The sequence below is a fragment of the Schistocerca gregaria genome, chromosome 1 (assembly GCF_023897955.1).
Source record: "Schistocerca gregaria isolate iqSchGreg1 chromosome 1, iqSchGreg1.2, whole genome shotgun sequence".
NCBI classification, from domain to species: domain Eukaryota; kingdom Metazoa; phylum Arthropoda; class Insecta; order Orthoptera; family Acrididae; genus Schistocerca; species Schistocerca gregaria.
In genome coordinates this window covers 489,344,394-489,488,572 of record NC_064920.1, presented here as the reverse complement: position 1 = coordinate 489,488,572, position 144,179 = coordinate 489,344,394, and the positions used below count along the sequence as shown (strand labels likewise).

The following is a 144,179-nucleotide window of genomic DNA, read 5'->3' as shown; positions in this document are numbered from 1 at the left end:
GCCAGTCTATTGTTTTCAACATATGATCCATAAATAATATGAACAACAGTGAAGACAGGTTGCAGCCTTGTCTTACCCCTGAAACTACTCTGAACCATGAACTCAATTTACCGTCAAATCTAACTGCTGCCTGACTATCCATGTAAAGACCTTTAATTGCTTGCAAACCGTTTGCCTCCTATTCCATAATCTCGTAGAACAGACAATAACTTCCTCCTAGGAACCCGGTCAGATGCCTTCTCTAGATCTATAAAGCATAGATACATTTTCCTGTTCCACTCATAACACTTCTCCATTATTTCCTGTAAGCTAAAGATCTGGTCCTGACAACCTCTAAGAGGCCTAAACCCACACTGATTTTCATCCAATTGGTCCTCAACTAATACTCGCACTATCCTTTCAACAATACCTGAGAAGATTTTACCCACAACGCTGATTAAAGAGATACCTCTGTAGTTGTTACAATCTTTTCTGTTTCCATGTTTAAAGATTGGTGTGATTACTGCTTTTGTCCAGTCTGATGGAACCTGTCCCGACTCCCAGGCCATTTCAATTATCCTGTGTAGCCATTTAAGACCTAACATTCCACTGTATTTGATGAGTTCCGACTTAATTTCATCCACCCCAGGCTGCTTTATTGCACTGCAATCTATTGACCATTTTCTCCACTTCCCCAAATGTGATCCTATTTCCATCATCATTCCTATCCCATTCTACCTCGAAATCTGAAACATTGCTGATCTTATTTTCACTTACATTGAGCAACTCTTCAAAATATTCCCTCCATCTGCCCAAGGCATCCACAGGATTCACCAGCAGTTTTCCTGGCCTGTCCAAAATACTTGTCATTTCCTTCTTACCTCCCTTTCGAAGACTGCTAATTACACTCCAGAATGGTTTTCCAGCAGCTTGACCCATAGTCTCCAACCTGTTTCCAAAGTCTTCCCAAGATTTCTTCTTGGATGCTGCAATTATCTGTTTGGCTTTGGTTCTTTCTTCGACATAACTTTCTCTGTATACCTGAGTTCTGGTATGTAGCCATTTTTGACATGCATTCTTTTTCCTTTTACAGGCTGCCTTGGCTGTGTCATTCCACCAAGCTGTTTGCTTCATCCTACTTTTACACACTACCGTTCCAAGACATTCTTTAGCCACTTCTAATACTGTGTCCCTGTACCTTGTCCATTCCTTTTCCAATGGCTGCAATTGACTACATTCAACTAACTGGTACCTTTATGAGATCGCTGTTATGTACTTGTGCCTGATTTCCTTATCCTGAAGTTTCTCCACTCTTATCCTCCTACATATGAACCTGACCTCCTGCACTTTTGGCCTCACAATCCCAATTTCACTGCAGATTAAATAATGATCAGTGTCATCAAAGAATCCCCTGAATACACGTGTGTCCCTCACAGCATTCCTGAATACCTGATCTGTTATTATATAGTCAATGACAGATCTGGTTCCCCTACCTTCCCAAGTATACTGGTGAATGTTCTTATGTTTAAAAAAGGAGTTTGTGATTACTAAGCCCATACTGGCACAGAAATCCAAGAGTTGTTTTCCGTTCCTGTTGGCCTCCATATCCTCTCCAAATTTACCCATAACCTATTCATACCCTTCTGTTCGATTTCCAATCCTGGCATTAAAATCACCCATGAGCAGAACACTGTCCTTGTCCTTTACTCTAACAACTACATCACTGAGTGCCTCATAAAAATTATCCATCTTATCTTGATCTGTCCCTTCACAATGCGAATATACTGACACAATCCTAATTTTCTTCCTAGACACTGTCAAATCTATCCACATCAGTCGTTCGTTTACATACCTTACTGCAACCTAGGCTGGGTTCCATTTCTTTCCTGATGTAAAGCCCTACACCCCATTGTGCTATCCCTGCTTTGACTCCTGACAGGTAGACCTCGTATTCTCCCACTTCCTCTTCTTTCTCACCCCTTACCCGAATGTCACTAACAGCTAAAACGTCCAGCCCCATCTTACTTGTAGCCTCTGCCAGCTCTATCTTCTTCCCAGAGTAGCCCCCATTGATATTAATAGCTCCCCATCTCATTACCATTTGTTTGCCAAGTCGTATCTTAGGAGTCCCTGGTTTGTCAGTTAGAGGTGGGACTCCGTCACCTCCAAAGGTCCGAGGCATTTTGCTCTGATTGTTGCCAGCATCATATTTAAAGTATCGGGCAAGCAGGTTGCTAGCCTTACTTGCCCCGAGTCCCATTGAGTTTTACCCCTAACGGTTGAGGGACTAACCAGTGGATTTGGTAGTCTTTGCTGTATGAGCACAAAGGTGACCACGAGTCAGAATATGTCTGGGTTGCCCAGCCTTATTCCAAAGTAACTGGTATCCCGACTGTCGGGACCACTTACTTGGCCAGTCATATGTTGCCCGTGGTTCATGAACTAGGACATGACTACAGGAACCCACACCATGAACCATTTCTCTTTTGTGTTAATGACTTACCATTAAATATCAGCTCCCCATCACCAGTTCCGTCCACAAATCAGGATTTGGAAAAAATTCCCAAATCTGTGGTCAGTACCCTCAGTACCTTAGAAACATGATTTAAGCTAAATGGGTTGAATCTAAAGGTATCTAAGACTCACATGATGCAATTCAAAACCAAACAGTCAAAATGTGAGCAGATTAAGATTACAACCAAGATACAAAAGCAGCTGACTCAGTCAAATTCTTAGGTTTAAATGTAGATAAGAATTTGAGCTGGCAGGCACACATTGAATACCTAGAAAACAAATTGAAACACTTGCATTTGCAATGCAAATATTATCAACTGCAACTGACATGGACACATGAAAATTAGCACATACAAGCTACTTTGAATCCATTATTAGGTATGGTATTGTCTTTTGGAGTAACTTGCCAAACATAGTGCAGGTATTAAAAATACAGAAAAAAACCATTTGAAATATGTGAACGGAAAACCATAAAGAACAATGTCATTCATTCTTAAAAAAACTTAAAATATTAATACATTAAATGAATTCACTATTGCGAATAAGAACAACCATCAGCTGTAGAATGGAATGACGACAATGAAAATTAGTGCCGGAGTGAGACTCAAACCCAGATTTCCTGCTTATTGCATCATTATCAGAGTAACGTGGAAGAGGTCTGGGGACACTTGAAGGTTTCAGATAGATGATATAATGGTAAGATAGAGATTTAGGGACCAGGTTTTAAATTGTAAGACATTTCCAGGGCCAGATGTGGACCCCGACCACAATCTATTGGTTATGAACTGTAGATTAACACTGAAGAAACTGCAAAAAGGTGGGAATTTAAGAAGATGGGATCTGGATAAATTGAAAGAACCAGAGGCTGAAGAGAGTTTTAACTGACAAGAATGGGGGAAAAGGAAACAGTAAAAAAGAATGAGTAGCTTTGAGAGATGGAATAGTAAAGACAGCAGAGGACCAAGTAGGTAAAAAGACGAGGGCTAGTAGAAATCCTTGGGTAACAGAAGAGATATTTAACTTAACTGATGAAAGGAGAAAATATAAAAATGCAGTAAATGAAGTAGGCAAAAAGGAACACAAACATCTCAAAAATGAGATCGACAGGAAGTGCAAAACGGCTATGCAGGGATGGCAAGAGGACAAATGTAAGGATGTAGAAGCATGTATCACAAGGGGTAAGATAGATACTGCCTACAGGGAAATTAAAGAGACCTTTGGAGAAAAGACAATCACTTGTATGAATATCAAGAGCTCAGATGGAAAAACCAGTTCTAAGCAAGGAAACAAAACCAGAAAGGTGGAAGGAGTATATAGAGGGTCTGTACAAGGGTGATGTACTTGAGGGCAATATTATGGAAATGGAAGAGGACATAGATGGAAGACAAAATGGGAGATATGATACTGCTTCAAGAGTTTGATAGAGCACTCAAAGACCTAATTCAAAACGAGGCTCTGGGGGTAGACAACACTCCATTAGAACTTGGGAGAGCCAGCCGTGACAAAATTCTACCATCTGGTGAGCAAGATGTGTGAGACAGGTGTAATACCATCAGATTTCAAGAAGAATATAATAATTCCAATCCCAAAGAAAGCAGATGTTGTCAGATGTGAAAATTATCAGACTATGAGTTTAATAAGTTAGGGCTGAAAAATAGTCACACAAATTCTTTACAGATGAATGGGAAAACTGGTAGAAGCCAACCTCGGAGAAGATCAGTTTGGATTCTGTAGAAATATTGGAACATGCGAGGCAATACTGACACTACAACTTACCTTAGAAGATAGGTTAGGGAAAGGCATTTGTAGACTTAGAAAAAGCTTTTGACAGTATTGACTGGAATATTCTCTTTCAAATTCTGAAGGTGGCAGGGGTCAAATACAGGGAACGATAGGCTGTTTACAATTTGTACAGGAACCAGATGGCAGTTATAAGAGTCAGAGTTGAGAGGTATGAAAGGGAAGCAGTGGCTGGGAAAGGACTGAGACAGCATTGTAGCCTATCCCCGATGTTATTCAATCTGTATATTGAGCAAGCAATAAAGGAAACAAAAGAAAAAGTTGGAGTACGAATAAAAATCCACAGAGAAGAAATAAAATCTTTGAGGTTTGGCGAAGACATCGCAATTCTGTCAGAGACAGCAAAAGACCTGGAAGAGCAGTTGAAGAAAATGGACAGTGTCTTGAAAGGAGGATATAAGATGAACATCAAGAAAAGCAAAACTAGGATAATGGAATGTAGTTGAATCCGGTGATGCTGAGGGAATTAAATTAGCAAATGAGACACTTCAAGTAGTACATGAATTTTGCTATTTGCAGAGTAAAGTAACTGACAATAGTTGAAGTAGAAAGGATATAAAATGTAGACGGGCAAAGGCAAGGAAAGCGTTTCTGAAGAAGAGAAATTTGTTAAGATTGAGTATAGATTTAAGTGTCAGAGAGCCTTTTCTGAAAGTTTTTGTATGGAGTGTAGCCATGTATGGAAGTGAAACATGGACAATAAACAGTTTAGACAAAAAGAGAATAGAAGTTTTGAAAATGGGGTGCTACAGAAGAATGCTGAAGATTAGATGGATAGATCGCATAACTAATGAGGAGGTACTGAATAGGATTGGAGAGAAGAGGAGTTTGTGGCACAACTTGACTGGAAGGAGGGATCGGTTGGTAGGACATGTTCTGCGGTACCAAGGGATCACCAATTTAGTACTGGAGAGCAACGAGTAGGGTAAACATCATAGAGGTAGACCAAGAGATGAATACGAAAAGCAGATTAAGAAGGATGTAGATTGCAGTAGGTACTTGAAGAAGCTTGTACAGGATAGAGCTGCATGGAGAGCTGCATCGAACCAGTCTCTGGAGTGAAGGCCACAACAACAAATCATAATAACACAGGCACTGCAATATCATAATAAAATATTAACTCTGCCATCACTATATACAGGGTGATTCACAAAGATATGCAAATATTTTAATATGTTATTCCAAAAGTAAAAGTAAAGAAAAAAGTTCATGTAAACATACGTCCGCAAATATTTAGATATGGAGAGCTACAGCTAATAAAAGATTTTGCCTGAAATTTAGCAACTTCACTAATATGAAGCCATCACAAAACTGTATGAGGTTAAAGTAAAGCACAGTTTCCATTTATTTTGTTGTTATTGATCTCGTGACTCTAATGAAATATGTCCCAGACGTGTATCTGCAGTAGTTTTCCAGAACATCCAGAGAAGTAAGAATTTATTAACCATCTGGCTGAATTTGTTTTTTAAATTCCAGACAACTGCACAAAGTTTTCAACAGAAGTTGTAGAGAATTTAATTTTGGAAGAATGATGGTAACAACATTAACTGAAACTGTATGAATGTGTCAGATAATCTGCTTGTATTAAGGCACCCCCATTTCATAAATAATCTACAAACTACAACAGCTACTATGTGGTCTCAAATGTACTGTTGTTATCATATTCTTTCAGTGAACAATACAGAAAACTACCATGTTTCAAGGTTAGGAAATGACTGAAACAACTCACTAATGGTTACCAACAATGACATAAACGTTTCTACATTCTTAATGAAAAGTAAACAAATTTACTTGTATAGTAACCTTTGCTTCTCTGGATGTTCTGGAAAACTACTGCAGATACATGTCTGGGACATGTTAGACATGTTATATTAGATTCGCCAGACCAGTAACAACAAAATGAATGGAAATCATGTTTTACTTCAACCTCATACAGTTTTGTGATGGCTTCATATTAGCAAAGTTGCTAAATTTCAGGCAAAATCTTTTGCTAGCTGTAAATTCATAACCAAACATTTGCAGTCCTATGTTTATATGAACCTTTTTCTTTAGTGTTACTTGTAGTATAACATATTAAAATATTTGCATATCTTCATGAAACACCCTGTATGTTTGAGATTATTATCTTTTTGTACACCAGGCATGAATTATTCAAGGGAAACCATTTTGTTCATTCACATGATACTAGAAACAAAGAAAATTTTATGCTCCTCACCCACTGCCTCAAACTGTATGCTCAGGGACATCAATACCTGGGAATGAAAAACTTTAATAACTTGAAAGGGAACAAGATAATGCAGATGAATTTAGGTCCACTTAAAAGAAAGTTATATGAGGTGCTCACACTTTAATATTATTACTCATTGGGTGAATTCATGCAGGATGAACTGGAAATTTGAGCTGGGTAGAATGTGTTATATGTTCCAAGAAATATCATCTTAGTGATATTATTTAATTTAGTGCTATTATTTATTAATGTAGAAGTAGATACCTTAGGGGTTGTGAAGCAACTCAAATCGCTTGATACGGGCAAGTCTTCAGGTCCAGATTGTATACCGACTAGGTTCCTTTCAGATTACGCTGATACTATAGCTCCCTACTTAGCACTCATATACAACCGCTCGCTCACCGATAGATCTGTACCTACAGATTGGAAAATTGCGCAGGTCGCACCAGTGTTCAAGAAGGGTAGTAGGAGTAATCCATTTAACTACAGACCTATATCATTGACGTCGGTTTGCAGTAGGGTTTTGGAGCATATACTGTATTCAAACATTATGAATCACCTCGAAGGGAACGATCTATTGACACGTAATCAGTATGGCTTCAGAAAACATCGCTCTTGTGCAACGCAGCTAGCTCTATATTCGCACGAAGTAATGTCCGCTATCGACAGGGGATCTCAAGTTGATTCCGTATTTCTAGATTTCCGGAAAGCTTTTGACACCGTTCCTCACAAGAGACTTCTAATCAAGCTGCGGAGCTATGGGGTATCGTCTCAGTTGTGCGACTGGATTCGTGATTTCCTGTCAGGAAGGTCGCAGTTCGTAGTAATAGACGGCAAATCATCGAGTAAAACTGAAGTGATATCAGGTGTTCCCCAGGGAAGCGTCCTGGGACCTCTACTGTTCCTGATCTATATAAATGACCTGGGTGACAATCTGAGCAGTTCTCTTAGACTGTTCGCAGATGATGCTGTAATTTACCGTCTAGTAAGGTCATCCGAAGACCAGTATCAGCTGCAAAGTGATTTAGAAAAGATTGCTGTATGGTGTGTCAGGTGGCAGTTGACGCTAAATAACGAAAAGTGTGAGATGATCCACATGAGTTCCAAAAGAAATCCGTTGGAATTCGATTACTCGATAAATAGTACAATTCTCAAGGCTGTCAATTCAACTAAGTACCTGGGTGTTAAAATTACTAACAACTTCAGTTGGAAGGACCACATAGATAATATTGTCGGGAAGGCGAGCCAAAGGTTGCGTTTCATTGGCAGGACACTTAGAAGATGCAACAAGTCCACTAAAGAGACAGCTTACACTACACTCGTTCGTCCTCTGTTAGAATATTGCTGCGCGGTGTGAGATCCTTACCAGGTGGGATTGACGGAGGACATCGAGAGGGTGCAAAGAAGGGCAGCTCGTTTTGTATTATCGCGTTATAGGGGAGAGAGTGTGGCAGATATGATACACGAGTTGGGATGGAAGTCATTACAGCATAGACGTTTTTCGTCGCGGCGAGACCTTTTTACGAAATTTCAGTCACCAACTTTCTCTTCCGAATGCGAAAATATTTTGTTGAGCCCAACCTACATAGGTAGGAATGATCATCAAAATAAAATAAGAGAAATCAGAGCTCGAACAGAAAGGTTTAGGTGTTCGTTTTTCCCGCTCGCTGTTCGGGAGTGGAATAGTAGAGAGATAGTATGATTGTGGTTCGATGAACCCTCTGCCAAGCACTTAAATGTGAATTGCAGAGTAGTCATGTAGATGTAGATGTAGATCATTGTAACTGTATTACAAACTTTTGACATGTCTCCTGCTCGCATATCAAATGGACTCCAAATGTATGTCATGAGATGAGTAAACCACAATTACACTCCTGGCATGACTATTTATCCCTTCTGATTCTAACTTTTCACTCCATTCCAACCTGTCAACATTGTATATAGAAATATGTGTGTGTGTGTGTGCAGGAATCTCAATAAAATTAAATGTCTTCAGAATCATCAAAAATCAGCCTATTTACCCAAAAAACTGAGTTTGACATTAATATTGATCATTTTTAAAGATCATCCCATCCTCTTCAGGATGCTTGACCCTAGCAATACTTTTCACAGATAGTAAAATATACAAGTACCAACTCTGATTATAACGTCTCTAGGTGTTTCAGATAATGCTTACACACATGGATTCTTAAGTATTTATGTAAAAAGATGTGATGAAACTAGGATTGGGCATAAAGTTTTCCAGTTTTATTAAGAACCAGCTGGCCATATGTTTCTGTGGCTCAGTCTGGTTAGAAAGAGAAGAAAAAAGAAACAGAAAGCACAAATTTCTAACCTTCCCTGCCTCCTCCCTCCAATCTCTGTCCATTTCCTCCTCCTCCTCCCTCTACCACCTCTTCCCCCCTTTATCTATCATTCTTCTCCTCCCTCTTTTCTCTCCATCTGTCTCTGCCTCTGTGTTTCTCCTAATTTCTGCTTTCTGTCTCCTTTTCCTCCTATCACTCTGGCCATCTCCCCTCCCTCCCTCTCTAACCTTGAGCCTATACGTATGGTGCTTACCCTGTCTGTTAGGCTTTGGAAATGTTACATTTAAAAGCTGAATGTAAATAACATGTCACAATATATTACAGTTATCATAGGACTTCTTGTAATTCTTAAGTATTTCACATCTTGACAAACCTGAGCTGCAACAGTGACTTAATAGAGAATCAACAATTTGATACATAACACCCCTTTTATTTCATGAATGGTTACACATATAAAATGCGTTTTTTTTCAAATGTTAGAAAATTGAGGACCATGTAATTTTTTGTTTGGTTAATCTTTTTGTGCTTGTTTCAATGGAGATACTGAAGCAAGTATGTTTCTTTCTTTATTTTAAAAAAAGAATAAAAGCTTTATTTTACCTTGAACCAACTGATGACCTAGATGCAAGTTCACCTACAAATGTTGATATGGAAACACGAGATAGGCTAGGATCTAGAATATCACAAAGGGCTTGGGAGAACTGTTTCACATTTGTGTGTCCTCCCAGATTTAAGTGAGCTGAAACAGAGAAGTCAACTGTTCATTCTTAGAAATAAAGAGGTCTTACATGTTGCAAAAAGCAATTACTATATTAAATATCTCAATGTTAGAAGGAATATTTGACATATATTTTCCTGTACTTTGCTATGTGCTTCTCAGAAGTAAAATACATGCTGCCAGACAACTGTCCCTTCCTACACTGCTCTACATTATGTCATACGGGATACATTCATTGAACGAAACATTTTATTAAAAACACTTTGGTCATGACTTGAACACCACAAAATAAATATCCTCCTTAAAAAAATGTCATTTCATGCTGAACATAAGTGTGTAATGACAGCATTAACAGCTGTGTGCAATACATGCTCTCAACTCGTTTGATACTGCAATGCTATTTTGTACACATGTAAATGAAATAAACAATTTACTGACAATGATTTGGTAACCACCCAAATCACAAAATATAAGTTTTGTCTTCCAAAAAAATAACTTTATCCTTTATTTAAGAATGTGTTCAAGCTGTGGACTATGTACTGAAAGGTATATTGGCAATCTCAGTTCGAAAGAGCAATGGATATAATTACAGTGGATGATATGGAAGAGCATGCACTGGCGATTTGATGACACATATCATCTGGTGTGGTTGGAGCTTCATCATAGACTGCACCTTTGAGTGCTCCTCAATGAAATAAATCAAAAGTAGTCAAATGGGGGACCTTGCAGGCCTTTTTACAACAGAAGTTTGTTCTATCCAACTTCAGGAAAATTCTCATTCAGTATTTGCTTTGCAGCATGTGATGAGTGAGGTGTATAACTCATGTTGCAGCCACATACACTGTCAAATACCCACTGGTACCTCTTCTAGAAGAAGTGGTTGAGTGTTCATCAGAAAGTATGCATACAAATGTCCACTTAGAAGGCCTAAGATACAATAAGGTCTACAATGTGATTTCCTATGATACTACACCATACATTTACACTTCACGTCCATTGATGTTCCATCTGATAAAACCAGTGTGGATTTTCGACTGCCCAGTAATGCATGTAGCATTGTTAGTAAACATTGCTTCATTGGTAAAGAACACACACTGGAAAAACATGGGTCATCTCTCAGTTGCTGAAGGGAAAACTGGCAAAATTCTGTACAACGTTCAATCTCATGGTTGCTGAGTGCCTACTGTGCTGACAGATGATAGGGATGGAACTTCTGTCACAAGCAGGATGTGAATGACACTCATCTGACTGATTCCACATTCCTTAGCAATAGGTCTCATAACACAGTGTGGATTCATTAGTGTCATAGCCAGAATAGCTTCTTCCTATTCTGTCAGTTGCAGTCTTCTTTTTGATGTCCAAGCAGCCTGTCTGCTCCAGTGTCTTAATAATTTATGCAGTTGTCTGGCATGTTGGACATTGATGATCTGAATAGACAGTGGTGGTCTATCAATTAAAACTTTGCGAACATATTACATTTAAAACTCAAGGTGAAGAGCATGTTATTGTACATTACAGTTATCATGGGGCTTCTTGTAAATCTGCAATATTTCACATCTTGTCAAACCTGGGCTGCAACAGTGGTTTCATCGAGAATCAACGTGTCGATTCCAAGCAAATTTCAGTTCATTATTACCTAATTATAGCTAATTGCTACTACTGAATGCTTTACCCACTTTCACAAAAAGTCACAATAATGGTGAAACATACAGAAATGATTTATGCAAAGAAAAGGACAATTCTACAAAACTATGAACTTTGCTGGTGGTACAAGTATACTAATAAAGGGCCTGAACATATCCGTATTGTACACAGCCGTGAAAATAATAGGACAGGCTTAGGCTTCTAAATCATTCACAGCAAATAGTTCAGCATTTAATTTTACAAAAGGTCATACGGATAACTGAAAGGGTCACTCGAAGAAAGTGCTAACCTTCTATTTAATTAGGATTAAGCTGATCAATTTAACAGTTGTGATTTTGAATGCACCACTTGCTACATAAGTACCACAAGAAAGCATTTTCTATGATTTACTTATTATATTTATGACTTTGTCTTTAAAATTAACATGCAGTACCTCAAGACCACTCTTGTGTGATAGAATTTGCTTCTGTTGACTTCTTCTACAAATAAAACTGATTTCTAGATACCAGAAATTGAGATCGATGGGCACGTACAAAATGAAATATGGTGTATGAAATTTCTAGGTATCTAAAGGAAAAACTGAGATGGGATAAGACTATGGATAAGTTGACAAAAAAGCTCATTTCTGCTTATTTTCTACTTAGAACTCTCTCATCATATTGACTTATAAACAAGATTACCGGCATACTTTAAATCATTACAGTAGATTAGATTAGATTCAGTTTTCATTCCATAGACCCAAAAATGATATGATTCTTGTGGATGTGGAACAAGTCAGAAATTTTAACATAAAATACATAAAACATCTGAATATAATCTCGCTACCCTGATCATTTGTCAGGACATTGTTGCAATACATGACAACATTAAAATAGATTGGAACTGTTAGTATTTACAGAATTAATACACTATCAGAATGAAACATAGTTATGCACTTTTAATAAATTTATCATACACAAAATACATAATCTGACTGTTGTGACCAAGTGCTGTTGAAACTGAAATCTAACAGACATTTTTACTTTTGCAGGCCCAACAATACCTGTTAAGATACTTATCTATATAGAAGGAGAATTTGCTTACCAAAAAGTCGTTTGAATCTGTTTAAACTGTGCTTTATCTGAAATCGAGTTTTTAATGGTTGTAGGCAATTTATTGGAAATGTGTGTTCCTGAATATTGGACCCCTTTTTGGACAAAGTAAGTGATGCTGATTGCTCTTGTTCCTAATAATGATACTATGAATTGAGCTGTCAGCTGGAATAAGAGACATGTCACTTGCGACAAATTTCATTAAGGATGAAATATACTGAGAAGCAAAGGTTAGAATACCAAGTTACTTGAACAGGTTTCTACATGATGTTCTAGAATTTGCACCACAAATGAGTCTTATTACATGCTTTTGCTTGCTAAAAACTTCTGCTAGGTTTGACGAGTTACCTCAGAATATGACCCCATATGACATAATAGAAGGAAAGTAAGCAAAATATGCAAGTTTTTTTATATTTATATCTCCTGCATCTGACATCACTATCACTGCAAATACAGACTTGTTTAGGCACTTCAGCAATTATGTGGTATGCCCTTCCCAATAGAATTTATTATCGAGCTGTAATCCCAGAAATTTAACACTGTCAATGTCTTTGATCTGCATGTCTTCATAAGTTATAGACATGCTGGAAGGAAACTTCTTACAGGTTCTGAACTGCTTATAGTGGGTCTTTTCAAAGTTTAATGACAGTGAATTAGCTTTAAACTATCTAGTAATGCCAGTGAAAATTTTATTAGCAGCCATTTCTAAATCTGTACTTGACTTGCTATTTATTGCAGTATCTGTATCATCTGCAATGCTATTTATTGGAGTGATTGTATCATCTGCTAACTAAGCAAACCTAGCATTTGGCAGTGTAACAGATGAGAGATGATTAATGCACAATGGACAAGCAATGGACCCAAGACGGAAACTTGGGGAACACCACATATAATTCATTCCCAATCAGATGAAGACTGGCTGCTTACTCCAAAGATATTTCACACCAGCACCCTTTATTTCCTGTTAATTAGATAAGACTTGAAACATTTCACAGTACTGCCATTGATACCATAATATTCTAATATACTTAAGAGAACATTGTGATTCACACAGTCTAAGGCTTTTGACAGGACACAGAAAATGCCAGTAGTATCTAATTTGTTATCTAATGAATTACTTACAATCTCGCAGTATGTGTAAATAGCCTTCAGTATATCAGAATCCTTAAGGAACCCAAACTGTGACTTGAACAATATATTATTCGAAGTCAGATGCTTAAGAAGACACTTGAACACAACTTTTCAAACATTTTTGAAAAAGACAGAAAAAGTGAAATTGGTTGATAGTTTGATGGTATCTCTATCTCTCTTCTTGTAAAGAGGCTTGACTTCAGCATATTTTAGACAGTCTGGAAAGGTTCTGCTGATAAGAAATTGATAACACAAATAACTTAAGATAGAACTTAACTCACAAGAGTGCTCTTTAATTAACTATAATACTTTGATTTTAAGGTTTTTATGATGGGTGCTACTTCTTTGGAGTATGAGAGTGTCATTTCCATTTTACTGAAATTATTTGTAAAGAATGGTCTCAGATATTCCATTGTATTATTTACTGAACCTGGTACCCTGAACTGCCAGTAACAGAAACAAAGTGCTTGTTTAAGAGGTTTGCAACACTACATGCACTTGTTACTGTCATATCTGCTTAGGCAATGTACCTAAGATCAAAAATGAATTTACAAAATACGTAATAAGATTGTTGCTGTTTTTTAAGGTGATCAATGTCATGGGAATCAGTGCCCTTACAAACACTATATGAGATGAATGTGGTTAAAATATATAAATATACAGGGTGATTCAAAAAGAATACCACAACTTTAGGAATTTAAAACTCTGCAACGACAAAAGGCAGAGCTAAGCACTATCTGTTGACGAATTAAGGGAGCTATAAAGTTTCATTTAGTTGTACATTTGTTCGCTTGAGGCACTGTTGACTAGGCGTCAGCGTCAGTTGATGCTAAGATGGCAACCGCTCAACAGAAAGCTTTTTGTGTTATTGAGTACGGCAGAAGTGAATCGACGACAGCTGTTCAGCGTGCATTTCGAACGAAGTATGGTGTTAAACCTCCTGATAGGTGGTGTATTAAACGTTGGTATAAACCATTTACACGAAATGGGTGATTGTGCAAAGGGAAAAGTTCTGGATGGCCGAGAATGAGTGATGAAAATGTAGCACGCATCAAGCAAGCATTTGTTCGCAGCCCAGGAAAATCGACTCGCAGAGCTAGCAGAGAGCTGCAAATTCCACAATCAACTGTATGGAGAGTCCTACGAAAAAGGTTAGTTATGAAACCTTATCGTCTGAAATTGGTTCAAGCACTGTCTGCAGCTGATAAGATTAAAAGAATTGATTTCTGTGATTTTATCCTTGCTCAAATGGAAACAGATGAATCTTTCGTTTCAAAGATTGTGTTTAGTGATGAAGCAACTTTCCACACTAACGGGAAAGTCAACCGTCACAATGTCTGTATATGGGGGCACTGAGAATCCGCGGGAAACAACTGAGTATGAACGTGACTCGCCTAAGGTGAACGTTTTCTGTGCCATTTCAGCCAATAAAGTTTATGGTCCCTTTTTCTTCGAAGTTGCTACTGTAACTGGACTACAGTATCTGGAGATGTTAGAGAATTTGCTGTTCCTTCAGCTCGAACACGAAGCACAACAATTCATATTTCAGCAGGATGGAGCGCCACCACATTGGCACTTATCTGTCTGTAACTACCTGAACGTCAACTACCCGAGGCGATGGATCGGCCGCCAGGCAGCCCGTGACAGAGCACTTCATCACTGGCCTCCAAGAAGCCCTGATCTTACCCCCTGCGATTTTTTCTTATGGGGGTATGTTAAGAATATGGTGTTTTGGCCACCTCTCACAGCCACCATTGATGATTTGAAACGAGAAATAACAGCAGCTATCCAGACTGTAACGCCTGATATGCTACAGAGAGTGTGGAACGAGTTGGAGTATCGAGTTGATATTGCTCGAGTGTCTGGAGGGGCCATATTGAACATCTCTGAACTTGTTTTTGAGTGAAAAAAAACCTTTTTAAATACTCTTTGTAATGATGTATAACAGAAGGTTATATTATGTTTTTTTTCATTAAATACACATTTTTAAAGTTGTGGAATTCTTTTTGAATCACCCTGTATAAATGTATATGATGCACACATGCCAAAAGCTATATCAGATCACATTTGCTCTCTTTCTCTGTCTTTCTTATGTTAACACACAGTCACTCTTAACATAACAAAACTGAAAACTGTCTTAAGACATGTAGTTTTGGTCTTCAGTCCTGAGAGTGGTTTGATGCATACTATTCAAATACTATTACCAGACCAGAAATTTTAGGAAACAGGAAGTCTGGAAATACTGATTGGCTGATTACTACTGCATACTCTGCTTATCCTTCACAGACACTAATATCTTCTGCCTAATAACTTAAGTAGGGGGGGACACACAAAACACAAAGTCTTAAAATATGTGAAAAAAATCAACTCATCATCACTAGAAACTAAGTGGAGGTCTACGAATAAACCAACTTTTGCCTCCACTTATGACAAACTACACTCTGTAATGGTGAACTATACTCATGCTCATAAATTAAGGATAACTGCAGAATGTGGTGCCACCCAATGTGGCACTGCACAAAACTGGTGCTAATAGCATAGGTACATAGGGAACACACACGACATAGATCTGTAAGTCCACGGTATTGATAAGTCGAGAAAACCGTCCCAAAACACATGTGCTACAAAATGCAACTATTTCCTGCGCATGTACCCCAATATCAATACAGGATATGATCACCATGCACATGTACACAGGCCACACAACGGATTGGCATACTTTGGATCAGGTGGTCAAGCAGCTGCTAGGGTATAGCCTCCCGTTCTTGCACCAGTGCCTGTGGGAGCTCCTGAAGTGTCCTAGGTGTTTGAAGACGTGCAAGCGATACGTCGACTGAGAGCATCCCAGATGTGCTCCATGTGGTTTAGGCCTGGAGAACAGGCAGGCCACTTCATTTACCTGATATCTTCTGTTTCAAGGTACTTCTCCACGATGGCAGCTCGGTGGGGCAGTGAGTTATCATCCATCAGGAGGAAGGTGGGACCCACTGCACCCCCTGAAAAGTTGGACATACTGGTTCAAAATGACATCTTGAAACACCTGACCTGTTACAGTTCCTCTGTCAAAGACATGCAGGGGTATGTGTACCAATCATAATCCCACCCCACACCATCAAACCATGACCTCCATACAGGTCCCTTTCTAGGACATTAAGGGGTGGTATCTGGTTCCTGGTTCACACCAGATGAAAACCCGGTGAGAATCACTGTTCGGACTATACCTGGACTCGTTCATGAAGATAACCTGGGACCACTGTGTTCTTGACATCAGGCTTTATGGGCTCTCCTTTGACCACAGGTCAGTGGAATGCACCTTGGAGGTCTACAAGTGAATAAACCATGTCTGTTCAGTCATCTGTAGACTGTGTGTCTGGGGACAACTGTTCCAGTGACTGCAGTAAGGTCCTGAGCAAGGCTACCTGCAATACTCCGTGGCCGTCTGCGGACACTGATGGTGAGATATTGGTCTTCTTGTGGTGTTGTAGACTGTGAACGACCTGTATTGTAGCGCCTGGACATGTTTCCTGTCTGCTGGAATCGCTGCCATAATTTTGAGATCACACTTTGTGGCACATGGAGAGCGCGAGCTATGACCTATTGTGTTTGACCAACCTCAAGCTGCTCTAGTATTCTACCCCTCATAAAGTCATTAGTATGTGTTCCTTGCGCCATTTTCAACACACAGTCACCATTAGCACATCTGAAAACGTCTGCACACTTACTTGCTGCACCGTACTTGACATGCACCAACACACTTCTGCGTATGTGGACTGCTGTCAGCGCCACCGTGCGACCGCAGGTAAAATGCACTGCATGGTCATACCCTGAGATGATTTAAACCCACAAACTGTCCACCAGACTGTTGTTTCACCATGTATCAGCATTATCCTTAATTTATGAGCATGAGTGTAGAATCAGTATGCCACAATCATCTCTTTAGTATGGATAGGGACTGTGATTACTGTGTTTGGATGCAAGTTGAGCTGGTGACCCTTTGCTCAGAGTTCCAGACAGTGCCAGCTTCAGTCACACATCTTAGGCTGTTTCCAATGGTCATCATGGGGGGGGGGGGGGGGGGGGAGGGATCCAGCATGTCCAACGCATCCCTTGATTGGCCCACTAATGTAGCCGCCCCAGTTACTGCCGCCAGTAAGGTTGACCTCTCAACCACGGATGAGTGAAGACATTCCAAGACGTGGCAAGCCGCTTAAGGCTCTCTGGGAGGCAGATAATAAGACAAACAGGTTTCAGGTGCTGTCTGTGGTTGATAAAAATCCTGAGCCAGATGCCATCACTTATCCTGTTTCAGAGGAAGCCTTTCACCCTGCAAAATCTGGACAGTTGCAAGAGGTGGGATTACAGGTAGCTAGGTGCTCCAAAGTCAGACATGTAATGGGGACCTTTCAGGCTGCCAAGGAGCGGAAGAAGTCAAGTGTGCATTCTGTGTGCATACCCGAGGGGTGGGGTGGTGGGGAGGACTCATCCCAGATGTGGAATGTGTCCATCCGGATGTTAAAAAGTACACAGAGTGCAGCCAGTTGCTGATGGTGATTGTTCGGTACTAATGATGTGCATTGCTATGGATTGGAAGTGATACTCCAGGGTGGCTACTCAAATAATAAATTAAGGGTGAGTGTTGGAGAGGGGGACGGGGAGGGGGGGGATAACATTTTGCAGTAACGACTCATCTTTCCTCTCAACTGAGCTATAGACCAGCCATAAGCAATAGTTTAACCGCAACATTGATAATATATACAGAACAATATTCATATAATTAATACACTTTGAAGTATTATGTATTTTAAAATTTGTGATTTATAAATGCATTAAAATTCAGTTTCAGTGTTAGGTTTAAAATTCAGAATTCCCTGAGATTTTAAGAGATTCCTAAAATTCCCTAAATTTTCCAGGTAAAATGCAATTCCCTGAGAATTCAAAGTTTTTCAGGAGAATTGCCACCCTGTTCTCTCTGGTTGTGGGTGGCTATCTGAAGTGGTAAAGATTGTCAGTCTTCCTTGCAAGATGAAGGTAGAGCTCACCATCTGTAGCATTGCGGATCTTTGGTACAGGGCCAAGTGGAGAGTCTGAATCACAGACCCAGACAGTTCTGTGAGAAAGTAAGTTGCAGATTCCTTGACTTACACTATAGGGTGTGGAGAATCAGGTTCCGCCAAGAAGGTCAGCGGTCCATTACACACACAAGGCAACTGTACAGGTACCAAAGTCTGTGTAGAGTGGAGCGGGTAGCTTTTTACATTAGAAGGAGCTGGGAAAGAACAAAAAGGGGTTCTGTGTTAAATAGAGATGGCCACACACAGGACGAGGATAGGCCTAGGAACTATACGCATTATAGTAGTAAATTGTCATAGCTGTATTGGGAGAGATTAGAGCTCCAGGCACTAACAGAAAGCAGCAAAGCTGAAATTTTTATAGGTACTGAAAGCTGGCTAAAGATGGGGATAAGTTCAGTCGAATTTTTCGCAAAGGACCTAAAGGTGTTCAAAAAGAATAGATGAAACACATTTGGTGGTGGCATGTTTGTTGCTGTTAGCAGTAGTTTGTATCATAGCAGAATTGAAATAGATAGTTTCTGTGTTTAGTATGGGTAGAAGTTATACTTGATGACTGGAATAAATCAATAATTGGTTCCTTTTACTACCCCCCCCCCCCCCGACGTGGATGATACAGCTGCTGAAAGGTTCAGAGGAAACTTGAGTCTCACCATAAATAGGTACCCACTCATTCAATTATAATTGGTGGTGACTTCTATCTAACCTCAATATGTTGGCAAAAATATATATGCAGAGCTGGTGGAAGGTATAAATCATCATCTGAAATGATACTAAACACTTTTTTTTGAAAATTATTTTGAGCCATAAATTCAGCCCATCTTACTTGACCTCTAAGCAATAAATAATCTCCAGCAAATAGTGAGCATCATGATGGATACCAGGATTAATGACTCCAAGGTCGTTGTGGAGAGACTGAATACCTTAACTTTCAAACTCACCAAAAAAAAAAAAAAAAAAAAAAAAAAAAAAAAAAAAAAAAAAAAAAAAAAAAAGTGTATTAAAAAAAAGGAAAAAAAAAGGCAGATAAAAGTTGGCTTCATGCCTTCCTAAGGGATTGAGTCCATCCTTTTGACCTAACTATGTAAGCACAGAGCAGATGTGACTTTAAATTCAAATTAGTAGTATCAACAGCAGTTGAGAGATTTATAACAAATAAATTAATAAGGGGCAAAACTGAACCCCTATGGAAGACAAAACAGGGCAGAACACTGCTGCGCAAGCAACAACAACAACAACAACAACAAAAAAACATGCCTAATTTAAAAGAACTCAAAATCCCAAGGCCGGTGAAGCTCTACAGAAACTCAAAATTTAGAGCGGATTTCAATGTGAGATGCTTTTAATAGTTTCCATAATGAAACTCTGCCTCAAAACCTGGCAGAAAATCCACAGAAATTCTGGTCATATCTAAAGTACACCAGTGGTAAGACACAATTGATACCTTCAATACACAATAGCGATGGTAATGTTACCAATGACTGTTCCCCTAAGACGGAATTGCTAAAAACGGTTTTCCAAAATTCCTTCACCACAAAAGATGAAGTAAATATTCCAGAATTTGAATCAGGAACTGTTGCTAACATGAGTAGCACTCAGTTTCCTCAGTGTAGTGAAGCAACTCATATCATTTAATAAAGGCACGTGCTCGGGTCCAGACTGTACAAGGCCTGTTCAGAAAATTCCAGAACTTTGTCCACAAAATTTTTCTATGCTTAGCTTTTACTTATTGTTCATGCTCAGCTATGAAATACTCTCCTCCACAATTGATACCATGCTCCCAAAGCCTTTTCTATTTCTGGATGAAAGTGTGAGTGTGTCATAGTGATGCAAGGACTGTGAATTGTCTCCTCACATTTCAGGCTGTTTCCTTCTCACATTTTCTCGCAGGTGTCGCAACACGTCCTGATAGTAGTATCAATTAACAGTTTGTCCCTGTGGCATGAATTCATGATTAATTAATCCTTTAAAGTCAAACAAAATTATCAGCATGGCTTTGACTTGACCTGATGAGTTTTCTTTCCCCTTGGAGAGCCTTCCCTGACCCATTGTGAGGATTGAACCTCTGTGTCATGACCCATTGTGAAGATTGAACGTCGGTGTCAACATCACAGCTGTAGACCCACATCTCATCACCAGTTATGATTTTCTTAAGGAACATCTTGGTCTCATCTTGTGATCCAAAAGCTCTTCACAGACTGTGAGGCGAAGGTCTTTCTGCTCTCGACTCATGAGCCATGGGACAAACTTGGCGGCAACACGTTGCATTCCAAGATGCTGTGTCAGGATTTCATGACATGATCCAACTGAAATGTTACATTCTTCTGCAATCTCTTGGATGGTCAGTCTTTGATTGGCACACACAATTTTGTTGATGTTCCTGACACAAGTGTCGTGGTAGAGGTCGAAGGGCGTCCTGCACAAGGGTTATCTTTAACTTCCATCTTGCCATTTCTAAAGCGTGTGAACCATTCATAATATGCATCACTATAGGCTTCCTGCATCATTTAGTGTGTGTGTGTAAAGGTTTTCTTGAGTTTCAGGCAAAATTTAATGCAGATGTGTTGCTCCTAACTCTGTCATCTTGAGATTTGCAAACTGTGCGACACAATGTTCTACTCAAAGCAACACGGCACAATAACTAACAGACATACAACAATGACACCTCCGGCAGTAACACATTAAACATGGGTGTATGCAGCGATGCGAAGTACATTTTGTTCCTACACACCACTGGCACGAAATTACGAATGTTCCAAAATTTTTTGAACAGACATTGTATAACAATCAAGATTCCTTTCAGAGTTGCCAATGTATGACGATTGGAACTTAAATAGTGGCAACTATTTATTAACAACCGATACAAAAGAGTTACATATTAGCACCTGTTACTGTCCTGCAAAGTAGTCACCAGCATTATGGAGAACCCGTTGCCAGCAATGTGGAAGGCATAGTATACCGTTAGCAGAGCCTGTTCTGTTGATGGTGCGAATGGAGCGGTCTAAAGTTATGGTGATTTTCGCATACAGCTGTGATGGTGTTATCCTAATGCATTACATTCCTCCATGGCAGACTGTCAATGCACAGTATTATTGTTCATTTTTGGAGTACCACCAGTGACCAGTTTTGCGAAAGAAGCGAAGACACTTTCTGCACAACCCACCCATCATTTTGCACAACAATGCGTGGGAGCATACAGTGCAAGCTGTGGCTGCTCTGTTTGATCAATGGGACTGGGACGAACTGTACCATCCACCATACTCCCCGCACTTAAGTCCTTGTGACTTTGATTTGATTCCGAAGATGATGGGACCACTCCGTGGCATTCGCTTCAGAACTGTTCCAGAGATTCGACAGGCAACAAACCGCTCCATTCACACCATCAACAGAACAGGCTCTGCTAATGGTATACTATATCTTCCACATTGCTAGCAACGGGTTCTACACAACACTGGTGACTACTTTGAAGGACAGTAACAGGTGCAAACATGTAACTCTTTTGTGTTGGTTGTGAATACATAGTTGCCAATATTTAAGTTCCATACCTCGTAATAGTTCCATACCTAACAGTTATATACAACCACTCACTTAACGAAAGATCCATATCTACAGACTGGAGAGTTGCACTAGTCACACCAACACTCAAGAAAGAAAATAGAAGTAATCCACTTAATTGTAGACCCACATCACTGACATCAATTTACAACTGAATTTTTGAACATGTACTATGTTTGAACATTATGAACTATCTGGAAGAAAACTACTGACACCACACTCAGCACAGCAAGGGATCAGAAAATATTGTTCTTTTGCAACACAACTAGCTCTTTATTCTCATTTGGTACTAGGTGCTATTGACAGGTGGTCTCAAACTAATTCAGTATTTCTAGATTTCCATAAGGGTTTTGATTCTGTTCCCCACAAGAGGATACTAATCAAACTGTGTCTATCGATTGCCATCTGAACTGTGTGACTGGATTTCTGATTCCCTGTCAGAAAGGTCATAGTTTGTAGTAACTGACACAAAGTCATTGAGTAAAATGGAAGTGATATCTAGTGTTCCCCAAGGAAGCATTATAGCTCTGCTGTTCCTACTCTAAACAAATGATTTAGGAGACAATGTGAGGAGTCCTCATAGAGTGTTTACAGGTGATTGCATCATTTACAATCTAGCACAGCCATCAGAAGATCAAAACCAATTGCAAAATGATTTAAACAAGATATCTGTATGGTGCAAAATGTGGCAGTTAACTCTAAATAATGAAAAGTGTGAGGTCATCAACATGAGTTCTAAAATCAGTCAGCTAAATTTTGGTTACAAAATAAGAGCACACAAACATAAAAGCTATCAATTAAATTAAATTCAGAGGGATAACAATCATGAACAATTTAAATTGGAATTATCACCGTTGTTTAGTTGTGAATTGCAGAGCAGTCCTGTAGATGTTGAACAGACAGTTGTGTCTCCATGTCTGGAGCCATTAGTACATACTTCATTAACATCATTGTGATTATTTACAATGGTACAAAATTTCTCGCCAAAAATATCATTTTGAGTAATGGTTTATTCCTCTCTGTTAAGTCTAAATATCCTACGATTCATCAACAACCAGGGTGATGCTTTGCTCCAAAACTGTCTCTGTATGTTTATCTTAAACACACCTACATCTCCCTGGAACTATCGCCTTGACCTGGTGGGAGGGCTCAGTACCCAATGAACCAATCAACCGGGAAAGCTTGCTTGCCGGCTGTTAAGAGGTGAGAGGAAGCCAAGTATAGTCCACAATGCGGGACAGCAGTGACAGGAGTGAGGTGGCTGTGACTGCGTCAGATGTCCAGCGGCTCCAGGAGCGGAAAAAGGAAATACTCCTCGACAGTCAAGGAGGTGGAGGAGACACCAACACTCTCTGCTGGGGTTTAATTAACAGAGAACAAAAAACTCTTGCTGGCCAACAGCTTCGGATGGATGAACCAAAAAGAGAAGGGCATTCTTTTGCCCTGGCATCAGAAACTGGTTCTGAAGGCGGATGAACTACAGAATGTGGTCAATGGCATAACAATGAGGAAGCAGACTGGACACTCACCTCATTAAAGATCCAGAATGGATACGTCCTACTAGTCACTATGGCTATGCTTGCAGCTAAATTAGCATCCAGCGTAAGCTACTCAATTGGATCTCTGGGAAGGGCCGTTACAAGCACAGAAATAGGAAGATTGGAATATCAAGATAAAATCAAAACTGGAACATGGAGTATCAGGATGATGAGCCAGGGAGGAAAGATTCACAATGCAATAAAGGACATGACAAGAATGAAAACAGATATATTGGGAATAAGTGAAATACAATGACCAGGAACTGGAAACATCAACACAGATGATCACCAAGTTTACCACTCAGGTACAGACAATGAATTGCATCAACTTGGAGTTGGAATCACACTGAACAAAAGAATCGCAAAATGTGTTGACAACATTATCCCAGTTTCAGAATGTGTTATGTTAGTTCAAATCAAAGCTAGACCAGTTAACTTAACATTATTCAAGTCTACGCACCTACCGCAGACAAACAAGATAACATCAACCATATTCTGAACAAGCTAAAAAGAGAAGACCTGAGTATAGTCACGGGTGACTTTAACGCAAAACTTGGATCAGGAAAAACATCAAGCTCAGTTGGACCCTTTGGTCTAGGGGATAGGAACACCCAAGGAGATGACTTGGAAGTATCTGCAGAAACAAATCAACTAGTGGTGATGAATACATGGTTGAAACTTCCACCACATAAGTTATACACATGGAAATCACCATTGGACACACCAGGAAAAATTGTGTGGAATCAGACCGATTTCATGCTAGTAAACAAGAGATACAGAAATAGTTGCACAGATGTCAGAATGTATCCGGGAGCAGACATACAATCAGACCATATCCAACTCATAGGAAATTTCAAAATCAGAATGAAACAGGTTGTCTCCAAAATATCACGAAAATATGACCTGAGAAAGTTGAAAGATGCTACCTTACAGCAGACAGTCAAGACAGCCCTAAACAACAAATGGGGAGACAGTGGGGATGACACTTATTAAAAACACACGCACACACAGAAGAAGTACAAGAAGTTAAAGAAGAGTATTTGAGCCTGGACCTTAGGAAGAAGGAAACTTGGATGACAAGTGAGATTCTGGACCTCATGGAAGAACGAAGAAAGAAAAAGGGTAATTTGGTGGAATACAAAGCGATACAGAATACAATCAGAAAGAAAGTCGGAGAAGCAAAAGGGAAGGAAAAACTGAATTATGTGCAGGAATTGAGTTTTATCAGAGTAGGTATGATGATTTTAACATGCATCAGAAGGTCAGAGATGCAACAGGAAAATATCTCAAATCAGACAGTGGGAAGCTAGTAGATGACAGTGGCAACCTCATAATTAATAAGGAAGGGAAAAAAGATAAGAGTGGGAGAAATATCGAGAACAGTTGTTCAAAGACAACCAGAGGAGGCAAGAACTAGAGATATTAGACACAGAGGGACCAAATATCCTACTAAGTGAAGTGGAAGTGGCCGTACATCTGATAAAAGAAGGGAAAGCAGCTGGGCCAGATGGGATATAAGCAGAATTCCTCAAACTACTCAATAAAGAAAAATTAAAAATGATCACAGAAATATTCAAACACATTTACTCATTGGGCAAAATCCCTTCAAAATGGCTTACATCAGAGTTCATTACTCTACCTAAGAAACCGAATGCCAAAGTATGTGGGGACTACCATACCATCAGTTTAATGAGCCAGCTGCTAAAACTGTTTCTTAAAGTGATCCTCAAGTGGATATACAAGATTTGTGAAGACCAAATAGCACCCAACCAGTTCGAGTTTCTACACGCAGTTGGCACGAGTTTAATGTACAAGTATTGTTCCAAAGATGTAGGGTCGTCAATTGTGATGTATTGGCTTGCCTCATTGGTTATCAGAAGGCATTTGATCGTGTGAAGCATGAACAAATGATAGAAGTACTAAAGGAAAGAGGAACTGATAGGAAAGATCTAAGAATAATAGATGTATATACTGGAACCAATCTGCAGACATGAGAATAGATCAAGACCAATCACAACAAGTGTGAATAAGATGTGGCGTCAGGCAGGGCCGTATAATATCACCGATACTCTTTAACCTGTATTCAGAACACATATTCAAAGAAGCCTTACTTGATGTGGAAGAAGGAATCTCAGCGAATGGGGACAAAATTTCTGAGACAAGCACGAAATACAGCTTGGAAATCAACACAAACAAAACAAAATTTATGATCATCAGCAGGAAGAACATTCGAGGTGTGAATCTGTATATCAATGGTACCAGCACAGAGTGAGTTTTACAGTACCTGTATCTGGGCACCATCATTAACGAAGCATGGGACAACTCGCAGGAGATAAAGTGTCACATCAGAAAGGCGATAAGTGTTTTCAATTCTATGAACTCAGCCTTCAAGAGTCACAATCTTACCATGAACACAAAAATGCGGCTCCTCAGGTACTGGGTGTTCTCAGTTCTCTTATACAGTGTGGAAACATGGATCCTTACAAAGGCAACCACTGCCAGACTATAAGCCTTTGAACTCTGGCTATACAGAAGAATGTTGAGAATGTTGTGGACTCAAAAAATGACAAACGTCAAGGTTCTATGCCGAGTTAACAAAAGCCCAGAGCTGATCAACATAATCAAGTGTTGCTTCAATGTATCCTGCAAGGAAAAATCGAGGGAAAGAGACCTCTGGGGCGAAGAAGAATTTCCTGGCTCAGCAACCTTAGATCTTGCTTTAATATTAGCTCTGAAGAACATTGCAGCTGATAAAGACAGAATAGCCATGATGATTGCCAATGTCCGAAGAGGACAGGCACGCTAAGAAGAAAAAGAAGAAGATCTGTTAAGTGCTATTTTGCTTGTATAATTGTGGGCTATTTCTGTAAAGTCATTCCGAGGTGAGGCAGATATTAGTTGTTACAGGAAAAGCCAGTAATATTGAAACCAACTAAAGCTTAAATTCTTATTTAGCCACTATAACCTCCATCAACTGCATAATGGTGGCCTCACCAGCCACTACATATAAGCTCAGTATAGGGCTTGTCCTGAAGGCTCCTGTGGCCAGTCTGATGATTCCATGTTGTAATGACTCCAGCATTTTCAAGCACATTAGTGGATCCAAGTTGTAGACCACAAAACCACATTCTAGACATTAGTACAGGAATGCAGTAAGAATATTACATAAAGTTGAGAAGCAAACAACTGACCAAAGACCTTTCTGGGACAGATATTCTTACACTTACAAGCCATAATAATATTTGTGCTGCATAATATGAGGCAGTTAATAGTAAACTGTGAAATTCATAAACAAAATAATAGAAGTAAATTTCCAGACTATGAATACCAACAAGTATTTCATACAGCGAAAGATGATCCACTACAGCCAAGTTCCAGTTCAAACTAATGTGTGTTGTTACCTTGCAGCACACACAGAGAAAGCCATAATGTATAATGTCTGAGTCAGCTGCAACAACTTGCTGTTAATGTCATGGTGGTGACAAGGGAGAGCAACAACCCTTACTGATGGAAAAACCAACAAATTGTGCAAGTATAATGTTAAAAGCTGAGTATGTCTGTGGTGTGCAAATTACACTAAGACAGACAAGATTATGAGATAGTGGAATTAATGTATCTACCACAAAGAAAAAGCATTGAATTGCACATGATAAAAATCTCATGGTGATATGGATAGATACTTGCATGTAATTTGGCAGCAATTTCTGAGATATTATGAACAACAAAAGGAAATGCTAACTTGTGAAAACTTAGCAGCTTCTGTTGGATGAGAATGGGTTTCAAGTTCAGCAAAGCAATAAAAAAACATTCCTCTGTCTACGGAATTTGGTTTTAAAAGATGCAAAAAGAAACAAGCTAAGCCAATCAGTTTTTAATTATGATATATGTAGGGCGCCAGCAGACAGACACATAGTGTACGGCAGTGCTGCATTTATATCTTCAATTAAAATAACTTTATGATTGATGTTTTTTGCAAATCAGTGATGCAGGCTGAGCATCAGCCAATGGCCGATGTTTCTTGGGTTCCACATGCTCAATATGTTGCCTGTCTGCTGGCGTAAGCAGCAGAATCTTGCCAGACAAAGCATGCCATTTAGCGGCAAGGTACTATTTTGTGTATGCACAATGACTGATTGCTTGACCATGTGGCATACTGTGTTTGAGCTGGCAACTCCACTCACCGCCACAGATATCTAGGACTTTTTTTCGAAAGCAGTCTTTTCATTGTGCCTGGCTGCAACTCAGTACCTTCTCTACATGGTGAGCAGCAATCTATCCTTTTCATACATTGTCTATCAAGAGTTATTTTAATCGACGCATAGGAATAATGGAGTGTGCATTTACTGCATCCTCTTCCTTTCTCACCTTTAGATAAGACAATGCTGGCACTCTGACCAGATCTTCAGTTAGTGGGCAACAGCTGCCTACTGATTTGATAACAACGAGTTTTTACTAAAGAAACAAACAAAATTGTGTTATGTGATCGGTGTGGCATAGGCATGAAGCAGCTGCATCAAGCCCACTTAGAACAATCATGGACTAAGGACTATTGTGCTCAGGAAGAGAGTTTTATATTCTAGTGCAAATATCTTTGATTGTCAGTAGACATAAGGCAGACAGTTGGAAATTCTCATAAATTAAAAAGAATGACTTTATAGTCATTCCTTCAGTAATTTATCTGAATATCTGGACTGAAGGAGGTAAATTCACTTAACGATAACAGGTTTGCCACAAGTTTCCCCAAGTGAAATTCACTGATTTACAGATAAGTTTTAGCATTTTTCCCTGACAAATTTTGAGATCTGAAGGGCGAGTAAAGAAGAGTATAAGGTGAGGAACAGTTGTGTAAACCAACAGTATAGGTGGTCGCCAATAAAATGTTGGTCCTACTACACTCCTGGAAATTGAAATAAGAACACCGTGAATTCATTGTCCCAGGAAGGGGAAACTTTATTGACACATTCCTGGGGTCAGATACATCACATGATCACACTGACAGAACCACAGGCACATAGACACAGGCAACAGAGCATGCACAATGTCCGCACTAGTACAGTGTATATCCACCTTTCACAGCAATGCAGGCTGCTATTCTCCCATGGAGACGATCGTAGAGATGCTGGATGTAGTCCTGTGGAACGGCTTGCCATGCCATTTCCACCTGGCGCCTCAGTTGAACCAGCGTTCGTGCTGGACGTGCAGACCGCGTGAGACGACGCTTCATCCAGTCCCAAACATGCTCAATGGGGGACAGATCCGGAGATCTTGCTGGCCAGGGTAGTTGACTTACACCTTCTAGACCACGTTGGGTGGCACGGGATACATGCGGACGTGCATTGTCCTGTTGGAACAGCAAGTTCCCTTGCCGGTCTAGGAACGGTAGAACGATGGGTTCGATGACGGTTTGGATGTACCGTGCACTATTCAGTGTCCCCTCGACGATCACCAGAGGTGTACGGCCAGTGTAGGAGATCGCTCCCCACACCATGATGCCGGGTGTTGGCCCTGTGTGCCTCGGTCGTATGCAGTCCTGATTGTGGCGCTCACCTGCACGGCGCCAAACACGCATACGACCATCATTGGCACCAAGGCAGAAGCGACTCTCATCGCTGAAGACGACACGTCTCCATTCGTCCCTCCATTAACGCCTGTCGCGACACCACTGGAGGCGGGCTGCACGATGTTGGGGCATGAGCGGAAGACGGCCTAACGGTGTGCGGGACGGTTGCGAATGGTCCTCGCCGATACCCCAGGAGCAACAGTGTCCCTAATTTGCTGGGAAGTGGCGCTGCGGTCCCCTATGGCACTGCGTAGGATCCTACGGTCTTGGCGTGCATCCGTGCGTCGCTGCGGTCCGGTCCCAGGTCGACGGGCACGTGCACCTTCCGCCGACCACTGGCGACAACATCGATGTACTGTGGAGACCTCACGCCCCACGTGTTGAGCAATTCGGCGGTACGTCCACCCGGCCTCCCGCATGCTCACTATAGGCCCTCGCTCAAAGTCCGTCAACTGCACATACGGTTCACGTCCACGCTGTCGCGGCGTTCTACCAGTGTTAAAGACTGCGATGGAGCTCCGTATGCCACGGCAAACTGGCTGACACTGACGGCGGCGGTGCACAAATGCTGCGCAGCTAGCGCCATTCGACGGCCAACACCACGGTTCCTGGTGTGTCCGCTGTGCGTGCGTGTGATCATTGCTTGTACAGCCCTCTCGCAGTGTCCGGAGCAAGTATGGTGGGTCTGACACATCGGTGTCAATGTGTTCTTTTTTCCATTTCCAGGAGCGTATGTTCATTATCTTCATTTATTACACATTGTGTTAAGTCTATTATTTTTGTGGTCTTGTGTGTCCACCTACTTAGCTGAGTGGTAACTTGTTTGCCTACCATGCACGATCACTGACATGCAAGTCGGCCAATGTGGTGTCACGTGAATGAAGACTTGCAAGCCGGTGGCCAAACTTCCCTGGATAGGGCATCCCAGCTATAAATGCCACACAATCATTTCACTTTACAGGCACTGTGTGATTTTTCTTTTGAGAAGTTTTTACGATGAACGTGCGGTAAGACAGTGGCAGTTCTTGAAATCCATCACCCATGGCCTCTGGCCTGCTGAGGAACAACAGAGTATTGGGTATACGACGAAAATCTGTATACACAAACAGACCCAGCCTCCAGGCAGATTGGTGCTACTAGATCTGATGGGCAGGGCCTGCAAATTAGTGGGAAATGGAAAGACTTCAGATCGGTAGGCCCAATCCATCAGAGATACCCACAGAAATGGCCTGTGGTTTTGGCCCATTATGGAAGTCCACTCATGTGGCCAGCTATTCACATACACAGATACCATGTTGATGAAATGAGACTGCAATGATCAATCCAAGCAACAGAAAGCTTGTATAAATACTCTGAGAATCAATGCTAATGGGGATAGGTAGCAACTCACCATGAAGATGTTCGATGGACCACAGAGAGGCACGTAGAAAAGAATATCACACTCTCACAACTAAATTTTCTGCTTTTGCCAGAAAACTGGACCGCACACACTTTCACATAATCACTCAGACACAACTTATGCACACATGATTGCTGTTGCTGCCCATCTCGTCAATAGTCTCTGAGAATCAGATCCAAACAAACCACTCAAGAAGCAGTGACAGTGCTGACTACAAGCTGAGGGGAATGGTATCAAGGGGAGAAGCAGTAAGAATGAGGGAGCAGGGAAGCAGTACTCTGCTGCGCCCAGTCGGTGACAATGCATGACATCTCAGTAAACAAACCATTTCATCTACTGACACAAAAGTGAGATTTTTCTAGCTTCCTTTTTTCCTTCAAATTTCACTGATATTTCCCTGATTTACCTGACATGTTTCAAATTTCCTGACTTTCAGAACTTGTGACAACCCTGGATAATGTTCATGTAAAAAAGGTTTTATTTTGCCACTGTAGAGACAGATGAATTTCTATATAACGTAACAGAAACACTTAGCTTCAAAAATGTGATAACCATAGTTGTGTACTGGTAGAGTGAGGAGAATGGTGTTTTCCCTCGAATAAAGTAATTCAATACAATTGCTGTAATTATCAATGCGGTTAGATTAGTACTTGACTTGACTGGCTGTTAGCATACTTTACAAAAGTAGCCTGCAGTGGCTGATTCTGCCAGTTTTAACTTCATCCAGTTCCCTGAAGGTTATCAAGATGGGATTTATGAAACATGCTGTGTTCAAATGAAAAAATAATTTTTGAATACTCTTACTAATGACAAGAAGGTTTACATTCTGAAACAAGATAATATTAACAAACCATACTTGAATTAATATTTTATCTGGAAAAGAGAAATCTCATTAAAAGCACCTGCAAATTCAAACATGAAAGCAAAGAACTTTTACATCTGTCAATTACTTTAGAGTTAATGTTTAAAAGACACAGGACTGTATTGTTTACTTAAATTCCTGCCTGAGCAATAACAGACAATTTCACCCTTTTAGAGGTAAAATCTGTTCCATGCTGCAGCAAAACATGCTAATACTGTACACTTTTAATGTGATATACAACAAAAAATGTACAGATTTTGTCTTCAGTGGCTGCAGTCCTGTGCGTGAGGTGCATTTGTGTGTGTGTGTGTGTGTGTGTGTGTGTGTGTGTGTGTGTGTATGTCTGTGTCTGGGTATCTGTAATCTATTTTCGACAAAGGCCTTGTTGGCTGAAAGATTATATTGTGACAGTTTTTTGTTATGCCTATCTGCGACTCAGCATCTCCGATATACAGAGTGCTCATAAAGTAATTATCCATTTTCATTTTCCAGATGTGCTACAGCAAAATAAATATTATATTTAGAGAGAGTAGCTAATACTGTTCAACATGTCCACCTTCATTGGCTACACACTGTTCCCATTGCCCTGTGGTTGCGTAGAACATGCGCAGTAAACGTATGAGTGGTTATTAACAAGCATGCCTCTCGTATTCGCTGTTTCAGTTCATTCAAATGCGGCAACAGGATACCACCCTGTTGCAACTGTGGCTCCAAGAACAACTGCAGCATGTACTGGTAGGTTGCTCCAGCAATTGTCTTTTCAGTAAACATTGTTCATGAGACCGAGCCACACACTGACTTTGGGAGCCAAACACTGACGTTGGGATAGTCCCTTTGCCACCCAGTGCATTCATGGGGTTCCTCCTCTGCCCAGATTCGGCAATTGTGTTTGTTAACAATGCAGCAGACACAAAATGTCACCTCATTGCTGAATATAACATGATTCACCAGGTCCTCCTTGGCTACAGCCTCCAGCAGACCATGACACATGGCTGCTCGTGCCACATGGTCTTCATCCTCTAGCTGGTGAAGCACCTGGATATGATATGCCTCCTTCTTAAGGGCGTAGTGAAGCATTTTCCACACTCGATTTTGGCATAGACAGTTCATGACTTAGCCAGTGGGTAGATGCCTTTGGACTTCTTTTTGTAGCTTCCATCACAAATTGTACAGATTATGGGCTGACCGGTGGTCGCCCAGTGTGTCTCTATTCAGCTACAGATCCTGTACACCGGAATTTGTTGACAAGCTTCCGAATGGCAAAGTCTTCTAGGGGCATCCTTTCGATACTTTCTCAGCATAAGTTTCGCCATGTAAACAATGTTGCAGAATTGTGATTCTTTTGGCAATTGTTAACACATCACAGTCTCTTCACGGTACCTGTAACAGAAATAATCCATGTGTACATTTTCCGCAAAATGGATACTTACTTTATGGGCACCCTGTATAGTGGGTAGCAACTTTCCTTTTCATAATATTGTTACACTCCATCCTGGATTTTCCAATGTTTGAAACAATGTACATGTGGTATTAATGTAAACAAATGCAGTTTACCAAAACATGCTCCAACAACTATCTCAAGAGATATAGTGATTAGTGTGATTTTGACTCATTTCTCCTTATGAAAACTTATAGAGTTCTCTCCTGGATTCCACAACCTACATCAGGAAAACAGAAACACACACCATTCATACCCACAAGCAAGCACATCTCGTGCACACGACGGTCAATTCCAGCACCTCGGGTCGAGATGCTGAAGTTGGCGGCCGTGTGTGCACAAGATGTGCTTGCTTGTGTGTCATTTCCTACATTGTTGACATAATAAACTTTCTCTTGTGTGAAATGTCAGTAGTTACTGAGGAACAACTTGACAGTGAGAGAACTTTTGCAATGTGTTCAAAACTGATTTTCAAAAATCAAAGTATTCCTAAGAAAGTCAGTTATATCCCACAAATCAGTCTTTCTGCCTTGTTCTTGTAGCAGGTAAACCGAAAACAAAATATAATTAGAAACCATGTCATTACCATTTCTCAAATTTCTGAGTAGAAAACCTCTAAGTTTATCAAATGCCATCTATGCATTGTATGCAGACAGTCATAAACTCTCCCCTTAAATAATACTAATAAAGAATTACAATTGACAATTTAAGCAACTAACACTTTAAAATTTTGTTTTTCAGTACCTCATAATTTTCATCTGAGGATAATTTTGTTAGTGCACTTGGTGCAAGAACACAATGAACACCCTTATGTGATGTTACAACATCGACTAAATTGAATATGTTGAACAGTATGTTAGCTAGTGTGAACTGTGTGTTCACGAGAATTGTCCTACTGAAGGAGCACGTCTCCCTGACATAGGAGGCTCAATAGCAGAGTGGACTGAATGCATACAGTACTGTTCAACATACAACAGAATTAGGTTGTCATTATACTGGGTACAATGCTTGATCTAATTTGTGCTGTGGTTGCCAGCTAACCAACACCGACTACTTCTGCGATACTGCAGTACAGGCATGAATCTATATGCCACTGCTGCTCGCTACCAAAATACTGAACATATACATCATTCCTGAACTGCTGGTAATAACACATACCGGTAGTTGACACCCCACAACCAATGCAGCAATTCATAACACAACCTCATTATAATTCTGTTAGCTGTATGAATCAAACATTATTATGTCTAAAACATTGTTTCCACCATTTTGCAATATATGGCAATAGTGGCAAGTGGTGATGCGGGTGGATGGTTGTTGGCGTCTTACTACAAACTTAAGCATCCGTAAACATAATACCATCAAAGTATTAGTCAATTTGTGATTGCATCATAAAGTTATTCTTGAATGAATATGTCAACTTACAAGCCCATTTCTCGTCGTTTGTGGGAGTTTCAATTTTCCATTTTAATATGAAGAAATCTGCACCTGAGGCTCATAAAATTCTGTGTAAGACTTACAGTGAGGACAGAATTTGGAGAGAATAACTTCAGTGCTCCAAGAATGGTGATTTTGATGTCGAAGAACATTATGGTGGAGGAAGAAGATTTTTGAAGCTACTAAAACTAACGGAAACAGTCACAGGAGAAGCAGTCAAAATACAGCGATAGACAAGAAAAGATTATTTTGCAGCATGACAGTCATCAATCCATATCACAAAACCCATCAAAAGATAATTGGAAATGTTGAATTGGGAAGTTCTACCCCACCTGCCATATTCAAGACATTGCTCTCTCTGACTACCACCTTTTTTGATCAATGGCACACGTCCTGGCTGACCTGCACCTCCAGTCATATGAACAAGCGCAATAAGTGAAGTGATTCAAGGGTGTCTTAAAAAGATGCTCAGTTCTTCAGCTGGAGGATTCATATGCTGCCCAAAAGACAATAGAAATTATTGGCCAGTGATGTAGAGTTTTTATATGTTTTTCACAATTAAGCTTTAAACTTTGAGAAAAACCACAGAAGCAATGGTGTTATCTAATACTACAATTGTTCCTAGAACTGTTGGTTTACTTCTAACAGCTTTCGGCTAGCTGTAGCAAAAATATGCACACACCCTCACTCACATCCACACGCCTGTCTCCCTACATTATGCTCAGTCAAATGCCTGCTCTTTACTCTTTGAATAAAGACCTGACAGTCGACTGAGCACAATGTAAGGAGACAGGCGTTTGTGTGAATACTTTCCACTTTTTTTTTTTTTTTTTTTTTTTTTTTTTAAAGGAAAAGAGTGCATTCCGAAACCTAGGCAAGCTCCATATCTCATGTTTGTGTGTCTATTGTCAAGGCAATGCTTCTGCATTTCAGTGAGTCGTCTCCTTTATCCTTAAATAAATTGTAATTTTCAACCAGAACTTTCCGTACATTTCTTTACAATTCACTTTAATGTCCCACTGACACAGAAGTTAATGCAATTTCAAAGCATATTGTGAAAACTGTATAAAAGGATTCTGCTAATACACAATTGCCAGAACTGTTAAACACTCCCCTTTACTTACCAAATACGTGAATAGTGATGCTTCCAATATAAGTGCCAGTTTAAAAGAAGAAAAGTACTGAATTATTACCAATTAATGATAAGTCTGTAGAAATTTATGGTTGTCAAATTTACTTTTTCTGGTTATGAATATACAAAGACACCAAAACTAAGGAGTATAAATAGGGTACATGAATCTGAACACACACACTAATTAAATTTAATGCCTTTATTGTAAAATTTCTTATTAAAAACATAAGTGCAATCCATTCAGTAAATAGATTCCAAAATGTAGACTACTTTGGCATCTCAGTTTGGAAAACACTTTCTTACAATGTGAAAATAAATTATTTTTTTTATATATATTAAAATATGTAAACTGCATGAACTGAAGAAAACACAGGCTGCAGTAAACTATTTGTCAACATGAAAATATATAAATTGTTCCTTAACTAACTTATACATAACAACATAACTTTATTTACATCACTGAAAGACATTTCAGTTGCACATTTTTATATAAATTGATATTTAAATTTTTTCAAGTCCTGAGTAAATACATTCAAAAGATTAGGACGTCTTTTTCAAAGCCACAGTATTCTCTAAATATTGGTAGACAAACAGCTACACTTTTCTGCAACAAAAAAATATGTTAGTTTCTGCGTAAATGTAAATGGTTTAAACAATATATGATCAAAGCAATGGTGACTTACTTGTCACTGGAGTTTGATCGAATGACAGGCATGGCTGGTTTTATGATCTGGAACAGGTTAATGCTTCTGTATATTCCAAGAAAGGCATTATACCATGAAAATAAGCTACTTTGCATGTATTTTTAAGTAAGTAACTATTTCCTCAGCTAGCAGTTTCAAAATCCTACAGTAAAAAGCTGTCCAACAGAGCAAGGACATAATGGTGAATGGTCTACTGTGACATCCTCACCCTGCCAGAGAAACTGCACGTTGCAGCACTAGTTTTAGATCTGAAGATGATGTGTGCACAATATCAAAAACAGGTGTGTAAACTAGACATTCTTCGTTTCATTATACTAACAGTGGCCATGGTTTCCCAAAGATGCAATGTCCTCTACACTGTCACTAACAGGTCACAAGAAAAATACATGGAACTTACTACATGAAAAGCAGTACCTTTCCAGAACTATTCCAATTATGCATTTAGTTTATTCTGAGTCCACTGGCCAGGTCTGCGATTAATGTTTTAATAAAATCCAAACAATTTACTTTATTTAATAAATATAAGGTGATCCTCTATCTACCAGGGGATTTGTAGATTACTGTGATTCAGATTTTTTCCTATGTGGTCAGTAACATCCTTATATTTTCAAAAACAATTTCCATTGTTCGATTTCAACACTTTTTTTCTTTTTTTCTCCTGCTTATGCACATACCTAAGGAACTGCATCATAATTAGTGCTTGGGGGGGGGGGGGGGGGGAGAGGTTGGGAAGTAGCTGACATAACAGTTAATGACTACTCACCATCCAAGATAAGTTATTAGTGTCAATCTGTTGAGAATTCTTCAATGTAAATTCAGAGAGGGAGCGATTTGAGTTGATCTGATCACTTGCACCTATGATTTAAACTATGATATATTGATGGTGCGTTGGTTAACATGAAGGAAGTATCCTGAGTCTATGGAAGTTTCTGGAGAGAAGCTTTTCTTTTCTGATGCAGAACATACTTTATCTATATCAGACTACCAAAATCCTTGTCCACACACTGATAATATGCTGATCAATTTTGAATACAGTGGAGTTACCCAGTTTTAGAAATGGAAGAAAAAAAAAAACAATGCTGTAAAACACAGTAGTACAGCATACACACCTTGCTTTTTGTCTGGTTGGAGACAGGCGGAAGAGCAGTGTCAGTCAAATGCTGATGTGGAAGCTCATATGTAAAATTTGCATTCGAGAGTTTCATGCAGTCTTCTAGCGTTCTGATGAACGTATCACAAGTTGCTCCCAGTAAACTCGTTGCTTCATCTAGTTTCTATAAGCAGTAAAGAAAAACAATAAATACGTACAATACCACCTCATACACAGAAATAAAGCAAGACTATATGCACATAACCAGATAATTATTGTACACACAATAATGGTTTGCACTGGCCTGTAGGATGAATTTTAGTTCTCAGTTCTTAAAAGTTAAGTATCGTTCACCTTGTTGAATACTGATTAACACACAAGCCAACATTACCAGAGTAATGTTTAGTCAGTCAATAATCACTTCAACTGATGAAGTTTCTGCAAAATCCATTTCTAAAAATGAACAACATGTGTTACATTACACTGGAAAACCACTATGAGGTGTATGTCAGTAGGTATGTCCCATCACGCTGCACCTTACAGTTTCTTCCCATTTCTTTTGTGTGCAGGGAGTGGAAAGAATGACTGCTTAAATGCCACTGTGTACAATGAGTCTGAGGTGGTGGCTTCCACTGAAGCTGAGTCAGTGAGTCTCACTTCATCTGCTGGGAAACACACATGTCCTGTGTCAATGGGAGGGAAACGGAAAAGGGTAGGGGTCTATTAATCATTGGCAGATCAAATGTACAGTGAATAAATTTACTCTATAGTGAAAGGGCAGCAAAGGATGGGGAGGAATTTCAGGTGCATACAGTGTGTATGGATAAATGTAAACTTTCATGGCCGGAAATGTAACAATTAATAAAAAATCCTGCAGTATTAGTCATGATTGAATGTGTTTCACATTAAAAACCCAAATTTCGTCGGCACCTGCGAAGAACATTTTCAGGGGATATCACAACTTTGAGTGTCTGATTCACACCCTGGCTTGCTACTGACTGCAGCAAAATTCCGTACATGTATGTTCTCGTGCAGTGATATGATATCACATGCTTTGAATACCTGAGTGCAAGTGGCTGTTGTTGGTTGCTATCATCTGGTGTTTCATTTTTTAAAGATTTTTTCCTATGCAGTCAATAACATCCTTAGTGAAAGTCAGATTTTTTATCAATCATGTAACAGTTCTAAGAATTTTGTCAGCTGGGTCTCTACTCTGTTTCCTACATGTCTGCAGATTTAATAAGTTTTTAATATTACTATTATAATTGGTAAGATTCAAACCACTACCACATTTCCCTTGTTAGCGGGGAGAACGACAATACCATCACCACCATACAGACGTTATATGGCAGTCCTCCTACTCATAGTTAAATTAATTTCTGGACACTTTGCATGCAACAATACTCTTATAGCTTCTACGTGGATTTCTTTAGCTGTAACTGTGTCCACACTACAAATGCCTGCTTCTTAAATTTGATAAGTCGCAACCCAATCTGATGAACTACCACTTAGCCACTTCCTGCATAGTTATCAAATTATTCAAACTTCACCTTCTGATGACAAGAGATTTGTGCTTGCCAGGGGTGGAAAAGTAGCCAGTGTAGAAGCTGTAAGAGTATCAGCTTGAACAAAGCCTCCAAAAAGTTGTTTAAGAGTTATTTAACTGTTGATGAGGGGAATGCCATAAAACTCTTGAATGATGCCAATATTACTATCATTCTTCCCGCTGACAAGGGAAGTGCAATGGTAGTTCTGAATGCAACCAATCATCGTAGTAGATTAACTACTTACTAGATCTGCAGACACATAGGAAATGGAGTAAAGATCCCACCGACAAAGTTCCTAGAATTTTTATGCAAATGAATAAGTTCTCTACTGACAGTGCACTTAGTAAAATCTGTTCAGTTCAGCTGCACTTCTGTTCACAAATCAGTGCAGATTTAGAAAGCATCACTCATGTGAAATTCACCTTCCCCTTTTCTCATACAAAATCATGTGAGCCATGAATGAAGGGCAACAAACAGATTACATATTTATAGACTTGGGGAAACACAGTGCCCTGCTGCAGACTGTTAACAAAGGTGCGAGTGTACAGATTAGGTTCCCAGGTATGAGTGGCTCGAAGACTGCTTATATAATGGAACTCAATGCTTTGCACTTGACAACAAGTGTATCTAAGACAAAGGAAGTGTGATAGGATCTTTCTTGTTCTCTACCTATTTAAATGATTTGACAAACACTGGGCAGCAATCTGCAGGGTTTTTCTCTTCTTTGTGGTGCACGGCAAGGTGTCATTGTTTAGTGAATGTAGGAGGATGCAGGATGACTTGGACAAAATTTCTATTTGGTGTGGTGAATGACAGCTTAATCTAAATGTAGAAAAGTGTTAATGAATGCAGATGAAAAGAAAAGCAATCCTATAATATACAAACACAGCATTATTAGTTTGCTACTTGACACAGTTGCTTGGATCAAATGTGTTGACATAACATTGTGAAGTGATATGAAAAGGAATGAACACCTAAGGACAAATATAAGGAAGTCGAAAGCTTGACTTCAGTTTATTGTGAGTATTTTATGAAAGTTAAGATCATTTAGAAATGAGACCACATATAGATCACTAGTGCAACCCATTCATGAGTACTGCTCAAATGTTTGGCATCCCCACCACGTTGGGTTAAGGAAAGACATCAAAGCAATTCAGAGACGTGCTGCTTAACTTGTTACCATTAAGTTTTATAAACTTGCAAATATTCTTCGTGAAATCACACAGGAATCCCTGGAGGGAAGGCAATATTCTTTCCTTGAAACACTACTGAAAAAATTTAGAGGACCAGCATTTGAAGCTGACTGCAAAAAGATTCTGCTGGTGCAAACAGTTTTCATATAAGTACTGTGAAGATAAGACTGCAGAAAGAGTCTATTGCTGACAAGATACTTTTTGCACAAGTCCCCGATAGCTGAGTGGTCAGCACAGTAGTCTGTCACGCCAAGGGTCCCGGGTTCGATTCCCAGCTGGGTCGGAGATTTCCTCCACCCAGGAACTGGATGTTGTGTTTTTCTCATTATCATTTCATCATCAATGGAAGGCAACGGGAAACCACCACTGGAATCACTTCCCAAGACGCTCATGCAGTGGACCTCTCTGATGAGGCTACACCCATGACAAGACCTGCCGTACGGCAGAATACAAATTTTTTTTTAAGGTACTACGAAGATAAGAGAAATTAGTGCTTGTTCAGAGGCACTTAGGCAATCATTTTCCCCTCACTCCATTTGCGAGTGGAACAGGAAAGGAAATGACTATCAGTAGTAGTAGTAGTAGTAGTAGTAGTAGAGGGGTTTTGGGCGCACAACAGCAAGGTCTTCAGCACCCGTTCAGTAACTTAGTGAGACGGGTGTCAAGAAAAATCCCAGAACAGGAATATAAAACGGAACAGAAAACATGGGTAACAATCGTTGAAATACATGTGCTCACCTACACCAAAGCGTGGGATGAAGCAGAGCGTCAGCAGTAAAACATGGACAACACAGGAAGAAAATGATAGAGGAAGCTAAAACAATGTAGCAGATGGAAGTGTCTGGTTGACCGCAAGGAAAAAAGGGGAGGAGTCAGCCACTCTACAATACACTAAAACCTCCAGCCTAAAATTTTAGTCCAGAGTCCAGAGACATCACAAAACTTAAAAACCCTAGACACACACGTCTCATCATTAGCTAAAACAGAAGGCAGATCCCCAGCAACTTGTGCTTCTGCCCGTGCATCACGGTATAAAATGCAGTCTGTTAAAATGTGCCGGACAGAGATGTGCACACCACAAGCATCACAAAACGGTGGATCCTCCCGCCGTAATAAAAAGCTATGTGTGAGAGGACTGTGCCCGATCCGAAGACGTGTGAGGGCCACCCCCTCCCGCCTGAGCAACCGGCAGGAGGAACGCCACGGCCGAGTGGTTGACTTTATCAACCGCAGTTTATTGGCCGACACCGCCAGCCATTCGTCCTCCCACAACTCCATGCACTTCCTGTGGAGTGCAGCGATGACTGACTGCAAGGGAATAGGACACTGGACCACATCCTGCTCTCTGGAGGCCTCCTTGGCAGCCCGATCGGCCTGTTCATTGCCCCAGATGCCAACATGACCAGGCACCCAGCAGAAGGATACTTCTGTACCCCGCCGTTGGAGCAAGTACAGTTGGTTATGTATCAGCTGGACCATCGCCTCAGTCGGGTACAGGTTCACCAGCGATTGTAAGGCACTAAGAGAATCGGAGCAGAGAAGAAATCGATAGCCCCGAACACGATTCATCTGCTCCAGTGCCTTCAGGATCGTGTGGAGCTCCGCTGCGAAAACGGTATATTCAGCAGGGAGACGAATCCGGGTAACTTGATCAGGGAACACTACAGAACAGCCAAGGAAATTCTCCTGTTTGGAGCCATCAGTGTACACGACAGTGAAACCGTGATGCACATCTAAAATGTTAAAAAACAGACATTGGAATGTAAAATCTGGTGTGCGATCTTTCTTAAAATTAGCCAAATCTAAAATAAGTTTGGGTCTCCAGAGGAGCCAAGGTGGGGATCTGCTCCAACCGCGACGCAAAACACGAAGACCAGCCATAGACATCGCAGCGAGGCAATCCTGTGCGCGAATCCCATAGGGCTGCGTTGCACGTTGCCGGTTATGAAATAACTGTGCCAGAGGAGGCTGAGCAATGGCAGGATATGCAGGGCTGTATGGTGTGGACAAAGTTTTACACACCTGGCGCACTGTAAGTAGCCGTCGCCACATAGGAAGTGGCGGTTCACCAGCCTCTGCACAGAGGCTTGGTATGGGGCTAGTTCGAAATGCCCCAGTGGCCAACCGAAGCCCTTCATGGTGCACAATGTCCAACATCTTTAAGTAAGAAGGCCTCGAAGACCCATACACCGTGCACCCATAATCGAGCCGAGATCGCACAAACGCCCTGTAAAACTGGAGCAGACAAGTCCTGTCAGCTCCCCATGTACTGTGGCTAAGACATTTTAAAATACTTAAAGCCTTAAGCGACCACCGTTTCAGGTCTTTAAGATGAGGTAACCACATGAGCTTCGAGTCAAAAATGATCCCCAGAAACCTCACCGTGTCCTTAAAAGTAAGAATAGTGTCCCTCATCCGCAACTCAGGAAAGGTTAAAAGCGAACGAGAATGGTTAAAAAGAACACATACAGACTTCTCGGTGGAAAAATTAAAACCACTCTTCTGCGCCCAGTCATCCAAATGTCTAATCGTAAGTTGCAACTGACGAGTTGTCGTTGCAAGGCTTGAAGATGAGCAAAACAAAGAGAAATCATCCACAAACAAAGAACACTGGACAGGACTTTTCACTATGGACGTAATGCCATTAATAGCGATGGCAAAGAGTGTCACACTTAAAACGCTACCCTGAGGGACACCGTTCTCCTGCTCAAAGCAATCAGACAGGACGTCACCAATTCGGTATCTAAAATATTGTGGCGAGAGGATAGACTGAATAAAAAGAGGAAGACAACCCCGAAAACCCCATTCGTGAAGTTGCTCCAGGATGAGACGCCTCCAAGTGGTATTGTAGGCCTTCTCAATGTCAAAAAATACACCTAGAAGGTGATGACGGTGTAGGAAAGCTTGTTGTACAGCCGCCTCCAGTAGGGCCAGGTTATTGAAGGTGGAACGAAACCTCCTGAACCCACAATGAAAGCGACTAAGGAGTTGCTGGGATTCTAACATCCAGACAAGGCGGCGGTTGACCATCCGCTCCAAGGTCTTCCCTATGCAACTAGTGATGGCAACACTACGGTAGCTACTCGGGCTCGCGCAGTCTTTCCCAGGTTTTAAAAAAGGCATTAAAACCGCCTCACGCCACGCGTCTGGAAAGTGACCCGACGCCCAAATTGCATTAAAAAGTGCGAGGAGGATTTCTTTCTTGCGCATTGTGAGGTGCCATAGCATACTGTAATGGACCCTGTCATGCCCAGGGGATGTGTCACGAGCTCTAGACAATGCAGAATCCAGCTCCCACATAGAAAATGGGCAGTTGTAAACTTCATGAGAGGTGGACTGGAAGTCCAGACTACATCTCTCAGCAGCGGCCCTATGGCGCTGGAAACCTGGATCCTGACTGGTTGTTGCAGTAACTGTGGCAAAATATGCTGCCATAGTCTGGGCAATGTTTCGCGGATCCTTGTGGAGAGTGCCATTATTCATTACAGCAGCTATGGGACACCTCGGCCGAGACTTGAACCGACACACAGCCGCACGCCTGGTCCTGATTGCAGAGCGGCAGTCGTCACTCCACCAAGGCACAGGTGGCCTCTTCCGGGCGCCCATGGACTGTGGAATGGATGCTGCAGCGGCGTGGTGGACCGTTTCGGTAATATGATCCACCCACACCTCAACAGTCGCACAGTGTTCGAATTGGGCCAACTGGCTATAAAGTGTCCAGTCAGCTCCACTGAGCACCCATCGTGGTGGTCTCCTTTCGGGGCCCATGCCATCTGGCAGGTGAATCCAGATGGGGAAATGATCACTGCCATGCAAGTCAGCGACCACTTCCCAGTGAGCACTGGCGGCAAGAGCTGGAGAGCAAAGTGAGAGATCAATGGCAGAGAATGACCCAGTCGCTGTGCAGAAATGAGTACTCTGTCCTCCATTGAGCAAGTAGGCACATGATGATAGGAGAAGCCTCTCAATTGCTCTACCCCTGGGGCAGGTAATTGCAGAGCCCCAAAGCACATTGTGGGCATTAAAATCACCACAAATAATGAGTGATTGGGGGAGCTGTGTAAGAAGGTCGGTGAGGGCCACTTCATCAAGTGCGTAATGTGGGGGCAAGTAAAGTGAACAGACAGTCAATGGATGACGTACTTGCACAGACACAGCGACAGCCTGTAAAGTCATCATAAGCGAGAGAGGCGAAAATACCTACACCTCCTCTAGCTCTCTCTCCTCGCAGGTCGTCCTTTTTGTGGAGTGTACAGCCCCGCAGCTCAGGGGAGTATGAGGGATGGAAATAAGTCTCCTGGAGACAGAGACACAGTGGTCTACCCTGAGAGAGAAGACGAAGTTCCTCCACATGCGTCCTGAACCCTTGCAAGTTCCACTGAAGTATGGGAGCCATCTATGTTGGGGGTAGCACCTTCATCCTGTCTCTCCGACGGGGCGGGGAGACCGCAGCAGGTGGAGGGTCAGGTGTGGGGTGAGCTGATTGCCCCACAATACGTCGTATTCCATCAACTCTGGGGAAGAGTCAGATGAAGCCTCACGTAAAACAACAGCCGCATGGTCAGACGGTTTACCACGGGATTTGACCCGGTGTTGCTGCTGTACAGGAGCTTTCAGTGGTTTGGTGGGCTTTGGGGGAGCTGATCTGGGAGTGGTAATTGGCGCACTGGGCTTGGGAACAGCCGCAGCTGTTGGAGGCGACAGGGGCTGGCTCAAGTTCGCCACTATACCCTTGTCTGCCGTTCGAGTAGGGGCTACCGCCTCTGAAACACCAGCTGTGTTGCAAGTGCACTGACAGCTGCAGGTGTTAGTGCCAACACTCACCACCTCGGTCTGCGTTGAGGCATCGACTTTCGGAGTAGGTTTCTGAACCAGGGATGTGAAAGATGTAGCAAATGTGGGAGGTTGCATCGACTTATAGATCTTCTTGGCGTCACCATAGGGGATTCACTTGGTTGTTTTGATTTCCTGGACTTTGCGTTCCTCTAAAAATATTCGGCAGTCCCTACTCCAAACAGGGTGGTTCCCAGAGCAATTAATACATTTAGCCGGAGACGAGCAACCAACTCCTTCATGAGCAGCCTTACCAGAGTTGCAACAAGCCGCTTCGCCTTTACATCATAAGGTGGTATGCCCAAAACGCTGGCATTTAAAACAGCGCATTGGGGTTGGGAAATAAGGCCCCACACTAAGGCGAAGGAAGCCAGCTTTAACATGTTCAGGAAGTTTTGTGCTACTGAAGGTCAGAATAAAGGAGTCGGATTCGACAAGACTGCCATCAACCCTCTTCATGATGTGTTGGACATCAACGATACCTTCCGGAACCCACTCCCGTTGCAGTTCGTCCTTGGGAATGTCAACTATATCCCAGCATGTCACAACACTTTTGCTGTAGTTCAAGGTGCTGTGCAATTCAGTGTCTATGGCATACTCTCCAAAACATTTAGCAGTTTGGAGGTTAGCTGCTTGCTGGGAAGTAGAAGTTTCCACTAGCAAGGTCCCATTACGTAAGCACTTCACCGATTTCAAGGAGCCACAGATGCCCTCCAATCCCTTTTGTATATAGAAGGGCGAAACCTTCTCGAAACTACCCTCCTTCCGTTTTACAATGAGAAACACATTCTGAGTACCAGAATGCATCCTGTTACTAAAGACTTCACTTGTCAAAGATGTGCTGCAGTCAGGGGGACTGACTGCACTAGCCCTCTTCAGAGACTGGGTGTTAGAACCCTCCAGTGGCCCACCCTTTCCGCTGGGAGGAGGAAAAGAGGATTTCGAAGGATCCATCTCGGTCCCACGAGCAGCTAGGGAACTAGAAATCCACCTAGACAGAGCCCTGCGTGCCTAGGTAAGCCTTATACAACTGAGGTGCGGCAGGTTCCCTAGAGGTTGCCCGCTAATGACTGTTCCACCTCAACAGCCATGCATCTCATCGGCGCGTAGCACACCTTGAGACTGAGGGATTGTTTATAGAGGTTTATTCCATCCTCACGATCCGGGCGGCCAAGCTAAGATCCCCACTCCCTGAGACACACAACATTCCACCGCCGCACCGCACGGTGGTCGTTGATGTATGCCCAGAGCTTACAGTGACAGGGGACTGGCGGCACTTACTAGTCCCCAGCTCAGGAACCCCGGGTTCGCCAAGCCCGTACCCAGCAAATGAATGCTGAGCCCCTGGGGGGGAATGACTATTATTAGTACAAGATACCCTTTGCCATGCACCATACCATGGCTTGTGGAGTACGTATGCAGATGTAGATTAACACTGCCCCATTATGAGAATATAAAGTGCATGGATTGTCTTCACGGGCAAACACTTGTTCCAAGACCACAGTGATAGTGGCAGTAGTGACCTGGACATGCGAACCATAAGGAGGGAGTAAGGAAAGTAATAAATCATGACCAACCACATGGAGATCAAAACCGAGGCAGTGAAATCTAAGTGGATATGCTTGTGTGGTTCTGCACCATCTGGCCAGGGAGAGTGCTGCTGGAGAGATGCAGTGATGATGTACCTAACAGGTGGAACATTGGCGGCCCAGGTCATGATGTCAGAGTCAGTATTTGGCCAGAACCATTATGTCACATCAAACTTATCATGCAAAACATGCTCTAATGGGGAACGTGCAGGAGGTGCAGCACTCGCTGCTGAAGCAATTGATTTAGGTATGGTTAATGCTGCTGTAGCCAATAGGGACAAAATTTGCACCCGGGAGGCAAGTCAGACCACCTGCTTTGTATAAAGTGAATAAGGGTCATAACTTTGAGTTATGAGTGGCAGCCACTACATGGTGTGATGTTAAGGGAAAGGTAGAAGTGTCCAAATAGAGATCTAATTCTAGCTGGAAGCACACTGACTCATGTTGGTCGAAGGCCAGGTCAGAATCCATGGGGAATCGGGACAGCAAGTCCGTGTTTGCATGTTATATCGCTGTTCTACAATGGATGTAATAATAATAATGGTAATGGTAATAACAATAACAATAATAATAATCTCGCCCCATAACATGCCTACCAACAATATACAAAATATTAACTTCAGTCATTACACAGAAATTAATGACACATACAGCACAGAACAAAATTATAAATGAAGAACAAAAAGGCTGCTGCAAAGGAGCACAAGGATGTAAAGAGCAACTGATAATAGATGCAGAGGTGACATATGAAGCTAAAACTAAACAAAGGTTGCTACACTACGCATACATTGATTACCAAAAAGCTTTTGATAGTGTACCCCACTCATGGTTACTACAAATATTGGAAATATACAAAGTAGACCCTAAATTGATACAGTTCCTAAATGTAGTAATGAAAAACTGGAAAACCACACTTAATATCCAAACAAATTCAAATAATATCACATCACAGCCAATACAGATTAAGTGTGGGATATACCAAGGAGACTCATTAAGTCCTTTCTGCTTCTGCCTTGTTCTGAACCCACTACCCAACATGCTAAATAATACAAATTATGGATACAATATTACTGGAACATACCAACACAAAATCACACATTTGCTATACATGGATGATCCGAAACTACTGGCAGCAACAAATCAACAACTCAACCAATTACTAAAGATAACAGAAGTATTCAGCAATGATATAAATATGGCTTTTGGAACAGACAAATGTAAGAAAAATAGCATAGTCAAGGGAAAAACACACTAAACAAGAAGATTACATATTGGATAACCACAGCGACTGCATAGAAGTGATGTGAAAAACAGATGCCTATAAATATCTAGGATACAGACAAAAAATAGGAATAGATAATACAAATACTAAAGAAGAACTAAAAGAAAAATACAGACAAAGACAAACAAAAATACTGAAAACAGAATTGACAGCAAGAAACAAGACAAAAGCTATAAATACATATGCTATACCAATATTGACCTACTCATTTGGAGTAGTGAAATGGAGTAACACAGACCTAGAAGCACTCAATACACTTACACGATCACAATGCCACAAATATAGAATACATCACATACATTCAGCAACAGTAAGATTCACATTAAGGAGAAAAGGAGGAGGAAGGGGATTTATCGAAATAAAAAAACCTAGATTATGGATAGGTAGACAATTTAAAAAAATTCCTTATAGAACGAGCAAAAACTAGCAAAATACACAAAGCAGTCACTCATATAAATACATCGGCTACACCATTGCAATTTCATAACCACTTCTACAACTCTTTAGATCACATAACATCAACAGATATGAAGAAAGTAAATTGGAAATAGAAAACACTACATGGCAAGCACCCATATCATCTAACACAGCCACACATGGATCAAGCCACATCCAACACATGGCTACGAAAAGGCAATATATACAGTGAGATGGAAGGATTCATGATTGCAATACAGGATCAAACAATAAACACCAGATATTACAGCAAGCATATTATTAAAGATCCCAATACCACAACAGACAAATGCAGACTTCGCAAACAACAAATAGAAACAGTAGATCACATCAAAAGCGGATGTACAATACTAGCAAATACAGAATACACCAGAAGACATGACAATGTAGCAAAAATAATACATCAACAACTTGCCATACAACATAAACTAATAAAACAAAATGTTCCCACATACAAGTATGCACCACAAAATGTACTGGAGAATGATGAAAACAAATTATACTGGAACAGAACCATTATAACAGATAAAACACCACCACATAACAAACCTGACATCATACTCACCAATAAAAAGAAGAAATTAACACAACTAATCGAAATATCCATCCTGGATGGTCTGGACTATTTTATCTGCTGGATACAAACATTGCAATGAGTGAAGGGCACTTAGTGAATCGGAACAGACAAGAAATTTAAGACAGGAAGAATGTCTCATCTGTTCCAGTGCCTGCAAGATCGCAGACAATTCTGCATCAAAGACAGTAAAGTCTTAGGCAGTCGGGCCTTGAGGACACAATCCAAAAAAACAACAGAGCAATCAACGGAAACCCCTTGTTTCGACCCATCTGTAAAAACGGCTACATAGTCGTGGTGCTTAGATAAAATGGCAGAAAATGCTGCATTAAAAATTATGGCAGGAGTGCAATCTATCTTATACTGCAATAAATTAAAAATCACTCCGGGCCTCTTCAGTAACCAGGGTGGCAGGCGGTTAAAACCCAGGATTTGGGGTTGAACAGACTCCACACGAAGGGATTTTAGCACACATCGCACTCGGATCACAAATGGCAATGTAGCCTGGGGACGGTGGGAAAAAAGGCGATCCAGAGGTGGATAAGCAACAAGATGGTGAGCAGGCAAGGTGGGAGCTGCAAGAAACTGACAAGCCTGGTGCACCAACAGGAGCTGTCGCCGGATGGTAAGTGGCGGTTCCGCAGCCTCAGCACAGAGGCTGGGTATGGGACAGGTCCGATAAGCACCCATGGCCAGTCGAATCCCAGCATGGTGGACAGTGTCAAGGATCTGCAAATAAGACGGCCTCGCTGACCCGTACACTGTGCACCCATAGTCCAGCCGTGACGCACAAAAGCTCGATAAAACTGAAGGAGATGCGCCCTGTCCGCTCCCGAAGACCTGTGGCTGAGGCACTTGAGGATGTTCAGTGCCTTCAGGGTTCTGGCTTTCAAGTCACTTAGGTATGGCAGCCATGACAACCTGGAGTCAAAAATTAGGCCCAGAAACCACACTGTGCCTCTAAAATGTAGGACAGTATCCCCCATATGCAAAGCAGGCAAAGTAAAAAGACGACGAGAATGATTAAAATGAACACAAATTCACTTATCGGCAGAAAACCGAAAACCCGTCTTTGCAGCCCACTCCTCTAACCGCTGCACTGTTACCTGCAACTGACGGCTCATGGATGTAATTCTGGATGAGGAACAGAAAACAGCAAAGTCGTCCACAAATAAGGAGCACTGTACTGGACTTCTCACTGTAGACGTTATGCTGTTGATGGCTATGGCAAAGAGGGTAACGCTTAAAACTCTGCCCTGGGGAACACCATTCTCTTGCTCAAAGTGATCAGGCAGTGTATTATCAACTCGGGTCCAAAAAAAAAACGCTGAGACAGGAAAGACCGAATGAAAATGAGGAGGCAGCCACGAAAGCCCCATTAATGCAGTTGTGCAAGAATACAGTGTCTCCAAGTAGTATCATATGCCTTACTGATATCAAAGAAGATACCGATACAGTGATGCTGACGGAGGAAAGCCGGCTGAATCGCCGCCTCTAGAAGGGTAAGGTTGTCGACCGTGGACCGAAATTTTCAGAATCCACACTGAGAGCGACTAAGGAGTTGCCTGGTTTCTAACAGCCAGACCAGATAACGGTTACCCATCCGTTCCAGGGGCTTTCCGACACAGCTCATCAAAGCGATACTACAATAACTACTGGGACATGTGTGGTCCTTTCCTGGTTTGAGGAGAGGGATGAGGATTGCCTCCCTCCACGAGGTGGGGAACACTCCTGTCTGCCATATGAGATTAAAACATTCGAGGAGGATTTCCTTTGACGCTGCTGGCAGATGATGAAGCAAGGAGTACCGGATGCGGTCGTGACCTGGTGCAGTATCAGAAGTCTTAGTAAGAGCCGATTCAAGTTCCCATAGGGAGAAAGGGGAGTTGTAGGCCTCAGAACTGTTCGACCGAAAGTCCAAGTTTGTTCTCTCGACAGTCGCACTGTAGCGACGAAACGCTGGATCCTGATTTGCAGTGGCAGTACTTTGTGCAAAATGCTCTGCCTGCGCCTGAGCAATGGCTCTGAGTGTCGTTTGGAGGCATCCCTGGTTCAGGACTGCAGCTATTGGAAAACGACTGCGTTGACCGGAAATCCTCTGGATGGCTTCCCATACTTTTGTGGAACAAGTGAAACGGTTGATGGAGTTCAGGAACTCCTGCCATGAACTTTTCTTGCTCTCCTTAATGACACGGCATGCCCTGGTTCTCGCGATTCGAAAGGCGGTAAGATTGACCGCTGTTAGGCGGCATTTAAATCGTCAAAGAGCTGCACGCCTGTCCCGGATAGCTGAATGGCACTCTTCTGTCCACCAAGGCACAAGGCGCCGCTTAAGAGGGCCAGAAGACTGTGGTATGGACAGGTCAGCAGCATGATGGATCACAAGTGTGATGTTATCCACCCATTCCTGTATGCTGTTGTGGCGTTCAAACACAGCCAACCGACTGAACAGTGGCCATTTAGCCCTGCCAATAAAATAGCGACCTCTGCTCCAGCAATACACCATCCAGGAGATGAATGCGGATGGGGGAGTGATTGCTGGAATGAAGGTCGTCAATGACCTCCCAGGGAACAGAGTCGGTGAGGGTAGTAGAGCTGAAAGATAGGTCAATGGCTGAGAATGACCCAGTAGCAGCAGAGAAATGAGTTGGAGTACCAGTGTTGAGGATGCACAACACTTCAGACATTACGAGGCTCTCCAAAACTCGACCTCGAGCGCAAAGAGAAATGGAGCCCCACAGGACATGATGGGCATTGAAGTCGCCCAGGAGGAGAAATGGACGGGGGAGTTGTGTGATAAGATCTGTGAGAGCCTCTAAGTTCACTGCATTCAGAGGAGGTAAATAAAGGGAGCAAATGGTAAGTCACCGACGTGAATGAATTTCAACTGCAACTGCTTGCAGGTCAGTATCCAGGGGGAGAGCAGAGGAGTGGTGGTCATTATTGACAAACACGGCGACTCCGCCTTTGGCTCTTTCTCCAGTCAGGTGATCTTTGCGATATAACATATAGCCCCTTAGTACAGGAGCATCAGATGGTTTGAAATGTGTTTCCTGTAAACACAAGCATAGGGGGTATTGCCGTGCTAGGAGGTTCAGTTCCTCCACATGTGCCCGGAATCCATTCATGTTCCACTGTATAATGGGAGCCATCTATCAGGTTGGGAGTACCTTCATTCATTCTCACTTTCTGTTGGGGGGGGAGAGCCCACAACAGATGGAGGCTCAGTTTTGGGGCGAGAAGATTGCCCCAGTCTGACATCAACCTCCATCGCCTCTGAAGAGGAGTCAAGAGAGATTGACATCCACATCAGCAGACTGTATAACTTCAGTCTCCTTCAGCGGGCGAGTCTTTACCTTTGGCTTTGGTTTAGATTTTTTGGTCTGAGGTGGCACTGGAGTCAAAACCTCAGAAGCAGTAGGAGGTGTAGCAGTGCTTGGCAGTACACAAGACTGGACCCGGGAAGGGGCAGGAAGGTCCAAGATGTCAGCTACCACGGCCTGGTCAAAAGGCTGGGGAGGAGCAGCAGGCTTCACATGAACTGCAGCAGCACACGTGCATTGAACAATGCAGGTGCTAGTGCTGACAGTAGCAACCTTCGTTTGTGTAGCAGCATCAGTTTTCAAGACTGGCTGTTTCAAAACGGAAGAAAAGGAGGCAGCAAACGTGGGTGGCTGCATGGACTTTTAGATGTTCTTTGCCTCACCATATGGGATGCGTTTTGTGGTTTTAAGTTCCTGGATCTTCCGTTTCTCAAGGAAAACTCTGCATTCCCTACTCCACATAGGGTGATCCCGAGAGCAGTTGACACACTTGGGAGGAGAGGAGCAACCAACTCCCACATGGGCGGCTTTACCACAATTCCTGCAAGTGGCTTCCCCTCTACAGCCGAGAGTAGTGTGTCCAAAGTGTTGGCATTTAAAACACCGCATGGGGTTGGGGTAATAAGGCCGTATACCGAGACGTAGGAAACCTGCCGTCACATGCTCTGGCAATTTAGTGCTGAGTCAGTCTTTATGAGAGTACCATCCACCTGTTTCATAACGTGTTGCACGTCGACAATTCCTTCCCGGGACCATTCAGCCTTCAGTTCATCTTGGGGAATGTCAACGAGATCTCTGCAAGTCACAACACCCTTGCTGCATTTCAAGGTGGTGTGACATTCAGTCTCTATCGCAAACTCCCCAAGAAATTGTGCTTTCTGAAGGTTCTGGACTTGTTGGTTGAAACCTCTAGTTTCCAGCAAGGTTTCATTTCGCAAGCGGTTGACAGATTTTAAAGTGCCAGCAATGCCTTCTAAGCCTTTCTGTATATAAAATGGTGAAACTTTATCAAAACTCCCCTCCTTTGTTTTAATTATGAGAAACACATTCTGCAAAGCAGTTTGCATTCTGTTACTAGTAACTGAATCAGGAGGACTGGCTACATGAGCCCTCTTGTTGGATTGGGTGTTAGAACCCACCAGCGGTCACCCTTTCCGCTGGCAGGAGAAGAATAAAAGTTCGAGGGTTCCATCTCGGTCCTACAAGCAGCTAGGGAACTAGAAGTCCACCTAGAAAGAGAACGCCACGTGCCTAGGTAAGCCTTATACAACTGAGGCGCAGCAGGTTCCCTAGAGGTTGCCCACTAACAGCTGTTCCACCTCAACAGCCATGCATCTCATCAGCGCGCAGCACACCTTGAGATTGAGGGGTTGTTTATAGAGGTTTATTCCATCCTCGCAATCCAGGCGGTCAAGCCAAGATCCCCATTCCCCGAGACACACGACGTACCACTGCCACGCTGCACGGTGGTCGCTGAAGTATGCTCAGAGCTTACGGTGACAAGGGACTGGCGGTGCTTACCAATCACCAGCTCAGGAACCCCGGGGTCGCCAAGCCCATAACCAGCAAATGAATGCTGAGCCCCTGGGGGCACCACACTGTGAGCGACAGCACTAGTGCATGATGGGAGTGGCAACTGGGTGGGAATAAGGAGGACGCTGGGGCAGGGAGGGGAAGGGGTAGTAGGGTAGAGGTAGCAGACATTGACATGCTGCAGGTTAGAGGAGGGCAGGGGAGAGGTGGGGAGGGGGCATTGGGGAAAAGGAGAGAAGTAAAAAGAGTTGATACGATTGTGTAATGAGGGCTGTGTAGTGCTGAAATGGGAACAGGGAAGGGGCTGGATGGGTGAGAACAGTGACTAACGAAGGTTGAGGCCAGGAGGGTTATGGGAACGTAGGATGTATTGAAGGGAAAGTTCCCACATGCACAATTCACAAAAGCTGATGTTGGTGGGAAGGATCCTTATGGCACAGGTTGTGAAGCAGTCATTGAAATGAAGGAGGTCATGTTTGGCAACATGCTCAGCAACAAAGTGGTCCACTTGTTTCTTGGCCACAGTTCGTCGGTTGCCATTCATGCGGACATACAACTTGTGCGTTCTCATATCCACATACAATGCAGCGCAGTGGTTGCAGGTTAGCTTTTAGATCACGTGACTGGTTTCACAGGTAGTCCTGCCACTGATGGAATAGGTGATGTTTGTGACCAGACGTGTAGGTGGTGGTGGTGGGAGGATGCATGGGACAGGTCTTGTATCTAGGTCTATTACAGGGATATGAGCCATGAGGTAAAGGGTTGGGAGCAGGGGATGTGTAGGCTCGGTGGATGGCAGAATGCCACTGTGGGAGGGGTGGGAAGGATAGTGGGCAGGAAATTTCTCATTTCAGAGCATGACGAGAGGTTGTCGAAACCCTGACGGAGAATGTAGTTCAGCTGTTTCTGTCCCGGGTGGTACTGAGTTATGAGGGGAATGCTCCGCTGTGGCCGGACGGTGGGACTTTGGGAGATGATGGGAGACTAAAAAGATAAGGTACTTCACTGTCCACCAATCTTACCCTACTGTCTGTCCCCCTCCCTGCCCCAGCCTCCTCCTCACCTCCACCCAGTCATTATGCACTGGTGCTGCTGCTGCTCACAGTGTGGTTTCAGCTGCCTGAGACTGCAGACGTGTGTGCGAGTTTTGGGAACGTAAGGGATTGGTTCAAATAATGGAATATCCAACATCAGGAAAAGGATAGATGACAGATTCCTCCTCAGCATAAAGATCACATGTTGAGTTACAGGCAGGATCAATGGAAATACTGTTACACATTTAGCTCTTGGCTAAAGCCTTCTTCAGAAAACACACACACACACACACACACACACACACACACACACACACACAAAAACCAGCCTATGAGTACAAGATGAGAGTAGTGGAATGCGTGCTACCAAGTGCTATCTTAATGACTACAGTGCTGTTCTGGTGCACACACTTTCTGATATACAGGACTCTGACATGACTTGGACTGGACTTTGCTTGAAAATACAAACTTTTTTAAGTTAGCTTGTACTGTTTCTGAGGAGCGCTGCATGTGATTATAGAGAATGGCAACCCATTTTTTTCTCAGCTAATTTAAGTTGAAAAAAGAATTTTTTGACAGATATTGTGGAATATTCCTGCTTCAGGACCCTTTAGTTTCTTGAAGTTCCTATATGTACTCTTCAAAATGGTGTTTGTAATGGAGATGCATTCTAAATAGAGACCTGTCACTTAGTTTCTTTTGAAGGACAACCCAAATATTGAGATTTTGGTAGGCACTTGCAGAACATCTAAGGAGACCTGCAGTAAACGAAACCATGATGTGTCATTGGGTGAGGCATCCGTCATCATTGCAACAAGGTCACGTAAACCTCTGATATCCTGTGTCCAATCTCAAGAGATCACAGTCAAACACCTCATTGCACAACTGAACATCTCTGTTGGTAGTGCTGACACTAGTCCACCAGCTGTGGTACACAGAAGTGTGTGCCTGCTGGGTTCCTCGCTGCTTCATAAAAGACCATGAAAAATAACAAAGGATCACCTGTATGTTGACACATGAGCTCATCACTTCGAACTGGAAACAAAACAGCATCTATAGAGTGGCGCCACACTACCTCTCCTCCGAAGTAGTAGTTCAATGCTACATCCTCAGCTGGTAAACTCGTGGTGGTGATCTTCTGGGACTCTTAAGGCATTATTCTGTTTGACGTGCTCCTTCATGGTGCAATGATCAACTCTGATGCGTATTGTGCTACCTCAGAAATTTGAAGAAATGTCCTCAGCGCATTTGCCACAACAAAAATGCAAATGAACACCTCCTTCCCCATGACAAGAGTCTGGACACCTGAGAGCAGTTTATAAAACTTCACTGGACTGTTTTCTTCCATCCAACCAACAGCTCAGATCTCACACATTCTGACTTCCAAATGTTTGGTCGAATGAAGGATACACTTTGCAAGAAGCAGAATGTGGATGATGATGATGAGGTTATTGATGCAGCAAGACATGGTACCAATGGGCATTCAGACCCTCTCAGTAAGGTGGTGTAATGCTGTCGCATTGAATGGATATTATGTTGAAAAATTGGGCTTTGTAGCCAAAAGAGTGGGTAATAATATGGTGTACTGGAATCTTGAATAAAAACCAACCTGCTTTCATAAAAAAGTGTTACATTACATATTGAACACCCCTCGTATATAGTGTTGCAAATTACCTCCACTCTTAGTGTGTATAGATCTCTTTCTTTAAAAGACACACATTTCATTTAGTATTTCCTCAGTTATGTTGGGTTTATTTCTATCCACAATTCCGTTAAAGTGTACTTTTTTATTCTGCAATTCAGACTGTCCCCACGAGCCAAGTAGTTTAAAATGCTTTAAAAACTGCCTCCCTTCCTCAGCACTTAAGGGATGAGACCTGACAGTTCATAAAATTTCAGATTCCACATCCCGCTGGTGCCAGTATCAGGAAGGATGGTGGGCAGGTCTCCAGCCAAACCGAGGTCTGCCTCGATATCAGTACATAAGATGGACATATGCCAAAATATGCTGAACGAAAAGTGGTACATTACAAACCTGACAGGGCGGTGAATCCTCCCGCTGGAGGACGAAGCTATGTGTTAAAGATTATGTTCTATGTGCTGTCTCATTAGCAGGAAGTTCTTTCCATTGGTGAGGTTGGCAAGAAGTCCACCATGACTGTGTGGTCAATTTGAGTGACTGCAGTTTGTTTTCTACCACCTCCAACCATTCAGTTTACCACTGACATGACGATTCATTTGTCAGATAATAAATGACGGTGTGCACGAGGCTGGCAGAACAATGTAAAAACACCAACCTGACATGCTTCTTTGGTTGCTTTGTTGGCTATGTCCTTTTCCTGAATCCAACATGTTCAGGTATCAGCAAAAGTTCACCTCTGTGCCCCAGTGGTGGAGCCTCTGAAGAGTCATGGATGAGCTGGATCAACAGGTCTACCAAATACATTTGGTGGACCACTTATAGTGCACTGAGCAAGTCAGAACAGATGAGAAACCTTGTATTGTGATGCCTGTGAATCTATTGCAGTGCTGTAACAATGCCATTCATAATTTATAAATTGTTCTGGAAGGCGCACTTTGAAAGCCCTTATCAAGGAAAATAGCTGAATCACCAAGGGCGTCCTCTTGCTGAAACCATCCACATGGACAATAAAGAAATTTTGATAGCCTATGCACTTAAAATTGAAGAAAATAATGTACTTAAAATTGAAGAAAACAGGGTGGTAAGTACATAATCTAGGGTATACGTTTTCATGCACAGACAAGAACATGGCAAGTGCTATAACCCAGTTTCTCAGACATTTTTTTCAGTGGACATGGAGTCAAATCAACAGAAACTGTAGCTACTAGTCAGTTCTCATTCATTCATGAAGTTTGCAGGTAGTATGCTGTACTGATGGGTGTTTAAATTAATTATTGTGCAAGTAATGGTTGAGGCTCATGTTAAAACTGACTACTTATTACCATATGGCTGCAAATTTTACCCTCACTAGAAGAGGTGTTTTTTTATGAACAAACTACTGAAGTCAAAATATCTAGTACTTACTTCCACCTCTGGTCCACCCTCTTTCATGGCTGCTGTTTTAACCATATGGACTTGCTGCATCAACAGGTCACAGTACAATCTTAACTCAGACTTTTTTGTCTTAAGGGTATCAGGGTTAGAATCAGCTGAAATTTTAAAACTGTATAAAGCCAGTGGAATGAACAAAAAGGCCTGTTAATGTACAAGCTATGGAACAAGAAAGTATACATAATTTAATCAACCCGCAGTGCTAATGAAATGAAAATATACAGTTATACTGAAAAAAAATTCTTATAACATGCCATATGGTCTTCAGGCATTGATTGTTTATATGCTTTCCTAATTTTTTGCAAATTTAAGTAGTCAGAAATATCGACCAGAGTTGATCATAAAAGATTCCTTGAATGGTGACAAGTTACCACACTCCACTGTTTATAGTGAAGCTACACAGTAAACGTATGAGTACTAAGAGCGTTTCATATAAAAACAGGAATGTCTCAAAACTGGGCCACTACAGAGCACAATAAGTGAAAGATAAATTTGGAAAGCAAACAAACAAATAAGAGCCTATACGGCAATACTTCTAATTAAAATTCAGTAACGAGTGCACGAAATAACATCTGTAATAATTAAATAACATCAGAAACAACAATGACAAATCAAACAATTACAAAAAAGTTATGCTTCACACATACAATGTGCTGCCGAAATACTTATTATTGAAAAGGCAGTCAAATTACTTTTGTCATTAAATACTTTAATATTACTTGCTAATTGCAAACTTTAATGTCTTGGACATTTAGCGATAAAGTTTGGAGTACTAATGTTCATATGCTATTTTATAATTCAATGGTAACGAATTGAACAGTGAAACATCCAAGTTCGGGGTGTCTGAGCATACTGATGCATATGTGGAATAGGTGCAACAGGCTTGTATGTGACAGTAGAAAATTGTTACAAGCTTTAATATGACTTGAACATATATGCTTGAAACTACAACTGTGGTAATGAAATTGTCAAATGAATGATAACTGCAGGGTGTTCCAAATGATCTTCACTTTTTGTTTATCAGCTTAGTTACTGACAAAAATGGCCACTACTCAAGAGAAGGCATGGGTTGTAGAATGGTTGACAGAGACCAAATTTGACATCCAGTTCTAGCAGCACTTCTGGATACATTAAAGAAGCACCGCACCTTCAAGTCTGCCCATCTGACAGTGGTACATGAGGTTCAAGGAATCAGGAAGTATCATGAACAGCACAAGTTCTGGGTGTCAGCATGACATGCAAAAGGAGAACGGGTGCAACAGGCTTTTATCAAGAGCCCAAACAATTCAATCCATCAAGAGTATTTACTGTTGCAGCTACTTCCAACCAACGTGGGCTGGGTGCTACACAAGAGACTGAAGCTTTATACTACGAGCAGCAGCTACTGAATGTGCTTCAACCTGATGACAGGCCAAAGTGCAGATGATTTGCAAATGAGTTTCTGAGTTACATCAACAATGACCCGGACTTTATGAAACGATTTCACAGATGAAGCTTAGTTTCTTCTTTCTGGGAAAGTAAATCAAAACAATGTGAGGAGCTGATGCCCTGTGAACCCTAGTTTTACCATGGAAACACCTGATACAATAAGGCCATAAATGTCAGAGTGGAAATTAGAATATGGTTGACAGAAGGAAATGGCACACAACACCAACATCTTCAAACATGACTGTCTAATACAAGTGTGTTTCACCAAATACTATAACACACATCTACAAACAAGATCCAACTCAAAAATATTGGGTCACACAATTCAACACACCTATAACACACGTCAAACCAGATGGATGGAATAAGATGCTTCCCTTGACCCCAAATGGTATAGCATCTAACAGCTTAATACATACAAAATTAAATTCATTTAGGTGAAGGTAGGACAAGTGGTTGGCTGTAGTCCTGTTGAAGACACTAGTCTGGCATTTGCCTGGTGATCTTGCAGCAATAAGTGTTCAGCATTTGTCTATCCTTGAAACAATATCCTTAAATAGCGATTATTTCATTTACCTGGTAACCTAATACAGGACAAGGAATACACAGTTGTAGTGGCAGAGGACACTGAAATAGCCATCTAATGTTTTTGAGAGCATCGCTAGGTCAGAAAAGTGTAATTTACTGTGTTGTTACATTTTTACAATACACTAAAAAATAAATAAATAAAAATTGCTTGAGACCCAGCATTTAGAAGCAACCATTACTACAAAGAACTGTTTTTATTGTGCACCAGAATTTTTAAACACGTAAAATTCTAACTTTTTCTTCAAATGCTCTAGATCAATCAATCAAATTCATAGTGTAAGAATGGTAGATGTATCTCCTTCTCTCTTGTGTTCAATTTAAATAATGCAATGTAACAATTAACCAGTCCTCTGGCAACAACGAGAGAGGGAGCTGTAACCAGTACCTGAATCCTTCCGGCTTCTAGTTGTTACACATGCCTTAGCGCTGCCTAATGCTACAAGCCACTGTTGACGTTCTTGAGATGATGGTGCTCTCAAGTAGATATGCTGTTCTCCTGGTATGACGAGATCCATGCGAGTGTTATCCACGGGGTTCACTGCAACAATACCAGTAATCTCTAAACTTACGTACATAATAATTCTGTCGTATATGTTTACAGACTAAACTTACCTATTATTTCGCACGCTGACACCTTCATTGACCCCTTACATCCTTGATTAACTTCGTCTTGAGATTTATAGTATGCAAGCACGCCATCATCTAAGATAAACCACCGTGTCTGCCATCCTGTAACAATTATTATATACCAAAGTTTCCTAATTTTCTGCTGTACAAAGCTACCTTTGAGAGCTAACATACCGCTCCAATAGTTTGTCCACTTCCAAAGAACTCCTTCCATATTAAATCCAGCAGGATGTCATAACTGACAATTTTCAGGTTTCAGTGTACGTCCTTTCATCAGACCATCAAACTGACTGTCTTGTTCTCCTACTGTCAAAATACCTTCCACACATCGATTATGTACTATCACGCACTTCCACCGCTCGCGTCTTCCACAACGTCAACGTCAACAAACGAAGTATTTCTTTGACATTCATACGGCGGCATCACCAACAGCTCGGATCAAAGTATGTATGTTGTGACAACAGCAGCTGCAACTTGCTTTGTAGACCTCCTACATTATCTAGTGTCAACAATGAATAAACATCTTGAGAAAGACTTTTGTTGAAACTATTTTCAACCACAGACACGAATTACTTAAAACGTTTACGTTGTTATCAACGAAACTCTCGACTTCTCATCTAAATTATCGGCATGCGGTATGGTGTGTCTGCGACGACGTGCAATATCTTTGACAAAGAATTAAAGTTTACAAATATTGTTGGGTGTGGTATGAGTTGTTGAAGTGAGAGTAAGGTATCAATATGTGGATTTTGGAAAGATTTCCCATAGGTCTTGGCATCATATTGTTATTTGTCGTTTACGGTGAGCATCATTCAGTTCTGACAATCGTACGATGTTAATATATATCGAAGTAACCGTTTAATTAATATATGTTATTGAGACAGGCAGAAGAAATAAAGAGTGTAAGGTTTACCGATACCATTGTAAATATGTTAGAGGCAGTAAAGGAGTTGGACGAGGAGCCGAATGGAATAGATAGGGCCTTGAAAAGAAATCAGAAAATAAGCCCTAACAAAATCAAAGGAAGGGTAGGGCCTAATGGAGTGTTGAGAAATTCAGTCAGGTGAGAATTGGATTAGGAAATGAGATAGTAAAAGTACTAGATGAGTTTTGCTATTTTGGCAGCAAAGTAACAGATCATGGCCGAAGTAGACAGAGTGTAAAACGCAGAGTGTTAATATCTAATATCAATTTAATTTTTATGAATTCATTTTTGGAGGTATTTGTGAGGAGTGCAACCTTGTCTGGAAGTGAAACGTCAGCAATAAGCAGTCCAGACAAGAAGAAAATAGAAGCTTTTGAAATGTGGAACTATAAAAGAATACTGAAAATTATATGGGTATATTGAATAACACATAATGAGGTACGGTACTGATTTGAATTTTAAGACAAAATAAATTTGTTACACAACTTGACTAAAATAGGGGATTGATTGGTAGTACACATCCGGAGGCATTAAGCAATTGTGAATTTAATAATGGAAGGAAGTATGGTGGGGACTTTAGAGGGTGGTATAAGGGAAAGTGAGTTGAAATGGATGTGGGTTGCACCAAATCTTTGGACTGAAGATCACAACAATGTTGCAGCACAGTGTATATAAACAAAACCAAAAGCATGTGTGCCTGAACTTGTAATAATACAGTTATGACTATATACTACTATATACTTTGTGTTCAGTACTTTTCGATACCATAAGTTACATTAATATGTATTGATGCTTTTAATGTCTCAGATGACTCATTGGAATCAGTATAAAACCAAAGGACAGATGAGTATATATATTTTGAAAATGAATACATATATTTTTTGGAACAAACAAGTAAAATACATTCAAAAACAAAATGAAAGCATAACTCCTCAGGGCTCTTATAATTTAATCAGTGAAAATCCCAGATGAATGATATACATGTGCAATTTGTCTGAATTCAAGATTCAGGAATCCAGTTAGTGATATATGATTTTAATTTCTTATTTATATTTATTTATCCACAAATAATCTCACATTGATAAAGGATTTGTAACTCTACCCTACCCCCATGAACCATGGAACTTGCGCCGTTGGTGGGGAGGCTTATGTGCCTTAGCGATACAGATGGCCGTACCGTAGGTGCAACCACAACGGAGGGGTATCTGTTGAGAGGCCGGACAAACGTGTGGTTCCTGAAGGGGGGCAGCAGCCTTTTCAGTAGTTGCAGGGGCAACAGTTTGGATGATTGACTGATGTGGCTTGTAACACTAACCAAAACGGCCTTGCTGTGCTGGTACTGCGAACGGTTGAAAGCAGGGGGAAACTACAGCCGTATTTTTTCTCGAGGGCATGCAGCTTTACTGTATGGTTAAATAATGATGGCGTCCTCTTGTGTAAAATATACCGGAGGTAAAATAGTCCCCCATTCGGATCCCCGGGTGGGGACTACTCAGGAGGACGTCATTACCAGGAGAAAGAAAACTGGCGTTCTACGGATCGGAGCATGGAATGTCAGATCCCTTAATCGGGCAGGTAGGTTAGAAAATTTAAAAAGGGAAGCGGATAGGTTGAAGAAATATTGAATTTAATTGATGAAAGGAGAAAATATAAAAACACAGTAAATGAAGCAGGCAAAAAGGAATACAAACGTCTCAAAAATAAGATCGCAGGAAGTGCAAAAAGGCTAAGCAGGGATGGCTAAAGGACAAATGTAAGGGTGTAGAGGCTTATCTCACTAGGGGTAAGATAGATACTGCCTACAGGAAAATTAAAGAGACCTTTGGAGAAAGGAGAACTACTTGCATGAATATCAAGAGCTTTGATGGAAATCCAGTTCTAAGCTAAGAAGGGAAATTAGAAAGGTAGAAGGAGTATATAGAGGGGCTATACAAGGGCGATGTACTTGAGGACAATATTATGGAAATGGAAGAAGATGTAGAAGACGATGAAATGAGAGATACGATATAGCGTTAAGAGTTTGACAGAGCCCTGAAAGACCTGAGTCGAAACAAGGCCCCGGGAGTAGACAACATTCCATTGGAACTACTGACGGCCTTGGGATAGCCAGTCCTGGCAAAACTCTACCATGTGGTGAGCAAGATGTATGAGACAGGCGAAATACCCTCAGACTTCAAGAAGAATATAATAATTCCAATCCCAAAGAAAGTAGGTATTGACGGACGTGAAAATTACCGAACTATAAGTTTAATAAGCCACGGCTGCAAAATACTAACACATATTCTTTACAGACAAATGGAAAAACTGGTAGAAGCTGACCTCTGCGAAGATCAGTTGGAACACGTGAGGCAATATTGACCCTATGACTTATCTTACAAAATAGATTAAGGAAAGGCAAATCTACATTTCTAGCATTTGTAGACTTAGAGAAAGCTTGTGACAATGTTGACTGGAATACTCTCTTTCAATTTCTGAAGGTGGCAGTGGTAAAATACAGGGAGCGAAAGGTTATTTATAATTTGTACAGAAACCAGATGGCAGTTATGAGTCGAGGGGCATAAAAGGGAAGCAGCGGTTGGGAAGGGAGTGAGACAAGGTTGTAGCCTGTCCCCGATGTCATTCAACCTGTATATTGAGCAAGCAGTGAAGGAAACAAAAGAAAAATTCGGAGTAGGTATTAAAATCCATGGAGAAGAAATAAAAACATTGAGGTTCGCCGATGACAGTGTAATTCTGTCAGAGACAGCAAAGGACTTGGAAGAGCAGTTGAACGGAATTGACAGTGTCTTGAAAGGAGGGTATAAAATAAACATCAACAAAAACTTAAACGAGGATAATGGAATGTAGTCGAATTAAGTCGTGTGATGCTGAGGGAATTAGATTAGGAAATGAGACACTTAAAGTAGTAAAGGAGTTTTGCTATTTGGGGAGCAAAATAACTGATGATGGTCGAAGTAGAGAGGATATAAAATGTAGACTGGCAATGGCAAGGAAAGCGTTTCCGAGGAAGAGAAATTTGTTAAAATCAACTATAGATTTAAGTGTCAGGAAGCCGTTTCTGAAAGTATTTGTAAGGAGTGTAGCCATGTATGGAAGTGAAACATGGACGATAAATAGTTTGGACAAGAAGAGAATAGAAGCTTTCGAAATGTGGTGCTACTGAAGAATGCTGAAGATTAGATGGGTAGATTACATAATAATGAGGAAGTATTGAATAGAATTGGGGAGAAGAGGAGTTTGTGGCACAACTTGACAAAAAGAAGGGACCGGTTGGTAGGACTTGTTCTTAGGCATCAAGGGATCACAAATTTAGCATTGGAGGGCAGCGTGGAGGGTAAAAATCGTAGAGGGAGACCAAGAGATGAATACACTAAGCAGATTCAGAAGGATGTAGGTTGCAGTAAGTACTGGGAGATGAAGAAGCTTGCACAGGATAGAGTAGCATGGAGAGCTGCGTCAAACCAATCTCAGGACTGAAGACAACAACAACAACAACAACAACAACAACTGTTATACAATGCAAATTAATGGCTCAAGATATGCAAGACAGGGCATACATAACATGCTTTGAGAGGGTAGGACAGGTAGTCGGCCAGTAATAATTGGCTGTGGCCATGTAGAATACTAAGCTAGCAACTGTATGCAAACAGCAGCTATTTAATATAACTAATGGAAGAGTAGCTTTTTCAGAGTTTTGCTATGTTAAATGTAACTTGAAGAAACCTCGCATGTAGCACAATAAGTGGCAGATTTCAAGCCTAGATTCCATTAATTTCTAGTGATTTTTTTCTCCACACTTATCATTTAAACTGTCATGGTGCAATATTTCTCTTATGGATCTGTTGTTTCTATTTTACACAGTTTTGTTCTTTGCTGGTGTGAAGATCGCTGTGCACTGTGTGTAAAACTTTTCCTTATTGTTGAACCTTTGAGTCTGGAATGGCTCAAGTTGTAATACGTTAGGCTACTAGTGTTTTTTGTGTGACCACTGCCAACTTAAGCAGTCTGACGATGCATTATTACTTATAGAGTATCTTGTTTTTTAATTTTGTGATTTGTTTTGAAATGAGTAATTTGGTAATTCATTGTCATAGTGGGCACTACCTATGACTCCTCAGAGAAGGAAGGTTGAAATACATTGGGAAGCATGTCTGACTTTTATTTCTGTAATTGGTTGATTTAAAATTCAATAGTTTTTATGAGTCACTCAGTGATGTAGTTGTTAGAGTAAAGGACAAGGACAGTGTTCAGCTCATTGGGGATTTTAATGCCAGGATTGGAAATCGAACAGAAGGGTATGAAAAGGTTATGGGTAAATTTGGAGAGGATATGGAAGCCAACAGGAACGGGAAACAACTCCTGGATTTCTGTGCCAGTATGGGCTTAGTAATCACAAACTCCTTTTTTAAACATAAGAACATTCACCAGTATACTTGGGAAGGTAGGGGAACCAGATCTGTCATTGACTATATAATAACAGATCAGGTATTCAGGAATGCTGTGAGGGACACACGTGTATTCAGGGGATTCTTTGATGACACTGATCATTATTTAATCTGCAGTGAAATTGGGATTGTGAGGTCAGGTCCATATGTAGGAGGATAAGAGTGGAGAAACTTCAGGATAAGGAAATCAGGCACAAGTACATGACAGCGATCTCTGAAAGGTACCAGTTAGTTGAAAGTAGTCAATTACAGTCATTGGAAAAGGAATGGACAAGGTACAGAGACACAGTACTAGAAGTGGCTAAAGAATGTCTTGGAACAGTAGTGTGTAAAAGTAGGATGAAGCAAACAGCTTGGTGGAATGACACAGTCAAGGAAGCCTGTAAAAGGAAAAAGAAGGCGTATCAAAAATGGCTACATACCAGAATTCAGATAGACAGAGAAAGTTATGTTGAAGAAAGAAACAAAGCCAAGCAGATAATTGCAGCATCCAAGAAGAAATCTTGGAAGGCTTTGGAAACAGGTTGGAGACTACGGGGCAAGCTGCTGGAAAACCATTCTGGAATGCAATTAGCAGTCTTCGAAACGGAGGTAAGAAGGAAATGACAAGTATTTTGGGCAAGTCAGGAAAACTGCTGGTGAATCCTGTGGATGCCTTGGGCAGATGAAGGGAATATTTTGAAGAGTTGCTCAATGTAGGTGAAAATACGATCAGTAATGTTTCAGATTTCAAAGTAGAATGGGATAGGAATGATGATGGAAATAGGATCACATTTGAGGAAGTGGAGAAAATGGTCAATAGATTGCAGTGCAATAAAGCAGCTGGGGTGGATGAAATTAAGTCAGAACTCATCAAATACAGTGGAATGTTAGGTCTTAAATGGCTACACAGGATAATTGAAATGGCCTGGGAGTCGGGACAGGTTCCATCAGACTGGACAAAAGCAGTAATCACACCAATCTTTAAACATGGGAACAGAAAAGATTGTAACAACTACAGAGGTATCTCTTTAATCAGCGTTGTGGGTAAAATCTTCTCAGGTATTGTTGAAAGAAAAGTGCGTGTATTAGTTGAGGACCAATTGGATGAAAATCAGTGTGGGTTTAGGCCTCTCAGAGGTTGTCAGGACCAGATCTTTAGCTTACGGCAAATAATGGAGAAGTGTTACGAGTGGAACAGGGAATTCTATCTATACTTTATAGATCTAGAAAAGGCATATGACCGGGTTCGTAGGAGGAAGTTATTGTCTGTTCTACAAGATTATGGAATAGGAGGCAAACTTTTGCAAGCAATTAAAGGTCTTTACATGGATAGTCAGGCAGCAGTTAGTTTTGACGGTAAATTGAGTTCAGGGTTCTGAGTAGTTTCAGGGGTAAGACAAGGCTGCAACCTGTCTCCACTGTTGTTCATATTATTTATGAATCATATGTTGAAACAATAGACTGGCTGGGTGAGATTAAGATATGTGAACACAAAATAAGCAGTCTTGCATATGCGGATGACTTAGTTGTGATGGCAGATTCGATTGAAAGTTTGCAAAGTAATATTTCAGAGCTAGATCAGAAATGTAAGGACTATGGTATGAAGATTAGCATCTCCAAAACGAAAGTAATGTCAATGGGAGAGAAATATAAACAGATTGAGTGCCAAATAGGAGGAACAAAGTTAGAACAGGTGGACGGTTTCAAGTACTTAGGATGCATATTCTCACAGGATGGCAACATAGTGAAAGAACTGGAAGCAAGGTGTAGCAAAGCCAATGCAATGAGCACTCAGCTACGATCTGCTCTCATCTGCAAGAAGGAAGTCAGTACCAAGACTAAGTTATCTGTGCACCATTCAATCTTTCGGCCAACTTTGTTGTATGGGAGCGAAAGCTGAGTGGATTTAGGTTACCTTATCAACAAGGCTGAGGTTACGGGTATGAAAGTAGCTAGGATGATTGCAGGTACTAGTAGATGGGAACAATGGCAGGAGGTTGTCCACAATGAGGAAATCGAAGAAAAACTGGGAATGAACTCTATAGATGTAGCAGTCAGGGCGAACAGGCTTAGATGGTGGGGTCATGTTACACGCATGGGAGAAGCAAGGTTACCCAAGAGACTCATGGGTTCAGCAGTAGAGGGTAGGAGGAGTGGGGGCAGACCAAGGAGAAGGTACCTTGATTCGGTTAAGAACGATTTTGAAGTAAAAAGTTTAACATCAGAAGAGGCACCAATGTTAGCACTGAATAGGGGATCATGGAGGAATTTTATAAGGGGGGGTATGCTCTAGACTGAACGCTGAAAGGCATAATCAGTCTTAAATGATGATGAGGAGGAGGAGTACTTTTATCATGGCAGCACAATGTGAGGGTGATGGAGTGCTTAAATTGCTCCTCACTGTGCATCATCCAGTGTGCTACACAGAGCTTTTGTCTTCTTGTTTATTCAAATCTTAATTTTTTTCCTGGTGTAGGACCCTCTGCACATTATCAGATTAGATGCTGGGAGCTTGTCATACCAATATATTTATTAATGTACAGATGGACCTTAAGAGAGAGAGAGAGATTAGAGTAAAGATTATCCCTTGATGATGGCAGAAAAGTGCTGAAACATCATTGGCTTGGGATGAAAGAAATGGTTATTTGGATAAATAATAGGTGGACCTTATCTTTAGTAATTTTATATGCAAACAGGGTCACTGCAAGCGCATTGAAACAAAAACGATGTATGTACCTCTGTTTTAGGGGCCCTTGGACCTCTTTTCATGGACACCATTATGTAGCCTGGTTTCACCACTGTATCGTCATCTATACTAAGAACACGCTCAAGCCATTAAAGGTGGTTTTCTCACTCTTTTCCCCAAAATGGTGCAATACCAGAGTGTTTCTTAACATCAAAATTTGAAACAAATCCAGCAGTCCATTAAAGCATCTTTCATTCTGTACTTCTCTGTAGTACACCAGTGCTTGATGTGGTAATACAGTGAACAACCAACCAATTACTTTGACAGTGATAAACTCTATTCTGATGCAGCCGACAGTGCAGTCAATCTCATTCAAAATAGTTACCACACTCATCTGATTATTATCTAAGATGGATGGAAAAATATTTAAACTAACAGATACATCTTATCAGAATATAAAATATGCACTGTAAAAATATGTCTGCTGAACTATTTATTTATTTTGGTATATCCTTTTATGCTTGTGTAATGCTGGGATGCGGAGTACATCAAAGAATATCTAAAATGTAAATTACACAGAACGTGTAACAGACAGAATCAAAGTGGAGAAAAAAAGATAGGGCTGTCATACAAGGATTAACACATATTGCACAACAGTACGGTTCATAACGAGCACTAGAAATGTATAGGTACAATGTGTAAAAACACTATGAAAAAATTCATTTAATAAATGAAAGGTTTATCAGGTGTATACAGCTTTATTTTCTTTTTAAATAATGTGCTGTTACTACATTTGATGTTTCTTTGCAAATGAAGCGACTGTAAATTGGGAAATGCCTTTACGGCCACTCTATTTGGCTGCCATGTCCAATGTCAAATTGATTTGTGTGAACAGTTAATATGTTAATACTGAAGTGCTGTGCACCGTTGTATACCCGAGTTAGATGTTTGAAATCACAATGGAGGTCAGTCTTTCTTCATGTATTGTCATCCGTATGCATTTCATTGGCTTCATAGTGCACATGATTGTCAGCAGTGAAGCTCATTACGGAATAAATGCACTGTCTGCCAAAGAAAGAAAATATAGTGAAACACTCAGAAGGGGAGAGAGAAATGAAATGAAATTTCCCAGATTGAGAGGGAATGTGATATTATTTCAGTGGTTACAAATTTGAGTGTAATTTAGAAATAACTTGACAGTATGAGCTAAGATGTTGCACCTTCTGTGACCTGGAAGCACTAAATTATTCACTTAGGAAAGGTGTTGTAAAGCCATTGTATCCTCTTCTTTGGCAAGTTGGCCCACAACTGCTGTAACTCGTCCTTGGTATCCTAAAATCTGGCACTGGGGCACAGTTGACATCCAACCTGATTTCACAGGCGTACTGTCAGGGACAGATCTGGGGATATTTTTGGCTATGGAGGCACCTCAACAACATGTTAATAGTTCGTGGAGAGACATGCCGTTTTTGGACAACCATTATCCTGTTGAAAAATTGCATCACAATACTGTCACAAGAGAGAGAATACATGAGGATTCAGGAGGTTGAGGACGTGTTGTTGCGCCATCAGGATTCCCTCAGTCACTACGAGCAATGATCTAAAGTCCTACCTGATGGCTTTCCAGACTGTGACACCATGACTAACAATGCTGTGCCTTTCCAAAATAATGGAACTCCTCCCAAAGTCACCACTATACTTGTCCACGATGGTCATCCAGAATAACGCAGAATCAAATGTGATTCCATTCATCGGCAGCCCAAGCTTCATAGACACGGCACAACTCCAAATGCATGGTTGACAGTCTAGCAGTGTTTTGGAAGCATATGCATAGGCTGGTAATTCCCTTGTCTGTATGCTGCTGGTCTCCGACCCATGGTGTGGGACAGCCCAGAATGTTTCAGGAAGTCTATTACTTATTCTCGAATGGTAGGTGCAGATATGATGGGGTTACGATGTGCTTGGTGTGCAATACAATTGTCCTCCCTTGTGGCAGTCATATGTAGTTGACCAGAACTTTCATGATGCATATACCTGCCCTCACACACTCATGCAGTCCACCATTAGGCCACTGTCACATTTGAATGCTCATCAAATCTGGATATTGCAGGAGTCAACCAGCCAGACTGTTCGAGACACACAATGAGGCCCCTTTTTAAATACCTGTCAGGTGCTGATAATACTCTCTCACATGAGTAGGCATAACTGGAAATTAAAAGCTCTGTGGCAGCTATTAAACAACAGGAGGAATGGTAAGTCTAACTTTCAGATCTCAAGTGCCTACTGAAAGTACTGTGAAATGCCCCATGCTTGCTGTGTAGAATGGGCTTTTAGATTGGAATTGATATGCACTTCAACTGTCTCTTGTGACTGATGTTCCATCACACCTGCTGACACCTCTGGGCACTTGGTACTGTTCGGGTTTAGGGACCTGTGTGGATGGAATTTAGTTTTTTAGTACTTCTTTCTTACTTTTTCACCTTCCACCGATATTTGTCTACAATAACTTGATGTGTATTGATTGACGTATGGGTATATAGGGTTGCAAAGATATTAACTGAGTGGTAAAATTTTCATTGTAAAGAATGTAATGTTGATTGAAATTTGTTAGTTCTGTCTGTTGTATGGCACAGGCGTATTGAGCAACTAGGTAGTGAGTTGTAGTGCAGGCAATTTTCTATAAATCAAAATGTTGGAAAGAACACTGGATTGCTCATTTTATGTCAAGTACCAAACATAGTTCATTCTGTTGGCACCTCAGTAAGGATCTCTTTGTAAGAAATGAGTTCTAGGAAGTGGTGTCAGCATGGAAAGGGTGTTAATGGTGTTTCAAAAACATGAAGGGCATTTTGCTGATCAACTTCCTGCTTGGAAGTGAAACATTAAACACTGAAATACTAAAATTTTGTGCCAGTCAGAAAAAAAGGAGTGGGATGCTAAGTTAAATTTGTAGCATTGATACATGGCAGTACTTGTCCACATATAGCTCAGTACAAAACATGTTTTCTGCAAGAGTTTGGCTGAATGATGTTTGACCCGCTATTCTATAGTCCTGATTTTTTTCACAGCAGTTTCCTTCTCATCTTATACCTAAAGACTTTCTTGTTTGATTAACAGTTTAGTTGTGACTGAGATGTACAGACAAAAGTAACCTGTTGGTTATAATCACAAATGTCAGACTTTTATGACACTGATTCTTTATTGTTGCACTTCTCTGAAAAAAAGAGTTAATAATTGGTGAGCTAATAAATGATTTCCACATGATTTTTTTTCTCTTTAACTCCTTAGAGAAGCTTACTACCTGGATAAATATTGTCTTAGGAGAGCATTCATCATCCTAAAATCCATTTATATGTAAGGACCCATGTTGTTTTAAAAGCCAAGAATGTGGCCGACCTTAACTTGCAAAGGTCATACTAATTTAGGAACTATGGGTAAGCAGCATGTATGTTAAGTGTGGCAGAGGCAACCTCAGACATTTTCCTAAAATATTTGGACAAATATCCACTGTGGAAGAGAGACTTGATTTGTTGAAAGTAGAAAAAGGTCCAGGGAATAAAGGTGATTAAATGTGTACTGTTTGTTGAGACAAAAACAATGTTCAAATCCTTGTAGTTTCTGTTAATTAAATTTTTCACTTTACCACTGAAAATGCTTACAACAAAAATAAGATGTCACAGTTAACAAAATTGAGTCTGCTGTTTCCTCTGTTTACAAATATGTACCCTTTGTGATGGGACTGTGCTTATCAGGGAGTGTGTTCTGGCAATTTAAAGAATGTTGTGGTCTCTTCTCCCATCCATCCAGCTGATTAAATACCACCAACATACGTGTCATCAAGCTTTGTTGCCATCTTCTCACCAAAAGAATTTAGTACAGGGTGACAATTATTGAACTATTTGAATAAAATGTAAATTAGTTACAAACTATGGCATGCACACACTGTATTCAAAATGTAAATGTCACTACAGATACTCAGATTTAGGTTATGACATGTTCGATATGCCTGCGATCTTTGGCAATGATGTAATAGCGAAATTCTGAAGTGTTGGAACATCAGTGCTGTTGATGACCTCCTGAATGGCTGTTTTCAGCTCAGCAATGGTTTTGGGGTTATCACTGTACACTTTGTCTTTAATGTCGCCCCACAAAAAGGAGTGACATGTGTTCAGATCTGGAGAGTATGGCAGCCAGTCGATGCCAATGCCAATGGCGGTCCTCAAAGTGCTCCTCCAGGACATCAAACATTCTCCTGCTTCAATAGGGTTGAGCTCTGTCTTGTATGAACCACATCTTGTCAAAATCAGGGTCACTTTGGATGATGAGGATGAAATCAATCTTCCAAAATCTTCACGTACCATTTGGTAGTCTCTGTGCCATCTAGAAATATCGCACCAATTATTCCGTAACTGGACATTGCACTGCACACAGACACCTGTTGAGAGTGAAGAGACGTCATGATTGCGAATCGCAGATTCTCAGTCCCCCAAATGCGACCATTTTTGTTATTAACAAATCCATCCAAATGAAAGTGGGCTTCGTCGTTAAACCAAACTACAATGCGCATACTAATTCTTATCATGCCTCGTGGCCAACCACGCTGTGTGAATGTCCTAACAAAAACTGTTCAGAAGTTATAACAATTTAATTTCACATAGTTCAATAAGTGTCACCCTGTAAATGGGAGGGAAGGGTAATTGATTGAAAAATATGATAAAAAAAGGGAAACATTACTGTTGATCTAAGACCACAAGGATCAGAAATTAAGTTATTGTAACCTTAAAAAGACCTACCTGTCCTCCCCCAGCTGTCGTGGAGTCCTTGCCAAGGTGGGAAGAAAGGGGAACACAAGAAGCTTACTGGTAATGACTGTATCACTGTAGTGTACAATAAATTAATTCAGATCTCACATTGAAAAACTAAAGCTTTTGGCACCACATTGTCCTAAACCTTGTGGTTCATTGAAGGAAAGTAAGAAACCATGATAGTATGGGTCTTATGAGGAACATTTTGGAAACCAAAATGCTTGTTAATTGCTGTATGAAACTGTGTGTCAGAGCTTCACAAAAATATTCCCATACAGTGGTGCACTATTCTACTAATATTGCACCTGGTAAATGTAGTTCCAGGTTTTTTCATGCTTGCAAGAGTATATTGAATATATCGAAAGCAGAGGAATTAACATTAGTCTCACCGGCTTCTCCTCATGAGAACAGTATTTGTAGTAGCTCATCATGCTGGTCGGTTTCGAGATCTCATTCAAAATATAATGCCATGGCATCTTAACCCAAAACCTGAAGAAATTCTCCCTCCATTTGTAACAAAAATTTAGAAGACACCAGGATTTGATTGCTGTTGCTGCAAGAAGAGCTCAGCAAAGCATCATAGTGTTGCTCTTCTATTGCATTCAGTGGACCTATACGTGAGGTGTATATTGATCAACTCTTCCTAGTAAACCTATTCATACTGCAGTGAATAACTTTTAATGTGCAACTAACACTGCTGGAAAAATTAAACCAAGACAAGCAGGACTGAGCAGTACTGAATGCAAAATTGCCGCGCGGGATTAGCTGAGCAGTCTCATGCGCTGCAGTCGTGGAGTGTGTGGCTGCTCCCCCCCCCCCCCCCCCCCCCCCCCCCCCAGCCCCCACCCGGCCCAGAGGTTCGAGTCCTCCATCGGGCATGGGTGGGTGTGGTTGTCCTTAGCATTACTTAGGTTAAGTAGTGTGTAAGCTTAGGGACTCATGACCTTAGCAGTTAAGTCCTATAAGACTTCACACACATTTGAACATTTTTTAATGCAAAATTAAAGATGAAGAATAAAGCAGGAAGTACTATAGTCAGCAGCAATTTCCATGAATCAAACAAACAATTTTTTTTTTCTTCCAAAAGACACTCAGTTTATACTGTCAACATTTGTAGTGTTGTGCAGATATTTTTATGCAGCAGAGATGTAATGGTAAGTGGAAGTACAAAATCAAATTAAATGTGTTTACTCTGTAACGAGCCACAGAGACCATGGGTCCCTTACATTATAGTACTCAGGATATATCCTTGAACAACCTCCAAAATTGTTCTGGTGAGTTCAGGTTCAGCCTGTGTAATGATGGACTGAATGGGTTGATTGTTCATAAGATTTGTGTTTAGGTATGAAGAATGTGTTCATAACATTGGTGTAAATTACCTGTTCATTTTCAAGTGGGCTATGAAGTAAACGTCATTTGATAAGTGATAATAAAGTTCTCTGTTAAGTATTTACAGTTTATGCAATTTTATTTTCTGTAATGAATAGTTGTGAATACAAAGAAATTATTTAGAATAATGAACTTATAAATTTAATTCTTCATTCGTGACTCTTTATTTCTCTATTGGTGTTGGTCTGCAACACTTATTAGAATAGGTTTTTCAGCTGAGAATTATGATTTTTCTGTTTTAAATCAATCTTATCTTTAGCCGCATCATACTGATTTGATTAGGAAATATTTAGTTATTTATTTTATTTGTTTATTTATTTTCTCACAGGTGAAAGTCTTGAATGTTATGTGTGCAGATCACAGGAGACAAATGGAGAGAAGTGCCTCAACACCATAAAGACTTGTGAACAAGGAGAGGATGTGTGTCTGACAGAGATAAAGTGGGGAAGTAAGTAACGGAAGCTTACATATTTTTGGATCTGTCCTGTTCAGATTGACATAAACCAATTAAAAAAACCACTGTTTTCTCCATATTTTGTTTCTATGTAACTGATAATTTTGTTCTCAAATAAAATGTATTCACTTCTCGTGACCATACTTTTGCTTTTTCGATTGCTCTGTCTGTGCACATAACTTGAGACAGGACTTCCATGAACTGGCTGGTAGGTTCTTAATTACATTTTAGAAGGATTAAGTAGACTAATGTTGGGATATCCAAACCAGACATTCATGTCTTGAAACACTTGGTATCCATAAGGCAACTTTCTTGATAGGGCAGTTTTTGGGGACAAATAGTGTTGGACTACTCTACATCTCACACTGTAGACAACGTGGGGATTCAGTGTATGCAGCACTCTAGGCATGACTTGGATATATTACGAATCAAGCAAAGACAGACTGACTGCTAAAGGACAGTATTTACTTGAGGACTGCTACCATGCAAACTAGTAGTGGTAGCGATGGTGGTGATTCTAGGCTCAGAAATTGGACCTGGGACTGCCATGGCCCTATCTCTGCCGAGCTTTAGCACTGCTGACGTGTTACCAAAATCTTTGGGACCCTTGCAGCTTTGAGTACTGTGGCTAATGAATTGGAAGCCATACTGAAATTTACAAGTTTCAGGGATGATTGTGTACTGGTGCTGCTGAAAGAATGTTGGGAGTAGTGGACTGAGTAAACTTCAGCTTGACTAAATAATAAGGGTTATAGAAACTTAACTACTTTGGGGTAATATTTTCAGATCCTTAGGATCTGACAGTAGGGTCATTCCATGTCAATTCAACCAATTTGAGAAAATGTTCCAGCTGACAGTCTCAGATTTGGCTGAAATTTAGCACACCCATGCACAAAATTTTAAGTTCCCCTGCCAATTAGTTCCAGAATTATGGCTTGTGAAAGAAGGTGGCGTGACCCGGAAATTGCAACCCACATCTGGCAATCTATCTTCAGACCCAACTTCAGGTCTTAATAACTTTGGAACTATTCCACACAGTACAGTGAAATTTTAACAATCCAGTAACATCCACTTAGAGAACACATTCTATGAATCAAACACCAACAACATATTTTTGAGGGAAAACAAAAAATTCCAAAATGTGATTAAAAAATGTAATACGTTAAAAGGTACATATTGTAGGTGCCCTCTATGCCAAATATAATTCACTCAAAAAGCGTATAATTTTTTTTGTGGTAAGCTTAATGTGGTTGAAACACACACATAACTCATCTTGCCCATATCAGTCACACAAAAAGAGTTACATGCAGGCGAAAATACAAAAATTTGAAATATTACCTGAAAAACATGGATTTTCTAAGTGTGGTAGCACAAAAGGGACAAGTGATATCCAAGCCAAATTTCAAACATTGCATAAGTAGACCATAATATAATATGTGGCAAAATTTCAACTTGTTATTGCAATGCATTTGTGTACAATAAAAGTTGACAGAGATGTATTTGGTTACGTTTCTTTTAACATGATTTAGGAAGTAATAGTGATGATGCAGACAGCTTGTTTCAGATAAAGCTGCAGCAGTTGTTGGAAACCATTAGGCAACAGAAAGTTAAGCAATGGTTGTTTTCAGACACAGAATGAGTCATTGTTAGGCAGGAACAACAAAGGAAACAAGCAACAATTACATGTTACTCATGTTTTAATATTCTAGTTCAGACTGGCCAGTACTGTTGTGGAAAGTCAGTATGGAGGCAGAAGAGTGTACTAGTGGTGCTCTTGTTCAAACAAGTTGCAGTATTGGCTCTGAGGACTATGGGACTTAACTTCTGAGGTCATCAGTCCCCTAGAACTTAGAACTACTTAAACCTAACTAACCTAAGGACATGACACATATCCATGCCCGAGGCAGGATTCGAACCTGCAACCGCAGCGGTCGCGCGGTTCCAGACTGTAGCATCTAGAACCGCTCGGCCATGCTGGCGCAGTATTGGTAGAGCCAAACATCTGAATGTCATAAAACAACATATGGAACAAAATGTGGCATTCGCTTTGTACTGTATGATCTGGATGAATCGGACCAAGATTTGTTGCTATGGAGGTCTGGGATACACGATGTGGGCACAAGAAGTACAGTCCCAGGAAACTTTAGTGTTTGTTATCATCATATGAAAGTGTTTGTGGATAAGTATTCTTTCCTACAAAGAAGTTGTTTTGATCCATTTCAGCTTCATAAGAAGACAGTGAAGTGTAGCCTCAGAGAAATTGATATAAAATCAGTATTGAAAGTGAATCAGTGCATGGAACTTAACATGAAACCAGGACAAAAGTTATGTTCCAGGTGTGTTAACACTGCTAAAAAATGAAGAATATTCTGATGATTTACATGACAGTGACAAAGAGTATCAGCTACCTACAACCACAGTGGATGAGCAATTAAATACTTCAGTGACTGTTCTTGGTTTGTCTCCAATGAAGACACACAAAGTTGGGAAAAGAGACGGCCCAGCTATGGTAGAAGAAAAGTACAAGAAGCTCAAATTGAATTAAAACACAAAATAGCTGACACACTAATTGTGGAAGAGGAAGAACTATCTGCTCCAAAGAAACAGAAATCATGCCAGAAATGCTCTGATTTGGACAAAATTGTGCACAATTTGAAAGAAAAAGTGTCATATCCACATGCCAGAAAAAAGTAACTATTCTTACCCTTGCACCTTCCAGCTGGTCTATTGACTAAACGGCAAAGGAATTCAATGTTTCTACATATATGGTAAAGCAAGCTAGGAAAATAAAAGCAACCCAAGGAATGCTTCCACAACTTCAGCAGGCTCAGGGTAAGCAATCGAGTTCAGAAATAAAGGTGCTAGTGTCAGTGTTTTATGAGAATAATGACTACAGCCGAATAATGTCTGGAAAATAAGACTATGTATCGGTGAAAGTGTGAAATGTACATGTACAGATGCATAAAAGACTGTTACTATGCAACATATCAGAACTAGATGTAGAATTCAAGGAAAAGTATCCCAATACCAAAGTAGGTTTATCACCTTTTTTCAATAAACTGTATGGTGAACTCCTTATGGACGACAAACTTGTTTTTTATAAAAAATGGACCCATATGGATCGCACAAGTCTTGAAACAAATCAAAGTACAGTGGAAGATTTTGTTGAAATGTGTTGTCAAAAAACGGACAAACTGACCACACACAGCTTCACAGCAACAGCACAATCAGCTTATCTCCAGTTTTTTAAGAACAATTTGAAACAAGATGAAATTATAGTAATACTAGACTTTTCTGAAAATTATGTATTTATATTCAAGATGCCATCCAAGGATATCATTGGGACAACAGTCAAGCAACTCTCCAGGCATTTGCGCTTTACTATAGAGATGAATCATGTGATGTGTCTGTCATGAACCTGTGCATTTTTAGTGACTGTTTAATTCATGATGCCATTACAGTTCATGCCCACATTCGCACTGTCATGGCATGTGTGAAAAACAAGCTGCCTCACATACATTTTAGAAATACTTCAGCGATGGGGCAGCTTGTCAGTACAAAAACTGTAAAAATCTCAAAAATTTATGCATGCATTACCATGATTTGTAGATTCACGCAGAATAGAATTTTTTCGCAACAAGTCACGGTAAAAATGTATGTGATGGTACTGGTGCTACCATTAAGCTCATGGCATCACGAGCTAGTCTGCAGCACCCTACAGAAGGTCACATTCTAACACCTCTTCAATTATTTATCTGGATACAGAAAAATATCTCTGGTGTACAATCAGTCTATGTTTCGAAAGATGATGTGAAATCTGTCAAAGAGTTGCTAAAAAGCAGACTAGAACACGTTAAAACTGTTGCGGGCACAAGGAGCCATCATCACTTCTCTCCAGCGGACTCTGACAATGTGCAGATGAGCAGACTGTCCGGTTATAACTATAGGTTCATGCACAACATGTGTCTTCACAGTGTGTCTGACTCAGGATTCAGAAGCAAAAGCAGCAACATACAACCAGGTTGCTATGTTATTGCTGTTTATGATGACAAATGGTACTTAGGATGTGTTGCAGAGTGTTGTGAAGCAGAAGGTGATGTATTTGTGAACTTCATGGCACCAGCAGGACCAGCAAGATCATTTCATTGGCCACATTTGGCAGACAGGTGTTGGATTCCTTTTGAACATATTCTTATGACAGTTCCAGTGCCTGCCACAGTGTCAGGAAGACAATTTGCCACTCAATGTAGAGAGTACAGTAGCTAAAGTGTAGGGGAACTTCTGTTCAAAGCACAAACGACCGGTTTTTATCAGTTAAGGTGCAGTAAACATTAATGATAGGTTGTGTTAATCCATATATATGTGTTGCTTAGTGATTAAACAGTTGTGGGAGAGGATAAGAAGAGGCAGAACAGTTTACGATATGTTTTTACAAAATTGTGTTGTGGAGCAATGGCCACATCACCAAATACATCTGTCAACTTCCATTGTACACAAATGTCCAGCAATAACATGATGAAATTTTGACATATATATCATTATGGTCTACTTATGCAGTGTGTGAAATTTGGCTTGGATACCACTTGTCCCTTTTGTGCTACCACACTTCAAAAATCCATGTTTTTCAGGTAACTTTTCAAATTTTTGTATTTTCGTGTGCACGTAGCTCAGTTTTTGTGGGTGATATGGGCATGATGAGTTCTGTGTGTGTTTAGGCCACATTAAGCTTACCACAAAAAAATTTATACCCTTTTTGAGTGAATTATATTTGGCATAGAGGGCACCTACAATATGTACCTTTTAACATATTACATTTTTTAATCACATTTTGGAATTTTTTATTTTCCCTCCCTGGTGTTTTGGTTCACAGTGTGTGTTCTCTAAATTGATGTTACTGGGTTGTAAAAATTTCACTGGACTGTGTGGAATAGTTCCAAAGTTATTAAGACCTGAAGTTGGGTCTGAAGATTGATTGCCAGTTGCGGGTTGCAATTTCCGGGTCATGCCACCTTCTTTCACAAGTCATAATTCTGGAACTAATTGGCAGGGGAAACTAATACTTTGTACACGAGTGTTCCACACATGGTAGAATTTGTGTACTGAATTTCAGTCAAATCTGAGACTATGAGCTGGAGCCCCTGGTTGAACTGACATGGAATGACCCAGTAAGGCGGTGTAGATGAAAGAGGTGTTAATATTGTCCCATTGAAACAACAATCAAGTCTATATCTGAAGGCAGGGTCGTCAGTGAAATACAACACTTAACAATGAAAATACATTTGTTACTGACACCGGTGTCCAGCCAGAACAGAACCGATCAGATCTCTGGAAGGAGAGTGCACTTATATATGTGTGCCTAATTTCTAGTATTTGTACAACTACTGAACCTTCCAAATATACAAACATAACATGCATAAAAGTTTCAGACACCTTCCAGAAATGATAAATATGAGATAATAAACAATTATGGGGCAGTCTACTTCGAACCAGACCCACAGTACACCATCCAGTGATGCTAACCACTACTCCACACTAATGGCACCAGAGCTTGCAGCATAGCTTCCTGTCCAGGACCAGTGACCTGCTGTTTCAGATGCCCTCATTGGAACCAACAGTAGCACCTTAGATCTGGATCTTGTTGATGGTCCTCTCTATGGCAGCCCTGGTGGATCCTCGTGTTCTGGTCATGTTGGTACACCCTCTCCAGTTGAATGGTCATCAGTGGTAGCCCCTCCTGTTAAACCTTCTGTCAGTACAGTGGGCCTTGAGTTTCATTGAACTTTCCATTGTCAGTCTGCATTTGGACTGTAGTAGGGCGTCATATGGAGGACATGGACAATGTCTCAGCACTTTGTCATCTTGATGAAGGCTTGTAATATTAGACTTCGTAAGTAACATCTGACAAGTGACAAAGGATGCGATGTAGCTCAGAGTAGCACTTTAATAATGTTTCTGATAGTCCTACTTTCCATACAGGCTAAAAAATCCATACAAAGACTCCAACTGTGTCTCACTGGCAAGGGATAGACTTTATAGTGTTCTCAGTCTTTCTCCTTGGCATCCAAGGTCTGTACACAAGCCAGTTGCCTTGCTTCTTTGGTCTTGGTGATGTGGCTTTAATGTTGTCATTCTGAGTATCATCTGGATGAAACAGGAACAGTGTATCCATTGTTGCCTCAACTTCATGATTGTGGAGCAGGAAGGACAGAGTGAAGTCTGTAGGGTCTTACTCCATCGCGTTTATAAGTGAATGTCAGGACTGACAGTATTGCATCCCAGTCTTTATGTTTAACGTACATTGAGAGTATGTCTGGCAGTATCTTATTAAAGCATTCTGTGAGGCCATTCATCTGTGGCTGGGAGGCAGTTGTCATCCTGTGGGTGATGTTGCAATATGAAGTTATCTCCGATATTTGTCATGAATGGAAAACATTTTCATTATCAGAGATCATCAAATGGAATGCTCCCCGTTTCAAAAATGATGTCTTGTACATGGAACTTAGGACTTTCTGTAGCTTTAGGAGTCAATACAGCTTTGGTGACAGCATAACAAGTGAGGTAGACAGTGTTGGCTGCTATCCATCGATACCCATTTGTCAACTTCAGGAAAGCCCCCAAGAAGTCAATTCTAATTCAGTAGAATGGTGCTGCCGAGGGCGGGATTGGTACTAGGTGCGTCAGAGCATGTGCCCTGTCATTGACATTCCTTGCAGTGGCTCACATAGTGTTTTAATGGATCACCAGAGACCAGGCCAGTGATACCTGTGTCTGATTCGATCTGGAATCTTCAAGAATCCCAGGTGACTAGATATTGGAATGTCATGGATATACTTAAGGATAGCTGGCTGCAGATGAGCTGTGAAAAGCAAACATTTCCACACCAGCAGATCATAGTTTCTCTTGTATAATGTTCCATTTATTAACTGGAATCCTCATTTTGGTCAGTTCCTCGTCCTTAAAGATTTATGTGGTTTTCAGTAATGCTGGATCTTCCCTCAGTTCAGCAGCAATGTCATTTAATGTAGCTTGACAGAAATATCATCCACACTACTGTGGTCTGCCAGAGGATTGCCTGAAGGACAGTCAGTTTCCTTGTGTATGCAACCGTTCTTGTATTCCATTGCGATGTCAATTACCTGGAGCTTCAGTGCTTATCTTGCTAGTCGACCTGACGGGTCCTTCAGGGTAGTCAGCCAGTGTAGAGAATGGTGATGTGTCACAATGATGAACGGTTTGCCAATTAAATATGGTTGCAACTTGGTGATGATAGACAACCACAAGGCAGTGTTTCTTAATTGTACTTGGAGAATACTCTGGAAGTTTGAGCTATTGCCTTTTCAGGACTTCCTAAATTTGTTTTAGAACTGCCCCTATCCCAAAGCTGCTAGTTTTGGTGTGAAGTTTTGTCTTGGCATCGTACAATGTTAGAACTATCCATAAGGACAAGAAAAGATCTTTCTTGCACCTCATTAAAGAAAATTTGGCATCTCCCTGCAATAGTTCTTACAAGAAACATATCTTGCTACAGAAGTTGTTTATGAACCACTGGTAGTATGAGTACATCCAAGAAAACTTCTCACATCATGAATGTGCTGAGGCATTGGAAAATTGTAATTGTTCTTATTTTCTCTCAAGATTTTTATTTCTTGGCTGACGAAGAGGTACTTTTTGGATTCAGGCAAAGACTCACAGTATGAACACACTTCAACACTGTTGTCAGGAGGCTTAGATGTTCTTAGGATGTCTGTAAGAAAACAACGTCATGCAATAGCAAAGACATATTGTCCATTTATGGTGTCAAAGCACATTGTCCATCATACATTCAAAGGTGCCTGGAGCCTTACATAGTCCAAACAGCATAACACTGAACTTGGAAGTGTCAATAGTTATGATTACAGTTGTTTTCTCTATCATCCTCATCAGCCTCAATTTGCTGGCAGCCTGATTGCATGCCCATAGTTGGGAAATACTTTGCTCCATTTAACAGTCCATGGCGTCATCAATGCACAGTATTGGATTGATATCTTTCTGATTTTGTTCAGTCAGTGGTAGTTGACACAGTAATGTCACATGCTGTTTTTCTTTTTCACAAGGATCTCCGTAGAGGAGCAAGAACATTCTGAAGGTTCACTGATGTCACATACAACATCTTCTCCACTTCCTCCCAGATTATCTGTTGTTCAGCTGGTGACACACACTGCGAATGCTGGCTAATTGGTGGATGGTCCCAGTGTTTTATCATGGATCACTTGGTCTGTCTTTTCTGTACTCCATATTTGAAAGCATTTGAAAATTGTCACATAATCACTTCACTGGCATTGTTCCTCAGTCAATCCATATCCTATTAGCAGTTTGATAATACACTCCTGGAAATGGAAAAAAGAACACATTTACACCGGTGTGTCAGACCCACCATACTTGCTCTGGCTGGACACTGCGAGAGGGCTGTACAAGCAATGATCACACGCACGGCACAGCGGACACACCAGGAACCGCGGTGTTGGCCGTCGAATGGCGCTAGCTGCGCAGCATTTGTGCACCGCCGCCGTCAGTGTCAGCCAGTTTGCTGTGGCATATGGAGCTCCATCCCAGTCTTTAACACTGGTAGCATGCCGCGACAGTGTGGACGTGAACCGTATGTGCAGTTGACGGACTTTGAGCGAGGGCGTATAGTGGGCATGCGGGAGGCTGGGTGGCGGACCGCCGAATTGCTCAACACGTGGGGCGTGAGGTCTCCACAGTACCTCGATGTTGTCGCCAGTGGTCGGCGGAAGGTGCACGTGCCCGTCGACCTGGGACCGGACCGCAGCGACGCACGGATGCACGCCAAGACCGTAGGATCCTACGCAGTGCCGTAGGGGACCGCACCGCCACTTGCCAGCAAATTAGGGACACTGTTGCTCCTGGGGTATCGGCGAGGACCATTCGCAACCATCTCCATGAAGCTGGGCTACGGTCCCACACACCGTTAGGCCGTCTTCCGCTCACGCCCCAACATCGTGCAGCCCGCCTCCAGTGGTGTCGCGACAGGCGTGAATGGAGGGACGAATGGAGACGTGTCGTCTTCAGAGATGAGAGTCGCTTCTGCCTTGGTGCCAATGATGGTCGTATGCGTGTTTGGCGCCGTGCAGGTGAGCGCCACAATCAGGACTGCATACGACCGAGGCACACAGGGCCAACACCCTGCATCATGGTGTGGGGAGCGATCTCCTACACTGGCCGTACACCTCTGGTGATCGTCGAGGGGACACTGAATAGTGCACGGTACATCCAAACCGTCATCGAACCCATCGTTCTACCGTTCCTAGACCGGCAAGGGAACTTGCTGTTCCAACAGGACAATGCACGTCCGCATGTAGCCCGTGCCACCCAACGTGCTCTAGAAGGTGTAAGTCAACTACCCTGGCCAGCAAGATCTCCGGATCTGTCCCCCATTGAGCATGTTTGGGACTGGATGAAGCGTCGTCTCACGCGGTCTGCACGTCCAGCACGAACGCTGGTCCAACTGAGGCACCAGGTGGAAATGGCATGGCAAGCCGTTCCACAGGACTACATCCAGCATCTCTACGATCGTCTCCATGGGAGAATAGCAGCCTGCATTGCTGCGAAAGGTGGATATACACTGTACTAGTGCCGACATTGTGCATGCTCTGTTGCCTGTGTCTATGTGCCTGTGGTTCTGTCAGTGTGATCATGTGATGTATCTGACCCCAGGAATGTGTCAATAAAGTTTCCCCTTCCTGGGACAATGAATTCACGGTGTTCTTATTTCAATTTCCAGGAGTGTACTTTTCTCCCTGGTGTTGTCTGTATTGGTAGCAGAGCATGATTTTTCATCAATGACACTAACAAGGGAATGGTCCAATAAGACATATCGAAACCTACCCTGAAATTTTTACACGGGAAGAATACAATGAAAGAAATGCACCATCAAAATTTTAGCTGCTAAGAGGCACTGCAAGTATTAAAAAAAAAAAGAAAGGGAGGAGGGGGGGGGGGGGAATTGCCAAATTCATTGTGCGCCAGGTGGCGGTAGAAATGTACAGCCCTGATGGGGCTGTGGCAATTGTGCATGTGCAACTAGGAACACACTCAGCCGAGGTTGATGGTACATTTGTAGACAGGAAACACAACACAACCCGATCGTAACTTGTAAAGGATGTCTCAGGTTACGATTCGTTGACAGTTTCTCTGACACTGCAGTACATTGTTACTATTCTCTCGAATTAGCCTCTTAAGTAACATCTGTTACAAATTATCAGTTGCTTTTTGCAGTATTGGTAAGTATTGTCACTACAGATAAAGCTGAATTAATATTTATTGTGCTTTCATAAGGCATGCCTGCTAATAGTACCTTTTTTTTATCTTCCAGTTTTACAGTAATGTGGAATCCAATTAACATTCTCAATTTAACAATGATGAAATATGAAGAACATTGTTTCCAGCCAAAATTACCTACTTCTCCTGAAGACATACAGATTAGATTAGATTAGATTAATACTTGTTCCATAGATCATGAATACGACACTTCGTAATGGTGTGGAACGTGTCAGGTTAATAAAAGATGTCTGTACAAGAAATTACATTACACAAAATATTGCATGACACTAATGATTAAGGTTTTTTTTTTTTTTTTTTTTTTTTTTTTTTTTTTTTTTTTTTTTTTTTTACTTACTTTATATCTAAAAATTCAGCCAATGAGTAGAAGGAGTTGTCATCTAGAAATTCTTTTAATTTATTTTAAAATGTTAGTTGGCTATCTGTCAGGCTTTTGATGCTGTTTGGTAGGTGCCCAAAGACTTTTGTGGCAGCATAATTTACCCCTTTCTGTGCCAAAGTCAGATTTAACCCTGCATAGTGAAGATCATCCTTTCTCCTGGTGTTATAGGTATGCACACATATGTGTCATTTGTTATTTGATTTCCTTCATATTCATTCAAATGATATTAACATTTCATTTGAAATTGTGGATATGTTAGAAGAAATAGGAAATAACTCTGATGATTCCATGAATTGTGGTTCGGACGATGTCAGTTGTGACAGTAACACTTCTGAAGAAGAATACCTTCCAAGCCTAAAAAAGCACATACTGCAACAGCTTTCAGCGACAAAGAAAAGACAGTGAAATATTGGTTAAACAAAGGAGGAAAAAAACACTTGAAGTTATGCGGTGTGCAAAGGTGTTTTTGTTTCATAAAATCAGAGTGTGAACTGTACAAATGGAAGAATGAATTACGTGAAGTAAGAAATATGCACCAAATGGAAACCTGAAACCATCTGAATGAAAAAGTGTTCAGAAGATTTAGAACTGCTCGTCAGAGGCTATGCACCGTTATCGATGGAGATATATGAGACTGGGCCCTCCAAACTGCATCTGACATGAACATTGCTAATTTCCAGGCTCATTGACCTGGCTATGCGGGTTCAAGAAATTGTACAGAGTAGGACGTCACAAAATTACCTAGTTAACGTCACGCAAACGTGTACAGCAGCTGCCATGATAGACAGTGCTATAGAGAAATTCACAGCTGACGTAAAGGTGAAACTTGCTGTTATCACCGGGTGCTGTTTATAATGCTGATCAGTCAGTTTCCATGAAAAAGCTGCTTGCACACCACACTTTATCATTTCAGGGTGAGAAAAAGACGGAGTTGGTTGTCCAATCAATGAATGCAGTGACACATTCATATATGTTAATGTCAGTGATAAGTATGAGTGATTTGCTGTTTACACAGCTGAATAATTGTCTTCAAGAACCGCAAGGCAAATTAGACCCAAAAATTAAAAATGGACTGTTTAGTTGCAAAAATCTTGTAATCAACGTATCGAGATCTGGAAAAATGGGAAAGAATAATTTTCAACATTTCATTCAAAACATATTCCTACCAGTTGTGGAAACTAATTAGTTGCTTTTTTTTGGATTCATGGTCTGGACATAACGACGCCTCTCTTATTGTGAACGACGACGAAAAATCTATAGATGTAATGTGGATTCCGACTGGAACTATTAGTGCTGTTCAATCTCTTGATAAAGAATTTTTTTGACAGTGGAGAGCATTTTTCAGGAAATTATCAGACAACAACATTTCCGATACCTCTCTCTCATTTCAGATTTATCAGCGCAACAGTATTCTTAAGCTCCAGTCATTAGTGCATTACCAGTTTTCTTCGCCATGTTTTACAAATTTGATCCATGTATTACTGATAAGCAGTGCAATATGCAGAACAATGGCTGGGACCATTTCTGACTCCCTTTCAGTTCTGTCTAAATGAAACTAGTGGTTACTGCGAAGTGCATGACTGCATTAATTTTTCCTTTGTCCAGTGTGCCTGGTGCAAGAAAAATGTTTTGTTTTTGTCATTCAGTAGACACTTTGTATTTTTAGGATGACTACAGGGGATAAACAAAGATCTGTTTCACTGATAGTCAAATGTACAACATTATTAAAAGGAATGGCCTACAGGAATTGTTATAAAATGTTGTACTGAAAGACATTTCATTTCAACAAATGACAAGTCCTTATTGATGGAAGCCATCTAGAACATCAAACACTGTTATGATTTTATTTCCTCTGCTAGCCACTTTTATCAGAATTACATGTGCAAGAATTGAACTGTCAGTATGAAGTTATTCAAAAAAATGTTGGTATAGTTTAAGCCAGGTTTTCACTGGAGCAAACAAGCTAACAAGCACGAGCAAAAGAGAATTCTGTCTGGTGTACCCGATAGGTCTCTTGCAGGTCTTTCAACTGGATGCCACTGCAGCTACTTACGTGTCCCTAACCTTCCCCAGTTACCTAATCGGAAAATGGAGACCTGTAGTTTAACATGGAATCTGAACCACATGTCTTTCGTGGCCACTCCAACATCTGTGAGAAGTGAATGCTCAGTTAAAAATCATAATGAAAAAGTTGTGGTCTGATCGGGATTTGATCACGTGCTCTCTGGATCGTGAAGCGCGCACTTTGCCACCGGACCATTTTTGTTTTAGGAGAGAGAGAGAGAGGAGAAGAAGAAGAAGAAAAATATGACCATTAGACCTTACATGTGTGGTGGAAACAGTGGCTGTTTCACTGCTTGAGATGATGGTCAACATCGGTACTTAGTGTTCTGCTTAAAAATTTTCCTGAATGGTAATGAGAAGCCATGGAAAAATGGCAGCTGACATACAAGGAAAAGTTTGTACTGATGCTAAGGGGATATGGAGATGCAATTCCATGTAAAGTGCATGATCTCCACGCATATCATGCTTCCATACAAACGGAGACATTTAAATTCTTCCTTCCCCGTGCCATTTTGCATACTTCATCAAGAACAGTGCACTCACGATGCAAAATAACCCTCCCTGAATAGCAAAGTCTCACGTTTTGGCTCTGACAGTAGAGTTGTATCCTACCGAATATTAGTTCCAGAAACTAACACAGCATTCATAGGCATGTTTGCTACCTCTTGTTCTTTTCTGTTCCCTCTATTATAAACAGTTCTACCCATATACAAGTGAATGGTAGGGAATTTTGTGCAAATGCTCATTTGCTTGTGTTCGCTTCCATTTGCTCCATTGGAAACCAGGCTTTAGGTGCTTAAAACTGGTGTCTGTGAACTCTGGATAATTCCGCTATGTGGCACAGCGTGAGTGATTCACCGAGTTGCATGCTAGGTGTGCAGGCTGTACAAATCACTGTTATAAGCTGTTCTTCGTGCGGCAAAAGTGTGTAACTTCAAAATTTTTTACAAAATACTTGCAGTGCCTTTTAGCAGCTAAAGTTTTGGCAGTACATTTCTTTCGTTGTCTTCTTCCTGTGTAAAACATTTTTGGGTAGGTTTCGACCTGTCTTATTGGACCATTCCCATGTAAGATGTCCTTCCTGGACTGGCTTGGATGTCTTTACGTGTACAACTTTAGGGATGAGTTGTGGCTGCTCATGACTATTAGTGGTCGAAAGTTCTCCTTTGTCATGCGCAAAACTTACAATCATTGCTGGCATATAGGTTTCTTTTGTGAGCTGAGTAGTTTTTTGCAGGCATCAGAAGCTTCACAGTTGAAATGTACATCTCAGTGGATGACTGGAACTCGTTTGATTGATGATGATGGGATAACAGATTCTTCAAAGGCAAACAACTGTTTGGAAAAAGCTTTGTTGTATGTGTTTGTTGGAATAGTTTTGTCATTTTGGGGCACTGACCTTCCCCAGTTTGTGATTGCTTGTGATGCCTGCAAGAAGTCACATCCAAGAATAACATCATGACTACATTCTGTTAATATGACTAGTTTGAAGGACGGTGTTCAGTCACTGGTAGTCATTCTTGCAATACATGTCTCTATTGGCTGGATGTATCTCCAATTTGTGACCTTGAGCACAGTTGCTTTCATATAATGGAAAAATCTTCGTCTTCTGGTGACATTAAGCATTCAGCATTACAGAAAAAGAAGACTTGGAATCGACTAGTGCCCAGACTAATTGGCCACCGATGATGGTGTCAATGAGATTTGCTGTCATTTTGGTAACTGTTGCCCATGGAGGATTTTCATCTGTGGTGGCCTCACCTACATATATGGTCTCTTCGCTTAGGTTTCCTGAATTTGGTGGCAAGGCAAGCTGCTTGCACCACTGTGTGGCAGAGGGCGATGGCTATGGCACGTTGTGGAGCAACTTAATCCAGGATATGATGATGAGCTTCACATCACAGATCAACTATAATTGTGCACAGTTGACTGGCATGAATAGGACTGTTGTGTTGGATGAGGTTTGTGGCATCTTTCTCTAGAATAGCACACAATGTATCCAGGCCCTTCACACTGAAAACAGGCAGTTGTGTTGTCCTCGGCCCTCCAAATATCTGTTTGTCTGTGGGTGGTTTACTTGGTGGAGGAGTTGGTTGTGCCTAAATTGGTCTGAAGCTGGGTTGTCATTTGTTGGCAGTGGTGTAAGTCCATGTCATTCCTCATGGTGTGCTTAACTGGTGGTGGAGATAGATGTCAAAGATTGATACACATCTTCTGCAACATTGTGTATTACCTCTTGGCGTAATGGGTTGACATACATGGCTGTTATCTCTTGTGCAATCAGTGTGACATTTCTGGCTATCTGCTGTATCTCTCTTCTTACAATGTGGGATATGAGAGAAGAGAGGTTTGGTTACCTTCCACAACTGACATAGGGACCACATTCGGGAGCCAGTCATACCTGTTTTGTCTGACTTTTTCTGTTGCATATTCTCGATGTGCTGGCACCACTTGATGAATTCTTCTGTTGCCTTGACATCATTTACCAGGAGAGTTTGCTACATGTCTTCCATGACTTCTTTCATCAGTGTGAAATTTTGTCAGCTTCTGTCATATTCGTGTCCATAGTGTTGCGAAGGGGCAAAACATAATGTACATTTATAACTGTCATTTCTCCATGATGTTGGGTCCCATTCTTTAATTATTATTCTGCTACGTGGACTTATCTGAGGTACAGAAAGCTGGTCAAAACCTGAAATAGATACCAGTGAGATTTTTCGGGAAATTTAAGTGTTCTCAAAAGGACAGATTATGGGAAATGGAGATGGTCTATTTGTCACAGTAGACAAGAAAGTCAAATCCTCTGAGATAGAAACTGAAGCCACATTCAAGATTGATTGTGCAAGATTTGGTATCGGGGTTGGACATAAAATGGTAATTTGATCTTGTTTTTGCCCACTAGACTCATCTCCTAGTGTAACCAAAAACTTTAGCGAGAGTCTCAGCTTTCTTGTATGTATGTTCGCCAGTCATAAGGTAATCATTGGTGGAGAATGCAATCATCTGATAAACAATTGGAAAACTTGCAAATTTTGTTAGTGGTGGGCATGACAAGACATATTGTGAGGCATTACTAAAATTCTTCTCTGAAAATTACCTAGAGCAGATTGTTTGGAAACCAGCTTATGATAGAAATATGTTGGCTGGAATGGCAACAAATTGACCTGCCGTCATTGAGGACACGCATATTGAAACTAGTGTCAGTGACCACGATGTGATGTGGACTTTAGTCTGTCATAAATCCCATAAACAAAAAACCGAGCCCAGTAGTTGCAAGGAAGCATAGGTCACACCCATCTACAAGAAGGGTGATAGAAGTGATCCACAAAACTGCTGTCCCTCATCCTGGACATCAGTTTGGTGTAGAATCTTATAATGTATTCTGAGCTCAAACACAATGAGGTATCTCGAACAGAATGACCTTCTTTATGTGAGCCAGCATGGATTCCGAAAACGTTGATCATGTGAAGCCCCACTATTCACACTTATCTCATGATGTTCTGAAAGATTTTAATCAAGGCAGTTATGTAGATGCAGTATTTCTTCGTCCCAAAACAAACAATTGTAATATCATAGGACTATAACATGAATGAGTCATAGTTGGAATTGGTTAAGTCATACAGATATATGAGTATAACATTTTGTAGGTATATGAAATGGAATAATCACATAGGCCCAGTCATTGGCAAAGCAGGTGGTGGCCTTTGGTTTTATTGGTAGAATACTGCAGAAATGCAACTGGGCTACGAAGTAGATTGCTTACAAATCTGTCTTGCAACCCATTCTAGAATATTGCTCATGTGTGTTGGATTTGTACCAAATAGGACTAACAGGGAATATGGGATGTATACAGAGAAGGGCAGCACAGATGGTCACAGGTTTGTTTGACCCACGGATGAGTGTCACGGAGATACAGAAGAAAATGAACTGGGAGGCTCTTGAAAATAGACGTAAATTTTCTGAAGAAATGCTGCTTACAAAGTTCAAGAACTAGCTTTGAATGATAATTTTAGGAATATACTACAACTCGCTCCTTATCACTCATATAGGGGTTACAAGTATATGATTACATTAAATACGGTACACACAGAGGCATTTAAAGAATCATTCTTCTTGCGCTCTGTAGGTGGCTGGAACAGGAGGAAACCCTAACAACTGGTACAGTGGGATGTGCCCTATGCCATGCATTTCACTGTGGTTTTCAGTGTATAGCTATAGATGTGAATGTTGATGACTGTCACCAAATGTTATCTTCAGTTCAGCCTGGAATTTGTTCCAGCTTTTGAGTTTCTATTTATTGTTCTTGAACCATTGCTGAGCTGTACCATCCAAGTAAAAGTGTATATTTGCCAATCACATCATATTATCCCACGTGCTGTATTTGGAACCTCAGTTGAATCCTTTCAATCAATTCAACGGGCCCTGACCAGCATCTCCAGAAAACATTGATGAATGCTTGATGTGCAGTTGAGTTAGTGCTGCATTGGAATTCATCTGTTTCATGTTAATATATAAATCTTGGGAACAATTTACTGCTTGTGTACTGGTTACTGTCGACACAGGTGATGGTTTTTATGTTGCCTAATTGGAGCCCGGAGATGTAAACATTGTGAAGTATCTGGCTTCTCCACCAAACAGCATCGCATTGAAACCACAATCAAGTCTCAAGCCAAAGCCAGGGTTGTCAGTGGAGTACAAAGCTTAGAACTGAAAGCACTTTTATTACTGACCCCAACTTACAGCCAGAAAAAGACTGATCTCCTGGACGGAGAGTGCACCTATTTATATGTGCTTTGAATCTTTAAGAATGCTAGTAAAAACAAACAAAGGAAAGTCCAGGATGGAATAACAGCAATACTATGAAAAGGTTAGATTGATACTCACCATATAGACGAGTCACTGAGTTGCAGACAGGCTCAGTGGATAGACTGCTATACATTTAAGTTTTCGGCCGAAGGGCCTTCTTCTGAGTTGAAAACAGACACATATTCACACAATCACAACTCGCACACACTTGACCACTGTCTCTGGCCGCTGTAGCTGGACTGTCAGTTTTGGCAACAAGACAAGATTTTCCCTGGCGAACAACCTTCACAGCCAAAGGATGGAGCTCATTTTTACCTTTGGATGCAGCTGCAGCAGTCACAATTTTATTCTTGGAAAAATACAAATTGTCATCGTTATTTGATATATTCCTTTTTATGGAACGTTCTTAACAGAAAATATGTACAAGATCCATCTAGAGAAAACTAAACATCTTTGAAATAGCGAGTCTCCATTTCTGTCCATTCAACACGTGCACATGGATTTGACCTTTATCAAATACTTCAATTTGTATTCCATTTTTGGTACTATCTATCTTTCTTAGATTTTCAAATAACTGATATGTACTGTTCCATCCACATCGATTTGTTATATGCTGTGTTGCAACAATGTCAGTGCACCAATTGTCACTGTCCAATTTGTTCTTATCTACAGAAGAATTGTTTCATATCATCATTAAATCTTTCTTCTCAGTTTTTGAATTATTTGTGTGTTTTCCACAACTGATTGTTTCAACATATCGTGTTTATGTAGCAGTTTTTGCAGCTCTGAAACTAAAATTTATGAACGTACATTGTTTCCATTAACCCGCCATTGTCATTTTCACAAAAACATGCAACACATGAGAATGGGAAAATGTGCATAAAAACTAAATGAGACCACCTTATGCAAAGCTGCTTGAGCCACTAACTCTCAAAGGCTGTATGAGGTACCACTTGGCAGCTTTTTTTCATACTACCTAGGCTTCAACAGCTGCACTTACATTCCAGGAACTTCAGGTAGCACTGGTATTTTCAGAACTGAAATTCAGAAGACTGTTATAATTATAAACTGAGAGATCAACATCTACATCTATATCTACATCTACCTAGCTACTCTGCAAGCCACCACATGGCATGTAGCGGAGGGGGGGATCCTGTACCACTACTTGTTATTTCCTTGCCTGTTCCACTTGCAAACAGAGCAAGGGAAAAACAACTGCATGTATGCCTCTGTATGGGCCCTAATTTCTTGTATCTTATCTTCATGGTACTTACACACAATATACACTCCTGGAAATGGAAAAAAGAACACATTGACACCGGTGTGTCAGACCCACCATACTGGCTCCGGACACTGCGAGAGGGCTGTACAAGCAATGATCACACGCACGGCACAGCGGACACACCAGGAACCGCGGTGTTGGCCGTCGAATGGCGCTAGCTGCGCAGCATTTGTGCACCGCCGCCGTCAGTGTCAGCTAGTTGGCCGTGGCATACGGCTTCAGAACAATACTTTTTTCAATCACTGGACTCATACAGAAGCAAAAGATTGATTTTCATTAATTCTAATGAGTGTGACTATAGTCTAGTGGTCAGCATTACTATTGATGTAGAGTTCTCAGTTTCAGTTCCCATGTTCATATCAGATTTTCCTGTGATAAAATGGCTATGACATATTCTGCTCACCCTCATGAAGCCATATGACAAGGTAGTTGGATAGATATGCATAGTGTTGTGAAGGAGGTATCAAATTGCTAAACTAATTTCAGAGTGTTTTTTTTTTCCTTTGTGCATAATAAAGGTGAATTAGTGATATTTGTATTTGCTTTTTCTCTAGGTACTCCTTACTGGTCTCAGGGAGCACAGAAGCAGTATTATGTTTCAAAGAGATGCTCAACGAAATCAGCATGTGAAAAGATTAGAAGCAAGAATATGCCATATTGCACTCACATCTGGTATCAGGATTGGAGGTGTGCTGAATGTTGCCAGGGTGACCGTTGCAATTTCTATGTGTTTGTAAGTCAATTGAAGCCTCGTTCAAATGCATTTATCATGATGTAATATATTTCAACAAATTTTAATTTTTCTTTGTAACCTGTTCCAGCTGAGTGGAAGCACAGCTCGTTCAAGTTTGTTTGTGGTGCTTGCTTCAGTTTCTGTCATTTTGGCTGTTGGCAGATTTCTTCAGTAGAAATGATTTAGAAATTAAATTTCCTTCATTATACCGTCCAGCAGTAATTTGCCTCTCATTTTTAGCTCCGGAGTTGTGCTAATTTTAAAGTAGTATTCGAGGTTCAGCAAACATTGTATCTAAGAAAGCCTTTGAATGTACATTTTACATTTTAGGAAACATTTTTGGAGGAGTAATATTCTATTTTGATTATAAATGTTATTGTTGTCTTCGACATGTAATCTGTCAAAGATTATAGTTATTTGGTACTGTAAGAGAAATATTTTTACCAATGACAGGCTTTTCATTGTTAATAACTTTACAGATCTGCTAAGTGAATAACTGTATTTTTACTAATATGGAAGTTTTTTGAAAGAATGTGGAACAGTAAAATGTATTTGCTTGAAACTGGAAGAAGGAGGGAGGGCAGGGGGGGGGGGGGGGGGGGAGGTAGGAAAGAATGAAAGAAAGAAAGAGATTGTCACATGTGAGGAAAAATTGTGAAGTAGATTGTGAATTTGTCTGTTGCTATTTGAATTTTGCCTGTTGTAATTTATAGGCACAAAATATCATTTTGTACAATTCCTTTTACATAAGATAAAATGCAGTATTATATTTATGAAGATAAAAATCTGTAATTGAAGACACAATTACATTCAACAGTGACACATAACTTAAAAGAAAATACAGGTAAACAAACTCACCTTTGTTTATCCGCACTTGTTAGATATTAATGGAGTCACCCAATACAGTATGTATAGCCTGACCAAACACAGTGTACCAATAATGAGGGTAGCACTATATTGTGGGAGGAAGGAAACAGCTGAAGCTGATCATGTTCTCAGGGAAAGTGGAAAACAAATCTGTAAATGTAGTTTTTATGTGTGATAAAAAGCTCACTGTTGGGGAAAGAATTTGAAAAAGTAAGGGGTAGTTACTCTCAGGGTACCAGATCACAGATATGTTCATAATAGCCAAATTTCAGTCCAGTTCATAGTTTGCCCAGGCTATACTTTTATTATGGTATTTGACTAATATCATTTGCAAATGGGTACAGTTTAAACTTGCTAGTGTTGTAGCTATAAGTTAAGATTTTTGATTGAGTATTTAATTTCTTCTACTCTGATATTGTGTAGATTAATTAAATAATCTACTTAAAAGTGCTGAAAATGACTATGACTCCTGTGGTTCAGGTTCTTTCCTGGACACTCATGTTATTAATTGTATAACGTGCACATTTTGTACAAGATTTCATTGAAGAAGGTTATAATATTAAAAGCAGCATACTTGCCTTTGGTAGTAGCTGTTGTATGGTAAATAGTAAAACTATAGAGTGAGTGCTGGATTTCAAAATTCACTTCCTTGGTAACCACAATGAATAGAGGAGGTGGAAAAACTTTTGAAGAATGAATAAGATCAAATTATGTTGAACAAAATACTCTATAGGGGAATTCTGGAGATGGACAACAAATGTAATTTAATCACAGTCTAAGGTAGCTTTTCAGTTTGCATTTCAGATCCATGTTATAACTGCTTTATCTTGAACATTATTTGTATTTCTGATATTGTTCTCAACTCTTCTTTTGGTGACAACCTTCAGTGAAGCTAATACCTTGATTTACATTTATTCCAGGGCTGGTTCATATTGATAGAGTGATCTAATGAGAATAACGTTTGCATTTCGCTTGCTGTACTCTTTTTTAATGACCCACTTGTTAGGTGTTTTATTTACTACTACTACCTCCACTACTACTACTACTACTACTACTACTACTACGACTACGACTACCACACCGAGCGAGATGGTGTATTGGTTAGCACACTGGACTTGCATTCAGGAGGACAGCAGTTCAATCCCGCATGCGGTCATCCTGATTTAGGTTTTCTGTAATTTCCTTAAATTGCTTCAGGCAAATGCTGGGATGGTTTCTTTGAAAGGGCATGGTCGGCTTCCATCCCCATCCTTCCCTAAACTGATGAGACCGATGACCTCACTGTTTGGGCTGCTCCCTCAAATCAATCCAACCCCACTGTTACCACCACCACCACCATTTCTATGTCTGCTTCTATTTAAACTACTAAAGTGTCATATTGCGATATCAGTTTAATTCTGCTTCTATGTACACTACTTAAGTGTGACATATTGAGATATCAGTATGTACTTCAGTGAAGTGCTGTAGAGAGTAATCCCAAATTTGAAGTGTGAAAGTTAATGTATTCTCTCTTTACAGTTACACAAGTGTATATGTACCCTCTTCTGCAAAGTTCTTTCCATCATTGATGCCTCACATCACTGTATGAGAAAGTGACTAATGTTGTGTGGCAGCTTCAAATGAAAATAACCTGTCGGATAGTGTTATCTGTAGGAGATGCTCTAATGCTGTAGGCCGTGTTGTAATAGTTCAATGACCAGTGATGTTGAAATCACGATATCAGTACTGAAATCACTTAAAGGGAATATGCATTTATGGTAGTGAGAGAATTGATAAAACAGCAGTGAGCATGGCATTGTGTGCCAGAGAAGTTGTGTGAAGTGAAATGATTAATGAGAATATTATAAACAAAGCTCTTATAGTATTCCGTTATTCACACAGCTTGTGAGTGCATTTGTGGTCTACTTTCATTTCAGATGTATGAAAGGATAATCTCAATTTATAAAATCGTATTTTAACAGACACAGCAGGAATGGATGCTGTTGTATTGCATAGGCACAAAGCTGAGATCTCATAATGTATCTGCTCAAGATTTTTTTGTGTATAACATGGACATAACAACAACAAATTAAATTATGAGGCTGTGGTCAGAAACAACATTAGCTAACATACTGCCTGATTTTAAATTTAAAAAAATGTAGTACATGCATGCTACTCATAACAATCATTTTTAAATGTCAAACCTTGTTGTTTTACAGTCTTTATTCCTGTGTTTGGTCTCATGAGTTTCAGGTAGTTTTTAATTATTTGTTAATACTTTATCAATGTGAAATTTTGTTTGAAAGTCCCTTTTGTTAATTTAGTATCTTTTTTTTATATTTAAGTGTAATACCAGACTACTCTTACGTGGAGGGCATATCATAGTTTTAAGCCATAATATCTAACAATCAACTGGACATGTAAAACTTACAAAAATTTTGTTATCTAGTGCATAAGTATTTGTGATTAATGGAAGTATTAGTTGTTAAGTTCGATGATTCCTTGTAAAATATGTTTATACTAGTTCAGAGCAAAACTATACAAACTAACACCACATCTTAAATAAATAAATAAAAAATAATTCATGCATGTCATAGCTGTTATAATTAAAACATCTGTTGGGACTCTTGATATCTTCCACTGTAATGATGATTGTTCACAGTTGAATTTCCAAATAGTTTGCACAAATAAGGAGCTTATACCAGTGTGAAAGATTATATTACATATACAGTACTGACAGTTATAGTACACTGAAGAACATCATTTCAACCACATTTTCATTTTGTATTACTATCTAATTATTATAAAATATGCCGTCCTTGTAATTCCGTCCTGACATGGTTGTGTTAACACTAAAAATATAAGCATATTTTGTGATACTTTTTGTAAATAAAACTCTTTGAAAGAAAAAAAGTCTCCTAATTTTGTTAACTAAGGAATATTGTGTTGAAATTAGTATTAGAGATATTGTTAATTATTAATCAAGCACATCTGCTGCAGTAATGTGTCATCGTAGGAACACTCGTTTTCTCACCCTAATTAATTAGGTGTATATCTAAAAACAAAGATGATGTAACTTACCAAACGAAAGTGTTGGCATGTTGATAGACACACAAACAAACACACATGCACACACACACACACACACACACACACACACACACACACACACACACACACACACAAATTCAAGCTTTTGCAACCAACAGTTGCTTCGTCAGGAAAGAGGGAAGGAGAGGGAAAGATGAAAGGATGTGGGTTTTAAGGGAGAGGGTAAGGAGGCATTCCAATCCCAGGAGTGGAAAGACTTACTTTAGGGGAAAAAAAGGACAGGTATACACTCACACGCACACGCATGCGCGCGCGCTTCGTGTGCGCGCTCACACACACACACACACACACACACACACACACACACACACACACACACACACACAAGCAGACCAGTTAATTAGTTAGTTAGGCAGTGGAATAAATTATTCAAAGGGAGTTTCTAAACATGGCATTTCTTACTTGGGAAACAGCCAATGGATTGTGAATGATTGTCGTGGCAGAAAATATTTTGATGCCAAACAGCTACATTTGGTATCTCTTTTTGGAAAACGGCCATATACTGTGGGTGATTGATGTGATAGGATATATTTAAGCAGTGAACATTATGTATGAACTTTGGAAACTATAGATAAACTGAATTGGTGTGGCAGAAAACATTCTGTACAGTGAATATTGTGTGTGAACTTTGTAAATTGCCACTGAACACTGAATAGTGGCCATTGTAGGAACTGATTTGAATAATTATAATTAATTTGGTGAAGTTGATTAAGTTGAACACTAGGGGAGACTTGATTTTGAACTGGTATTGAGGGTTATGTTGTTACGAACAGTGATGTTGAATGTTGCTGTATACCATGTGTAGCAGTGACAGATAATAAATGACAGTAGAAGCCATTGATTGGTCTGTTGTGGAACATTGTGGGTATCGAGAACTATGAGTGGATGTTTATTGCCACATTATTAATCTGGTAATGGCATGTCAATTGCCTGTGAATTTGGGTGAATAAAGACAACGTAATCACTGGACGGTGTGCACGAGTGCGGCAATTGCAAATGCATGTTACCTGCAACTGACAGTGAGCCTGCAAAAAAATCAAATTGGCTGTGCTACATCAACGTGGTGGAATCAGCCTTAATTACCAAACGGTGTGTGGGAATTCAAGTGCGGCAGGCAGTACCTGCAGACTTCTGGCAATTGATGGTTACCTGCCTGTGTTATCGGCTTGATACACACTGCTTCAGCTACGTGACAAATGGAGGTGGCACTTAACTTGTCAGTAATTAATGTATGTTGTTTTTAGAAAATCATTAAAGAGGGGAAGTTTTTCAGTTCTATGAGATTTAATCTTGCAATTTTAGGTCTTACAAATTTTATGTTTTGTAAATAATTGCTGCTGCAATTCAGGCAAGATGATTTCAGTTAATGAAAAGGTAATGAGATTCTCCTCCAAGGAAGTGTTAATAATAACGATAATAGTAATGAGTTTTTAAATCCTATTTTAAAGCAGGCAAGATGAATGTTAGTGAAGATATGGGAAGGAGTTTATGATCCAGGGAAGTAATGTTAATAATGAGAACAATATTAGTAAGTTAACTAGCAGTGAGACTGGTATTTATTTCATTAAGTTACTATCAGGTTATAGAGTATGACAACTTTGTTTTCGAAGGTAAGTGGCATTTTATTCAAGATAAGGACTTTGAATGAGATTTTTGTGGTAATTTACTGTGCTATTTTAGGACTTACAATTTGTGGGCTGTTGCTACAGAGTAACTAAGGCAAAATGAGCACTGTTAGGGAGAATATGGGTAATGAGACACCCATGAAAGGAAATGTTAATATATTAACTAATAATAAATGTACTGCGATTTCTAAAGTTAATACAGTCTCGGGTTGAAGGTTGATTCCACAGTGAAGATGACCAGGAAACAAAATGCTAATAATGGCTGAAGTAAAACAGGTATAGTCGATGATAAAAAGAATATGGATTGATGCAGGCTGTATACAGTTTATTATTACAAGAACTGAAAAGTTTTGACAGGCGGACGAAACAGGGTTATGAGGATTCGAGTGAAGAGACTGAATGAAATAAACTGCAACTACTGAACAACTTGTTCATTTAAATAAAGTTTTTGAAGACTCAAAAGTAGTGAAGATGAATTAACAGGCATGAAAACTGTTAATTGCTAAGAATGCAGATACTGAAAGTGACAAAATAAGTACCAGAAAGGAGATGTTAGGAGAGGTTATTGGTAATGAAACTCAAGTACATCAATATTATGAAATGGGGAAAGATGAGATTCAGAAAAATTAATGTCAGACACAGATGTCATAAATGGTAAATTCCCAAGAAGCTTAGAGTTTTCTTTATATTTTTAAATTTTCCTTTTGTTAAATAAAAATAGAAAATCTTAAACATTTTAGTTGATGGTGGGAGGGGGGGGGGATATGACATATATGTCCCATGCCAACACATATCTCATTAGGTTTCATGATACAGAGTAGAAAAGCTTATGCTGCTATCTGCCAACAAGCAGTTACGACAGGAAGGAATCCTCATCCTATAGACCAATAGATGGTCACTGAGCATGAGAATGGAGATGTGTGTATGAACTGTGTTGTACTGGAGTAAACAGAGAATACACTGATCCGTCTTGGCAACAACATAACCTTGTTTATTAATGTCAACTGTTTAAATGTTTACATATGACTAACTAGAACGTCATGATTGCGATAAGTCCAAAGTCAACTTCACATTTTAATTAGAATTTATTTAATATTGTCAGTCACTGAATGAGTAAACACAAATCAGTAACATTCTCTGTGCTGGCAGATGTGAAACACTGAAGGTAGCTCATGCAAATTCGTAAGTTTGCAGTGACATTAAATTCATGTGGAAGTAATTTATGAACTTGAAATGGTGCTCGGTGAGTGAAGGTTAGAATCCACAAACTTAAGTTCAAATATTAGTGTTAGATTGATTATAAAAACTGTTTTTTCCTTACCTTTTATTAAAAACATGGTGGAATCCTTTTATTTATAGATTTATATCAAAGTAGTTCATAGTTGATTGGATTCATGTTTGGACACATGACTGGCAGACAGCTTTACAAGACCCGAGGTTACCAGACATCTTAACTTGCAGGTATGCTGGACCATTTACGAGTTGGTCAATTCGTGAGGGACAACATGTGTTGCATGTCCAACACAGTAATTTATCATGGTAGGAACACTTTTTATCTCACTCTGATAAATTAATTAGTTAGGCAATGGTGTAAAGTATTGAAGGGGATTTGCTATACCTCGAAACACGATAACATGATGAAGAATATATTATTTTTATATAATTATTTTGGCAAGTTTTATTACATCTACAACATCAGAAAGCCATAACAAAAATTCTGATTGTGTAAGGGTTTGAGACTTTTGAAGCTATACATAGGAGGATGAATGACAGAAATTACAATTATCATCAAGTATTGATTGTTACATTTACCAGAAAGGAAGCTTGACCTATGGAGGTACCCCATCTGGCATGAATAATGTACAAAGGAAGTTTGGTTCTCCTGGAAAGAGGGAACAATGCCATAACTGCTTTGACTTAAAAGTGTTATATAACAGTCAGGAAGCATTTGGAATTTACAGCGGTGAATTTTCTGATAGAAAAAGAGCCCGCCAATAGAAAACAGTGGGTTTATACCACACTACCATTACTTACTGCAACAACAGAGGATTGTTCACTTGTCACTGTGGTGTGTTGTTTGTGTCCATTTACATTTTGATTAAATAAATTTTGTGTCATGTCTGGCTGCAGGACAATGAGCAGGTGTTAGGGATTCCATTTAGTGAGTAGAAAATCTCTGATCACAAATTTTTGACACCTCAAGAGACTGACTGGATTCAGTTCTTATTTATATTCATGTAAAATATGTAAATACGTCCCATGGAAAGGACTATAGTAGACTGCCATGCATGCAGAGATTTCCAGTTCATCTTAAATTTTCAGGTTTACTCTATGAAAAGTAGAGAATCTAAGAAAACAGAAATAATACACTGATTGATGAAAGGATGCTACAGGAGTATGCTGAAGATCAAGTTGGTAGATTGGATAGCTAATGGTAAAGTACTGATTCTAATAGAGGCAAAATAAATTTATGGCATAACTTCACTGAAAGAAGGATCGGTAACTAATGGTAAGTTACTGGTTTGAACTGGGAATAAAAGAAATTTCTGGCACAACTTCACTAAAAGACAGATCGATTTGATGGGGGACATGCTCAGGCCTCAAGAAACTGTCAGTTTGGAAATGGAGGGAAGTGTGAGGGGAGACCAAGGCTATAATCAGATTCAAATGAATTTGGGGTGCAGTACTTATAGAGAGTAGAAGAGTCTTGCACAGGATAGGCTAGCAGGGACTGAACACTTCAACAACAACATCAACACCAACAACAACAACAGATGAAAGGATCAACATTTAACAAAGTTACTCAGCCAAATGGCAAAATATGTATAAGGTAAAAGAGAGAGAGAGAGAGAGAGAGAGAGAGAGAGAGAGAGAGAGAGAAGGTTGCAAAATGGTGGCAGTTATCAAAGAGAAGGGCCATGTTTCAAGCAAAGGGGAGTATACACATAGTAGAATATCCTTCATTAAAGAAAATTATTGTAAAGTGCAACAAATGAATCTGAATTACAGATACATTAACAATGAACATAATGATATTACAGACATAATGACAAGTGTGTGTAAAACTAATCAAGATACAATGAGAGGAATGTCTTCTTGAGATACTGATGCATCAATAGGAAAAATACCTCAAACAAAAGATAACAGAAAGGGAACTTCAATAATTTTTTTCAGAAAATTCAGCTAAAGTAGCCACTCACTCCAAATTGGAATAGTACTGTAACTGTTATTCTTCACAAGAACAGAGACAACCATGATACAAAAAGCTTCATAATATAAGGATATTCACAAAATTGTTTTTAGTGGTATAGGAAAACCACTGGATCAAGTAGTGAATCATTCATAAGCCATAAACGAAGTTATGGAATTGTGTAATGGAAGTGATGAATGAATGTGAATTGATTATTTGCCAGTGTCTTATAACTTCTGAGAAAGCGTCAGACCCAGATGTACAGAATCTGCACTAACAACACTTGAGAAACAAAACATAGATTCAGCCTACATTAGTACAGTAAAGAATATTCAATATCATGACCACCTGGTTAATAGATGTTGGCCCACTTTTGGAATGCAATGCAGCAGCTATTACATGTGGCATGAATTCAACAAGACATTGCCAGGTTTTCAGAGGTGTGTAGCTCCTATGTCTATGCAAAGAACACGCATTTCCCATAAATTACTGGTCATTGGTTTGTGGGTGTGGAGTAGGCCTCAGTAATGTCCTAGGTGTGTTCCATTGGGTACAGATCAGTCGTAATTGGTGGCCAAGACATCAGTGTGACTTGACTACCATACTCCTCGAAAGAATGTAGCGAGATTCCGGTTTTCTGACACAGATAGTTTTCCTGCTGGAAGGTGCCATCACTCCATCACTGTTGGGGAAGACATCAACATGAACGCTGACAGTAATAGCATTCACATATTCCACAGCTGTCATGACACGATTGATTAGTGACACATGTCCCATGGAAACCCAGGTGTTTGTACCCATAATGTAAAACTTAGTAATTACTTTCTTTTCCTTTTATGTTAAGTGCAGTTGCACACCTAATATGTACATGAGCATTCCAGGATGTTATTTAGGCAAAGTTCCATTTAAATTTATTGTTCAGTTGATGTTACTGATTGTAACAATTCAGTTACTTTTTCAAGAAACTCAATTAATTAAGAGTTATGGCTAACTGAAATTTCGAGTGTAGTAAGCAATGGAAAAACTCTTTGAGTCGATAGATAGCTGTTACCATTCATTCGAAATCATTCTTTAAATTACGTGAAACTAATTAACTTCAGAGATAACTGATACTGAAAGTTCGGATACTTGTAATTTCGGTTGCCTTAATGCTTGCTACTTTATTAACGTTTAACATTACAATTTTCTTGCTATATTTTTCTCAACCAAACGACTCCTCTCATATTTAAGGCACTGATTAAGATGTCGAATAATTTATCATTGAGGGGTTGCTCGCAAAAACCCCACTGATCAGAAAATCACAGTGCTGGGAAAGTGAAAAGAAACTGCATAACTTCGTCCCATAAGTATCTAATTTGTTTTTCTTTTGTCTAAATATCCTGTAGGCGTCAGGAATGTTATGAGAAGCAATTGAGCGATACCAAATTATATTCTCTAGGTATTGATAAGGTAAATACACTCCTGGAAATGGAAAATAGAACACATTGACACTGGTGTGTCAGACCCACCATACTTGCTCCGGACACTGCGAGAGGGCTGTACAAGCAATGATCACACGCACGGCACAGCGGACACACCAGGAACCGCGGTGTTGGCCGTCGAATGGCGCTAGCTGCGCAGCATTTGTGCACCGCCGCCGTCAGTGTCAGCCAGTTTGCCGTGGCATACGGAGCTCCATCGCAGTCTTTAACACTGGTAGAATGCCGCGACAGCGTGGACATGAACAGTTTGTGCAGTTGACGGACTTTGAGCGAGGGCGTATAGTGGGCATGCGGGAGGCCGTGTGGACGTACCGCCGAATTGCTCAACAAGTGGGGCGTGAGGTCTCCACAGTACATCAATGTTGTCGCTAGTGGTCGGCGGAAGGTGCACGTGCCCGTCGACCTGGGACCGGACCGCAGCGACGCACGGATGCACGCCAAGACCGTAGGATCCTACGCAGTGTCGTAGGGGACCGCACCGCCACTTGCCAGCAAATTAGGGACACTGTTGCTCCTGGGGTATCGGCGAGGATCATTCGCAACCGTCTCCATGAAGCTGGGATACGGTCCCGCACACCGTTAGGCCGTCTTCCGCTCACGCCCCAACATCGTGCAGCCCGTCTCCAGTGGTGTCACGACAGGCGTGAATGGAGGGACGAATGGAGACGTGTCGTCTTCAGCGATGAGAGTCGCTTCTGCCTTGGTGCCAATGATAGTCTTATGCGTGTTTGGCACCGTGCAGGTGAGCGCCACAATCAGGACTGCATACGACCGAGGCACACAGGGCCAACACCCGGCATCATGGTGTGGGGAGCGATCTCCTACACTGGCCGTACACCTCTGGTGATCGTCGAGGGGACACTGAATAGTGCACGGTACATCCAAACCGTCATCGAACCCATCGTTCTACCATTCCTAGACCGGCAAGGGAACTTGCTGTTCCAACAGGACAATGCACGTCCGCATGTATCCCGTGCCACCCCACGTGCTCTAGAAGGTGTAAGTCAACTACCCTATGCAGCAAGATCTCCGGATCTGTCCCCCATTGAGCATGTTTGGGACTGGATGAAGCGTCGTCTCACGCGGTCTGCACGTCCAGCACGAACGCTGGTCCAACTGAGGCGCCAGGTGAAAATGGCATGGCAAGCCATTCCACAGGACTACATCCAGCATCCCTACGATCGTCTCCGTGGGAGTATAGCCGCCTGCATTGCTGCGAAAGGTGGATATACACTGTACTAGTGCCGACATTGTGCATGCTCTGTTGCTTGTGTCTATGTGCCTATGGTTCTGTCAGTGTGATCATGTGATGTATCTGACCCCAGGAATGTGTCAATAAAGTTTCCCCTTCCTGGGACAATGAATTCACGGTGTTCTTATTTCAATTTCCAGGAGTGTAGATTGGGCTAGTGGGTTTTTTGCAGAACTCAATAACAACGCCACAAATATAATGCATAATAATATTGCAGTTACATACTATGAAGATGTTATTGTCATACTGAGATAATATCATACGACTTATATTAGTTAAACAATGATTTATTAAAGATACCAAACAGTCTCGAGTACTTCTCTTTGCTTGCATGATTTTCGAGGTTTTAATAAGCCTCCAGCCTTAGCAGATTTCACTCCACAAGGGATTGTGAAAGCTCCTTGTAAGTACATTGTGTCAGGGGCTTTGAACTTTGGATCTGTGGTGATGTGGCGGTTCCAAGGACTATGGTACATGGCTCGCAAATATATAGCTTTGTTTTTAAAGTCGAACTCTAAAGGCTGAATGCTGGCTTTGGGATTTCTAAAACCTAACTGATGGTTGCTTTTTTAAAAACTTTGAAATCATGGTGGGTGATGGAGATGGACTCGTTGGGATCTTCAGAATCCTTTCACCCCAGCCTTCGGAGAAGTTTGGTGGTGGTAGTCTTTACATATAAAGCACAAATAAGAGAAAAGTCCTGGTCATTTGGTACATTTGGACCCATTCTTTCCCTCATTTTCAAAATATCTGTATATTTTGACATTTCGTGTTACTAAATCGCGTACCTCAAAGATACAACACCACAGTTGATGCTTGTAGTATACAACAATTGTTGGTAAATGAGAAAGAGGTAAATTATGCATAAATTCAATCAAGATGCAGTTAACTTTTCCCTCTCTGGTTTTCATAACAAATTTACCTGGTTCGTCCGAGTAGGTCTCCACTTTTTTGAGGTGAACAGCTTCCTGTACCTCGCAGGCTTCTCTCTCCATAACTTCGTTACCTGCGATTACTTTTTGCTGAAGCAAATCGTATTCTTTGCACGTATCAGTTCTGGGACATCTGAAATGACTGTTGAAAGTTATGGAAATCTGTCAGTAAAGTTTGTAGGGCATATTTGTTCGGTAGACGTTACGAAAATCGGCATGGACATCCTTGACAGTGAGGTCATCTGACAAATAGCTACTGTGTGTGAGTAATGGGATTTCCAGGTGGCCACTCTGAGCCATTTGGACATAAAAACTTAGACAACACGTGTACAGCCCACAAAAATGCTGGCAGTTGTAAACGAAATGTAGCTAGCGTATCAGTGGTGTATAGGTTCAGCAGGGCACTCTTCGGCAGCTGCCTGAAGCACCACTGGCTAGTGTTGTTCTTGCACCGCCGCCTGTATTAGAGGCCGGAGTCGTCAAGCTGACAGCGTCGTAGCCCTGTGACGTCACTAGGCCGGCTAGCGTGACCAGCTAGGCCGAGACTGAAGTTTAGATTCTGTCGAATGCAGACGATGTGTCAGATATAAATACGCAATCACTTTCTTTTTTGTAGATTTGGTCCCTATAAATTACACAGTTACCTATAAAAGCTAATTTCTCGCAGTATTACGCCGGCTTTATGTCGGAATTACGCATTTTATTCTCGTTTCCTTGCAACGATGAACTTTTCAATAACTCACATGTGCTTCATAGCAGTATGTTATGACGTTTCTTACCCGAGATTTGGAGATACAAGTTCAGCAAACAATTTTGTGAGGTGCCTATTAACATTATTTGCTGACTTGCAATTATTTCAGTCTGTTATTTGAAATGTATTATCATGTTCCTTCCAATATAAACGACAAACTAATATAAAAGTTTCTGACAGCTGCAACATATATTTCACACCTTTATATATGAGGGTGACAAAATAATAATTTTTAACGAAAGTTTTTTGTGTATTGTTCATTAGTATGTAGATTTTTTAAAAAATCACAGGTCATACACAATCTACACATCTTTCTGAGTCAGAATGAACTGGGGACCTTGCTGTAGGATTTGAATAAGAAGCATGACTGAAATTTATCAGTGCATTAAAGTTTATTTCATAGTGGCCACCTCCTCCTTGCCAGTACTAATTAGAGCATTTAAGGACTGAGGTTATGGGTAAGAAAGAAGTTTCATAATTTTGTGTCAAAAATTATGTAATGTTTTTAATTTTCTATTAACTCCCTCCTTCTTGGAACGTATTAAATGATCATTTTGGAGTTTGGTATAATTATTTAACAATATGTTACACATAATGGAAACCAGCTTTTTGTAGATATCAGTAAGTGGCCTTCCACAGAGACATGAATTTGTTAGAGAATCAGTAAGGAATCTGAACACTGAGATGTAACCCTCTCCCTTGGTGGAATTATAGTTGCTGTTGCAACCAGGAACACATTTTTCTGGCATCTGCAAATAGAATGATGCATTAATTGCTAACGACTTAAATCAAAGTACTGTTATGTAAAAATAGCAAATGAGCATTTGAGTGGACTGGTTTTTTCTACTGCTTGGACAGCACGAAACACAAGTCTGCAGATAGAATCAAATGTGTAGAAATATTCATAATATTAACACATAATCACTTAGGAGACGATTCTGATACTAAATTTATGAATTAAAAACTTTATTTTCAAATTATATCTACAATATACACTCCTGGAAATTGAAATAAGAACACCGTGAATTCATTGTCCCAGGAAGGGGAAACTTTATTGACACATTCCTGGGGTCAGATACATCACATGATCACACTGACAGAACCACAGGCACATAGACACAGGCAACAGAGCATGCACAATGTCGGCACTAGTACAGTGTATTCCACCTTTCGCAGCAATGCAGGCTGCTATTCTCCCATGGAGACGATCGTAGAGATGCTGGATGTAGTCCTGTGGAACGGCTTGCCATGCCATTTCCACCTGGCGCCTCAGTTGGACCAGCGTTCGTGCTGGACGTGCAGACCGCGTGAGACGACGCTTCATCCAGTCCCAAACATGCTCAATGGGGGACAGATACGGAGATCTTGCTGGCCAGGGTAGTTGACTTACACCTTCTAGAGCACGATGGGTGGCACGGGATACATGCGGACGTGCATTGTCCTGTTGGAACAGCAAGTTCCCTTGCCGGTCTAGGAATGGTAGAACGATGGGTTCGATGACGGTTTGGATGTACCGTGCACTATTCAGTGTCCCCTCGACGATCACCAGAGGTGTACGGCCAGTGTAGGAGATCGCTCCCCACACCATGATGCAGGGTGTTGGCCCTGTGTGCCTCGGTCGTATGCAGTCCTGATTGTGGCGCTCACCTGCACGGCGCCAAACACGCATACGACCATCATTGGCACCAAGGCAGAAGCGACTCTCATCGCTGAAGACGACACGTCTCCATTCGTCCCTCCATTCACGCCTGTCGCGACACCACTGGAGGCGGGCTGCACGATGTTGGGGCGTGAGCGGAAGACGGCCTAACGGTGTGCGGGACCGTAGCCCAGCTTCATGGAGACGGTTGCGAATGATCCTCGCCGATACCCCAGGAGCAACAGCGTCCCTAATTTGCTGGCAAGTGGCGGTGCGGTCCCCTATGGCACTGCGTAGGATCCTACGGTCTTGGCGTGCATCCGTGCGTCGCTGCGGTCCGGTCCCAGGTCGACGGGCACGTGCACCTTCCGCCGACCACTGGCGACAACATCGATGTACTGTGGAGACCTCACGCCCCACGTGTTGAGCAATTCGGCGGTACGTCCACCCGGGCTCCCGCATGCCCACTATACGCCCTCGCTCAAAGTCCGTCAACTGCACATACGGTTCACGTCCACGCTGTCGCGGCATGCTACCAGTGTTAAAGACTGCGATGGAGCTCCGTATGCCACGGCAAACTGGCTGACACTGACGGCGGCGGTGCACAAATGCTGCGCAGCTAGCGCCATTCGACGGCCAACACCGCGGTTCCTGGTGTGTCCGCTGTGCCGTGCGTGTGATCATTGCTTGTACAGCCCTCTCGCAGTGTCCGGAGCAAGTATGGTGGGTCTGACACACCGGTGTCAATGTGTTCTTTTTTCCATTTCCAGGAGTGTAGTAGAACTTTTGTTGCAATTGTGTAGACGAAGGTCGATCACGTAACACACTTGCACATATACATGTAAAAACACTACAAACTTCACAGAATTGTATACTTACATTGTGTTATATCTTCGACTGTAGTCACGACTACTTGCTATAATTTTTGCAGAGTCCAGTATAGCATAATTACACTGTAATGTTGGATAAAACAGACACCGCGAAAGTACGTAAACAACTGCTTCCGTTCGCTACCTTACAGCCACAGCCATGCGGTAGCCCTTAATGTAACGTTGCCACATTTCAGTCCTCCGGCCTCTAATACAGGCGGCCGTGGTTCTTGCTAGCAACAGTCCAGACTTGTGAGATTTCTGCAGAATCGCCGTATTTTTAGAGTTTTATACAGCACCAACTTAGGTGGATTTAACAAAAGCGGTTGTGTAATCACATGAGTAATGCTGTACTGTACACGATAGGGCCTCTAACTCATTTTTAGATTTTTTTGACTAGGGCATTTTCGGTAGCAACCCCTCAATTATAAAACATTATTTTCACGATAGATGCCAGCCGGCAGCAGTGCCCGAGCCATTCTAGTCACTTCAGTCCGGAACCGCACTACTGCTACAGTCGCAGGTTCAGATATTGCCTCGGGCATGGATGTGTGTGATGTCCTTAGGTTAGTTAGGTTTAAGTAATTCTAAGTTCTGGAGGACTGTTAAGTCCCATAGTGCTCTGAACCATTTGATAGATGCCATACTCATAAATAGGAAATTTCTAAATCAGAAACAAAACAATGTTTCATTAACATTTATAATTTACTAGCCTTCAACGTTATTCGTAAGTCAGGTAACAGTAATATCTTATACTCCACATGAAATATCAAAATCTAATCCTGTCGATTTTCGAAACATTAAGTTATTTCAGAAGTGACTTTATATCCTTACGCAAATCTTTAAGTAGCTGCCCCTACCCCAGAATCGCCAGTCTGTGACTGGGAACCAATCACGCAACATCATTATGTTGGTTTGTGTTAGAGCCTGTCTTCAGATATGAAACTTATAACACCCATGTTGAAAGAAACTGTGACCGAAAACTACAGATGCAATAACTTTGTTGATCTGTACGGGAAGGTTTGCTAAAGTCAGTACAGTAGATACAGTGTTAATTTGTGCAACTGTATTGAATCGTAGATCTTTTGTCCAACCTAAAACAAAACAATATGTTAGCCTGGTGAAGTTATTATGCCACACAACATTACGACTGTTTTGTGATTTTAAGTTGGTTGTCCTTTGCTACACTGAATTATGGTTAATTATTTCATCAAGGATATGTTTACTGCACAAGATCCTGATAGTACAAACTGTAACAAAGTGAAATTTTTCACAACCTGCACTGAGTAGGGCCAAGAGAGTATCAGCCCACTCTGCATTGTTGCCAATTATCTTCAAGATGGCGGCGATGGATGTAGCAATGTCGCAATGACGTCATGGTGGGAAGTTCAAATTTTGGATGGAAAAAAAGGTCAATTGGGCTACCTCCACTAACCTAAGAAAATGTCGGGAAAATTTTTCACTTGGGCTACTTCCGTTAACCTAAGTCATCCAACCACCACCTCTTCCTTGGAATTGGCAGGAAAAGGACTCAGCCTGTACTGGGTTGCTAGATAGGATGGATGTAAGTCTGTATTTTCCATGCAGTGTTTATTTAAACAATTTGATTTGTCATAGGCAGTAGTTCCATCCAGTGTGTTCACCACGAGGTCTGCAGTCCTACTGACCTAGTACACAATACTGCCACCAGAGGGCACTGTCATCCCATGGTGGGGTGGGGTAAAATAGTGGAAAAAGGACTCAGTCTCTGTCCAGCTGCTAGATGGAGGAAGAAGTGTACTTTATTTATTTTCAGTGGGAAGTTAGAACAATTTATTAAGTGATGGATTTCGCGTACTTTATTTACTAAACTGATACAAAACACTTGCTCTCAGGTGCTTGGGGTCACAATAAGTAGCCTGAAGACCTGCAAACTACTCGTAAATTATGGATGTAGTGCTGTAAACTGATGTACAGACAACCAAACAACTCCTAATTGTCAAACTAATGCATGTATAATGCTCTACAAACATGACCAATAATTGTAAACTGTTGAAATAATTAATGCATTGTGCAGCTCACGGATATGAAAACTACTCTCAAATTACCGAAATAATACAGTACACCGATGCACAGACATCTTCAATACATATAAAATTGGCAAAATAATGCATGTGTAGTTCTCTGAAAACATGCTCACAACGCTTAAACAGCCGAAAATAATGCTCTGCAAAAACACTCGTTGCACATAAAAACACTTTCGAACTACCACTAAGAAATTCGATTGCAACATACCAGTGAACTGTTTCCTACTGAGCCCTCAAGACGGCACGTTCAAGCCTGTCCCACATGCGAGATGCGTCTAGGCGCGCTCATATTCACTGTTGCTGACGCATAGCTTTTGTATTTGAGCAGGCCTAATTGCCGAGCGATAGATGTCTGTCTAGCGCCTCACCATCGCAAGCATAGCTAAAAGGTTGTCAGTGGTATACTGACGTCTCATGTCAATGTAAATAACAGCCAAGTTTTCATCTAGATGCACTATAGAAATCTGTTGCAATGCTTCCCAGAATTACACAGGATGTAATTTTCCTAGCGATCGTAATGGGACACCCCATCCCACATCTGAGACACATCAGCCACGGGCAAGTGTTTACCTGCCCAGTGTGGCTGACGCATAGACGAGAGATGTTTGTGTAACGTGGCTGGAATTTTCAGTGTCCTACAGCTACTGGTCTGGAGATGTCATAATGCCACAATGTTGGATAAGGGTCTGCATCACGCCAGAGGTGGATGGTCTGCTTCAACTTGTTTTTGGACACTTGAGCAAAGAATACATCACCTTACTCTCTGAACTTTCCATACATACCTTGCCCCCATCTTGTTCGAACTAGTCTGAAGAGGCTCCTATGTTACAGCACAAATGATTTCTTGTGAATGAATGGAGCATACTGATTGGCTCTTACTGAATTTGCCTGCGAAACTGCTGCTGCTGCTAGTGTGGGAGCACTGTCCATCATTTTTTTTCTGCAGATGGGACTTCCAGCAGCAAAACTATTTTGTACAGATCGCCATACTGCACTGACAGTTGAACCCTGCCAAAGTGGTCTACAGATCGTCAAATACGGAAAGATACTTCCTCAATTACACTGCTCTGTCACTGACTCTGTCAGTGTACTGGTCTCCACATACCATATCGATGTAATAAACACACAATTCATATCCTGCGCCATACAAAATCGCCACTTCTGCATCCTGCATATAACTATCAAGCACCAGACACTCGAATATATACCGCAAAGGCAGACAGCATAAGCACCTGCACCATCTATATTCCTCGCAGCACTAGATATTTCCCGCGAGGTCGGGCGATCATCCATAGGAGCCGATGATCACAAGTCATTCGCTCCACACACAAACTGGCCCGAAGCGTGACCAGAGTGCCCTCAGCAGACCGTACAAAGGCTGGGTTGGTTCCCCGTGGCACAAAAGCGTTACTGTTTCTGGCCCCACCTGCTTGCTTGCTTTCTACACCCATCTACAGACTCTGGGATTACAAGAACATATGTATTTTCACATGGTTTACCGGAATATCATATCATTTTCGCAATACTTCTCGATATTAAGCACTTAGCAGTATGCTTGCACTCTATAATTCCGAAGATATAGACTGGAAATTATTTCTGTAGAAACCCGAAACTTTAAGCAGTATGGAGTGTGCTGTAATGCACTGAGTAACTACATGGTTCAAATGGCTCTGAGCACTATGCGTCTTAACATCTGAGGTCATCAGTCCCCTAGAACTTAGAACTACTTAAACCTAACTAACCTAAGGACATCACACACATCCATGCCCGAGGCAGGATTCGAACCTGAGACCATAGCAGTCGTTCGGTTCCAGAGTAAAGTGCCTACAACCGCTCGGCCACAGCGGCCGTCACTCAGTGACTAGAAACTTATCTTGTCTGCAAAGACCTTTACGTGAAAACTCTAAAAAAAATAGAGGAAATTGATATTTCCACTCACGGATACCAGTGCTGGTGATATAACAGATTCCAAATAATCCTTATAGTTTACAAACTCAACTAAGGTGTTTCTCATGTCTAGGGAACTAGCAAATGTGTCTTCCACCCGTCTTTCAGCTGCTAGATGCACACAACACACACCACAATCGATGTTCTCTCAACCAAATAAAGACGGGAAATATGCAGAAGCAGTCAACCGGACAATTTACATGGGAGGGAATAATGGTCCAGCACAAACACATGTCCATATTGAATTTTCTCAAATTTTCACAGAGAACACATGTAATCACGAAGGCTGCCCAAAACATACTGAGTATTAGTTCGCTATTCAGCTGTCTGGAGGACGATACGGTTAGGTCAGGTACATTCCTATACCGCAACAGGCCTTTCCATTCAGACAGCTCCTGCCATTAGCCGGTAACGTGTATCATTCCTGCCAGAGGCCACCACTGTTGCGTGCCACATGCCCCCAGACACAATCGTCCTAGGAAACCGGCGACATAAATATCTGATCGATATGCTTACAATTAAATATTACGATTGTGGTCTCAATTGGACAACTTTCGACAGTGAGCAAAGTATGGGAAATAACCCCTGCTGACAGATGTGGCTCAGGAAATGGAAATATCTGTACCATTCTTATGACTTGACATACTTATCTAAGTAAAAAAAAATCCTTCATTCCCTTTGCAGCTATGGCAGTACTCCACGTCAAATCCATAGTCTACCTTCCCTCATTGACAGGGGGACATAATCATTTTCTTTGCACATGACAGAACACACGTACATACTTTATGAGCCTAATGCTCAAGGCGAACCTATCTTGTATCCCCTACTACTGAGTATAATACTTTAACAATAACTGATTGCTAGCGATACGAAAAATACTGAGCAAAACTCAGCGATGGGTGGACATTTTCTTGCGAGTGGTACCACAGTATCTTAGAAAGAGAGACGTAGTCGTCTCACAATCCGCCAGATGTTGAAAACACGATCACAACGACTATGTTAGTGTCACAAGCGGTCTTGTCTCTACAGGTGTTCACAAGCATTACTAACGATAACCATGTTAAAAACTATACAGTCTTAAAAATCGTGGTATGGCATTACGTCCAAATGAAGTGGTTTTTCTACACAAATACCATGATACTGAATAAAGATGGTGATCGCCGGAGTGTTTATTAACAGAATGAAAGTGCGGTAACACGTCGCTGATGGTGTAAGCTCGTAATAAAACCACTGAATTCAGAAAGTGATTCAGCTAAAGGACACCGTTTGAAGCCCGTATTTGCAGTTCCCTCATACCGATACCAGATACTCCTCCAGTATTTGTAATGCATGCTGTCTCTATGCCATGTCAGAGGTTCTGCGATACATCCACTGGGTTATAGGCAATGGTTGATTAAGAATGATCACAAACAGCTGATGGCGTGCTGATTGAGGTTGTAAGGAATGTACACAGGCTTTTCGGATCACTAGTGCTACACTTTCCGGTAGAAATGCTGTCTACGATTTGGAATCAAGTCTTTCCTTTCAGCCACATATCTGCGTTGGATCCTATAGAGAAGTCACTAGTGAATCATATTTCTGTCATTCTCATAACTCGAAACGGGTCACCGTTTTCGAACCTATCTGATATAGTAAAATTCCAACGTAGTTTTAGGTAGTCCTTATGCATCTTGCAACTGCCCCTCAGACGCTGCACTACCATCCCTGCAGCTTTACGCATGTGATCATTCCACTGAGTAGAAGTCGGCCCGCATCTCGTGGTTGTGCGGTAGCGTTCTCGCTTCCCACGCCCGGGTTCCCGGATTCGGTTCCCGGCGGGGTCAGGGATTTTCTCTGTCTCGTGATGGCTGGGTGTTGTGTGATGTCCTTAGGTTAGTTAGGTTTAAGTAGTTCTAAGTTCTATGGGACTGATGACCATAGATGTTAAGTCCCATAGTGCTCAGAGCCATTTGAACCAAGTAGAAGTCGGAGAAAGCTACATCTACCACATTTTGCAGTCTGTATAGAAACAGGCCAAGCTGAGTTAGTGTGACAGGACTGTGGTTTGACCATTTGGTGGAAATGGGAACATGTTGTTGTAGCTCTGCCAACCACGCACAATGTGTAAGGCTGGCGTCAAACGAAGCCCGCTCCTGCAACACAAAGTAGTATAATGACAGTACGAACTATTATGTTGGCGTTTCTTATCAGGAAAATTAGGAGAAGACTCAACATCATACAGGTACTGCAGTTCGAAGCAGATCTGCATCCCTCAGGGTTCATTCACGCCTATCACTCCAACATTCTATCATCGTTATTCTGTACCATCTAACAGAAAAAAATTATGAGCTATAAAAGCTCCGCTAATTTCATCTGATAGAGAACGCGATAAGAGTTTTACCGCATCTCCCTCTTCCCATACATCGAAAACAAATATCGTCTGCACGCCATCATCGTGCACATGTGGCAATCCTATTCAATTTATAGATATTGCTCCAGTCCACATACCAGTTCATCGCCTGTACTGTAGGAGAATGACTGTACCCCACAGACGATACTATCGGTCGCAAGACAGTCTGTACATTGCCGTACATTTTGTTTTTTCTGCCATGACTTTGAGGTCTATGTCAGGTTCTATAATGACATTAACACATTCTGATCCATTGCCTCTCACAGAAAACTAGAAGTCGCACAGTGTAAATCATGTTGTCGCTGCTGCTACCATACACACACACACAAACACACACACACACACACACACACACACACACACACACACACAGACACACACACTCACACACACACACACAGGATGATTTTAAATAAAATAGAGTCACAACATAAGCAAACTGGAAGAGTTTTGCGGTATTGTGAAGCGTTTCCAAACTGCTGTCTGAAGGTGATTGATGGCCTCTTCACTTAAACTATTCTGTCACAGTGACGCCGTAGCTGATGGCTCAGTGTTCTGTTTCAATTCATCATATTGTAGTCATGTAAATGATCACTATGTCAGTGCTAGCCATCCCCTAATAGGAGTTACCCCTCCACCAAGACTCTTTCTCCATCTCAAAACAAGCGATGTCAGTCAATCATTATGTGATGATCAACAGTGTACCAGTGTATGGATTTGATGGAAAAGACACCATCAATGTACTTTAATACCGTAATAAGCATCACAGTTGATAGTGCGAACAATTTTAGGAATTTTACAGTAATTTCAACACCGACCAGTGATGCTACAGTTCTTCTGGTCTTCAGTCCCGAGACTGGTTTGATGCAGCTCTCCATGTAACTCTATCCTGTGCAAGCTTTTTCATCTTCCAGTACCTACGGCAACCTACATCCTTTTGAATCTGCTTAGTGTATTCATCTCTTGGTCTCCCTCTACCATTTTTACCCTCCACACTGCCCTCCAATACTAAATTGGTGATACCTTGACGCCTTCGAACATGTTCTGCCAACCGATCCCTTCTTCTAGTCAAGTTGTGCCACAAACTCCTCTTCTCCCCAATCCTATTCAATGCCTCCTCATTAGTTATGAGATCTACCCATCTAATCTTCAGCATTATTCTATAGCACCACATTTCAAAAGCTTCTATTCTCTTCTTGCCCAAACTATTTATAGTCCACGTTTCACTTCCATACATGGGTACATCCATTTCAGAAACGACTTCCTGACACTTAAAAATCTGTACTCGAGGTTAACAAATTTCTCTCCTTCAGAAACGCTTTCCTTGCCATTGCCAGTCTACATTTTATATCCTCTCTACTTCGATCATCATCAGTTATTTTGCTCCCCAAATAGCAGAACTCCTGTACTACTTTAAGTGTCTCATTTCCTAATCTAATTCCCTCTGCACCACCCAACTTAATTCGACTACATTCCATTATCCTCGTTTTGCTTTTCTACATCTACATCTACATGACTACTCTGCAATTCACATTTAAGTGCTTGGCAGAGGGTTCATAGAAACCACAATCATACTATCTCTCTACTATTCCACTCCCGAACAGCGAGCGGGAAAAACGAACACCTAAACCTTTCTGTTCGAGCTCTGATTTCTCTTATTTTATTTTGATGATCATTCCTACCTATGTAGGTTGGGCTCAACAAAATATTTTCGCATTCGGAAGAGAAAGTTGGTGACTGAAATTTCGTAAAAAGGTCTCGCCGCGACGAAAAACGTCTATGCTGTAATGACTTCCATCCCAACTCGTGTATCATATCTGCCACACTCTCTCCCCTATAACGCGATAATACAAAACGAGCTGCCCTTCTTTGCAACCTCTCGATGTCCTCCGTCAATCCCACCTGGTAAGGATCCCACACCGCGCAGCAATATTCTAACAGAGGACGAACGAGTGTAGTGTAAGCTGTCTCTTTAGTGGACTTGTTGCATCTTCTAAGTGTCCTGCCAATGAAACGCAACCTTTGGCTCGCCTTCCCGACAATATTATCTATGTGGTCCTTCCAACTGAAGTTGTTTGTAATTTTAACACCCAGGTACTTAGTTGAATTGACAGCCTTGAGAATTGTACTATTTATCGAGTAATCGAATTCCAACGGATTTCTTTTGGAACTCATGCTTTTGTTGATGTTCATCTTATATCCTATTTTCAAGACACTATCCATGCCATTCAACTGCTCTTCCAAGCTTTTATTTCTTCTCCATGGATTTTAATACCTACTCCAAATTTTTCTTTTGTTTCGTTTACTGCTTGCTCAATATGCAGATTGAATAACATCGGGGGTAGGCTACAATCCTGTCTCACTCCCTTCCCAACCACTGCTACCTTTTCATGTCCCTCGACTCTTATAACTGCCATGTGCTTTCTGTACAAATTGTAAATAGCCTTTCGCTCTCTGTATTTTACCCCTGCCACCTTTAGAATTTGAAAGACAGTATTCCAGTCAACGTTGTTAAAAGCTTTCTCTAAGTCTACAAATGCTAGGAACGTAGGTTTGCCTTTCCTTAATCTTTCTTCTAAGGTGAGTCGTAAGGTCAGTATTGCTTCACGTGTTCCAATATTTCTACGGAACCCAAACTGATCTTCCCCGAGGTCCGCTACTACCAGTTTTTCCATTCGTCTGTAAAGAATTCGCGTTAGCATTTTGCAGCTGTGACTTTTTAAACTGATAGTTCGGTAATTTTCGCATCTATCAACACCTAATTTCTTTGGGATTGGAATTATTATATTCTTCTTGAAGTTTGAAGGTATTTCGCCGGTCTCATACATCTTGCTCACCAGATGGTAGAGTTTTGTCAGGACTGCCTCTCCCAAGGCTGTCAGTAGTTTTAATGGAATGTTGTCTACTCCTGGGGCCTTGTTTCGACTCAGGTCTTTCAGCGCCCTGTTAAACTCTTCAAGCAGTATCATATCTCCCATTTCATTTTCATCTACATCCTCTTCCATTTCCATAATACTGTCCTAAAGTACATCACCCTTGTATAGGGCCTCTATATATTCCTTCCACCTTTCTGCTTTACCGTCTTTGCTTAGAACTGGATTTCCATCTGAGCTCTTGATATTCATACAGTTGGTTCTCTTTTCTCCAATGGTCTCTTTAATTTTCCTGTAGGCAGTATCTATCTTACCCCTAGTGAGATAAGCCTCTACGTCCTTACATTTGTCCTCTAGCCAACCCTGCTTAGCCATTTTGTACTTCCTGTCGCTCTCATTTTTCAGACGTCTGTATTCACTTTCGCCTGCTTTATTTACTGCATTTTTATATTTTCTCCTTTCATCAATTAAATTCAATATTTCTCCTGTTACTCCAGGTTTTCTACCTGCCCTCGTCTTTTTACCTACTTGATCCTCTGCTGCCTTCACTACTTCATCCCTCAAACCTACCCATTCTTCTTCTACTGTATTTCTTTGCCCCATTCCTGTCAATTTTTCCATTATACTCTCCCTGAATCTCTGTAAAACCTCTGATTTAGTCAGTTTCTGCAAGTCCCATCTCCTTAAATTTCCACATTTTTGCAGTTTCTTCAGTTGTAATGTACAGGTCATAAGCAATACATTGTGGCCAGAGTCCACATTTGCCCCTGGAAATGTCTTACAATTTAAAACCTGGCTCCTAAATCTCTGTCTTACCATTATATAATCTATCTGAAACCTGTCAGTATCTCCAGGCTTCTTCCATGTATACAACCTTCTTTTGTGATTCTTGAACCAGGTGTTAGCTATGATTAAGTTATGCTTTGTGCAAAGATCTACCAAACGGCTTCCTCTTTCATTTCTTCCCCTAATCCATAATCACCTACTACGTTTCCTTCTCTTCCTTTTCCTACTACCGAATTTCAGTCACCCATGACTATTAAATTTTCGCCTCCTTTCACTATTTGAATAATTTCTTTTATCTCCTGATACATTTCTTCAATGTCTTCATCATCTGCAGAACTAGTTGGCATATAAACTTGTACTAAAAGTCCACTTGTACCAAAAGTCTTGTTCCTCCTGCCACCGAACTTCACTAATTCCCACTATACATAACTTTAACCTATCCATTTCCCTTTTTAAATTTTCTAACCTACCTGCCCGATTAAGGGATCGGACTTTCCACACCCCAATCCGTAGAACGCCAGTTTTCTTTCTCCTGATAACGACGTCCTCTTGAGTAGTCCCCGCCCGGAGATCCGAATGAGGGACTATTTTACCTCCGGAATATTTTACCCAAGAGGATGCCACCATCATTTAATCATACACTAAAGCTGTATGCTCTCTGGAAAATTTACGGCTGTAGTTTTCCCTTGCTTTGAGCCGTTCGCAGTACCAGCACAGCAAGGCCGTTTTGGTTAGTGTTACAAGGTCAGATAAGTTATCATCCAGACTGTTGCCCCTGCAACTACTGAAAAGGCTGCTGCCCCTCTTCAGGAACCACACGTTTGTCTGGCCTACCAACAGATACACCTCTGTTGTGGTTGCACCTACGGTACGGCCATCTCTATCGCTGAGGCACGCAAGCCTCCCCACCAACGGCAAGGTCCATGGTTCATGGGGGGAGGGATGCTACAGTATGCTTTCCAATTTCAGTATCATCGCTAAACCGCCCATCCTCTACTTTGTGAGTACCATAGCGAATGTGGATAGAAGACTATGCAGTAAGTTTACTCATTGTTAATTCTCGAACATATACATCAGCAAAGTATACCAGACAGGAATCTACATATTTCTGGCACCTCGAGCAAAGTGCGTAATTTACGATCTTTTTCTATGCGGATGGGAGTCACAGGGCATTCTCGTATTCTTACACTACTGGCCATTAAAATTGCTACACCAAGAATAAATGAAGACGATAAACCGGTATTCATTGGACAAATATATTAAACTAGAACTGCCATGTGATTACATTTTCACGCAATTTGGGTGCATAGATCCTGAGAAATCAGTACCCAGAACAACCACCTCTGGCCATAATAACGGCCTTGATACACCTGGGCATTTAGTTCAAATGACCACGAGACTGTATTAGCGTCATTCATGTTTAGTGATGTTACCAGACCTGGTAGGGTATAATAGGGCGTGAACAGCACCAGATGTTGAGTTATCACTGTGAAGGACGCAGAGATGTCGTGTACTTGTATAAGATGGTGTTATCTGCGCCTGGAATAATCTAAAAGGGGCATCATTGCGGGTCTCCAGTAGGCCAACTCTTCTTAATATACAAGATACAGTTTTGTTGACCATTTGGATGTGGCAATGGCCTGACGGTGGACTCCATTGGAATTTGAGGGCAGGTTCCGACCGACCAGTTTGGCCACCACAAGGGTGGAATACCACAGTGTGCATCACTCACATCGTAACCCCTTCATATCCATGCCTGCCACCTGAGAACAAGTAATGGACTCCCAATGTCGTTCTGCATCATTAAACACCATTGGCTGGATACAAACAGTAGCTGGGCTAGGAAATTACCGTCCACTGTGTAGGTTTCCATTAACACCACAACACAGTTGGTCGTATTTGGAGTGGTCCTACGACTGGAAAACGCGGATCGTTGTTGAACAGTGTCACATTGCGTTCAGCGTCGAATTGTGTTTCTGTACTACCTGAAATGATCATCGTCGATGAATGTGGCAATGACCTGGAGAGGCACCGCATTGATACTCTTGGCGTCATCGTGTGGGGAGCCGCTGGGTATGACTTAAGGTCATAGTTGGTAGTGAATGAGGAAACTCTGACGATATAACGTATATCAGGGACGTCCTGTGTCCTCATGTGTTACTTCTCATGCGACATTATCATGATACCGATTTTCAGGAGGCTGGTGATCGTGCACACATGACACATGTCTCTATGAACTTCTGTGCCGTGTTGAGGCACTCCTGTGGCCGGCAAGATTCCTAGATCTGCTCTGTCACAATGCCAATATCTATGATATCAAGAACGAGTTACAACAGTTATAGACCAGTTTACCTCAGGAGTGTCTACAACTTTATGGACACCAATCCTAAAGGAATCAATGCATGTACCCAAGCCAGAGTGGATGCAACTCCATACTGATAAGTGGGCTCAAACTGCCAAGTTCTTTATGAATCTAACTAGATTTTTAATAACTGCAATAGTTTCACATACCCTCTCAATGAGTGAAGTTTTGTTTTGTTCCCCCTTCCCCTTCTAAGCACTATACTTTTTGTCAGGCTGTATATTTGACATCACTGTACAAATGACTAATTGTTCTGATATTGCTTTTGTTCTGACGGCTTTTAGTATTGCAAGATATGATTATATTTATATTTTCATTCTTTAGTAAACTGTAATAAACCATGGTGTCTCATATGTCATAAAAGTTATTTAAGTAACTATTGCTGTGGAGCTCCGTGTTTAGGTACTTTCTCTTTTTCAGCTAGATGTAACAATCTACTGTTAACATACAAACTTTGTCCAGTAATACATTACTGCTGCTTTCTCACACTTGACGAGTTTAAAATGTGAATACACCTTAATTCTTTTTTTACACACCTACATAATTTGTAATGCTCCTGTTATATGATAATTCATGGAAACTACAAAATACTGTGTGGCTAATCATTTAAGATTTCGATATATTACTCACGACCAGTTTTAGGGGTCTACGTTCCGTCTTCAGATGACAGTCTTCCATAACTCTTCAAAATGAACGTCATCACCAGTTACAAAATAATGGTGCTTCTGCTTATTTTGAAGCAGTGTTTCATAAATACCTGAAGTTTTGCTCATTTGTGTTATTTATTGATCCTGATACCCTTTGCGTACGACTTTCCTATTTTTTCAATTACAATCATTAATACCAAAGACAAAGCATTTTGTGTAACTTTTACGTTTCGAAGGTTACGACTGGGTAGGGTAGGCACACAATTTTCATTTAGTAAAGAACAGTACATTATTTTCCATTGATTGGTTATAACAGTGCCTCACATTCAGTTGAAGTAAGTTACAAGCGTTGTATATAATTAATTTTTACAGAAGAGTTTTGCTAATATAGTAATACATGAGGGTTGTTTGGTAAGTCCGGTAAATTTCCATGAAAGAATGGAACATTTTTGTTGCCTCTCCATGATTGGTAAACTTGATTATTCCAAGGATCTTATAAAGAATTTCAACAATATAAAGCGTGAAGTTCATTGTTGATAGTCCTCTGAATTGGTCAGTGTGTCCACTGCGATTGGAAATGGAGAAAACTGAGTTTCGTGCTGTTATTAAACATTTTCGTTTGAAGACTCGGACTGCCACACAGATCAAAAGAGAACTGTATAAAAGTCATGCAGATTGTGCACGATCACTGAACACTATTTTCTTAGGGTTAATAAATTGACATGTGGGTGGACAACCACCAAGGGCGAAGCGCACTCCGACCGTCCAATTCAGGTCACCACAAATGAAACTACTGACAATGATATAGTAATGCAACACCGTCGAATAAAAATTTGCGACATTGCTGCAACTTTCTGCATCTCAACTGAGCAAGTGCGTGACGCCTTGATTAACGGATTTGTACTCTGTGTGATCCGCTGCATCGGATCAGCGCGTAGTTTTCGGTGCGTTGTTGAATCTTATAGGTTCCGGATTTTCTGCTTATCAATTTCGGTATCATTTCGAAGGTCGCATTTCCCTTATCGGCAGGCAGTACCAATTGATCCTTGTCGGTGCTGAGACTCTTAATAGTTTGTAACTCATCTTTCTTCAGCTTGCAAATTGGTGGTTTTGCTCGACACAGTATTCTAGCTATTTCAGTGCGTATTTCCCCAGTTCTTTCACAAGGAAGGGTGCAAATGGCCGCCTCGGTACTAGCAATGATATCCTCCAAAGATATAGTTATTGGAATGATAGCGAAATTCTCTCCTTTTTGAAGGACAGGCTGTTCATCTTTGGTCAACTGTCGTTTACTGAGGCAGACCACTATGCGTGACATACCAGGAATCGTCTTATGAATCTGCTTCCCGCAACTTGCAAACTTTTTCTTCTGTCGTTCAGTGCAGCAGTCGAGTTCGTTCTGCTTGCACATGTGAGCTATGCTGCCAACCGTGTCCCTGTCGATGCATGCTGCTATTTAGTCCAAAAGTTCCTCATCCGATCTTTCCCAGTATCTCCGTGTTGCATGTATTTGCATATGAAGGAAAGCACATTCCATTCTAGTGTAGATACTGTGTATTTGTGCAGTGGTGGCCAGTAGCGTACAGTTCAAGAACTTTGGTGTGGCGTCTTCAACCCGGCACCGCGACAGAGAGGCGAGAGAGGACACCAATCGCCCTTGCTTCTTCTGTCGTTGGTCAAGGCATCGGTACCATCTGCAGATATTCTCCCTGCTGGGTAATTCCCTACATTCGTACATAGCAAACATTTGCCTTGCATCTCTGCCTTACCCGCCGATAAGTGCACTACTTGATTGATTAATGACTGAATCTCCTCCTCTCTGGAAACACCATGGACCCCGGACTCAGTCATCGTGGAACCATTATCCCCAATGTACAATCAAGCACACTAAAACAACAATAGCGGGACAATAAACAGAATCATAGAATAGTACTTCCTTCCTACATCTCATCATGATCCACTTTGAATCAGTACATTGGTTAGTAGTATGGATATTACAGTGGCATGTAGAACACTCCACTGATACTGACTCAGCACGTAGCGCATTGTGCCCTAATAGGTTGCACTGCGAGCACCTTACTGGTTGCAAATAACGTTCCGTGGCACTTGCACAGAATTGCTACAAAGCAGCTGGTTCCTCTTTCTTTGCAAATGTTACTCACAAGTTGTCATCGCCTTGAACTCAAAAAAATTTCGTTCAGTCACCCCACTGTAACTCTCGAAGCTAACCGCTGTGACTACGACTTGATGCTGGGTCCACTTGAGGATGTCTGTAGAGACCTGGGGTGTGTGGTATCTACAGTGGCGCAGTGATGAGCTGAGGCTGTGTGTCGTCCTCAGGGTACTGACCGATGACAGCTCAAGAAAACATCATTAACATTCATTAGAAAACGAGCTACAGCACTCACAGCGTCATACTACAGTGGCATCGGCCCCTTGGCTTGTGCTGACAGCAGTTCGCCTGACGATACTGATGAAACTGTCAGCCAGCAGCCTGCTCGCGAGTGGACCGGAATACTCACACATGACTTCCATAGCTGCACATGAGCCACCTTGGTGTGAATCTGTAAATCAGGCCAGGGCATGCCGGCAGAAGTGGGTGCCTGCTGTGATTCTTCTAGAGGAAGCCAGCCCCCAGTGGTGGTGTCCACCTTTGCAAGCGGATGTGTACAGTGTCAGTTTGCCTGCACAAGTGCAGGCTGCACCGCCTTAGTCATGAACGACTGCTCTTCAGGAGAGAAGGCTGGCTGTGGCCGACGTGAGCTGGGAGGTTGCCCACCAGTCCTCAGGAGAGGACTTAGAACCAGCAGTAGGCTCATCGGTGGTGCAACCCAAGTGACATAATGGCTGTTTGCAGAACCATGTCACCTGTCACCTGACATGATCCTCTACTCGTAAACGGTGCTGGCAGACTGAGATGCCTTTTGCTAAAAATGATGGGTGTTTAAATAGGTTTGGTACTTGCCAGCTGTCCCAAGGAACAACTTACAACCATGAACACTAAACTTAGGTGTAACAACTGGCCTATTGCTGCTGTGGTCACACTGCCTTTCTGCTGTGTTGACTCTGTTCTGAGGACTCTCACTCAGCCCAAAATGTGGAATCAGTCTGGTGGTATTGTTGCATCTGACGTAATAGTGTTTCAGTCAGCTCTGCATTCGCCGGCTTCCACCGACCTTTCTCAAGAGCCATGATAGCGCTGCTATACGCATTACTCGGTAGCAGCAAAAAATTGACGGAGGGCTACAAAATGTTGCAGAAAACGGAACCTCATGTGTCACAATCACAAAAACAGTAGCAAATGCTTGAAAATCCTTATGGCAGCCTCTATTGAAAATTTCTTCATATGGTTCTAAACTCAGCTACTACATTGAAACACTGACCAGGAAACATCATGTCTTGTTGTGTAGGCTACCCTCAGATGAGATACGTAGGAGAATCTATGGAGATTTTTCCACGCACCTTACTCCTCTTCTAGCAGCAATGGAGTAACGCAAGATACTAAGCGATTGCAAAGAAGCACAGATCACTTCCGTTTTCGAAAAGATTCGTTGAATAGACGCATTTAATTATAGGCCTGTGATGCTGATCACAATTTGCTGTAGAATTATGGAACATGTTTCATGCTTGGTATACATTAAGATGGTTAGGAGAACGAGAATCGCTTCTGTAGTAATCTACATGGATTCCGTAATTCTCGATTTTAGCAAACAAGCTCGCTCTAGTAGTAGTAGTAGCTTTATTCATCCGTAGATCTCTTTTTTACAAGGATATAGGACATGTCAAAGTATTTACAAGTTTAGATCAATTTAAATTGAGCTAAATCATATACACATACACTCCTGGAAATGGAAAAAAGAACACATTGACACCGGTGTGTCAGACCCACCATACTTTCTCCGGACACTGCGAGAGGGCTGTACAAGCAATGATCACACGCACGGCACAGCGGACACACCAGGAACCGCGGTGTTGGCCGTCGAATGGCGCTAGCTGCGCAGCATTTGTGCACCGCCGCCGTCAGTGTCAGCCAGTTTGCCGTGGCATACGGAGCTCCATCGCAGTCTTAAACACTGGTATCATGCCGCGACAGCGTGGACGTGAACCGTATGTGCAGTTGACGGACTTTGAGCGAGGGCGTATAGTGGGCATGCGGGAGGCCGGGTGGACGTACCGCCGAATTGCTCAACACGTGGGGCGTGAGGTCTCCACAGTACATCGATGTTGTCGCCAGTGGTCGGCGGAAGGCGCACGTGCCCGTCGACCTGGGACCGGACCGCAGCGACGCACGGATGCACGCCAAGACCGTAGGATCCTACGCAGTGCCGTAGGGGACCGCACCGCCACTTCCCAGCAAATTAGGGACACTGTTGCTCCTGGGGTATCGGCGAGGACCATTCGCAACCGTCTCCATGAAGCTGGGCTACGGTCCCGCACACCGTTAGGCCGTCTTCCGCTCACGCCCCAACATCGTGCAGCCCGCCTCCAGTGGTGTCGCGACAGGCGTGAATGGAGGGACGAATGGAGACGTGTCGTCTTCAGAGATGAGAGTCGCTTCTGCCTTGGTGCCAATGATGGTCGTATGCGTGTTTGGCGCCGTGCAGGTGAGCGCCACAATCAGGACTGCATACGACCGAGGCACACAGGGCCAACACCCGACATCATGATGTGGGGAGCGATCTCCTACACTGGCCGTACACCTCTGGTGATCGTCGAGGGGACACTGAATAGTGCACGGTACATCCAGACCGTCATCGAACCCATCGTTCTACCATTCCTAGACCGGCAAGGGAACTTGCTGTTCCAACAGGACAATGCACGTTCGCATGTAGCCCGTGCCACCCAACGTGCTCTAGAAGGTATAAGTCAACTACCCTGGCCAGCAAGATCTCCGGATCTGTCCCCCATTGAGCATGTTTGGGACTGCATGAAGTGTCGTCTCACGCGGTCTACACGTCCAGCACGAACGCTGGTCCAACTGAGGCGCCAGGTGGAAATGGCATGGCAAGCCGTTCCACAGGACTACATCCAGCATCTCTACGATCGTCTCCATGGGAGAATAGCAGCCTGCATTGCTGCGAAAGGTGGATATACACTGTACTAGTGCCGACATTGTGCATGCTCTGTTGCCTGTGTCTATGTGCCTGTGGTTCTGTCAGTGTGATCATGTGATGTATCTGACCCCAGGAATGTGTCAATAAAGTTTCCCCTTCCTTGGACAATGAATTCACGGTGTTCTTATTTCAATTTCCAGGAGTGTATATTTACAGACTTCTAGTTAGAGACAATCATTAGATTTACTCCTGGTATACAGTACTTTTATCACAAATAACTTATTAAATAATGTAATGCCACACTGTTCACTCATGTCTCACTATCAGTCACTGCACACACTATACACACGTTGTTTCATATCACGTCACTCACTACACACACACACAAGCACACACACTGGTGATCTACACACACACACACACACACACACACACACACACACACACACACACACACACACACTGGTGATCTCTGGACTATTTTCTTTATGGCGATTGCAGGTTTATCGTATCGCGACATTGCTGCTCGCGTTGGTCGAGATCCAATGACTGTAGCAGAATATGGAATCGGTGGGTTCAGGAGGGTAATACGAAACGCCGTGCTGGATCCCAACGGCCTCGTATCACTAGCAGTCGAGAGGACATGCATCTTATCCGCATGGCTTTAACCGAACGTGAAGCCACGTCTCGATCCTTGAGTCAACAGATGGGGACGTTTGCAAGCCTACAACCATCTGCACTAACAGTTCGAAGACGTTTGCAGCATCATGGACTTCCAGCTCGGAGACCATGGCAGCAGTTACCCTTGACGCTGCATCAAAGACAGGAGCGCCTGCGATGGTGTACTCAACGACGAACCTGGGTGCACGAATCGCAAAACGTCATTTTTTCGGATGAATCCAGGTTCTGTTTACAGCATCATGCTGGTCGCATCCGTGTTTGGCGACATCGCGGTGAACGGACATTGGAAGCGTGTATTTGTCATCGCCATACTGGCGTAGCACCCGGCGTGATGGTATGGGGTGCCATTGGTTGCACGTCTCGGTCACCCATTGTTCGCAATGATGGCACTTTGAACAGTGGACGTTACATTTCAGATGTATTACGACCTGTGGCTCTACCCTTCATTCGATCACTGCGAAACCCTACATTTCAGCAGGATAATGCACGACCGCGTCTTGCAATTCCTGTACGGGCCTTTCTGGATGCAGAAAATGTTCGACTGCTGCCCTGGCCAGCACATTCTCCAGATCTCTCACTAACTGAAAACGTCTGGTCAATGGTGGCCGAGCAACTGGCTCATCAAAATACACCATTCACTACTCTTGATGAACTGTGGTATCGTGTTGAAGCTGCATGGGCAGCTGTACCTGGACACGCCATCCAAGCTCTGTTTGACTCAATGCCCAGGCGTATCAAGGCGGCCAGAGGTGGTTGTTCTGGGTACTGATTTCTCAGGATCTATGTACCCAAACTGCGTGAAAATGTAATCACATGTCAATTCTAGTGTAATATATTTGTCCAATGAATACCCGTTTATCATCTGCATTTCTTCTTGGTGTAGCAATTTTAATGACCAGTAGTGTATTCTGTCGTTGTTTGGGAACGAAAGTCCATGAATGGCTGGTGCTACAGAAGAATGCTGGAGATTAAATGGGTAATTCACCTAACTAATGAGAGTAAGTGAGAAAAGAAATTTGTGGTACAACCTGACTATAAGAAGGGATCGGTTGATAAGACACATGGATCACCAATTTATTATAGGAGGGAAGATTGGAGGGGGGGGGGGGGGGGGACTGTAGAAGGAGACTAACAGATGAATACAGTAAGCATATTCAGAAGTTTATTTGGCACTACAATAGTGAAGCCATTGTGACTATGGCTTCACTATTGCACTGTCAAATAACGTTTAAATTATATTTTAGTCACACTCCTTATGACAATCACGCCATAATATAGAATCATATTCAGAAGGATGTAAGAGGCTGTAGTTATTCGGTGATATAGACGCTTGCACAGCATAGGGTAGCTTGGAGAGCTGCATCAAACAATTCTTCGACGTGACGACCACAACAACAATATGTGTGTTTTATTCTAAGTATTTGTAGGCTTCTATACGTACGTAGTGCCTATTTCCATGTGTGCTAAGCTGATGCAAAATGACGTCATACCTGCGATGCTTTGTTTAACAGCAAACAGGTAATAATCGAAATTTTTCTGTGTGTCTTTTTCACACGAATATTACATTAATCTTATTTATGTTACGTAAATTTTTCATTTTGTGGTCACATGTTTGAGCTGAGCCAAAACAAGACTCCCTAGAAACTACGCAACAGCTTTTTGTCCGGATTTTCTTAGTCAAACGAAGAATGGGAAATTGGCATGCGTGAACTCTAGTCTCGAAAAAAGAATTGTTTGAAAATAATCGGGGTAATTAAGACTAATTTAATGAGTGATTTGAGGAAAAATTACTAAAAAAATTCTGTCAATATTTTCGTAGCCAGACGAAGAGTGAAACATGGACAAACGAGGTATCAAACCGACCAGTGCGAGATCTAGTTTCACAAAATATTAATTGGCTGAAAGCAACCAAGGTAGTAGCGATTGTCAATCTTGGTGTCTGAACGAGAATTTTTTATTGAAAGGTAACAAAATTGAATTATCTGGGTGGAAGATGAGTGAAGATACTGTAGCTCACATTACCCGCTGCGGGTAACAGTTCGCGAGTTCCATTCGGTGTGTTTCGCATTGAAATTCCCGGCAATGAAAGCTCGCCCCGCCAGTGATAGCAGGACGTCGAAGTCGGCTTCGTCTAGCGGTCTACTAGGCTGTCTATACACCGACACGAAAAGAATCTTTCCGGCAGTGGTGTTGACGGCCACTCCTGTGGCTTCCAGCGTGTTGAGCGCCGGCAGTTGAACCCGGTGGTGGCGCAGTGACTTCTTCACGTAGGTGGCAGTGCCGCCTCCGTGGGTGGCTCTGTCATCTCGGTAGCAGGAAAAATTTGCTGCTCGCGCCTTGTCCCTGGGTTTGAGCAAGGTCTCCTGCACAAGGCAGATGTCGACCACCTCGTCACGTAGGAATTGGCGAAACTCGCCCTGCTGGGGGTGGAGACCCCGAGCGTTGAACGTGCAAATGGTTAACCCATGAATGTGGTCGTTATCCATTTTAAGGCTGACTTCTCCCGGCCTGGAGGGCCGCCGTCACTTTTCCCACGAGGACCGGTAGCTGCGTCATCAGCTGGTTGAGCGACCGCAGAAGCGCGGCGAGCTCGGTGGTGTCTTCCTTCGCCGTTTCGGGAAGGTTTGACTTCTTCGCGACGTTTCCCGTAGTCGGCAGCAGAGCGACGTGCTGGGAACGCTCTGCGCGGACGGCAACCCTCCCTACAGCCGCGGGCGCCGGCAAGCCGGCGACCCGACTGCAGGCGGTGCCGCGGGCGAGGGAAGCTGTGACGGCTGCGGTGCCGGTGCGGCCTCCCCTGCGAGCGGCCGTGGTCTCTCGGAGGGGGCGGACGGCTACCCCTTAACAACGACCACGAAGCTGCGGCTCGGGTTTACGCGGCTGGCGCGCTTCCCGCTCTCGAATGCGTCGCATCCCCGGTAACAGGCGACGTGGTCCCCGTTAAAGTTGCAGCACGCCGGTCTGTCTTCCTTCTTGGGGCAGTCCCGCTTCGGGTGCTCCTCGGCGCACATGCAGCAGCGCACAGGCATCCTGCAAAACTTTGCCACGTGCTCCATGCGTTGGCAGTTGATGCACTGGGCTCGTCTGCCTTTCGCGCCGAGTGGGTCGACTGTCTCGTCGAAGTCGGCAATGTTTTCAACCTGAAAAATTTTCCGGTTGTCGACATTGTCGACTAAGACCATAAGGAACAAGGGCATGTTCATGTGGGTCCTGGGCGACTTCAGGCCGACGTGGCGCGTCTGGAAGCCGAGTTCCTGCAGCTGCCGCTGTAGGAACGTCGGTTCCATCTTCAGCGGCAGGGGACGAAAAACGACCTTCAGCTGCTTCAGCTGCTCCGTGCTCTGCGTGAAGCAGTCTTACTTCTCGGTCTCACAGAGTTGCAAGAGTTTCGCGTGGTCCTCTATGCACTCTGCTATGACCTTGTAAGTGTCGTTCCCCGCGAACATCTTCCGTGGTTTTGCGACGGAGTAGAGCTTCTCTCTGAGCTCGCTATAGCCCTCACTCCACTGGATGGTAATCAGCGGCTAGCTGCGGGGCGGTTTCGTCGCCGTAGTCGGTGTGGTCCCGTCCCCGTCGGTTTCGGCTACATCCGGTAGGTCTGCAAACAGGTTTGCAGCCTCGACCTGTTCCGCCGTCACCAGTTCGAATGACCTGGCTCTCGCCGTGTGGCCCGGGAGCGCGCGATGAAGTCTTCTTCAAGGGCTTCCTCGGCGATGCGGTACCCTCCTCTTCTTCCGCCTGGCGCTGCCGCAACTTGCCTGGGGGAGGGAGTGTCCTCTACGGCCGCGGCTGGGCGCTTCCGTGAGGTTTGCTCGACCTCGGCAGGCTCGTCGGGTGTTGCCAGCCTGGACGTTGGTGAGGGCGTGGCGGCTTCTGTAGCCACCACGGCTGGTGCGACTGCTGGCGCGGCAGCTGTTGTGGCAACTGCGACAGGTAATTGCCTGTCGCGACCCACAGGTACCAGGGACCAGCGTCTCGTCAGTACCTGCACCCTGTCCGCATCGGTCCCCATGGCCAGGCGTTGTATGCAGATGCTACTCTCCTCGGGAGTCAGCATGGCGATGGAGGCGGCAAATTCCTCCTTTGTCGGGGGGATCGTCAGTTCGATGCGTCGCCTCGGCACAGAGAGGGTGCGGGCGCGGCGCCGTCCGTTCGCGGAAGTTTCCACGATCGTCCGGCGGCCGCGAGCAACACTCTCACTCGTCATCCTCGCCGGTGATGGAGGGCAAGACGCTGCCGTCCTTAGGGAAATTTCCCTTAGACCGCCATCTGCCACACCCTGCGTCTCGCCGGAGCGATCATCTCGTTCCGGCTCCTCCGCCATGTCGTAACCCCCAACACAACAACTTTGCCTCTTTAGAAAGACACGACAGATTTTGCTTTCTCAGAAAGTGGGGTCACGCCACGTGGATTTTGCCACACGAGTCGCAAAAGGCCCTTGCAGGCTGATGTCGACTCTGAAAGAAAGACAGAAAACGCTGGTTAGCGAGAACACGCAAGGTGAATAGCCAAATGCGTGAACCCGCGCAACCGATCGCTACAAAATCACGAGCGAGAGGTTAGCCTAGGCACCTTCAGCACAGAGCGTCCGCACACTTCGCCAGCCACAGCGCAAGTGCGTGTGAGTGCGTCGCGTCGTGGTGGCGCCGGTGGTGACACCTTCAACGTGCTGACACGAGGAAAGTTTCCAACCGATTTCTCATACACAAACAGCAGTTGACCGGCGTTGCCTGGTGACACGTTGTCGTGATGCCTCGTGTAAGGAGGAGAAATGCGTACCATCTCATTTCCCACTTTGATAAAGGTCGGATTTTAGCCTATTGCGATTGCGGTTTATGGTATCGCGACATTGCTGCTCGCGTTGGTCGAGATCCAATGACTGTTAGCAGAATATGGAATCGGTGGTTTCAGCAGGGTGGAACGCCCTGCTGAATCCCAATGGCGTCATGTCACTAGCAGTCGTGATGACAGGCACCTTATCCGCATGGATGTAACGGATCGTGCAGCCACGTCTCGATCCCTGAGTCAACAGATGGGGACGTTTGCAGGCCTACAACCATCTGCACGAACAGTTCGACGACGCAATGGACTACCAGCTCGGAGACCATGGCTGCGGTTACACTTGACGCTGCATCAGAGACAGGAGCGCCTGCGATGGTGTACTCAACGACGAACCTGGGTGCACGAATCGCAAGACGTCATTTCTTCGGATGAATCCAGGTTCTGTTTACAGCATCATGATAGTCGCATCCGTGTTTGGTGACATCGCGGTGAATGCACATTGGAAGCGCGTACTCGTCATCGCCATACTGTAGTATCACCCTGCTTGATTGTATGGGGTGCCATTGGTTACACGTCTCGGTCGCCTCTTGCTCGCATTGACGGCACTTTGAACAGTGGACGTTACATTTCTGATGTGTTACGACCCGTGGCTCTATCCTTCTCTGCTCTGCCTTTGCTAACAGCACGACATCGCCTGCAGCGCCTCTCCCAGACTCGTGACCATATCTGGTCGACCATAGACGACAGGAATACCGTGGACTGGTCAGATGAAACCCGATTTAAATGATTTGAATTGGTAAGAGCTGGCGGTAGGGCTCGAGTGTGGCGCAGACCGCACGACTCAATGTACCCAAGTCGTCAACAGGCAATGTGCAAGCTGGTGGTGGCTCCATAATGGTGTGGGCTGTGTTTGCTTGGAATAGACTAGGTCCTGTGGTCCCACTGAGCCGAGCATTGACTGCAAATGGGTATGTAAGGCTACCTGGAGACCATTTGCAGCCATTCATGGACTTTCGTTCCCAAACAACGACAGAATACACTACTGGTCATTAAAATTGCTACACCAAGAAGAAATGCAGATGATAAACGGGTATTCATTGGACAAATATATTACACTAGAATTGACATGTGATTACATTTTCACGCAGTTTGGGTACATAGATCCTGAGAAATCAGTACCCAGAACAACCACCTCTGGCCGCCTTGATACGCCTGGGCATTGAGTCAAACAGAGCTTGGATGGCGTGTCCAGGTACAGCTGCCCATGCAGCTTCAACACGATACAACAGTTCATCAAGAGTAGTGAATGGTGTATTTTGATGAGCCAGTTGCTCGGCCACCATTGACCAGACGTTTTCAGTTAGTGAGAGATCTGGAGAATGTGCTGGCCAGGGCAGCAGTCGAACATTTTCTGCATCCAGAAATGCCCGTACAGGAATTGCAAGACGCGGTCGTGCATTATCCTGCTGAAATGTAGGGTTTCGCAGTGATCGAATGAAGGGTAGAGCCACAGGTCGTAATACATCTGAAATGTAACGTCCACTGTTCAAAGTGCCATCATTGCGAACAATGGGTGACCGAGACGTGCAACCAATGGCACCCCATACCATCACGCCGGGTGCTACGCCAGTATGGCGATGACAAATACACGCTTCCAATGTCCGTTCACCGCGATGTCGCCAAACACGGATGCGACCAGCATGATGCTGTAAACAGAACCTGGATTCTTCCGAAAAAATGACGTTTTCAGCCAGGTTCGTCGTTGAGTACACCATCGCAGGCGCTCCTGTCTTTGATGCAGCGTCAAGGGTAACTGCAGCCATGGTCTCCGAGCTGATAGTCCATGATGCTGCAAACGTCTTCGAACTGTTAGTGCAGATGGTTGTAGGCCTGCAAACGTCCCCATCTGTTGACTCAAGGATCGAGACGTGGCTTCACGTTCCGTTAAAGCCATGCGGATAAGATGCATGTCCTCTCGACTGCTAATGATACGAGGCCGTTGGGATCCAGCACGGCGTTTCGTATTACCCTCCTGAACCCACCGATTCCATATTCTGCTAACAGTCATTGGATCTCGACCAACGCGAGCAGCAATGTCGCGATACCATAAACCGCAATCGCAATAGGCTAAAATCCGACCTTTATCAAAGTGGGAAATGAGATGGTACGCATTTCTCCTCCTTACACGAGGCATCACGACAACGTGTCACCAGGCAACGCCGGTCAACTGCTGTTTGTGTATGAGAAATCGGTTGGAAACTTTCCTCGTGTCAGCACGTTGAAGGTGTCACCACCGGCGCCACCACGACGCGACGCACTCACACGCACTTGCGCTGTGGCTGGCGAAGTGTGCGGACGCTCTGTGCTGAAGGTGCCTAGGCTAACCTCTCGCTCGTGATTTTGTAGCGATCGGTTGCGCGGGTTCACGCATTTGGCTATTCACCTTGCGTGTTCTCGCTAACCAGCGTTTTCTGTCTTTCTTTCAGAGTCGACATCAGCCTGCAAGGGCCTTTTGCGACTCGTGTGGCAAAATCCACGTGGCGTGACCCCACTTTCTGAGAAAGCAAAATCTGTCGTGTCTTTCTAAAGAGGCAAAGTTGTTGTGTTGGGGGTTACGACATGGCGGAGGAGCCGGAACGAGATGATCGCTCCGGCGAGACGCAGGGTGTGGCAGATGGCGGTCTAAGGGAAATTTCCCTAAGGACGGCAGCGTCTTGCCCTCCATCACCGGCGAGGATGACGAGTGAGAGTGTTGCTCGCGGCCGCCGGACGATCGTGGAAACTTCCGCGAACGGACGGCGCCGCGCCCGCACCCTCTCTGTGCCGAGGCGACGCATCGAACTGACGATCCCCCCGACAAAGGAGGAATTTGCCGCCTCCATCGCCATGCTGACTCCCGAGGAGAGTAGCATCTGCATACAACGCCTGGCCATGGGGACCGATGCGGACAGGGTGCAGGTACTGACGAGACGCTGGTCCCTGGTACCTGTGGGTCGCGACAGGCAATTACCTGTCGCAGTTGCCACAACAGCTGCCGCGCCAGCAGTCGCACCAGCCGTGGTGGCTACAGAAGCCGCCACGCCCTCACCAACGTCCAGGCTGGCAACACCCGACGAGCCTGCCGAGGTCGAGCAAACCTCACGGAAGCGCCCAGCCGCGGCCGTAGAGGACACTCCCTCCCCCAGGCAAGTTGCGGCAGCGCCAGGCGGAAGAAGAGGAGGGTACCGCATCGCCGAGGAAGCCCTTGAAGAAGACTTCATCGCGCGCTCCCGGGCCACACGGCGAGAGCCAGGTCATTCGAACTGGTGACGGCGGAACAGGTCGAGGCTGCAAACCTGTTTGCAGACCTACCGGATGTAGCCGAAACCGACGGGGACGGGACCACACCGACTACGGCGACGAAACCGCCCCGCAGCTAGCCGCTGATTACCATCCAGTGGAGTGAGGGCTATAGCGAGCTCAGAGAGAAGCTCTACTCCGTCGCAAAACCACGGAAGATGTTCGCGGGGAACGACACTTACAAGGTCATAGCAGAGTGCATAGAGGACCACGCGAAACTCTTGCAACTCTGTGAGACCGAGAAGTAAGACTGCTTCACGCAGAGCACGGAGCAGCTGAAGCAGCTGAAGGTCGTTTTTCGTCCCCTGCCGCTGAAGATGGAACCGACGTTCCTACAGCGGCAGCTGCAGGAACTCGGCTTCCAGACGCGCCACGTCGGCCTGAAGTCGCCCAGGAGCCACATGGATATGCCCTTGTTCCTTATGGTTTTAGTCGACAATGTCGTCAACCGGAAAATTTTTCAGGTTGAAAACATTGCCGACTTCGACGAGACAGTCGACCCACTCGGCCCGAAAGGCAGACGAGCCCAGTGCATCAACTGCCAACGCATGGAGCACGTGGCAGAGTTTTGCAGGATGCCTGTGCGCTGCTGCATGTGCGCCGAGGAGCACCCGAAGCGGGACTGCCCCAAGAAGGAAGACAGACCGGCGTGCTGCAACTTTAACGGGGACCACGTCGCCTGTTACCGGGGATGCGACGCATTCGAGAGCGGGAAGCGCGCCAGCCGCGTAAACCCGAGCCGCAGCTTCGTGGTCGTTGTTAAGGGGAAGCCGTCCGCCCCCTCCGAGAGACCACGGCCGCTCGCAGGGGAGGCCGCACCGGCACCGCAGCCGTCACAGCTTCCCTCGCCCGCGGCACCGCCTGCAGTCGGGTCGCCGGCTTGCCGGCGCCCGCGGCTGTAGGGAGGGTTGCCGTCCGCGCAGAGCGTTCCCAGCACGTCGCTCTGCTGCCGACTACGGGAAACGTCGCGAAGAAGTCAAACCTTCCCGAAACGGCGAAGGAAGACACCACCGAGCTCGCCGCGCTTCTGCGGTCGCTCAACCAGCTGATGACGCAGCTACCGGTCCTCGTGGGAAAAGTGACGGCGGCCCTCCAGGCCGGGAGAAGTCAGCCTTAAAATGGATAACGACCATATTCATGGGTTAACCATTTGCACGTTCAACGCTCGGGGTCTCCACCCCCAGCAGGGCGAGTTTCGCCAATTCCTACGTGACGAGGTGGTCGACATCTGCCTTGTGCAGGAGACCTTGCTCAAACCCAGGGACAAGGCGCGAGCAGCAAATTTTTCCTGCTACCGAGATGACAGAGCCACCCACGGAGGCGGCACTGCCACCTACGTGAAGAAGTCACTGCGCCACCACCGGGTTCAACTGCCGGCGCTCAACACGCTGGAAGCCATAGGAGTGGCCGTCAACACCACTGCCGGAAAGATTTTTTTCGTGTCGGTGTATAGGCAGCCTAGTAGACCGCTAGACGAAGCCGACTTCGACGTCCTGCTATCACTGGCGGGGCGAGCTTTCATTGCCGGGAATTTCAATGCGAAACACACCGAATGGAACTCGCGAACTGTTACCCGCAGCGGGCTCCGCCTCGCCTGCGATGTTCACCGCAACGGCGCGATCACCATGGGGCCGTTTGACCCTACGATCTTCCCTGCACGGGGACAACCGGACGTGCTCGATATTGCTCTTCTGAAGGGCATCGGGCACTTCGCGACCGCCAAGACGCGTAACGTCCTCTCCTCCGACCACGTACCTGTCATTTTTGGCCTCGACGTGGCCGGAGCTTCTCTCCAAGACAGCCGTCCGAGCTATCGCAGGCTCGACGCCGAGCGCTTTCAGACGAAAGCCCTCGAACTGCTTGAGGACGCGCCACACCCCGCTGTGGTAGGGGCAGACGCTGCCCTAGAATTCTTCACCCGAAGAATACTCCAAGCAGCGGAGGAAGCCACGCCGAGACATCGCCAAGGACCACGATACTTCTCGTGACAGCTACCGCGCCCAATCCTGGACGCGATCACCGAGAAGACCCGCTGTTTTCAACGAAATTCTCCGATCAGGTGCCTACCCCTCTGCGTGGAAACACGTGGAGGACGTGGCCAATCTGAAATCCGGCAAGGACCCACGCCAGGCATCGAGCTACCGACCCATCAGCCTGCTCCCGTCCCTCCCGCAAGTTTTCCAGAGGCTGTACGCGAGGAGACTGATGCGACACGTCACCCAGGAGGGCATCATACCGGACGAGCAGGTCGGGTTCCGAGAAGAACATGCCACTTTCCACCAGCTCTTGCGGGTGGTAGAACCGGCGATGAGGGCACTGGAAACAAGGGAATTCTTTGGGGCAGTGTTCCTCGACGTCTCCCGAGCGTTTGACTCGGTGTGGCACGACGGTCTCGAGTTCAAACTCTTTGAACAAGGGATACCGACGTCCCACATGATGCTGCTGCGGTCGTACCTGTCCGAACGAACCTTCCACGTGAGGGCTGACGACGGTACTTCCAAAGGCCGGCCGATACGTGCAGAGGTGCCGCAGTGGTCGGTTCTCGGCCCCTCGCTGTACTCCCTGTACACTGCCGACGCTCCGAAAGTGGCAGGAGTCGAACTGGCGCTGTAAGGTGATGATACAGCCCTGTTCACTCGCAGCATGAACGCCCAAGTGCTGAGAAACCGCCTCTAACGCGGGTGCGACGCCTTGGGATCATGGGCAACGAAGTGGCGGCTGAAATTCAACGCCACAAAGAGTCAGGCAGTCGTCTTCACCCGAAGACTTCTGCCGCCAGGGCTTACACCGGTCGAAATCCTGGGAGAACCTATCCCATGGAATGGGACGGCGAAATACCTAGGGGTTACCCTAGATCGCAGGCTCACCTGGAAGCATCACATTCGTGATGTGAAAGGGAGAGTAATAGGACACCTTTTCGCCCTGTATCCGCTGCTAAACCCACAGTCGTCATTTTCTCTGCCTCGTGATGACTGGGTGTTATGTGAAGTCCTTAGGTTACTTACGTTTAAGTAGTTCTAAGTTCTAGGGGACTGATGACCATAGATGTTAAGTCCCATAGTGCTCAGAGCCATTTGAACCAACCGCAGTCGTCATTGCCACCGCAACACGGCATCACGCTTTACCTAACATTGGTTCGCCCACTGTTAGAGTATTCGGCCGTGGTCTGGGGGAAAGCCACAGATGCTCACATTGTGACTCTGCAGCGGATACAGAACCGCGCCCTGAAGACTGCTCTGCGTCTTCCGAGGCGCTTCTTGACGCGCCAACTCCACGAGGACAGTGGGATCCTGCCTCTCCGAGACAGGTTTCACACCATCGCCAGGAAGTTCTACGAGAAGACGGGACGCTCCCGCAACCGGCTCATCCGTGGACTGGGCCAACAACCTCATCACAGGCCAACCACGCGTTGGCCTGACCTGCTGAGGGATTAAGTTTTGCTAATCCCTCAACAGAGTGTGTCTTTCTCTTTTTCAGGTTACACCAGCTAGGATGAATCAACAAGAATGGTAATATATCTTTCTCTCTTTTACAGGAACCGCAGGAATGACAAATTTTGTCTAAACTGCTCCACCTCGAGCCAAGGATAAGTTCGTCTTTTCAGCGTCAGCGTCGGCGTCACCGGCGCCAACCTTGTGTGAATGCTCTGAAAAGCTAATCATTTGCATATCACAGCATCTTCTTCCTGTCGGTTAAATTTCGCTCCTGTAGCACGTCATCTTCGTGGTGTAGCAATTTTAATGGACAGTAGTGTAGATACGATGGCTGGTAAAGCCAGAAACACGAGGGGTGTTCATTGAGTAATGCAACATAATTTCGGTTGGAAAAATGTGGAACACTGTCGGACATCGTGAAATATCCCTGATTCCACACCTATAGTCTCATGAAGTTCGAATAAATGCCGGCGTCCGTAACAGAGGTGCGTTCCGAACAAAAAGCTGTCATAGACACTTGCAGAATGTCTACGGAGACCTGGCAGTACGGAAAACCACGATGAGTGTTGGAGGAGGCGGCTGTTATCGTAACAAGGTCGAGCAAGCCTCTCGGATCTTTTCCGTACTGGTCGACCGCACACAGCTGCGACTCCTGCAACGTTGGAACGTGTGGACCCTCTCATTCGAAGTGATCCACGGATCACAAATACTTCGCTGCACAGCTGGGCGTCTTTGTTGGTAGTGCTGACACACTCGGCTACCAGTTCGTGTACTCGGAGGTGTGTGCCCACCGGGTTAGTCGCCCCCTAACAGAAGACTGTAGAGAACATCGAATTTTTTGCACGTTACGAAGTTGATCATGAAAATTTTTTCTCGAACGTTGTCACAGGCGATCTAACATGGTCTCATCACTTCGAACGGAAAAAAATGGTTCAAATGGCTCTGAGCACTATGGGACTTAACATCTATGGTCATCAGTCCCCTAGAACTTAGAACTACTTAAACCTAACTAACATAAGGACAGCACACAACACCTACTCATCACCAGGCAGAGAAAATCCCTGACCCCGCCGGGAATCGAACCCGGAAACCCGGGCGTGGGAAGCGAGAACGGTAACGCACGACCACGAGCTGCGGACGAACGGAAACAAGATGGCAATCCATGCAGCGGCGTCACACTTCCCCTCCCCAGAAGAAAAAGCTCACAGCCGCACCCTCAGCCGGTGAAGTCATCGCGACCGTCTTCTGCTACTCTGAAGCGGCTTTCTGTTTGATTGTATTGTACTAACCTCAAGGAAATGGAGGAACGACTTCAGCGTACTCGTCGCCATACAAATACAAACCAACTTCTCCTTCTCCATGATAATAGAAGGGCTCGTACTGTAAGTAGGCTGTTTAGGTTTTTTTATTGGTAACACCGCCGCCACGTAGCGCTCTGTATGAAAATCACTGGCTGTGCCGTGTGCAGTCTCGAACGTTGTCACAGGCGATCTAACATGGTCTCATCACTTCGAACGGAAAAAAATGGTTCAAATGGCTCTGAGCACTATGGGACTTAACATCTATGGTCATCAGTCCCCTAGAACTTAGAACTACTTAAACCTAACTAACATAAGGACAGCACACAACACCTACTCATCACCAGGCAGAGAAAATCCCTGACCCCGCCGGGAATCGAACCCGGAAACCCGAGCGTGGGAAGCGAGAACGGTAACGCACGACCACGAGCTGCGGACGAACGGAAACAAGATGGCAATCCATGCAGCGGCGTCACACTTCCCCTCCCCAGAAGAAAAAGCTCACAGCCGCACCCTCAGCCGGTGAAGTCATCGCGACGGTCTTCTGCTACTCTGAAGCGGCTTTCTGTTTGATTGTATTGTACTAACCTCAAGGAAATGGAGGAACGACTTCAGCGTACTCGTCGCCATACAAATACAAACCAACTTCTCCTTCTCCATGATAATAGAAGGGCTCGTACTGTAAGTAGGCTGTTTAGGTTTTTTTATTGGTAACACCGCCGCCACGTAGCGCTCTGTATGAAAATCACTGGCTGTGCCGTGTGCAGTCTGTGGCTGGTTTGCATTGTTGTCTGCCATTGTAGTGTCGGGCAGCGGCAGCTGGATGCTAACAGCGCGCAGCGTTGCGCAGTTGGAGGTGAGCCGCCAGCAGTGGTGGACGTGGGGAGAGAGATGGCGGAGTTTTGAAATTTGTAAGAATTGGTGTCACGAACTGATATATATATTATGACTATTAAGGTAAATACATTGTTTGTTCTGTATTAAAATCTTTCATTTGCTAACTATGCCTGTCAGTAGTTAGTGCCTTCAGTAGTATCTTTTATTTAGCTGGCAGTAGTGGCACTCGCTGTATTGCAGTAGCTTGAGTAACGAAGATTTTTGTGAGGTAAGTGATTTGTGAAAGGTATAGGTTAATGTTAGTCAGGGCCATTCTTTCTTAGGGATTTTTGGAAGTCAGATTGCGTTGCGCTAAAAATATTGTGTGTCAGCTTAAGCACTGTCGTGTATAAAATGTTCTAAGGGGACGTTTCAGTACATATGCGAAAGGAGCTCACAAAACTTCATTGGACTTCCTCATCCACCATACAGATCAGTTCGACTTGGCGACAAGCCATGTTGGAGCCACTATTGATACCAAGAGCGGCTGCTCCGCTTGCTCAGTTTCACATACTTTAGAGCCCCCAAATCGCACGCTAATTCAGACGTATTCGTATTACTATACTGAGGCCGATATGCACAACAAATGAATTTCCCGAAATTCCGTTATTAGCTATCCTTCCCTGTGTTGCCATTTTAATGGCCATCGTTTTGCTACTAAAGTAATCAGAGTATCATTCTGAAAGCATTAAACCTAATCTCAGCATGCAGACATTGGCTGTGATATTCGTGTTTACGAATATAAGAAAAAGGAAAACAAGGATAATGGAATGTGGTCGAAGTAAATCACATGATGGCGAAGGAAATAGATTAGGAAATGAGACATTTAAGGTGATCGATGAATTTTGTTATTTTGGCTGTAAAGTAGACAGGATAAAAAATGTGAATTGCCAACGGCAAGAAATGCCTTTCTGGAGAAGATAAATTTTTTGAAATCGGATATAGATTTAAGTGTTAGATCATCTTCTCAGAAGGTATTTGTCTAGAGTATATGGAAGTGAAACATGGACGGTAAACAGTTCAGACAAGAAGAGAATAAAAGCTTTTAAAATGTGGTGCTACAGAAGAATGCTGGAGATTAAATGGGTAATTCACCTAACTAATGAATGGGCACTGAACAGAGTAAGTGAGAAAAGAAATTTGTGGTACAACCTGACTATAAGAAGGGATCGGTTGATAAGACACATGGATCACCAATTTATTATAGGAGGGAAGATTGGAGGGGGGGGGGGGGGGGAAACTGTAGAAGGAGACTAACAGATGAATACAGTAAGCATATTCAGAAGTTTATTTGGCACTACAATAGTGAAGCCATTGTGACTATGGCTTCACTATTGCACTGTCAAATAACGCTTAAATTATATTTTAGTCACACTACTTATGA

The 144,179-nt window shown here is 42.4% G+C and overlaps 2 protein-coding genes across 3 annotated transcripts; one reads left to right on the top strand and one right to left on the bottom strand.

Annotated features, from left to right (window-relative positions):
* Positions 1-35,584: 35,584 nt before the first annotated feature.
* On the bottom strand, positions 35,585-60,903 carry LOC126353804 (pleckstrin homology domain-containing family A member 3-like). 2 transcript variants are annotated; one of them, XM_050002913.1, is made up of 7 exons: positions 60,449-60,903; positions 60,260-60,376; positions 60,033-60,185; positions 57,605-57,729; positions 37,214-37,378; positions 36,084-36,130; positions 35,585-36,004 (listed from the first exon to the last, which is right to left on the bottom strand). In XM_050002913.1, exons 1-7 carry the CDS (start codon positions 60,486-60,488, stop codon positions 35,995-35,997), a joined length of 657 nt encoding a protein of 218 aa, XP_049858870.1. In that variant the 5' UTR covers positions 60,489-60,903; the 3' UTR covers positions 35,585-35,994. The 2 variants fall into 2 exon arrangements, with proteins under 2 accessions (XP_049858870.1, XP_049858861.1); XM_050002904.1 differs by having other exon boundaries at positions 60,033-60,206; positions 60,449-60,758.
* Positions 60,904-60,945: 42 nt separating this feature from the next.
* LOC126353814 (uncharacterized) lies at positions 60,946-97,644 on the top strand. Its single transcript, XM_050002928.1, has 4 exons — positions 60,946-61,075; positions 74,835-74,954; positions 94,387-94,565; positions 94,654-97,644. Exons 1-4 carry the CDS (start codon positions 61,015-61,017, stop codon positions 94,738-94,740), a joined length of 447 nt encoding a protein of 148 aa, XP_049858885.1. The 5' UTR covers positions 60,946-61,014; the 3' UTR covers positions 94,741-97,644.
* Positions 97,645-144,179: the final 46,535 nt, after the last annotated feature.

What these genes read in the sequence shown, in the direction of transcription:
- LOC126353804 (XM_050002904.1), bottom strand. Translation starts at nt 60,488, where the DNA reads ATGGAAGGAGTTCTTTGGAAGTGGACAAACTATTGGAGCG. An exon ending in GTGGACAAACTATTGGAGCG is followed by an intron (nt 60,377 to 60,448) that starts GTATGTTAGCTC and finishes TAATTGTTACAG; the next exon opens with GATGGCAGACACGGTGGTTT. An exon ending in TAGAAGCCGGAAGGATTCAG is followed by an intron (nt 57,730 to 60,032) that starts GTACTGGTTACA and finishes TTAAAATTTCAG; the next exon opens with CTGATTCTAACCCTGATACC.
- LOC126353814 (XM_050002928.1), top strand. Translation starts at nt 61,015, where the DNA reads ATGTGGATTTTGGAAAGATTTCCCATAGGTCTTGGCATCATATTGTTA. An exon ending in ATTGTTATTTGTCGTTTACG is followed by an intron (nt 61,076 to 74,834) that starts GTGAGCATCATT and finishes ATTTTCTCACAG; the next exon opens with GTGAAAGTCTTGAATGTTAT. An exon ending in GACAGAGATAAAGTGGGGAA is followed by an intron (nt 74,955 to 94,386) that starts GTAAGTAACGGA and finishes CTTTTTCTCTAG; the next exon opens with GTACTCCTTACTGGTCTCAG.